Here is a 144,179-nt window from a genome sequence, read left to right as displayed (position 1 = left end):
TGTCCAAAGATTGCTTCCATTTCAAGAGATGACTTCACAGCCAGCGATTCAAAATGTCATTTATGTGAATACAAATGGGTATGTAAAATCCTACACCTCAAGTACATCTACTTAAAAGTCATTTTCTAGCATATTCCACCAAACTCTAAACATACTGAACATTGCAAGGCTTCCCAAGAAGAACTAATTACAATGCCCAAATTAATAGTTGAAGAAAACCTTGAAGCGGTGGCTCTGTTCTCATTTAAATATGTGACTACTGTCTTTATAATGTGCAAAGCATTATAACCATTTATATAAGTTCCAAGTGATATATTACCGAGTTGAACCTAGTTTCCCCTTCTTTTGTTCTGGGTTCATAACCTTGCTGTATTATCTTCCATAATTCTATAGCTTGCTAATGCATAATTCAAGCCTCTCTTATTGACAAAAGGCAGCAGAAAGAATATTTCAATGCCACTTTCCCACGTAGATAGTATTGCTTTCACTCCAACTGGTATCATTTCCATACTAAAGCCAAATCTTTTAACGTATATTAAATATCATTGTCATTACGACTTCACAGTTGATTCACTGGGACAACTACACTTGTTTACTTCCATCTTCTGAGACTATTTTATTGCAAGGGTTTTTTGATTTTCCACAGAATCACAGAATGTTAGAGGTTGGAAGGGACCTTGAAAGATCACCCAGTCTAACCCCCCTGCCAGAGCAGGATCACCTGGAGTAGGTCACACAGGAATGCATCTTGATGGGCTTTAAATGTCTCCAGAGAAGTAGACGTCACAATCTCTCTGGGCATCCAATTCCAGTGTTTTGTCATCCTCACCATGAAAAAGTTTTTCCTATCATAGGATCATAGGATGTTAGGGGTTGGAAGGGACCCAAGGAGATCATCGATTCCAACCCCCCTGCCTGAGCAGGACAATCCTATCTAACACATATCACAGAGGAACGCATCCAGACAGGCCTGGAAAGTCTCCAGAGATGGAGACTCCACAACCTCCCTGGGGACCTGTTCCAGTGCTCTGTGACCCTTACAGTAGAGGTTCCCCCTCTTCTGCTGCAAATCTCCTAAGCTCCAGCTTGCACTCACTGGCCCCTGACTATTCATTGAACATCACTGAGAAGAGCCTGGCTTCATCCTCCCAACGCTTGCCCTTCGTTCACCCTCTCCAAACTAAAGAGCCCCAGCTCCCTCAGCCTCTCTGCATAAGGGAGATGTTGTGCTCCTTTAATAATCTTTGTGGCCTTGTGCTGGACTCTTTAAAGCAGTTCACTGTCCTTCTTGGACTGAGGGTCCAGATCTGGGTACAGCAATCTAGATGTGGCCTCACTAGAGCAGAGTAGAGGGAGAGGAGAACCTCTCTAGACCTATTAACCACAGCCCTTCTAATGCACTCCAGAATGGCATTGGCCTTCTTGGCCACAAGGGCACGTTGCTGGCTCATGGTTGTTCTATCCACCAGGACTCCCAGGTCCCTCTCCTCTGCACTGCTCTGCAACAGGTCAGTCCTGAACCTATGCTGGTCCGTGGGGTTGTCCTTTCTCAGCTGCAAGACTCCACTTGTGCTTGTTGTATTTAATTCAATTTCTCCCTGCCCAACTCTCCAGTCTGGCTAGGTGCATTGGTTGGGGTTATTTTGGCATTTTCTAGGTTTTGGGGGGTTTTTTGTTGGTTTGTTGTTGTTTGTTTGTTTTGTTGTTGGTGATGGCTTTGTTTTTAAAGACAGGTTTCTTATCAAAAGAAGAAACTTCAATGAAAACACTGTGAGTTAACATGTGACATCAGCTTCACAGTAATATCTTGATTTAAGTAGAGCTTGGTTGTAGGGCTAGTGTGTCACAGTTTCCTCAGATGTGTGTATGGATAAGGACCACTTTGTGGTCATCCTGCAGTCCCTGTTCTAAGCCCTTCCCTTTACAAAGTAACTATGCAGATATGCATATATTTATTTTCCTTGCATCATTAACTGGAAGTCAAATTTGCCATCAGTTAGCCATATGACTATACAAAAATTCCACTGATGTTGATGCAGTTGCTTCAAATACATGCAACTGGGAGGGAGAAGAGGGTTTGCCCTTTTTGCATGTTGAAAAAGGATGAAGAGAGCACCAAAGGCTTTCGGTCTCTTCTCTGAAAGACCTTGATCCTTCCAACAGCACAGGAGTGATATAAACTCACATAGAGATGGAATAATTAAAACCAAAACCGAAAGGTTCTACAGAAACAGTGAAGTATCAAACCTTCCACTTCATTAACTGGGTAGATTAAGGTTGTCCAGTTCTTGTTCCTCCATAGACCCTCAGCTCAAAAGATGCCAGCATCTTTTGGAAGCATAAAAAGGACACACCATCTTTCTTTACAGATGAGTGTAGGGCAGTGAGCAGCTACTCTTCCTGTATACTGGCCCTGTGCAGAGGTTGCCACCATGTCCTTTACATGCTGCTTGCTGCCTGTGGCTCAGCATGCTGCACTACACTGCAGAGTGAGGCTCCTCCATAGTCTTCCTACATGTCTACACATTGACCTGAGCTGTGAAATCTATCTCACTCATCCAGCTTGCCCTGCTAGGCAGCCTGGGCTCAGTATGAAGAGCTTCCACCTACTTCTGTTGCAAGCAATGTCCACCACCCAGACAGCATTGCTTATTTCATATATATAAGTTGCAGTAAGAGCAGCAGTTCAGGGCAGACTGACTGGAACCAAGAGTGCCGGACCACAGCCCTATGGCAGGTACAGAAAGCCTTCAGAGCACTGAGAGTGTTCCCTATGCATCACACCTTGCTTCTCAAAGCAGGAACTAGTTTGCCTTATAGGCAGCTTAAAGGCATTCAAGCAGGTAAGTGAGGTGGGCAGGGGGTGAATTTGCCCTCAAACCCAGCTCAGAGCCACTTCTGCATGGCAACTCGCATGCAGCTTTTGCATCAGAAAATGTCTCACAGACACCTACCTAAGATGTCCTTTATACAATAAAAGGAAACTGTAATCTTACAAAGAAAATTATTCTGTCAAAAGTAATATGAAAAACGATCAGAGGAGGCTCTACAAGGTGCTGGTACTCCCTGGAGTCACCAGGCTCACGAATATCATGGCCAAGTCAATATCTAGCTAGGTTTGCAGCCTTGGTGCTTCTTCCCATGCCATCTCAGTGCTCACCTACTTCTTGCAGCTTGAAATTCCTGAAGCAGTGTGATTCTGTTGATGGTCAAGATAATTTCTCTAAACTTAGAAGCACATTTTTCTTTCCCTAAAAGCTCTCAAAGCTTCAGAAAATACAACTCCAGCAGCAAAATGTAGGTGGGCTTAACAGTGCCTCTATCCGTGCCTCACTTAGAAGTGTTTGTTTAGTAGATCCAGTGCAAAGGAAAAGGATGATCTGTGAGGTCTTGTGCTAGTTTGAAGCAAGCTGGAATGTTTTGGTAAAAGAACTAGATAAAGGGCAATGAAATGAAAACAATTGTGTCTACTTCTCTCACAGTTACGCTGAGAACTCTGGGAAGAAGAAGAAAACATTCTCCATTTTGTTTCTCACTCTTGCTTTTGCCTTAGACCTGGTCACATCTCATTAACCCTGCTCCTACTAACCCTGCTCCCTAACCTCTTGGCTGCACCTCTTTTCTTCCTGAGAACTGGGGTAAGGTTGAGAGGGGCCGGGGGGAGGTGTTGGGGTGGTTTGAGAGCCCCTCCTGGGGACTCAGGTTTCTGGGAGGGGAGTTGTGCTTTTGTATTGTTTATCCTTTGTATATTTCTGTATATAATTGTATATAACTGTATATATTGTAAATAGCTGCTTGTAAATTTTGCTAGCTGTAAATAAATTGCTTCATCTATATTCCCAGGGTCCCTCTGAGTTAGCTGGGGCAAATTCAAAAGTGTGGGGGGGCGGGGTAACCCCCAAACCATCACATTTTTAATTTGGCTTTCCCAACGTGGGGCTAGATATTTCAGTGAGTGGAAATTAGCTCTGGGAATTAAGATGAAGCTAATCAAGCAGCTATTGTACTTGGTGGGGATTGCTGTGTGGCCTGTTTTCTGGTTTTTTGTGTACAATTGGATCAAAGATCAAATTGGTTATTTCTTGCTTCATGTAGTTTTTAAGAAGGCTAAAGTTAAGCTTTCAAACATGTTCTGGAGCTGGGGTGATTTTATTCTTGGTTATGCTGGTTTTAATATCTCTGAGAATATTACCAAGGATATTACAGGATGTGATGGTTTGGGGGTTACCCCGCCCCCCCACACTTTTGAATTTGCCCCAGCTAACTCAGACGGACCCTGGGAATATAGATGAAGCAATTTATTTACAGCTAGCAGAATTTTACAAGCAGCTATTTACAATATATACAGTTATATACAATTATATACAGAAATATACAAAGGATAAACGATATGAAAGCACAACTCCCCTCCCAGAAACCTGAGTCCCCAGGAGGGGCTCTCAAACCACCCCAACACCTCCCCCCGGCCCCTCTCAACCTTACCCCAGTTCTCAGGAAGAAGAGAGGTGCAGCCAAGAGGTTAGGGAGCAAGGTTAGTAGGAGCAGGGTTAATGAGATGTGACCAGGTCTAAGGCAAAAGCAAGAGTGAGAAACAAAATGGAGAAAAAGTCTTTCTTCTTCCCAGAGTTCTCAGCGTGACTGTGAGAGAAGTAGACACAATTGTTTTTCATTTCACTGCCCGTTATCTAGTTCTGTTACCAAAACATTCCAGCTTGCTTCAAACTAGCACAATCCACCCCTTGTCTACTTCGCTCAGAGTATTGCTGAGAATTATCTAATCTAATCTAAACCAATATTTACACTAAAATAATATATACAAATTCAGATCACACTTCAATCAGATATAGGTGATTCAAAAGCTCAGAACAGGGACTCCCAGGTGATGTTGGGTTCGTGCTCACGTACTGTAGATTCTATCGTAGACTCTCTCAGTGTTGGGCGCCGATGTTACCTAGAACAGAAAACTCCTAACAACTTACATTATACACTCTGAATTTAAACTCTCTCAGCTAAGGTTAAATTTCTCTGTGGAATACACTGGATTTCACCATTCTCCTGCATTACCCAGTAGGTATGACCAGGACCTTCAGCAGAAACCACCCCTCGGACAGGTTTCCCTTTGCCCGAAGGAGAAAATACCCAAACAGTTTTCCCTAACAGATTCTTCTCACGTACAACAGGAACTTTATCACCGTCTACTGTTTGGACCAAATCTGATTGTGCAGGTCCTGCTCTATTTACTGAACCTCTACTATTTACCAACCAGGTAGCTTCTGCTAAATGTTTGTCCCAGTTTTTCAGAGTTCCACCCCCCATGGCTTTTAGGGTGGTTTTCAGCAAACCGTTGTAGCGTTCAATCTTCCCTGAAGCTGGTGCATAGTAGGGTATGTGATAGATCCATTCAATACCATGCTCTTTGGCCCAGCTTTTCACAAGATTATTCTTGAAGTGAGTACCATTGTCTGACTCGATTCTCTCTGGAGTTCCATGTCTCCACAAGATCTGTCTCTCCAAACCAACAATGGTGTTACGTGCAGTAGCATGTGGAACTGGATAGGTTTCCAACCATCCAGTGCTGGCTTCTACCATCGTTAGCACATACTGCTTGCCAGAACGAGATCTAGGTAAAGTGATGTAGTCAATCTGCCAGGCTTCACCATACTTGTACTTTGACCATCTATCGCCATACCATAAGGGTTTGATTCGCTTAGCCTGCTTAATAGCAGCACAAATGTCACAGTCATAGATGACTTGGGTGATAGCGTCCATGGACAAGTCAATTGACCTATCACGAGCCCATCGGTATGTTCCATCTCTGCCTTGATGTCCAGATGAGTCATGGGCCCACCGAGCTAAGAACAGTTCACCTCGGTGTTTCCAATCAAGGTCAATGTCAAGTTCAGAGTTGGTATCAACTTGAGCAATCTTAGCAGCTTGATCTGCCTTCTGGTTGTGTTGATGTTCCTCAGTTGATCTACTCTTAGGCATGTGTGCATCTACGTGCCGCACCTTCACTGGAGTTCTCTCCAGCCGTGCATCAATGTCCTGCCATAGATCAGCACACCAAATAGGCTTTCCTTTCCTCTGCCAACCATTCTTCTTCCAGTCCTTTAGCCAACCCCATAGAGCATTGGCTACCATCCACGAGTCGGTGTAGAGGTAAAGGATAGGCCAATTCTCACGTTCAGCCACATCAAGAGCAAGTTGAACAGCTTTTACCTCAGCGAACTGACTGGATTCTCCTTCTCCATCTTTCGTTTCGGTAACTCTCCTGGTTGGACTCCAAACCGCTGACTTCCATATTCGCTTGTTCCCAACAAGACGACAGGAACCGTCTGTGAACAAAGCATAGTTCTTTTCCTGATCAGAGAGATCACCATAGGGAGGAGCTTCCTCAGCACGAGTTATTTTCTCCTCTGGAGGTTTGGAACAGTCTGTGCCTTCCGGCCAGTTGGTGATCACCTCCACCAGACCAGGTCGATCAAGATTACCCATTCGTGCTCGTTGGGTTATCAAAGCCATCCATTTAGACCAGGTTGCATCTGTGGCATGATGTGGTGATGAACCTTTGCCCTTGAACATCCAGTTAAGAACTGGCAGTCTAGGAGCTAAAAGCAATTGTGACTCAGTTCCAATTACTTCAGAAGCTGCTTTCACTCCCTCATAGGCTGCTAGTATCTCTTTCTCTGTTGCAGTGTAATTTGTTTCTGAACCTCTGTAACAACGTCCCCAGAAACCAAGTGGACGACCACGTGTCTCATTTGGAGCTCTCTGCCAGAGACTCCAAGTTGGACCATTATCACTGGCAGCCGTGTACAGAATGTTTTTAATGTCCGGACCAGATCTCACAGGTCCCAAGCCCACTGCATGGACTATTTCTCGCTTAATTTGATCAAAGGCTGCTTGTTGTTCAGGTCCCCACTCGAAATTGTTTCTCTTACGAGTCACATCATGCAGAGGTTTGACAATCTGACTGAAACCAGGAATGTGTAGTCTCCAAAATCCCACCACACCAAGAAAAGAAAGTGTGTCCTTCTTACTGGTGGGAACAGCCATGGTAGAGACTTTGTTGATCACATCCTGAGGAATGTAACGGCGACCATCCTGCCACCGCACTCCCAGAAACTGAATTTCTTTGGCAGGTCCTTTGACCTTGTCTCTCTTAATGGCAAAACCTGCTTGCAACAGAATGTCAATGATTTTGTTACCTTTCTCAAAGACTTCCTTAGCAGTTTGGCCCCACACAATGATGTCGTCGATGTACTGGATGTGCTCTGGAGCTTTACCTTTCTCCAGTGCATTGTGGATGACTGAGTGACAGATGGTTGAGCTGTGTTTCCACCCCTGAGGCAAACGGTTGAACTGGTACTGGATTCCTCTCCAGGTGAATGCAAACTGAGGCCTGCACTCCTTTGCTATGGGAATAGAGAAGAAAGCATTAGCAATGTCTATGGTTGCATACCATTTAGCCTCCTTCGATTCCAGCTCGTACTGGAGCTCCAGCATGTCCGGCACAGCTGCACTCATGGGTGGCGTCACCTCGTTGAGGGCACGAAAGTCAACTGTCAGTCTCCAGTCGCCCGTAGGTTTACGCACAGGCCAGATGGGACTGTTGAAAGGTGAATGAGCTTTCTCAATGACAGCCTGACTCTCCAATTGACGAATCAGCTGATGAATGGGCAACAAAGAGTCACGGTTAGTTCTGTACTGCCTATGATGAACAGTTTGAGTTGCAATTGGCACTTCCAGGTCCTCTATGTCATGATGTCCCACAACTGCAGATTCATCAGAAAGTTCTGGTCTAACAGACAATTTCAATTTATCATCCTCAATCTCTACAGATGCTATTCCAAAAGCCCATTTGTGACCCTTAGGATCTTTGAAACAACCTTGTCTCAAAAAGTCAATTCCCAAAATGCAAGGCGCATCAGGACCAGTTACAATAGTATGTGTCTTCCACTCTTTACCAGTTAAACTGATCTCAGCCTGTATCTTAGTTAACTCTTGAGATCCACCTGTGATTCCAAAGATAGAAATGGACTCTGTCCCTTTGCAATTAGATGGCAATAAAGTACACTGAGCACCTGTGTCAACTAAAGCCCTGTATTTCCGAACTCTTGAACTGCCAGGCCACCTAATGAATACATTCCAATAGATTCGGTTTTCTCCACTATCCCTTTCCTCCTCCTGGCTGGAGGCAGGGCACCCCTAATGCTGAACATGGCATGTGGGGTGTACACAATGATTGGTGTTGTTGTGAGAGAAATTGCAACTGTTGGAACAATTGCAGCTGCTCTCGGGAGCTGAAGAAGTGACAGCTACCTTTCGGGCATTACTGCCTCTGTTTCTGCCACTCTGCAGATCCCTGACTCTCTTTGAAAGAGCTGAAGTAGGTTTACCATCCCATTTGTTCATGTTCTCCCCGTATGTGTCACGCAGAAGTATCCACAGTGACGCACGTGATTGCTGCTGTCTGGGTGGAATTTGTCTCCTCCTAGGCTGGAATTGCCTTGCAGGAGGTGGGCGTCTGTTCCTGACTGCAGAAACATTCACCCATTCAGATGATGCAGGAATGGTATCCTTTACCAGATTAGTAATGTTTTTAAGATCCTCCTTCAGTTCTTTCATGGTATCTTTAATCTCTGTGGTCATAGTTTGTATGGCACAGATTATACCAGAATGTGACAAGCTGTCCTCAATCTGCCTGAGCTGATCAGTGAATTCACCAACAGTGAAAGATCTTCCATTATCACTCCTTGCTAGGAACTTACTGGCCAAGATGTTAGCATAGGATGAAGGAGCAAGCTTAATAAGCTTCTTCATGAGACCTGTTCCCAAAGGAATATCATCAGGCTCATGAGTACCATGATCTCCATAAAGCACTTCCTTCACAGCAAACTCCTTCAGAAGCTTAATTCCCTGCTCAACGGTGTTCCACTTCTTGGCAGCCCATGGCAAATCATCTCGGGAAGGATATCTCATAGCCACAGCCAACAGAAGGCGTGTCCACAAGCTAACCCTACCAAGAGGACTTGCTAGGTGTTTGTCCACTCCACTCTCCTTAGTGAGTGGTCCCAGCTGCTTGGCAGACTTGTCTCCTACCTGCAGAGCATTAGCACCAATGCCACGGCATCTCACTAGCCAGCTTAAGATTGGCTCACCTGATTCTCTTGTGTATTCCTTCCTAACTTCCCTGACCTCTCTGAGTGGATCCTTGGAGCCTTGGATGTCATCTTCCTCCTCTTCCTCCTGTTGTTCTGGTGGTGCCGGGCCTAACACAATCTTCCTCATAGCATTCCTAAACTCATGGGAACCATCCTCTCTCCTGGCAGCTAACCTCACAGCACTCCTCTCACTTGAGTATTGTTGTCTCAGCACATCTACAAGGTCTTGCAGACTAACTGCCTCCTCTTCCTCCTCTTGCTGCTGATCACCAGAGGTCCCCTGTCTTACATCCTCCTGCGAACCACTCTTTGTCTTAGCTTTTGCCTTAGCAGGTGCCAGAAGGGCCTGAGCAGCAACAGACTTGGATGTGTCTGCTGGAGGATTTGAATCCTTAGGAGTCTGACTTGGAGGGTTTGAATCCTTAGGGGTCTGACCTGGAGCATTTGAATTATTGGAGGTCTGACTTGGAGCATTTGTATCCTTAGGGGTCTGACCTGGAGCTTGTGAGTTCAAATCTGCCTTGCTTTTAACAGGAGGATTTTGGTTCTGGTCTGCTGGCTGGGGGTTTGAATTGGCTGAGCTGGTGTCATTAGGATTTGGACTGACTGGGCTAGCGTTACCAGCACTAGTAGGATTGTTTGCCTGTCCTCCTGGGATGCCTGCCAACCCTGATTTGTTTTCATTTTTACTAGGAACATTCTGATTTTGGGTACCTGCCTGTCCTCCTGAGGCTCCTGCTAAACTCTGTGGCTTGTTTTGGTTATCCTTATCATTGTTTACGTTAGTGGCAGGAACACTGGCTGTGTTCCCAGAACCTATAGAGGAGGGTGGAGAGGCTGGCAAGGGGGAAGCCGATAACTGTGCTCCCTTGTTTTGCTGTGAAAGAGACTGCTTCTGAGACACAGAATTTTTCCTAGCTCTTACAGAAGCTGGTTTTGAATTTTTCACCAATAATGCCAAAATTAATATGAATATTAAAATCATGAGGCAAATATTAAAAATTGTGAGAAGAAAAACAGTTTTACACGAGCATGTACCTATACAAACAGTTGGAATTCCTGTCTTAGGCTGAATAACTCTCATTAGAGCCATATTTAAAGCAGAATTTCCATTGATTGTCACATTATTGACCAGAGCTCCTGTAATATCCTTGGTAATATTCTCAGAGATATTAAAACCAGCATAACCAAGAATAAAATCACCCCAGCTCCAGAACATATCTGAAACCTTAGCTTTAGCCTTATTATAAGCCAGATCAATAAAATAAGCAACAATTTGAGCTTTTATCCAATTAAATGCCAAGTAAACAAAACCAGACCAGAGCAATGCACCAACCAAATACAATAGCTGCTTGATTAGCTTCATCTTAATTCCCAGAGCTAATTTCCACTCACTGAAATATCTAGCCCCACGTTGGGCGCCAATTGAAAAATGTGATGGTTTGGGGGTTACCCCGCCCCCCCACACTTTTGAATTTGCCCCAGCTAACTCAGACGGACCCTGGGAATATAGATGAAGCAATTTATTTACAGCTAGCAGAATTTTACAAGCAGCTATTTACAATATATACAGTTATATACAATTATATACAGAAATATACAAAGGATAAACGATATGAAAGCACAACTCCCCTCCCAGAAACCTGAGTCCCCAGGAGGGGCTCTCAAACCACCCCAACACCTCCCCCCGGCCCCTCTCAACCTTACCCCAGTTCTCAGGAAGAAGAGAGGTGCAGCCAAGAGGTTAGGGAGCAAGGTTAGTAGGAGCAGGGTTAATGAGATGTGACCAGGTCTAAGGCAAAAGCAAGAGTGAGAAACAAAATGGAGAAAAAGTCTTTCTTCTTCCCAGAGTTCTCAGCGTGACTGTGAGAGAAGTAGACACAATTGTTTTTCATTTCACTGCCCGTTATCTAGTTCTGTTACCAAAACATTCCAGCTTGCTTCAAACTAGCACACAGGAGCTCTGGTCAATAATGTGACAATCAATGGAAATTCTGCTTTAAATATGGCTCTAATGAGAGTTATTCAGCCTAAGACAGGAATTCCAACTGTTTGCATAGGCACATGCTCGTGTAAAACTGTTTTTCTTCTCACAGTTTTTAATATTTGCCTCATGATTTTGATATTCATATTAATTTTGGCATTATTGGTGAAAAATTCAAAACCCACTTCTGTAAGAGCTAGGAAAAATTCTGTGTCTCAGAAGCAGTCTCTTTCACAGCAAAACAAGGGAACACAGTTATCGGCTTCCCCCTTGCCAGCCTCTGCCCCTCCTTCTCCAAGTGCTGGGAACACGGCCAGTGTTCCCGCCACTAACGTAAACAATGATAGCAAAAACAAAAATAATGGTCAGAGTTTAGCAGGAGCCTCAGGAGCACAGGCAGGTACCCAAAATCAGAATGTTCCTAGCAAAAATGAAAACAAGTCAGGGTTGGCAGGCATCCCAGGAGGACAGGCAAATAATCCCACTAATGTTAATAATACTGCTAGTGCTGGTAACGCTAGCCCAGTCAGTCCAAATCCTAATGACACCAGCTCAGCCAATTCGAACCCCAAGCCAGCAGACCAGAACCAAAATCCTCCTGTTAAAAGCAAGGCAGATTTGAACTCACAAGCTCCAGTTCAGACCCCTAAAGATTCAAACCCTCCAAGTCAGACTCCTAAGGATTCAAATCCTCCAGCAGACACATCCAAGTCTGTTGCTGCTCAGGCCCTTCTGGCACCTGCTAAGGCAAAAGCTAAGACAAAGAGTGGTTCGCAGGAGGATGTAAGAGATGGGACCTCTGGTGATCAGCAGCAAGGAGAAGAGGAAGAGGAGATAGTTAGTCTGCGAGACCTTGTAGATGTGCTGAGACAACAATACTCAAGTGAGAGGAGTGCTGTGAGGTTAGCTGCCAGGAGAGAGGATGGTTCCAATGAGTTTAGGAATGCTATGAGGAAGATTGTGTTAGGCCCGGCACCACCAGAACAACAGGAGGAAGAGGAGGAAGATGACATCCAGGGTTCCAAGGATCCACTCAGAGAGGTCAGGGAAGTTAGGAAGGAATACACAAGGGAATCAGGCGAGCCAATCCTAAGCTGGCTAGTGAGATGCCGTGGCATTGGTGCTAATGCCCTGCAGGTAGGAGACAAGTCTGCCAAGCAGCTGGGACCACTCACTAAGGAGAGTGGAGTGGACAAACACCTAGCAAGTCCTCTTGGTAGGGTTAGCTTGTGGACACGCCTTCTGTTGGCTGTGGCTATGAGATATCCTTCCCGAGATGATTTGCCATGGGCTGCCAAGAAGTGGAACACTGTTGAGCAGGGAATTAAGCTTCTGAAGGAGTTTGCTGTGAAGGAAGTGCTTTATGGAGATCATGGTACTCATGAGCCTGACGATATTCCTTTGGGAACAGGTCTCATGAAGAAGCTGATTAAGCTTGCTCCTTCATCCTATGCTAACATCTTGGCCAGTAAGTTCCTAGCAAGGAGTGATAATGGAAGATCTTTCACTGTTGGTGAATTCACTGACCAGCTCAGGCAGATTGAGGACAGCTTGTCACATTCTGGTATAATCTGTGCCATAAAGACTATGACTACAGAGCTTAAAGATGGTATTAGAGATGGCATTAAGGAGAGCATGAAAGAACTGAAGGAGGATCTTACAACCTCAATTTCCAATCTGGTAAAGGATACCGTTCCTGCATCATCTGAATGGGTGAATGTTTCTGCGGTCAGGAACAGACGCCCACCTCCTGCAAGGCAATTCCAGCCCAGGAGGAGACAAATTCCACCCAGACAGCAGCAATCACGTGCGTCACTGTGGATACTTCTGCGTGACACATACGGTGAGAACATGAACAAATGGGATGGTAAACCCACTTCAGCTCTTTCAAAGAGGGTCAGGGATCTGCAGAGTGGCAGAAACAGAGGCAGCAATGCCAGGAAGGTAGCTGTCACTTCTTCAGCTCCCGAGAGCAACTGCAATTGTTCCAACAGTTGCAGTTCCTCTCGCAACAACACCAATCATTGTGTACACCCCACATGCCATGTTCAGCATTAGGGGTGCCCTGCCTCCAGCCAGGAGGAGGAAAGGGATAGTGGAGAGAACCGAATCTATTGGAATGTATTCATTAGGTGGCCTGGCAGTTCAAGAGTTCGGAAATACAGGGCTTTAGTTGACACAGGTGCTCAGTGTACTTTATTGCCATCTAATTGTAAAGGGACAGAGTCCATATCTATTTTTGGAATCACTGGTGGATCTCAAGAGTTAACTAAGATACAGGCTGAGATCAGTTTAACTGGTAAAGAGTGGAAGACACATACTATTGTAACTGGTCCTGATGCGCCTTGCATTTTGGGAATTGACTTTTTGAGACAAGGTTGTTTCAAAGATCCTAAAGGTCACAAATGGGCTTTTGGAATAGCATCTGTAGAGATTGAGGATGATAAATTGAAATTGTCTGTTAGACCTGAACTTTCTGATGAATCTGCAGTTGTGGGACATCATGACATAGAGGACCTGGAAGTGCCAATTGCAACTCAAACTGTTCATCATAGGCAGTACAGAACTAACCGTGACTCTTTGTTGCCCATTCATCAGCTGATTCGTCAATTGGAGAGTCAGGCTGTCATCGAGAAAGCTCATTCACCTTTCAACAGTCCCATCTGGCCTGTGCGCAAACCTACGGGCGACTGGAGACTGACAGTTGACTTTCGTGCCCTCAACGAGGTGACGCCACCCATGAGTGCAGCTGTGCCGGACATGCTGGAACTCCAGTACGAGCTGGAATCGAAGGAGGCTAAATGGTATGCAACCATAGACATTGCTAATGCTTTCTTCTCTATTCCCATAGCAAAGGAGTGCAGGCCTCAGTTTGCATTCACCTGGAGAGGAATCCAGTACCAGTTCAACCGTTTGCCTCAGGGGTGGAAACACAGCTCAACCATCTGTCACTCAGTCATCCACAATGCACTGGAGAAAGGTAAAGCTCCAGAGCACATCCAGTACATCGACGACATCATTGTGTGGGGCCAAACTGCTGAGGAAGTCTTCGAGAAAGGTAACAAAATCATTGACATTCTGTTGCAAGCAGGTTTTGCCATTAAGAGAGACAAGGTCAAAGGACCTGCCAGAGAAATTCAGTTTCTGGGAGTGCGGTGGCAAGATGGTCGCCGTTACATTCCTCAGGATGTGATCAACAAAGTCTCTACCATGGCAGCTCCCACCAGTAAGAAGGACACACTTTCTTTCCTTGGTGTGGTGGGATTTTGGAGACTACACATTCCTGGTTTCAGTCAGATTGTCAAACCTCTGCATGATGTGACTCGTAAGAGAAACAATTTCGAGTGGGGACCTGAACAACAAGCAGCCTTTGATCAAATTAAACGAGAAGTAGTCCATGCAGTGGGCTTGGGTCCTGTGAGATCTGGTCCAGACATTAAAAACATTCTGTACACGGCTGCCAGTGACAATGGTCCAACTTGGAGTCTTTGGCAGAGAGCTCCAAATGAGACACGTGGTCGTCCACTTGGTTTCTGGGGACGTTGTTACAGAGGTTCAGAGACAAATTACACTGCAACTGAGAAAGAGATTCTAGCAGCCTATGAGGGAGTGAAAGCAGCTTCTGAAGTGATTGGAACTGAGTCACAATTGCTTTTAGCTCCTAGACTGCCAGTTCTTAACTGGATGTTCAAGGGCAAAGGTTCATCACCACATCATGCCACAGATGCAACCTGGTCTAAATGGATGGCTTTGATAACCCAACGAGCACGAATGGGTAATCTTGATCGACCTGGTCTGGTGGAGGTGATCACCAACTGGCCGGAAGGCACAGACTGTTCCAAACCTCCGGAGGAGAAAATAACTCGTGCTGAGGAAGCTCCTCCCTATGGTGATCTCTCTGATGAGGAAAAGAACTATGCTTTGTTCACAGATGGTTCCTGTCGTCTTGTTGGGAACAAGCGAATATGGAAGTCAGCAGTCTGGAGTCCTACCAGGAGAGTTACCGAAACGAAAGATGGCGAAGGAGAATCCAGTCAGTTCGCTGAGGTAAAAGCTGTTCAACTTGCTCTTGATGTGGCTGAACGTGAGAATTGGCCTATCCTTTACCTCTACACCGATTCGTGGATGGTAGCCAATGCTCTATGGGGTTGGCTAAAGGACTGGAAGAAGAATGGTTGGCAGAGGAAAGGAAAGCCTATTTGGTGTGCTGATCTATGGCAGGACATTGATGCACGGCTGGAGAAAACTCCAGTGAAGGTGCGGCACGTAGATGCACACATGCCTAAGAGCAGAGCTACTGAGGAACATCAACATAATCAGAAGGCAGATCAAGCTGCTAAGATTGCTCAAGTTGATACTAACTCTGATCTTGACATTGACCTTGATTGGAAACACCGAGGTGAACTGTTCTTAGCTCGGTGGGCCCATGACTCATCTGGACATCAAGGCAGAGATGGAACGTACCGATGGGCTCGTGATAGGTCAATTGACTTGTCCATGGACGCTATCACCCAAGTCATCTATGACTGCGACATTTGTGCTGCTATTAAGCAGGCTAAGCGAATCAAGCCCTTATGGTATGGTGAGAGATGGTCAAAGTACAAGTATGGTGAAGCCTGGCAGATTGACTACATCACTTTACCTCGATCACGTTCTGGCAAGCAGTATGTGCTAACGATGGTAGAAGCCAGCACTGGATGGTTGGAAACCTATCCAGTTCCACATGCTACTGCACGTAACACCATTGTTGGTTTGGAGAGACAGATCTTGTGGAGACATGGAACTCCAGAGAGAATCGAGTCAGACAATGGTACTCATTTCAAGAACAATCTTGTAAAAAAACTGGGCCAAAGAGCATGGTATTGAATGGATCTATCACATACCCTACTATGCACCAGCTTCAGGGAAGATTGAACGCTACAACAGTTTGCTGAAAACCACCCTAAAAGCCATGGGGGGTGGAACTCTGAAAAACTGGGACAAACATTTAGCACACGCTACTTGGTTGGTAAATAGTAGAGGTTCAGTAAACAGAGCAGGACCTGCACAATCAGATTTGGTCCAAACACTAGACGGTGATAAAGTTCCTGTTGTACATGAAAAGAATCTGTTAGGGAAAACTGTTTGGGTATTTTCTCCTTCGGGCGAAGGGAAACCTGTCCGAGGGGTGGTTTCTGCTGAAGGTCCTGGTCATACCTACTGGGTAATGCAGGAGAATGGTGAAATCCAGTGTATTCCACAGAGAAATCTAACCTTAGCTGAGAGAGTTTAAATTCAAGTTGTTAGGAGTTTTCTGTTCTAGGTAACATCGGCGCCCAACACTGAGAGAATCTACGATAGAATCTACAGTATGTGAGCACGAACCCAACATCACCTGGGAGTCCCTGTTCTGAGCTTTTGAATCACCTACATCTGATTGAAGTGTGAACTGAACTTGTATATATTGTTTTAGTGTAAATATTGGTTTAGATTAGATTGGATAATTCTCAGCGATACTCTGAGCGAAGTAGACAAGGGGTGGATTGTGCTAGTTTGAAGCAAGCTGGAATGTTTTGGTAAAAGAACTAGATAAAGGGCAATGAAATGAAAACAATTGTGTCTACTTCTCTCACAGTTACGCTGAGAACTCTGGGAAGAAGAAGAAAACATTCTCCATTTTGTTTCTCACTCTTGCTTTTGCCTTAGACCTGGTCACATCTCATTAACCCTGCTCCTACTAACCCTGCTCCCTAACCTCTTGGCTGCACCTCTTTTCTTCCTGAGAACTGGGGTAAGGTTGAGAGGGGCCGGGGGGAGGTGTTGGGGTGGTTTGAGAGCCCCTCCTGGGGACTCAGGTTTCTGGGAGGGGAGTTGTGCTTTTGTATTGTTTATCCTTTGTATATTTCTGTATATAATTGTATATAACTGTATATATTGTAAATAGCTGCTTGTAAATTTTGCTAGCTGTAAATAAATTGCTTCATCTATATTCCCAGGGTCCCTCTGAGTTAGCTGGGGCAAATTCAAAAGTGTGGGGGGGCGGGGTAACCCCCAAACCATCACAGGTCTCTTCCAACCCTGATGATACTATGATACTATGATACTATGAACTCAGTTACCAAATAATTTAATGTCATGCTCTGAGAAAGTATCAGTCTAGGGCAGCAGCAACACTGCTGCTACCTGGACTACTCTCCTTCTACTTGCCTCACCTTAAACACCGTATCATTTCTCACATCATGTGCTATTGAAGGAGACAACATGAAAATAAGTAACTTTGGAGGGAATTCCTTACATATTTCTAATCCTGAAAACACTAAAACTTGTAGGGGCTGTGCAGTAATCAGTGCAGTCCATACACAATGTGCTGTGAAGTCATACCATCAGCTTCTCCAGCAGCAAGTGAAAAGCCCACGTCTTTTTTGACACTTACTCACTGCCTGTCCTCGCTATCCTCAACACTGGAATTGGCAGGTTGCTTTGTCAAACATCTCGTACCATGATGAGTAAAGAACCAGCCCTATACAATCATCCATTAGACTATCTCCTGCAATAACAAATGGTCAATTCACTTGAATTTTGCTTGGATCTGCTTAGTGTAATGCTACTGCTGCACTTGACCCAGTTCAGAGAGATCTCACGGGCTTCTCACAGCACATTTCTGCCCATGAATGACCCCTAGAGAAATGATAGGGAGCCCTTACTTGCACAGAGTGAAGAGAAAGTTGCAGTGAGCTTTTCCAGAACTCACTGCCCAGTTTCTCAGTCACTCATTACACACACCTCCAGATAGGGCTGAAATATCTCCCCAGCTAAAGATGTTTGGGGGTGCTGGCTCCTGGGTTGCTCCCAATGCAAGGCTGGTGCAAAACAAAAGGACTCTAAAACACCGCAGCAACACCCTGCTTGATGGCAGGCCTCAGACCAGCCCCAGTTCCCTTCAGGGGTCTAGCCAGGTGGATGCCTGTTTTTGGCTACAACCCCAAGCAGTGCTACAGGCTGGGGACAGAGTGGTTGGACAGCAGCCAGGCAGAAAGAGACCTGGGGGGTGCTGGTAGATAATAGGCTGAACATGAGCCATCAGTGTGCCAGGTGACCAGGAGACCAATGGCATCCTGGCCTATATCAGGAACAGTGTGGCCAGTAGGACAAGGGAGGTTATTCTTCCCCTGTACTCAGTACTGGTCAGGCCAAACCTTGAGTACTGTGTCCAGTTCTGGGCCCCTCAGAGGAGGGCAACAAAGCTGGTGAGGGGCCTGGAGCACAGCCCTGTGAGGAGAGGCTGAGGGACCTCGGGTTGTTTAGCCTGGACAAGATGAGGCTCAGAGGAGACCTCATTGCTGTCTGTAACTACCTGAAGGGAGGTAGTAGCCAGGTGAGGTCAGTTTCTCTGCCAGGCAACCAGCTACAGAACAGGAGGACACAGTCTCAAGTTGTGCCAGGGGAGGTACAGGCTGGATGTTAGGAGGAAGTTGTTGCCAGAGAGAGTGATTGGCATTGGAATGGGCTGCCCAGGGAGGTGGTGGAGTTGCCGTCCTGGGAGGTGCTCAAGAAAGACTGGATGAGGCACTTAGTGCTATGGTCAGGTTGATTGGATAGGTCTGGGTGATATGGTGGACTGGATGATCTTAGAGGTCTCTTCCAACCTGGTTGATTCTATGTGGCACATAGGACACGAGCAAGCAGAGCTTCCTGCCTGCTTGTAGGCCGTGAGCTGAAGAAGTGAGAAAGGGAGCCCAAGGAAAGCCCACGCATGTGTGTGGCAGCCAAGGAGGCAGCAAGTGCACGTCCTCCCTCATCACCCCAGTGCCAGTGGCAGCATGAAGCCTTGCCCTCTTAAGGTAGGGATGATAAGCAAGCAGAGTCTGAGCACCTGAGCAAATTTCCACACAATTCCACCTTCTAGTTACCAATTTCACAAACCCCCACCACTGCAAAAAGCCCCCAGAGCCTGCCACAGCTACCACTCCTAGAGACACAAAATGTACTTAGTACTCTGTCTGCAATAGGCTCTCTCTGACAATGCAGTCCAGGGACAGTCTCTACTCAGTCAGTGCTTGGAAAGGAAAACAACCCTTGGTGAAAATCAGTCATCCCCATATCCACAGCAGGCTTTGCATGTTATTGGGAGCACTGCCACACAACAACTGATTTGTCATTTGACAGGAGAGCTGAGGAGAAAACACTAGGAGAGGGGATGGGACTTTTGGCAAGCCCCTTGACATAGACTTCTTTCCAACTGAAACTGTTCCCACCACTGCTCTGCAGATGTCACCTCCCCCATGATGTAACCAGTCACCTGCATCTGTGCTCTCAGAGGGAGGACAGCAACACATGAAGAAAAGTTTAGGGAAGCAGCATCCAGCAACATGGTTAAGCCTTTCAGGGGTGAGCTGACTGCTGTGACCTTCTGCCACTGGCTCCCATCTGGAAAAATAGACTGTGTGTCCCTGCATCAGCAGCATGATTCTTTGTGACAATTTGTGGTAAAAGCCATAAATAGTTCAGTTCTCAACCCACCTTCGCCAAGGGAGATCCCTAGCAGAAGTGGTTTTCTCAGAGCACTGCTCCAGCACCCTGCGGCAAGCCACGGGTCTCAGAAACCTCTAGAGGCTCGTTAATTGTCCCAGCCAAGGCACAGCACTGTCCTGTCCCAGAAAAGTAGGTTGAATTCTGGGAGCAAGATGAACTGGAAGGCCAGTGTCCCTTTTATTCTATGTCATACTAGAACAACAAGTATTTAGAAGAGAAATAAATAATTTTCCTCTTGGAAAAAAAAAATCTTCTAAGATTCCTGTGGTACTTCATTGATGATGATGAAATATGACACACAGAGATTTCTACTTACAGAAAGGGAACAGGGGTACCTCACATTTCCTAAACTCTTGACAAGTAACTCACCTTTGCAGATTGCACTGATGACACGAGAACAAACAAATCAAGTTATCTGTACCAATGAGCCACAAGTTAAACGTGAGATATGGAGGATTTCACAAAAGAGGCAAGCCTCTGAAACCATTTTAGTATTGGGTATTTTTTCCAGCATCTCCAGCTCTTTTATCCAACATACTATGAGGCATCTTAAAATATTCTGGATCAGAGTATGTTATCTGAACATACCCTCTAGCACCCTCAAAGGATTGCTCTAGCTCAGCATCTGCTTAAAGCTCTTTATGCCCTCGTGCCTGCCTTGAATTTTCCTCCCCTCTTCCTGCTTGGGGCTGATCAGAGTCTGCTTGTTTCTCAAAAAGAGCAATATGTTGCTCAACCCCCATTGGCTACTGGACAGACTCTTCAGTCCAGCCACAGCTACTCATAATCCTACCTCCGGTTCACCCATCAGTCAAGAGAGCAAGGATCAAAAAGGCATTGCCTTGTTTTCTGTCAGAACATCATTCAGGCTCATACCACGAAAGGACATTATTGCAGAATAAGATGATTCACTGAGTTTAAATTATGCTGCTTATTTTCTGGTTTCCAGCCCATCTTCCCAGAAGCTGCCTGCACATCCCTCCTCCCCTTCACCCAAACAGAAGCCCTTTGCAATGGACACAGACCTGCTCTGATTAGGTTTCAGAGTTTTTTGCTCCTTCTCCACATGTTTTTGATCTCTTACACTCTTGACTGCCCCTTTTGGGGGCAACTTTTCCACACTGGTGATTATCCCCTAAACCTCTTGCTCCAATCTTGGCTTCCTTTTGGTCCTGTCCTCAGCTATGGCCTTTCTCAGACACTGCTTTCCACCTACTTAGTTGAGTTTCAGAGGGTCCAGCCTTAGCCCATTACTGAATTTTTTTCACAGGCTTTCTCCATCTCTTTTCCTTACATCCCTGTGGGTAACATCCACCTCCAGATTCAAACCCATAGAGCTGGGTCATGTTAATGCTCCTGATGCCTTTACCCAAGCCACAATAAAATTATTTGCGTGAGCTTCTTACTCCCAACACAACATCAGTTTTTCCTCTCATTAGCAAGACTGTGTCTCTTTCCGACTAATAACAGGTGACCAGTTGGAAAATACTGGCTTACACTCAACATTTTATATAGAGTTTTTTCTCCCCATCTGCAGTTGTGCTACTGTCTACCTTGAGACAGTTAAGGACGTCACACATGGTTATAGTCTGGCTGAAGAGTGCCAGCATACACACAGACCCACAAAAAGCAGTCAATAAGGAAGTATGTCTATGCTTTCACTGATCCCCCTACTGTTTTACACACCAAGCTGCTACAGAAACGATCATTTAATTATTTATAATGAAAATCTGACGTGAAGGGAATGTTTATATATGTTAACACAGTCCATTTCATTGGAGTTACTATCTAAATACTGGGATCGAGCAGGCACTACTTACCTACAAGTTTCCAGTGAATCTACGTGAGCTTCGCCTCCAAATATTGAATTGGCCTGACCTATGGGGCTGTCAAACACAGCAGAAGAGAAAGGAGAGTGCACGAGAGAAGAGAATTCTCTGCAGTTCAGCACTGTACACAGAACTGCTGGCTTTAAAATACTGGCTTGCAGGGGGAGTGGGAAATTTGACGTGACATAAAATGCAACCTTTCCTGCTTCTAAGATGGCACATTTTATGGAGCAAGAACTAAACAAAGAGGTTACCTGTTGCTTTGTTCCAGGTCTTATCATGATAGCTTGATTTTACAAGGAGAAATCCCCAAATGTGTCAATGAATTCTAGCACTTATGTTGGAGCCACTGAGATATGCTTTATGCAGCCCAGCATGGGAATACAGCAAGGAAGGATAACATAATCAAACACAGGCCTGAGCAAGAGCCCTTTGAGCATGAAACAAGCAAACAGAGGGATGCACTCCCACTAGGATGACACAATTTTGTAAAAGGGCTCCAAATATCACATGTGCTGTGCCACACTGAGCACAAGAAACGTACACATGTGCTCCACATGTAGCCAGGTGGGGGGTGGCCTCTTCTCCCAGGCAACCAGCAATAGAACAAGGGGACACAGTCTCAAGTTGTGCCAGGGTAGGTATAGGCTGGATGTTAGGAGGAAGTTCTTCACAGAGAGAGTGATTGGCATTGGAATGGGCTGCCCAGGGAGGTGGTGGAGTCACCATCCCTGGAGGTGTTCAAGAAAAGCCTGGATGAGGCACTTAGTGCCATGGTCTAGTTGACTGGATAGGGCTGGGTGCTAGGTTGGCCTGGATGATCTTGGAGGTCTCTTCCGACCTGGTTTGTTCTATGATTCTATGATTCCATGATATACAGCACCCCAGAATACTAGAGATGACCATGGAAGGTGCACATTGCCAACACCTGGAGATCCCTCCAGCAGTGCATTTTCACCTGACAGTCAGTTCATAGCAGAAAATTTTGTTGCACCAATAAGAAGATGCTATTTCACAAAGGATAATTTTCTCAACCAGTTGTTCCCATACATGCAGCCTCCTGTAGGACGAGGGTAACAATTTAAGCAAAACTTTTTCATTAAGGGCTTTAAGTGGTTTTGAAATACAAACCTGAAAGCTGGTTTGGCTTTCTAATTTGCTTTCCTTTTCGCAGTATGTACCATTTTATTCATAGCATTTCTGACAGAAGGAATTTCCAGAATGCAAACAGCATGGTGGCAGTGGAGTAGTTTTTCATGGAAAAAAACTTAATCTTCAAGTTTAACTTTCAGTCAGTTCACAACATTCAAATACTCTGGCAAGGAAGGTCTTCCATCCACTTAGCTATAATAAAAAAAAGATCTTCTACACTTTAGCTAGAGTAAATCACACCAAAACAAGAGAGAGGGAGAGAGAGATGGCAGATACACTGAGAATCTGCAGTGTAGATAATCAAACCCTTTATTGTCTAAGTTACATTAGACTCGCGACACCATAAAAACCTGTTAAGAAGAAGAAACAGTAGATTTGTAGAGGTAGTAGAAAGTCCCTGTAACAGTCATAAAAGGGCTTTACAGGAGCATGTCATGCCAAAAAAAAAGTTACCATTTTGCTTAGGAGAGCTGATCAAAGCCCCTTGACTAAATAAATAAGGAACAGAACTAATTTTAAATACTACAGCCTAACTGAAATAACAAATCAATACAATACAATGAAAAAGAAGCAAAAAGAGATCGTGGGATTCGCTTCTGGAAGCAGATGATCTTTAAGGCTGGCTTTCCCCCCAGCCACTCTTACTTTTTTGTTTAAGTGAAATTCTCATTTCTGTGCTATAACACAGCACATCATTATTTAAGTCGATTTCCCCTACTGTAGTTCTTTGTGGAGCTAAATCATGATTGTAAACTTTGCTGATTAGTACCCTGGGAATGGCAGTGACAGCATTAGCTTCTCTGTTCTGGAAGAGAAGCTCCAGAAAGAGAAAAAACAAAACAAAACAAAACAAAACAATAAAACACAACAAACCAGGTTTTGGCTCTAAATATTAACTCAGATTTTCTAGATCAGCTTGCAAAGAAAAAAAAATATAATTAAAAAAAAAAAGGGTGGGGGGAGGAATTACAAATGTACACTACACTTTTGTGCCATTTTGGGTACAGAAGAGTTTTTAATAACTAAAACACAAACAAATAGGCCAAGCAACTAGCTTTTGTGCATTCCTGAACTGCATTACTTTCACTCATGGAGAATATGACTCAGAAAAAAAAAGAAAACAAACAACAAAAAAAAAAAAAACCCACCCAAAAAAGAAACCCAACAAAACCAACAAAATCAAACCACAAATAATAATAATAATTAAAAAAAAGACATAGCCAAACAAACTGAGAAAGCTAGTGCAAACCCAAAATGATAATCATTAAGCAACACAGCAAAATATTTCTTTTTTTTTCTTCTTTTTTTTTTTTCCTCCTTTTTTCTTTTTTTGGGTTTTTTGTTCTTTTTTTGGTGTACAGTGGAATGTGTCTGTGCGACCTCCCTCAATATAACTTCACAGAACAGTTAATTACAGTCGCTTCGTAAGTATTTGCACAGACATTCCCAACCACACCGAGACTTACAGAGAATCCTGGTATACATCTGGTGTCATAACGTAAGGAAAAAAAAAAAGAACCAACAAAAACTAGTTTAAAAAAACCAAACAACCAAACGAAACGAAACGAAAATACATCAGAAAGTTAAATTTGCATTGTTGCGAGGTTAACAAAAAACCGTCAAGTCATGTAGAACAGGTAACAAGTAGTATCCAGAACCCACTGACTAGATTGTTCGAAAAAGCAAACCCACCCCTCCCACACACCCCACTCATCAAAACGGTTAGAACAGAAAGATCAAGCTTTAAGGGTTGGGTTGGGGTTTTTTTTTTCTGCTTTTTTTTTTTTTCTCTCTTTTTTTTAAACAAATCTTTGTGTCAGAAGCCCGTTGCTACAAAACCAGCGCTATGCCGTTATTGTCGTAAGTAAACTGTCGCTCTCACCTGTATTAAAGGTTAGCATCATTTCTGTACATGTAAAATTATTGCTTTTCTTTTTTTTTTTTTTCTTCTTTCTGAAAAATATACTTAGCATGCTAGGTTTTTTTTTTTTTTCTTTTTAATCCGTTTCCTGCCTTTACAAAATGTTACAGTTTAAAAACGAACGAATAAAGAACACCCCCCCCAAAAAAAAAAAAAAACTAGTAAAGCTTTTGCAAAAAATTTTTCACAGAACATTTTCTTTCAAGGCAGCAGTAACTTTTTGATAATGCATAAAATTATATGTGCAAACTCTGAAACCCTCAGAAATATTACCATCACACATAGTGTCACAGCAATAAGAAAAGGAAATATTTATATCTGTGGAATACATTTTTGTTTTTAATTGCTTACACTGCACGGTTTAACAACCTGTTATGTGCCACAACCCCACCTTGAAGACTTGCAGTTAAAGAGTTACTGTAGAAGAGGTATATAAAGCTTTTTTTTTTTTTTCTTCTCTCTTTTTTTGCTTCCTAACACCACCAGTGATCACCAAGTACAAGACATGACATACTTATATGAACAGTAACCTGCCACCACAAAAGAAGTTCCTTGCCTTCCCAAAATGCTACTGGGCTCAAGGAGGAGCGGTAGCTGGCCTGCTGAACCAAACACAGGAGCAAAGAGTACCTTACGGGCCCAGGGCTGCCTGAACTTGTTCAGTGCCACCTTTTCTCTTCTAACCACACAGATCAGCGGTGTTAGAGGGCTGAGCATGGTATTATTTCCTCTCCTTTTTTTTTTTTTCCCTAAGTGTGAAGACTTCCTTTGTGACCAGGTTGAAGAAAGTAGCCCTGTTACAAAAAATAAAAGGTCCTGAGAGTAAAACACAGAAGCCTGTTGGTTTCGGTATCATGTTTTGTGGTTTTTTTTCTTAGTGTTCAACTAGTTTTTCTTTTCCAAAGCAGAACAGAAGCTTTTTCTCTGGAAGTGTTTCAATTTCCATATTCACATACTATTAATGGTGCGTAGTCAAGAGCAAGAGCACTAGAAATGCAAGTGGTCCCCAAACTGTAATGAAACAAAACCATTGCAGAATGATGGTCTTTCTCTTTAGTCCCTTTAATCCTTCATCAAGCATTGCTTTCTCAGCACCAAATGCCACCTTCTCACTGCATCCCCCCTCCCCCGTTCTTCCTCGATTTTGTTTGTTGGGGTTTTTTTTAATTTGCTTTTCAGCATGACAGGCAGTGGCAGTTTCATTAATTAATACTTCTGCGGACCTCGAAGCCACTGCTGTTTTTCAAACGTATCAAATAGTCATTGTGAGCATCAGGGAGGTTTTCGTTACAGTGCTTAACTTCTTCATGCTGTCCAAATCACATAAAGTTTAATTTTTCCAGTGCCTCAAACTTCTCTTGATTAATATAGATGCCTTGTGCTGCCACAGTGCTTGCCAACTCTACTGTTTATTATAAAGGAAATAAGGAACCATGGGACTGATTAGTACGTCAATTTATATATATCTTGTGTAGCATCTTCATTTATTTAAGAAAGATTAACAGCGCAGAGGCAGCCCCCTCCTCGCAGAGCGCTGGGCTCGGTCTTGCGCAGCAGCTGCAGGCAAGGCGACGACTGGCAAGGAGGCTGCTCTGCGGCCCTGCGCAGGGGGCTGCCGGCCCTGCCCGCCGGCCTGGGGGCTCCTCCGCTGCAGCTCTAGGTTCCCTTCCGGAGAGGCAGCGTGTGGGTGACCTCTGCGCCGCCGTGGTCTCTCCCCTGCAAGAAGGATGACATAGGGAAAAGCTCATTCTCGCCCCTGCTGCCATGCGCAACCCTCCAGCAAGCCCTGCTGGCGTTCGTTACCCTTTATTAGCATCATGTAGAATCGTTTTGGCGCATCATATCATAAGTTTTGGGGATTTCTTTCTTTTTGTTTTTTTAGCATCTCCAGCACGAGCAAAGTGTGTCAGGTCCACATAGAGTCCCTGATGGACTAGAAGAGGAAGTAATACTGTCTGATAGAGCAGTTCAGACAAGGCTGAGAACAGGGAGGGGAAGAAGAGGCCTCCAAAAAGTGGAATTTCTTGCTAGGCAAAAAGAATTCATAACTGGATCAGCGTTTTAAAAAAGGCTGAAGTCACAGAGGCAGCTAAAAGAAGAAAAACGGAATTCTTGTGCAGGTCTGTCAAATGCCAAGGCAGCTCTTCTTCCCCTTTGTTACATTCCATTTATTTTTCTCTTTCAGCCAATTTTACTGAATAATTACCATGTTGAAAAAAATAGCAGGGAAATTCTAAAATCGAGGGAAATTAAAGATAACATCATGAATAAGTGGGAGCCTGCAGCTCCCAAGAAAAGCTTTAAAATGACATTTAGAACATCACTGTCGGAACAATGCAGTTTACAATCCTGATCCTAAGACAACATGGCAAGATTAATCTTACATAAATGCATTATCCTTAAGCTAAAGTCTTGATGAAGTGAAACAGACCATTTTAAATTAATGCAACATAAAATACGGCACCCATGTAAAATCCAAGCAAGTTTCAAGCTGTGCCTATGGCAGCCCTCGAAATAGCTAAAGAAAGCCCAGCTCTGGTTGACATAATGTATTAAGTGCATCTCTTTTGTTAATAGATTTAGAAAATTCCTAATTAAACCTGGCCCGAGATTCATGACATTTACCAGTCAAAGTTTGGTTTAAAGTCAGAAAGATTTGCAACAAAATTAAAGAAAAAAAAAGCTGCTGTACAGGCCACAGTATATTTGAAATGTAGGAAACAGTAACTGAATGAGAGATGTGATAAAACTTCCTTAGTTGGATGCTGAATTTCCTGCAGTAAACCAAGAAAGATGCTTTACATTTTTGCCCGGCTGCATCATGCCTGAGAGACAGAGCCACAATTCCGGGAGGAGGCATTCATCATTAAAATGTCTCGTATTGAACCGGCTCTATGTACACAGGGGAGCACAGCAGGGTTCTGCCAAGCCAGGGGAGGAGGGAGGGAGAGAGGGGAGGAGATGGCAGGCCATCTTGTCCCAGTTTCCCTGGGTAAGAACTGAAAAGAGGGGGTTAATTAGGGGCACGTTTTTGAGATGGACAGCCTGTGGGGTGCTGGGGGTGGGTAGAAGCATGCCAAGTGGGTCTGGACACCACCCAACCATGGACCGTGCAGCACCAGAAACCATGAAAAGGCTAACCTCCTCCCACCTGGCAGAGCTGCAGAGGTGTTTGGGTAGTGGGTGGACTCCTTTGATGCACCACTGTCCTCCCATTTTCAGAAGCACCTGAGCTTCATGCCTAACAAAACCCACCCAGTGGCTCACCCCCTTGTGTTTGCACTGGCCCAAGGGGGCTGCTGGATTTTGACCTAGCTGATACATAACTGGATCAAACTGTTCCTGAAGTGAAATGTTTTCTATTTTAAACAGCTGGCTTTCTTCACTTTCATCATTTTAAAGGGGAGAAAGAACAGATCTCTTTTCAAGCAAAAACTATAGCTTCCATGCCAAAAGCAGCTTTCATACCAACTTTTAGAGTTAGCAGGAAAATATCCACTTGTGTGTGTGTTAATGCATCAGAGACATGTTATTGCATGACACGGAAATAAGTTGAGATGATCGGGTCAGAGCACAGATATCACTCTGGTTTGCTGGCAAGGGGAGAGTGTTGGGATGAGAACTACAGCTGCTAATCCTGTCTGTAATGCTCATAAACTAACAGACACATAGCACATGCATATTTCTCAGATGCCAGCACAACAGTCTCCGTGATTCCTTGATTGTTTGCATTATAATCTCCATATGTATGAACGAGACAAATTAGGTTGCCATTTATTTGTTCATTATCTATTATTTTGATTAATGGAATTCTTGTTCTCAGAATAACTGTTTAAAAATAACATTTGCAATAATGAGGACTGAACTATTAATCATGATCTTTAGACGAAACTCTGCAAGGAAGTGGGGCAAGACATTTCCTATGTACAAATGTCATAAACAGGACTTCTGACAAACAGCGCTAGAATTCCAAAAGCAGAAAAACCCCAACGCAACCAAATTCATAAACCAATGCGTTAAGTAACTTTTTCATCTGTTGAGTTGGATTTTTTCTGCTCCTCCCCTTCTCTTCAAAGTTGCTTTAGGACAAGCAGGGCTGTAGTGTTGCTGGACCGTAAAAACACCAGAGGTGACATGCCTCCAGCCCTTCCCCTAGGCTCCTTTACTCATGTATTATCAGCGTAGTGCTTTCTTGATGGTTCTTGCCAATCAATCTCCCAGATTCTGACTATTCACATTTACACCATCTCAGGTATTGAGCACCACAGGAACTATTTTAAAAGTACTTAGAGTGGATAAAATTAAGGGTTTAGATACTCTACTGAAGGTGGTTTACCGCATCACACACAACCTATAACACACCTCTCTTTTCCATGAACGAGGCATAAGACCTGTGTTGTCCATAAAGCTTTCACCGAAAAGGATCATCACTGCCTTCTGGTATGGGCAAGGCTTCAGCCAGATATACCCATGATATCAACAATTCTTTCTTTTTTTCCCCCCTGGTCTATAGCTTTTCATTTATTCTCTGTGAATGCAAGGATAGTTTTCTAGAGAGGGTAACAGCTGGAGTTTATAGAGTTTTGCTTGTTTCACTCACACAAAAGGCAGAGAACTTGGTGCCTCTCCCTCTGGAGATGCAAATACACTTCACACATAGGCACTCTCAATTAGACAGAATTCTTCCTTTTGAACATCCAATTTCTTTTCCTTTACAATTTTTAGGGTATATTGTTTGACACAGCACTGATAGAGGAAAAACTGCATTCCTAAAGCAGGCCAAATTTCTCTATGCTTTTAAAAATGCAGCAGCAGAAGTTAAACAGAAGGCATTTGTATTAGAAATTGCTACCACTGCTATCACCATTTTGCAAACACACACTACAGACTGACTCCTGTGCCACTGAATGCACTGAGGAATTGGGCTTCTGGCTGCAATGTTGCAGCATCTCTGCAGCGCCTCTAAAATCCACCTCCCCCCCCCCCCCCCCATGCTTTAGGAGAGCTCTGTTTTGAGAGTTGCAGCAGCTTCGAGGTACACGAGGTCACAGGGACCCTTCCAAAGGGAAGCCAGCTTTGGCCTTGCTGTGCATAAGCAATGGAAGTGCACTCCCTGAATTCAGGCTTAGTAAATCAGGTCTTTAGATGCTGCTTAGTGTATTCCAAATTAAGATACATATTCATTGTGGATAAGCAAGCTTAATTATGGATATATTGGGATATTTAGCATTTACAAAAATATTCAGAATATTCAGTGTGTTTAATATGGCAGCATTTCAAGGGAATCTAGATGACTTTGCACAGATTGTATTGACTTGGGGTACATAATGAGCTTTTTTTTTAAAGTCCTTTAGAAAGGGAAAAGTAGGAAATATTCCAGAGCTCCTGGGATATTAATTTGATGTAAAATGTCCTTTTTTTTTAAAGTTTTCATATAGAAGTGAGACACCACAGTAAATAATGTTGTATCCTACACCTTGTTTATATTTCATTGGTGCTTATAACAGAGTATGAAACACAGCCCAGTGCTAATATTATCAAAACTGAGTGTGAATGGTCTTCTGTACACACCCCTATATGTGACCTACTTTTCAGTGATGCTGAACACCTGCATCTCCTGTTGGTGGTTCACTATTTTAAAGTAGGTTTCCTATTTAGACATCTAACTATAGATTCAGTTGGCTCAGTTTTGAAAAAAGCCTGGCTGTGGACCCTATTTTTAACACATGAAATTAGAATCGCTCTGTGAGAAAACAGCAATGTAGTGTAGCACTGTTACAAGCTTCTGTGCTGAGGGATTCTAAAAGCCCTACCTAACATTCCTTCATAAAGGAAACCTTTAGAGATGGTCTTCTGGTTGACTACTGATGGAAATGGGGGAACTGTGAAATACTAATGTTAATATTTTTACTCTTCAGCAGTCTACTCGGGGGAAGATATTTTACCTTTGAGGAGGAAAGATTATGTAAAGTGAATCATTTCCACTTAGCATTAAAATAAAGCTGCTGTACATGGTAACTATTGTTTCTTGCTCGGAGCATGTGTATGGCACTTCTGTAACTTGAACTGACTTTACACCATAAACTCTCCTGAATAGATCTGTCCCCAATTAAGAAAAGAAATGAAGACACAGAGTGACAATGTTTAAAGTGGGAAATCATAATGTTACCAGAATGCTGCAGGCATTGTTCTCCGTGTGAGCTCATTCCTGTGCTTCTAAAGGCCCCTATAGATGCAGGTAGAAGTGAGAGTATTCCCTAACGCCCAGGGACTGTGCAGGTGGAGTCTACTGGGGGAGCACAAAGCTTGCTCACCATAAGAACAAGCAAAACAGCAGACAACTGAATAATCCTAACTGACACAGATGCTGACTAACTGATACTGAGAAGCAAACAAGACAAAAGAAAGGGAACTATCTCCTAGAGAAGTGTTTTTGTGAAATAAATACTGGCAAAAAACAAAGCAGTTCAGGAAGCTATTCCCTACCCAGTATTTTACTGTACTATAGAGAGATGCTATAATTTAATCAAATATTTTGAAGACAGACATGGACTGAAACTTAAGAGCAAACTACATTTGCTGTGAAAGAAGCTGGTCAATAAATTCTGGCACGGCAGTAGTTTAGGAAGACAAGATTATGAGTCAATTTATTGTACAGTAATATAACCTGAATTGCAAAGAGTAAAGATGTGGACTGAGATGCCACACCTCTCTTTTAGATAGCTATGGTCACTTCAGAATGTACAAGTACATTTGGAAATGTACTTCCAGCTTTGACCTTACTTTGTCTTTTAGAGGGAAAAAGCCCAGATGTCTTCATAACCTAATCTCAACATGAGATAAAACAACGAGCATGAAAAGATTAAAGAGCATTTTAACGATACTTATGTTTACTAAATCTACATTAATAAAATGATGAGAACCAAAGACAAGTTGAGCTAGTTTGCAGATCTGTGGTGTTTCACTCTGTCACATGCTTCTGCTGAGAGGTATGTCTTTGCACAATTTTATTAGATAAGCATCATAAGGAGAACACTTTCATCTGGTTCTCCAATCATAGCATAATTCATAACTTTGCTGCTACTGTCTAAAAATAGCAAAGCAAACACTCAAGAACTATTGTAGTGCTATGCCATCTTGAAAACTTTATGAAGAGAGTTGTTGGCCATTCCTATGGTTTTATGACAACTCAGACCTGCTGGCAGTGATTGGGTTGTCCATGTAGTGCGACACAGAAGATACTAAGAGGTTCCATGAAGGGTGTGGCATATGAATGTGGTGGTGACCAGTGAGAATGTTTACCAGAAACCAGCTCCTAAACTTCCCTGTTGCATTCTCTGAGCATGGCCAAAACCATCTGCAATCATTTAGTAAGAGACTAGAGGACAGGAAAAGTGCTGTAGTCAAAATTCAACTGTAAGTATGGATGAAAAGAAAAGTGAATGATGCTGGAGGCAGTTTCACAATGAAAGAAAGCTGCCTATGCTAAGGCATGCCCTGAAACCCATTTGCCAAGCTGGAAGACGGAGTGGAAAGGTCCAGGTTATGAAAGTGGTCTTGAAAGATCTAAGATCTATGCAACAAATTTGGTTTAACAGTTTTCTATGCAACAGCTTTGCAATTTTAATTCAGAGTGTTGAGAAGTGTTTTTTTTAATACAGGAAACTGCACTAGAAACAGGAAAGCACACTGCCACACAGAGTCCACTGAAACTGGAGGACTAGAACCTTTCAAAGGCCAGATACAGGACATCAAGGTATGAATCCTCTTCAGAAAAATACAGACTAAGCACTAATTGTATTGCTGCAGGAGAAAATGTGTGAGCTGTAAAAGTAGATTATTTCTACAAATTCCTTATGTACTATCTCACTACTACATATCACTGTGCATTACAGAGCTGTCTATTCTGCCCAGTCCCCAGTAAGCTGGTAAGATGCTTATTTAAACATTAACTACCTGCTTTACAACCAACTGACTCTCCATATAACAGACTTTGGTAAAGCGCTTAAAAAATTTAAGAGCTTAAAAAAAAAAAAAAAACCTTAAAAAAAAAATCAAGAAACACCATTATTACTTATACATGTTATAAACCAGAGCTTTAGTGATGAGTATCACCACGCAACTTTTTTCCCAGCTACCACATTAAAAACCAAACATCCAATTAATTGTAAAACATACTTGTTTTGGGGCATCTGCGGAGGTGGTGTGAACTTCAGTACCTCGGAGTCCATTAGACTCAAATACCACTGTGGGAACAAGGGGGCTTGTTAACAGATGAACATTCAAGCTTCGTTAGTGTGTGTACATTATTTGAGACCATTACAGATTAACCACGTTCAAAAAAAGACACCAGCTACTAGCCTGTGGCCGGAAAATACCAATTTACCGTAACACTTACTGTAAGAGAGTGTGCTAATGGCAGCCTAGGGCCACTGCCCTTTTTAATTCAGACTTCAGCACTGAAGAAAGCAATCACTGACAACATTAATTATCAGTGTATGTGTAAAGGGACCCTCTTCTTGCATTACTTACCATTTGGCCTCTGTCATTTTGCATCAGACTGGCTTATGTATGCATCATTCACACTTTTCAGGAGGAACCTGCTAGTCTTACTGTCTCATGCAATGCTCAGGAGGTCTCTCAATGCCAGTGGCTTTAGCCTCCCATAGCCTTACCCACAGACTGTGCCAGGTTAAAACATCTGGATTTCCCATTTTAGGGCTGACCGGTCTGTGGAAAAAAAATCTTGTTTCCCACAAAAAATGTTCCTGTCAGCAGCCACGATGAGGCAAAACAAAGCCTTATGTTGTGCTGAAAGGGGTACTTTGATTTCAATTTGTGCTGGTGGCAACAGAATTCATTAGCATATTCATTTCTGAGTACCCTACTCTCTAATTAAAATAAAACATTTGCAAACAGACTTCTCTTAAATGCATTGCAGTTTTATGGAGATCGAGCAGGGATCAGGTAAGCAATATCCGGAGAACAAGAGCAATAGTCGTAACAATAAACCCCCTGTCTATTAGATTGAGGTGCTGGAGTTACTTAGGTTAACACCGTCTGTGACACATAATTCTTGGCGTTTTGTTAGCCGGGTCTGAAAATATGCAAGTGGAAAAAGAAGAAAGACCGTGTGAAAAGATACCTGCGTGGGACCTCTGATGAGTCCTGAGGTGACTGGGTTGGGTAAAGCATTTTCCACATTCTCTGCAGACGCAGTCTCCTTGGCGTGTTTGTGTCCTGAGCATCCCTGTAGTCAAGAGGAGGGGGGCGGAGAGGGGGAGAGAGAGGAGAGAGGAAAGTTGAGAAGAAAACATTATGCCAGAAGAAAACATCATTAGTATGTCTAATGTGTCATTATGTGAGGCTACCTTCAGGCCCTGGATGACAACTGTCAGCCTTCATCTAGGCACTGGCTGACAGGCCAGGCACACACAGGACTGCAAGAATGCATAAATTACATTGAATTAAAAAACGCTCCCCATGATGTGCCCGCACCAGGACTGGCATGTCAGGTGTGCGCGTTTCAGAGCAGCTGGATCCACTTCTCAGCCATCACCCAGCTTTGTCAAGCAGTACATCAGGCAAATCAAAGTGACTCCAGCGTGGCGGAGACAAGTCACATGGATAATAGGAAGTGAGTAGGACCAGAGCCCGACTGTCCCCCCCGGGCGGCAATACCTCAGAGACAAATGCAGAGCGAGCGGAGCCATCACAGACTGATCAAACCTTTCGCCCCTGCCTACCTGCCTGCCGGTGCTGCTTTGACCCCGGACCTCTGAGGCACAGACGAAAGACATCTGTGAATGAAAGTGTCATTCCGGACATTTTGAGCTGGTAGCAGCACAGCAGCCTTCCCCCAGCCCTGGGTAAACATGTTTTCTAGGCCATTAGCATTTGTGGAAAACTGCTCAAACCTCTCCTTTTCCTCCAAAGGTCAGTTTACAGCATCTGACTTAAAGGGCTGGTCTTTGTCTTTTTGCTGCTGATCAAAAATGACACATCTGACTTTTATTGGGCATTTTCATCATTAAAATAAAAAGAATTTAAACAAAAATATCTGAGCATCGTCTTTTCTCTTTCAGTAAAACGCCCTCCTCAGATGGAAACAGTTGTGCAGAAGCTGCTGCTGGTCTCTTCTCACAGGTAATTAGTGATAGAACGAGAGGGAATGTCCTCAAGCTGCGACTGGGTAGGTTTAGACTAGATATTAGGGGCAAAAAAATCACAGAAAAGAGTGGTCAGGCATTAGAATAGGCTGCAAAGGGAGGCAGTTGAGCCACCAACCCTGGAGGTGCTTAAAAGCTGTTTGGATGTGGTGCTCGGGGATACGGTTTAGGGTGAACCTTGTAGAGTAGGGTTATCGGTTGGACTTGGTGATCCTGAAGGTCTTTTCCAACCTGAATGTTTCTGATTCTGTGAAGAAACACCACTGGGATACTTTGGCTTTTAAAGAATTTCTCAGAAGGCTGTCAGTGGAAGTGCAATTTCAGCTTTTCTTTCACTCCCCCTCCCCCTTACAGCATTTAAAAATAACAAAATCACAAACAAGAAAAGTGGCAACATACAAAAAACAGATGAAAAATCAACTGCAGGATGTCAGAGAGCTCATGTGAGATACAGATGCTGTACCTGAAACTGAATGGAAGACAAGCTGCCATTCATTCTGCTGGTACAGCACCAAGTGCAATAGTTTTTACCACAGTATATACTGAAAAAGAAATGTTTGGCCAAAAAAAACACCAAACCCCCCTACCTAAAATGGTTTTCTCTTTCAGCAACAGCACCTCCTGCAGATGGCAGCACAGGCTGTACAATAAGCCTGCAACGCGCTCATTCCAGCAACAAAGCTCCTGGCATTAGTCAAACACCAGATCGTGGTCTAAGGGCGTATTTAGATCACATACACACCTATCCTATACACACACACAGAGAAGAAAACTAATCACAGCCGTTTCAATCAGAGCTTCACGGTAGCAAAATGTGATGGGTTTGCCTTGTAAGGCAGTCAAGATTAAAGCAGATTTTCAGGCCTGTTAATACAAGCAGTTTCCCCTCACTTGTCAGAACTACAACTGCAAGTTCACAAGCTAAGTGAAGTGAAGTGGAGCGAAGTGTGTTGAGGGAGCAGAGGTGGCCTTTGCCTAACCACTGTGCTGGCAATTGTACAGCCAGAGCAGCACTCTGCTCCCAGCAGAGTGGCTCTTGTGCAGCCTGTGAGACCTGGCTTCCTCAGGTGGTTTTCTGCCATCTCTGGAAATCATTTAATCTCTATATACCCCAAGTTTCCCCCTGTGAAAGGTGAATACACTACAGGCTCGATCTGACAGCCTTCATCAAAGCACTGCTCCTACTTGAGTAGAGTGTGATGGAAGGTTGAGGATGCTGTTGTAAGCCAATGTAGCCTGTATAAGCACCAAAAGTAAGCAAGTCAGGACTTTTCATCTAACTCCTCCCTGGCACCCACTTTACAGTAGTTATTTGAAAAGCAGGTGGAAAAAATGGATTGCTTCCAGGTATATTTGCCACTGCTGCATTTTCTAAGGAGCACGATAAGGCTTTTGATAGTTCAGAGCTTTGAGCAACAGCCATCACTGCTGCAAGGCTATGCCCCTACGAGTCATCACTCAGGTTATCCTACATATGAACAAAAGAGGGTGGATGACTACAGGTGTTAGCAAATTAAGGTAAAATGAACGTGACTACATGAAGGAGAGAGCTCCAGCAAAATCAATGCTCAAACCTGGTCTCAGAGGAGCCCTAGAGAAAGAGTGCATCTGCTGCCATAACTCATCCCCCTTCCTAATATGGCAATTCATGTAAGTATTATGAATAAAATAAATAACTACTATTCAATATAACAATAAGATTCTCTCTGCAAACATCTGGGAATATTAGGTAGTGTGAAACAAACCTGGCCTAGGTGCAGCAACCTTTGTGTTTGCAGCTGTAACACAACAGTTGACACAATTCTCCTTCCCAAGGACGCACTGGAATAAATACAAATGAAAAAGAAAGGATCCCAAAAATAAGCCCTAAAGGAAGTTGAACACTGCACTACTACATTAAAATAGTCTAGTGTGATCCAACATGAGGTCATATATCAAACATCCAAGTGTACTGGGAACATTCAACTGGGAAAAATCTGTGACAATTATATTTAGTGGGATTTTTGAGTGTCCTGTACATCATGATTGTCATATTTACATTATCATATTAAGATTAAACCGTATGATGCATGCTGACTCAGAGGGCTCAATCCATGGTTTTTCTCACAAAGTGTGTGTTCCTTCTGACAAAGTTCATTTACCCTCCTCAATTTGCAGTTGGTAGGATCTTGTTCCTTTTGCCTGCAGTGGCTTTTTATTATAGTGCTATGAAAAACAGCCATCATGTCAACTGGTTTGGAGAACCATCAACAACCTGGAAGCTGTATATAAAATGAAGACAAGCTACATTAAAAACGAACAAACAAACAAGGTTTCAAATTCTGAAAACTTGGTTGCTGTGAAATACTTGGCATGAAAGAAGAGATTTCAAGGCAGAGGTGGGCACTAAGTAACTTCCAGTTAAAGTGTCTCTAGAGGTCACTGCTAAATAGAATCATTTGGTCAGCAAAATCACCTATTTAAAAAGCAGGTACATAAAGACCTCCTTGGAAAATCTACCCCTACTTTGCCCCAGTGGTCCTCATGTATTTTCTGGTGCCTCCATCTTGGCTTTTAATATTTCTCTCCATTCCTCTTACCATGTCTTGGAGCTCATTGGGTCAGTAAGATCTCTCTGAGCAGGTTAACACAATGCGAAATTAAACAACATCGAAGAAGTTGATGGTGGAACAATTAACTGATATTTAGAGAAGGAAGAAGGCAGGAAGAAACTTCTGTAGGCACTGGAATGGCAAAAGTAAACTGAATGGATATAGACCACTGACTGACCCTGCAGTTTCAGAAACCAAGAGTGTCTTTTCCTAAGAAAACCCAGGAGCCTGATAGTTACAATCTTCATGCAGCCTCTAACCACCTGTAAAATGATCTACTCAATAAATGTCAGCCCTATGCAGCATTGCACTTAAACAACTGAGCAAAACTGACACTGCAGTGGCTGAAAGGTGCACCTCATGGACTATTTCATGTAGAGATTTCTCTTCTGTCTTGTCCAAAAGGCCTTCCATCATGATCTGACCAAACACTACGGCTCCCTTCCTTGCCTCACAGCTGCCAGAGGGGTCAATACCGACACACATCTTCTGTGCAGTAGACCATAGCTGTGCTTAGACCACCAGCTTCCAAATGTCCTGTGTTTCATCCTGCTTGCAAAATGGGATTTCACACTTGCTTTTGACAAAACAGAGGATTATTCCAGATGAGGACACTAGAAAACATGGGGCTGGAATGCATGCCTTTCCACATGGAGTTCAGTTCTTGCACAACTTCTATGAAGAGAAGATGCATATGAAAAAAATGGGATAGTTCACAAACAGTGAGAGCTGGGACTGCGACTCCCATTCTCTGACCCTGCACACATATTCCCATCTCATTTTTCACTGAGACAAACTAATTCTGGCAGATCATCCAAAGAGCATAGCTTCAAAACCAAAAATCAAATAGGTTTCTTTGTGTTTGGTTGTTGTTTTTTTTCCCCCCTCTTCTTTCTGTATGGCAACTGACTGGTGAAAGACAGGAAAGCTTTGGTACTTTTATAGTCCCTGAACTTCTAAATTGGTTATCTGTATGATTCCCTCTCCTGATTATGTGAATTCAAATGTACATATTCAGCCCTATAGTTTTTAATTATAAAGATACAAACAGATCAAAAGAATCATTTGAAAAATACAATAGCAGTCTTTGATATGGACAAGGAAGATCTTAAGACTTTTGTCAAGAAAGACAAAGAGCACCGACAAGTGATTATCTCTCACTGTTGTTGCAAGACTTGTTTGCAGACTAAATTGAACAAAACCTCCAAAATAACATCACAGAAAAGCTCCAGAGGATGTTTATTTTGCCCGAAGCAAAAAGATGATGGTGTGTGCTAGCATCAGCATATCAGGGGGATCTTCCTATGACAGCACATCTGTGTAACTTTAGCGTGCTTGAAGTGCAGGGACAAAGGAACAGCAATACTCCAGGTGGAACCAGAGACATTTAACCTGCGACAGAAATGTCACACAGTGCACGAGATGGGATGCTGCAGTGTTAGAGATCAGTAAACAAACCCATTCAAGCCTATCCTGAAATGATAAAAACAATGAACTTGTAATCCCAACCATTAAAGGGAGAGAAAGAAGAAATTGTGAAGCAGAATGTCATGGCTCTGAACAATGCAGGAACAAGCAAGCCACATGCTCAGCTATGAAGGACTTGTGAAAATCTTACCTGTGTGATCCAGGACAGGGCTGTTGGCACCACAGGTTTGGTACAACGAAGCAAGGTCCTTTGGAATGTAGGTTTTAAAGATATTTAAAACGTCCAAATGTTTCTCGTGCCCATCTGATCCCAGATCCTGTTTGATGAAGTGTAAAGCTGGAGAAACTCCTGCAGCACTAGGCTGGGGCTGCAGCAGTGGGCTTGCTCGTGCTACTGCTGTGCAGTTTACCAATGTCCTCATCTCATTCCCAGCCTTCACGTGAGATTCCCTCTGAGGCACCAGTGGCTCTTCATGTTTAGTGTACTGCTCGCTTTTGCACAGAGGATGATACTGCAGCGGTGGGCTGAATTTGGCCTTCATGGAGTCGGATGCGCAGTGCTTAGCTGGAGGGGCAAAACTAGTACTTCCTTGGGGACCAGCATACTTTTCCACTTGCTTGCTGTTGGTAGGCTGTGTGCTAGGCCTGGATATGACCGTTTGAGTAGGTGTTACACTTCTGCTATAGGCTCCCATTTGCATAAGTTTAGAATTTGTCTCGTATTTACTTTTTTGTTGTGTTGCTATGCTGTACTGCTCCTGGGAATGGTTTAACTTGGGCTGCCTGTACCCATCCAGACCTGATAAGCGTGGACCACAGTGGCTGAAGGCATGACTGTCCTTGGACTGAGACATACTCCCAGACTTCACAGTAGTCCCAACAGAAAGAGAGCTGGTTTTGGAGCCTGGCGATGCACTTGGCACTTGAGTGCGTGTAAATCTGGCAATGGGCAAAGGCTGGCACTCCTTACCACCAAGAACAGGAGGGGGGCCAGTACGCCCACTCCTTGCCAGAAAGATCAGGTTGTTTTTAATACTCTTGAATCCATTCTGCTGAACCCAAGGGGGGACCATTGAGTTACAGCTGATTTTGTGCAAAATTCTTTTGTGCATCCAAAGGACTTCAGGGTAGTAGGTCTTATGACTGCAAAAAGGGCACGGGTAGACAATTAAAGCAGCCTGCAAGGATGTACTCAGATTTTTATTGCATGAATTATCCCTTGTTGATTTTTCACTCAAATCGAGTGGAGCTACTTCTTGAGCTTCAGCACCTTTTTCTAGAGGATGCTCCCTGTGCAAGTCTAGCAAATTTTCTCTAGCACAACTAGCCTGCACTTCAAGCGACGTTTTCAAGTCCATGACCAGGTTTGAAGACGCCTGGCTCGAACCCGAAGCAAAGCCAGCAATGCGACTGGAGCACGGAAGCCCTTGGCTGTGGTGAAATGCTGGCATCTTTATGTCTGCAGAACTTTTTATATCTTGGTATTTCGAAAAGGGCTCCTTGATGACACTCTGCAGTGTTTGCAGTGTTGACACCAGGGCAGGAATCTCTGGTTTAGGTTCCTTGGCCTTGTTTTCTCTAGCACTGCAGCTTCCCAGCTTTGGGAGTTCATCCAACTGAGACGTTACCATGGGGGTTTGCTCTTCAGAAAAGTTGCAGTGGTATGGCTTTTCATCTGAATGGGACAAAAAGAAACATCATTGTCACTTTATAAGGAAAGAAGCCCAAAAGACAGAGTAGAATTCAAGCCTAGAAAAAAGATAGCAATTGAAAAAAACAAACTTGGTATCAGTATTGTAATGACATGCTATGGACTAAATGTACTGTATAAGTAAGAAAGTCTTGAAACAAAACCCAACAGTTCAATTTACCTATAAAAATGCCTGCAAAGTCTGGATAAACTCTCTAATGCTGCATGCCTGTGACGTTTTGAAGAAAGAGCAATTCAGTAATACATCCATGTTTGAATTGTGGCACTGTGAGAAAAAGAAACATATATGCAAACACTTAATGCTTTAAAAAAGTGAAGATAATGGAGCCAGATAGTTAAAGGTCTGTCAACACTTCCGCTATAAGCTCCTATTTTCAAAGGGTTTATAACTCAGCAATAAAAATTGCCTCCATATGGAAATAAAGCATGTAAGCAGGTACAGCATACAGGATATATTGTTCGCTAAAGAGGGACTTTTGTAGTGGCAAAATCTAGAAGATGAGTTATGAAGAATGTAGATTTTGGATTTTCATCCGTTATTTTGAAGCAGATAATTTCTATTTTAAGTTATGCCCATGTTTGAGTCAAACTTTAGGAAAAAATTATGGCTGCTCACTCCATTGAGAGATAAGGCATTTAACATTTTCAGCCAGTTAGATTACAGAATTCAAAGCAGACTTCCTATTTCCCTCATTTTCTTATTCTCATTTCTCCAGTGTAAAATTATCTTCTTAATACATCCTGCAAAGGGAACATACTGGGCAGTAATTAAAACCATTTAGGGTGAAAGGAGAAGAGTGAGATGTGTTTTGCTGGGAGCACGGCTACCTCTGCCCACTCCCCAAATGATCATAGGATGATAGGATAGGATCATAGGATGTTAGGGGTTGGAAAGGACCCAAAGAGATCATCGAGTCCAACCCCCCTGCTGGAGCAGGACAATGCTATCTAACGCAGATCACAGAGGAACACATCCAGACAGGCCTTGAAAGTCCCCAGAGAAGGAGACTCCACAACCTCCCTGGGGAGCCTGTTCCAGTGCTCTGTGACCCTTACAGTAAAGAAGTTCCCCCTTGTGTTGAGGCAGAACCTCTTTTGCTGCAACTTACACCCATTGCTCCTTGAGTCACTGATGAAGCCACTGAATCAGTTCACAAACCAATTCCACAGAGATATTCACCACAGCAATAACGCTTAGTGCACTGAATCCATTTAACATGCAACTGAATTGAATCATCTGACAAACTCTCAGTTTCAATTAATATGCAGTTAATGAGCCACTGCCAGGCAAGTGTAAGGAGACCATGCTCCATCTGAAATGTCACCAGTCCAAAGTGATCACCACATCTGTAGGAGGGGTGAGAATGGGAAAGGAGTGAACTGCTCTAGAACTGCATATCCTCTTGTATCAACTCATAAAAGCCAGGTCCTCAGAAATTGAAGCGTTAGTGCAGCAGAGTGCCACGGGCATTATTCTGCATGGTGCAACGGAAGAAGCATGGTTGGGGTTTCACTGAAAATAAGTCCACTTCAATTCAAGCAAAAAAATCTACAGCTTTTGTTTAATTCAAGGTAATTAGGTTAAAAAGAAGCCATAGATTTGTGGCCTTGCAGGGCTGAGTGATCACTCTGCTATGGTAATTTTCCTTTCAGACTCTCTTAGCGGGTAAATTCAGGGTGGGGGAAAATCCACAACACAGAAACGTCTTTTTACCATGTTGCAGGGGCAAGGTTTTGGGAAAGCACATGCCCAGCACTGCTAGCCAAATTTACAGTTTGAAACAAAGACACTGGATACAGCAGTGAAATCTGACACTCCACATCTGTGTTATTTTCAAAGCACATCTGTCAATCCCCCCAAATATTTGTGCTCTTAAATAAGATTTTAAGTCTTCTCTTTATGATTCCAAGGAGTGGTTCCTTTGATCATCATAGTAAATAAAAAAGCAAAGTAAAAACAAATCATTTGATCATAGCAGTACTCGGCAGAGACTGAGCCAACCTACTGGCCATGCGGAGAAGAGTGGGCAGAGAAGGGAGGAGGGAGACACTCTCTGGGCCTAGGAAGCCAGAAGGCTCCATTCACTCCTTTACCCACCTGTGCAGCCATGGAATGCATCAGCACACGTGAAACAGATTGCCCAGGGAAATTACAGATGTTGCCTCTCTGGCAGTGTTCAAGGCCAGGTTGGATAGGACCTTGAGAAACCTGGTTTAGTGGAAGGTGTCCCTGCCCATGGCTGGGCTGTTGGAACTAGATGATTTTTAAGGTTCCTTCCAACCCAAACCATTCTATGACACTGGTGACCTTCAGAGTGCCCTGCAAACCTCAGATGCTACTCAGTGCTTTCTGACTTGATTAAAATCTATGCACTCTTTCAGCAAAGAGGACACAGTTGAACAGAGTGTGAAGTAGCATGGATAAGGCCTGGGCTTGATCTTTAGGTTTAGACTGTGCAGTTTAGGTCTGTACTTGCAGGGAAGAGGGGAAGAAGGATGCAGAACGAGACCACTGTCCCATGTGCCCCAATAATCATGGATATAAAGCCTGTGACTGCAAGCCTCAAGGTGGATACAATCCTTTCAGCCCTATAGCTTCAGCACAGCCATCAGAGGCATTCTCCAGGTGGAAAATCTAGCACAGGGTAGGAAAATGATGAGGTGCATCTGGCCTGCAATTGCCACAATGCTGAAAACATACACTATTAGTACCATACACGAAAATTCATGAGGTTATTACAAAACAAAACTACACTCCTGCCCCAACTTCCCCAAGATGTGGGCAGATACACTTTTTCATTCACAGGCCAACTCACACTTCTTAAGCAGCACAAAGCAGAGCTTAACCTTTTCCCTAGCCCCATCCTGCTTCCTGCCAGGGACAAAAAGCCAGGCTGAAATGCTGCCACATGCCATCCTTCCTGTCATGGTTGGTGGTTCAGAAGGACTACCATCAGATAGCAAAAGCCAGGGGGTAAGAAGGAATGCAAGAGGAGAGGGTGTGCAACCCAATTATATAGGCAGAGCCTTTTTAGGAAAATAGATTAAATTTATTTTTGCCTGCTCTCAGCCACTTGCCCCAGCTGTAGAGGGGTACTAATAATCCTTTTAAATCACTGGTATAAACTATTGCTCAAATCAGTGCAGCGCAGGCATTACTGTCACAAGAAACTTTCAAGATTTTATTATGTCCAGGTCAAAGCAAAAAAGCCATGAATGGGATGTCTTTTGCATGATCTCCAGGGACTATAACTCACATTCCTCACTGAAAGAGTTCTTAGCCAAGCATGCTCTTGCTTTTTTATCCTACAGTCCCTGACATCTCTTCACATTTGTCTCAATTTCTTTGTTTCTTATCCCAAACAGCTGTTTAAGATTTGTTCTTAGAGTGAGAAAGGTTCTTTTACTACTTCCCTGGAATGTTACAGTTCTTCTGTGTCATGGATACCCAACCAACAGCTGAAGTGGAGGAATTTTACAAGGTGCCTAGCTAGGAGGTGGCTGTTCTTGCCATCTTGTGCCTTCAATTTGATCATAGCTTCAAATATTGATGTCGCTGCAGGCCACAGGAGAGCAAAGGAGAGTAAGAAATACTAACCATATGGGAAGCCACAGTTTAGAAATAGGAATATTCAGGGATTTGACCAGCTCTTCAGAAATACACCTAACTGCCATCACTTATTTACCTTCTGACAGAGGCAGATAGAAGAGAGAAGACTCCCTTTCTCCCCATATACATGTATCCTTCTTCTTTCTCCCATCATGCATAAACTCCACTTGTTTCTTTCCTAGCTCTGCTTCTCCACAAAACTGAATTTCAGAATGGGTTGCACAGCTGTTTTAATTCATGAGGCTTCCTATAAAGAAAACCAGGCAACAAGCCTAAGGACAATGAAACCATGATTTCTACTCAAAGGAGCAGAACTGGCTAGAAATTGGCCCCTCTTCTGGCTAGCATTACAGCACCAGGAGCTGAAGGGAAAGGAGCAGATGTGATGTGTTTGATTTTTAGTAAACATTTGATAGTGATTTGCACTTAAGAGATGAATGCTGTGGCTCAGTTTGAAAACTGACTGCAAATAAATTATGATAAAAGCAAGGGGTAATATTGGAAGAAAGTGTAATATTGCAAAGAGCTGTATTAGGTCCTATTTCACTTGGTGTTTTCTTTAACGATCCAGAAGAGACTCCAGACAGCATGTGAACTTAAATCTCCAGGAAATATCGCATTTGGAGGTGCTGCAAAAATAACTGGGACAAGGAAAGGGCACAGGGACTTAGAGAGAATAGAAATGCAGTCTGAAAAGAATCAAATGAGATTCGTTCCAGAGGGAAAAAAAAAAAAAAAAAAGGCAGGTTAAGACAAGTGAAGGGAAACAAGCCAAAAAAACCCCATGCAGTGGGAGGGAGAAATCTGGGAAGCAGCAATATTGAAAATAACAGATGTTACAATAGACAGCAAGTTAAGTATTAGTGTAGTGGTGAGGTTCTCCAGCTTAGCTTTCACAAATAAAAAGATGCCTTGTAAAAATAAAACTAAAACCACCCTGCTTAGGTTGTACTGGTCACATTATTTATGGTTTTTCAGATATACAGATATTTAATACAAACCAAAACGTACACACATATTTAATATAAACCAAAATATATAGAGAGAGAGCATTAATGAGCACTATGTAAAAGCCCATAGTAAGCACAATACAACAGAACACAGGAGGGGAAAAAAAGCAAAAGGCAGGTTTGCAGCAGAAAATCAAAGTCTTTATCCTGTGAAAGGAAGGTCCAACAAAACTACTCCATGCCTGCAGAATATCTGTGCACATCCACAATAGACAAGTCAGAAGAAGCTTAGAGAACTGCAACAGAAAAGACTGAACAGAATATAAAGATGAAGAGTTAAATATCCTTCACATGGCTGAGGGAAGATGGGAGGGTGATTGGCCAATGCCTGCAGTCTTCCTAGGAACTCCAAGCTCCAAGAGAGAATTACATCATCTTGACCACTGGAGTCTATCATAACCATAAGATATAATTGTGCACAGGAAAACGTCTATCATAACCATAAGATATAATTGTACACAGGAAAACTCATGATGAACAGGAAAAAAGCCCTAATAATTCTGTGCATTTGCAGCTTACTGTATAACTACCAAGGGAAGAGGTAGCATACTGCTTGGACTGTAAAACATAGATGCCCAAAACACAGATTTATCAACACATGACAAAAGCATCACTTACGCCTTCCCTTTGCTCTAGCAGCACACATACCAAAATCCCTCATAAGCTGATATCCATATGCCACAACTGCTTTGTAGACATATGCCAAAGCAGCTTTCCTTTCACACTAATTTCCCTGTGTGCTAGCTAAAGAAAGAACTCCTGGAACATTTAGTAGTGAGCCTACAAATCTCCATAGCAGCAAGTTTATCATCTGAGCTGTTCAAAAGACCTGGTATCTGTTTTGCAGAGGATGATGTGTCTTCCACTCATGTCCCCAGTTTCAGCTACCTCCATGCCTAGCTTGTATGCTCCACACACTATTTGCCATCTCACCTGCTTTCTGCTTTGGCTACACCACTCAGCAGATCTACAACACAGTACTGAAGCAGGCATGAGATGAGAGACAACTGCTACAAACCTTCTTTGGTTTTCTTAGACCACAAAGCCACAGGTCCAATCAGATACTGGTTAAAAGAGGTTATGCTGTTTTGATACAAGATTCATCCTCTCACCTGTAAGACTCACCTTGCTTTACACATTGTTAGATGCTTTCAGATGCAGGTCCTCAATAATTCAGAAAAAGAGATGTTCAAGGATTAGAGTGGAGTACTCAGTACTGCAAAATGGGGCAGGCTAGCAGTTGAGAGTGTGACAATGAAGGGTAGATCAACTAATAGTCCTGTTTCCTCTCAGACTAATTTTTGAATTGATAGTGAGTGATTTTGGCTGAAGTTTGTGGGGTTTAGTGGGGCAGAAACCCAACAAAGCTCTTGAGATTGAGACGCTAGCTGATATGGTTCATCAGCCAACCAGCTCACCCTGCCCTGGCCCAGCCTTTGTCTGGTCATGAGTGAGGTGTGTCTGGTTTACAGCACACTTCTTTTCCTTATTACTTCTCATAATTTTGCCCCCCCCCCCCCCCCCCCCCCCCCTTTTACTGTGGCTAGAAGTGAGGGAGTTACCTTTTTGCATAAGCAAACAAACCCAGATCATGAGTTCATCAATCAGAGCTAGCAACCCTTTGCTATAGCTTGAATTCATGGTCTCCATTCTCCTTTTCTACATCTAAACCTTATAGTTCCCCAAATGACTTCTCATTGACTTTTTAATCTCAATTGCCAGCAGTTTCAGGATAAGGATGCATGATGGCAACTGCCAGCTTTCAACAAAGTACTTCTTGAAAAAGGTTGCTGACTGCAACACAAGTAGAGAAACAATAAAGTTTGTATCTTTGGTTTTGAGGAGTAGACCCAGGGAAGGGAAATTAATACCTGAACAAAGCAATTTTAATTCTTTTAGACACTTTAGGAAACAAAAGTTTGCTTTTTTTCCCCCCTTTCATTCTATTCCTCCCAAACAGTACTACTGCTGTTGCCATGAGATTACATGGCTGATGCTTGGAGCCCTAAATTCAGCTTTTTTTATGTCCATGCTATCTTTCAGCTGTTTTTCTTGCACATTTTTCCCCCCCTCTATTCATGGAACAACAATTTATGAACTTATTCCAAAGTCCCATCTGCTTCATTTCACTAACTTCACCCTTTTCAGTTTCTAACTTTTCCCTGTAGTTACCTTTTACCCTCACTACCCAATGCTTAAAACATCACACAGCCATGTCCCTGAGCCTGCAAACAGCTGAAAGGCCCCGTAGCATTGTTCATCTCCTTTCCCCTGCAGAACTGGGGGACGCTGCAGGGGACGGAAGTGGCACAGGCAAGCAAACCCACCACTCCTAACACTCCTTAGTCCCCATTTGACTAATCTCTCTTATATTGTCTGAGAGGACACCTGCTGCTTGTGAAAACAAAACCCACCCAGCTCTTACAATCCAGGCAGCAAAACACATGAATAGGCAACCACCAAACTAATTCAATGAAGTTTGTTCAGTTCTGGACTGCATATGTTGAGGTTTTGGAATTATTTTAGATTATTATTGCTATAATCATCAGAGACACTGATTACATTCGTTTTGTGCTTTGAAAAGAGACCAAAAGGTCACTAAAGTGATTGAAAAAAAAATAGTTATGTTTGAAACTTGGAACATTTAAGGTGAGTAAAATCTGAGTTTGAAAACAGCTACAATACAGTACACACAAAAAAAACCTCTTTTCTACATGGTATGCTCTAGATCTATAAAACTACAAATTCAGTTGCACAGTAGAAATGCTTTAGTTATGTCACACTTCAAGGATCACCTTTTCTTTTCTTTTAAAGATAAGAGAGACTTGAAGTCATCCCCCATCCACACAGCCACAGATGCAAACACTAGCAAGGTTATTTCAAGCACGATCAGAGAATAGGCACCAACAAAGCAACTGAGGAAGTAGATGGGAAACTATATCGGGTCCAGAATCTGCCAGGCATGTTGTTAGGTACCAGGGGTATGTTGAAAAACAAGCCTGAAAGTTCACAGTGAATTTCTTTGCTCCTGCACCTTGAGGAATATTAGGCTTTGTTGTTATTTAGGGTGCAGACGCTACAAGCCTCCCAAAGACCGATGGGGAGCTGCAAGAGCAGCTCTATGTGCAAATTATTCCACACTCTCCTTGTGTAGTATCTTTTCATCACCCTCAGCTTTGCACAGGTGTACATCAAGTGCAAAAGGCTTTGTGCTGAAGCCCAAATGCAAACTCTTCTCTAGCACTGGGTGCATTGGGATCTGTCTCCCAGGTATCAGCTCTTCCAAAGTCAACACAGCCTTTATTTGAAGGTGAGGGAAGGAAAGCATTCACAGCAGAGCACATAACAAAGTGAAAGTGCACGTGTGGGTAAAATGGTTGCTGCTGGCAGCATGCCACAGACATGACATTTCCAGTGTTCATCACATCTCAGTGGGTTGGGGTTTTTTGTAAGTCATTATATATGTGTGCATGGGAATTCCAGGCAGCGGGCACAGCGAGCGATGACTTGCCAGTCCTTCCACCTCTGTACCTCTCACAGAGGTCTGTGAGGGTAATCTTTGCAGCACAGGAAAAGACCCACAAAATATCTGCAAGCAAAGATGTAGCTCCTGTTATCGGAGTATTTTCAAGTGCCTTTTTTAGTCTTTATCCACACTAGCTTGGTCCAAAGGTAGTTAAGACTTCAATGCAGCTTTTGCTGGTTGAGAAGGAAGTCTGCCCTTTAAATAAAGATGAGGAGAGGTGACACTGCTTTGTCCAGCCTCACACAGCAAGGCAGCAACTGACACATCCAATCCCATTGACACATTCTGCTCACGTACTCAGCAAGGGCCCATTTCAGACTGGACACTGAGACTTCCCAATTGTGCCCCACAGCTCCTCTTTGCTCACTGAGCTTTGAGAACATCCCAATGTCTTCCCATCACACACACTGCTGCTCCAGCTCCAGCTGGGCAAAGCACAGTGACGAGAAAGCAAAGCAAGTTGTCCATGTTACACACATGGCTTTTGCATCTCTGTCACCAGCTCACAAAACTTCAAACCTGCTTTTCTTCCTTTAGGAAAAATAACAGCAAAGTGAATGTAGAAGAAAGGGTCCACCACTCCTACTCATGGACTGAACTGCAGCAAAGGTACTACAGCAGCTTAAAACACACATGCACACAGTTCCAAAGAGCTGCCTGGATCCTGGGAAGTGGTGAGGGAACAGCACATACTTATCTATAAATCACAGGTAAAACAGAGGGAGATAAGAAGACATGCACAGGACCAATACAAAAATATTTGCAGGGACTCTCGCCAGAACAAAAACTGTACAATTTGGCATTGCCTTAAATCTTGCTGCTCATAATAAACTTTAAAAAATTTAAAAAAAAAAAAAAAAAAAAAAAAAGGATATAAAACTCCCTGGAATGCTCTGCAAAATTAGGAAGTGATTAGGCCAGATAATACCAATTTGACTAACACAGCTTTGTCATAATTCCAGAGTTAATAGCAATACAGTATGAACTGGTCCAAAACCTAAGCAAAGTACTTCCAATATGCTCTGTAGCTGCTAGGCATTTCTCCATGTGTGGTCCTCCCTGGTGAGGGTAGAAGGAGGAAAAAGAAAGGCATAAGACCATGAATACAGCAGGATATATAATTAGATTTGAGAGGCTTGGATTTGGGTATTGACTGTTGTGATTTTTGGTTCTTTTTTTTTTTTTTTATCTGTCAAAACTACTTGCAGAGGACACTGAAAATTCTCACTCAAATTTTTAATTATTTTGGTTTTTTTTAAGCAAGTGGCAGCCTGCCTGTATAGCCACTCCAAACCACAGAACCAAACAGTTGTAAATCTTCCTGGAGATCTTCCCTTTTGTTCCAACAATCAGACTTGCCACAATGTCTGCTCAGAGTATCTTCTTAGCCACCACCTGTTCCTCCTCCTTCAAATGCATTAAGGAGAAAGGCTTTTCAGGCCAGGACTGTGGATTGGCAGCCACCCCATACAGATTAACATTCTTCATCCAATATTTCATTTCGCCTATCATTTGTTAAGTGTGGGTAGTGTACTGCCATACATCATAATGTCCTTTACTAGAGCTGCTCAGTCTAAAAACAGAGGGTACAGCTGTGCTGTAGGCTAGCTTTCTGCAGAGACACCTAAGCTACAGCCAGCAAGCCCAGCATGGTAACAAAGGTAGCACAGTTATGGAAACAAGGAGCTCTACATTACCTAATTTACCTTGTTTCTCCTGCTCAAAGCCATGCTACCATGGCTGGTGGCTCTGTTCACAGACCTAAAGCAAGTCAAAGATCTCCACTGTGCAAGTCAGGGACATCAAATAGAGTAGTACATCACAGAAAGATGAATTTAGATGACGACTACTACAAATATTTAAGGATTCACTGGGTATACACTACTTGCACAGAAAATCAGCTTTCTGTTAGTAATTTTATTGAGGCTTTCAAATGAAAAAAAGAAAAAGGACTTTGGAAAGATAATGGAAGACAATAAATCTGGAATGGGAAAAGAAGCAAGTCATTTCACATCCAAGATACAAGCTGGACAGACTAAATTGTCATCAATGGAAACTGGATGTGCTTGGTGATGGGGACTTTGTTGGGTAATTATCACTGTTACATGGTGCCACAAGGATGCAGCAGGACAGAGGGACTCAGTCCAACAGAGTGTGAGATGTTTAGTTCCCTCAAGGTGCATGAAAGCTGTAATATATTCACAGATAAAAAGTTCACTTGAAAAGGTGAGCTCCAGATCCGGGAAGGATATGGCTACAGGCACAAAGGCAGCCTGTAGCCTCTTAGCCAAGGCCACCAACTCAGCACCAACTGCAGCTTAACTGCACTAAATGTGCTGTGAAAGTGCCACACCACTAGCAGCCCTGAGCTAAATAAAGACTTTGAGAGAAGAAGCTCAAGGTCCTTGCTTGCGAGTTCCAGCTCCCCTCCACCTCGCCTCCAGCTCACCATTAGCAGTGTCTGCTCCTAATGAGGACTCAGGGCATGGGTATTTGCAGGCTAGCTAATTGCTACCTAAGTAGCTTTTCCTTTCCTCTTCCCTTTCTTTCCAGTGTCTTCCCTTGCTCCTTTGTATAGGAAGAGAGGAAACTAACTACGGGAGGCACTTCCAGCAAAGTAAGTGGCCTTTCAGGCTTGGCTTGAAACAACTCTATGACAGCCTTACGCAGATCACTAAAGACATCAGCCATTTACTGGCAGCTTCCATAATCCCCTTGAAGAGGTAATAGACAAAGCAGGCTGGAACCTATGGCCACCAGCACTGCAGCAGCAAAGGCAGCTGCTTGTGGCTGAAACGTGCTCTAAAAGGGATTTGCAGTTTTAGCATTTTTCCTGACACTTTTCCTTTTATACCAAAGGTAAAACTATGAGCTCTCAAGAACACCAAAGATCTGGGCTCACTTAAATTCTTACTAGTGTGGGAAAAAAAGGAAGGAAACAAACCAAACCAACCAACCAAGAGCAAAAAAAACTTTAAAGATGTAATTAAGAGAGAAAAATAAATAAATCCCAGCACACATTCATACATGGTGTATAGGCTTCCCATTTCAAAGAATATATGAGGCCTTCTGTTTGGGAGGAAAAGTCAGATGAGAATCATCCCATGGTGCATGACGTAGCTCAGAAAAGTCAGGAAACAAGGAGATGTCTCAAAGATGCACTGAATAAAAGCAGCAGCAGCTGTAAATGTTTGTTTTTTGTTTTCTTTTAATAAATCTTTCAAATAACAGAAACATTGTTATGCTAAAGGAGAAAGGGGTGGGAAGAACCGAATCCATCTGAAAAAACAGCAATACATCACTTCTAAAACAAGCTTCATAGACAATGAAGCAGTAATTCTGCACCTGTGAGTCATTATTATTTATACCACATGCTCATTTTAAGAAGGCATGAGTTAAAAGGCTAAAATGTTATCAAATGCTGAAACTAAGCTTCACATTACAGTGCATAGGAAGCTTCCCAACTTTTAAAATTAGCACCGAGGCTTAAGCTTTAAATGCAGCAGAAGCAAAAGAAACACTGAAAAACACTGCCACGGGCTGGCTTCATTTGGAATTTCTCCTTTTAAAAAGATTGGAAAAAAAAAAAAAACAACCAACAACCCAAACCCAAACCAATCAAACAAAACCAACCAAACAAACACACACTAACAAAAAGCCCAGAACACCCAGAAGGGCTGGAAAGTATTTCAGATTTTATTCACCTTTCCTACCCCACATTCTGCAACGTATCTTACTAGCAAATAGGAAAGTATGTCTAACGACAACTTACAAATCTGATGTGGTAAGAAAACAGCTTCTACCTACAACAGCCTGCAAACACTATTTGGGGGGAAAAGGCTCAGCTAACTTCACTGACATCTCTCACCTCCACACTCCTAGGAAATCATTGTGAAGAAATCCCTGTGCCTGCTGCAGGATTAATGAGGGAAGACTAAAATGTTGGTGGTCAGCTATCTATACAAGGTGTCCTTAAAAGAAAAGATGCCTGCCACTTCAGCGGAAAGCTTCTCTCCTCGGGCGTGAAGACCTGGCAGGATGGAGAAGCACCTCACTGGGATCAAGGAACAAGCTGCATCAGTTCTTGGGTAAGGGCTGTGGCCTAGTGTATTTCTTCAAGAAGCAGTACTGACACCTCTCCTCCTGAGGAGCTTAAGTGTTAATTATTCCCCAACGTCCAGGTCTTAAAGGGGGAAATGATTTTTTGGGAACTCAGTAAGGCCATCTGCTTTCCCAGCAGCGCACAACAGGTTTGGTCAGGGCAACTCCAGCAGGGTTAAACAATGCACTGGAGAGGGGTGAGGGGAACTGAGGTAACCAAACCACCTCCCCACCACTACGCTGTATGTCATTTGCAGGGGCTGTTGTTATGCACATAAAACTGCAGAGGGGATAAAAAAGGAAAGGGGAAAAAAGGGGCGGGGGGGGGAAAAGGCAAAGAAAGGATCAAGTTACCAATAAAGACAAAGCTCTTCAGATCACCTACATCACTCTCCATCACTCACTTGTCATTTAACCACACCCTCCTAGTACAAAAGGCAGGACACTCCCCATCCCAACCAGTTAAGCCCTTAACACCTCCAAACAGAAATAAAACTTGTCTAAAGAAGAATGGGCCTCAGAAATTAATCTGATTAATTCAGATCCTTAAATAACAGAAAATCATGCAGAAAAATGGATGTTTGTCCAGATATTTCCAAAAAAGACAGAGGTAAACAATTGCATGGTGTGTGTGACTCCACTAGCATCGTGTGTGCGTCTCCAGTAGCATCATGTGTGCATCTCCGGTAGCATCATGTGTGCATGGGTGTGTATGAGTCTCCAGTAGCATCACACAAAGAAGTACTCACTGTTACCACAACTACTCTGGCAAAGATACAGGCCAAGCCAAATTCAGGAAAACAAAGGGTTTTGAAAATTCTCCTCCTGAAAGGCAGAGTAAGTTTAAATCTGTTCACTCAGATGAATTTAATCCATGACTTAATCTAGCAGCACACCTGACTAGAGAGTGATGAGTAGTCTCTATGGCACAGGCACTGCAGTCACAAGAAATGCACAGCTTCCAAAGTGACTCAAAGCATTTACAGAGATTACAGCTAACAGTTTACCTATCCCCATGAATTAAGCAATGCACTCTTGGAACCCCTAAAGTGTACTTCATCTTGTTACCTTTGTCTGCATACAAGTAATGCTTTCGGTTAAAATCCTACCTCACGAATATCCCTACGTGTACAGCACGTTTTGACCTTTCTGCTGCCACAAACATGTCATCGCAGCTCCAGTGTCCCCAAAAGCACAGTTACATCAGATTGTGGTCTCCCATGCGCCCTGCCTATATAAAAACTCTGGTGTTTTCACTGTAGTTACAGGTACTGTTATTTTCCCTGCATGCCAATGCCAGTCCCTGGCTCAGCAGCAAGCAGACTGCAGGGCTGGCGAACAGGCCAGGAAGAGGAGCTGCAGCACGAGTAAGGGGAGGAGGGAGGAAGTGGAGACCGAAGAGGTGCAATTGACGTTCAATAGTTCGAAGTGCAGGGTGCTGCACTTTGGCTACAACAACCCCATGCAGAGATACAGGCTGGGGTTGGAGTGGCTGGAGAGCAGCCAGACAGAGAGGGATCTGGGGGTGCTGATTGATACCCGCCTGAACATGAGCCAGCAGTGTGCCCAGGTGGCCAAGAGAGCCAGTGGCATCCTGGCCCGCAGCAGGAATGGTGTGGTCAGCAAGAGCAGGGAGGTCATTCTGCCCCTGTACTCTGCACTGGTTAGACCACACCTTGAGTACTGTGTTCAGTTCTGGGCCCCCCAGTTTAGGAGGGACATTGAGATGCTTGAGCATGTCCAGAGAAGGTCGACAAGGCTGATGAGAGGCCTTGAGCACAGCCCTACGAGGAGAGGCTGAGGGAGCTGGGATTGTTTAGCCTGGAGAAGAGGAGGCTCAGGGGTGACCTTATTGCTGTCTACAACTACCTGAGGGGAGGTTGTGGCCAGGAGGAGGTTGCTCTCTTCTCTCAGGTGGCCAGTGCCAGAACAAGAGGACACAGCCTCAAGCTACACCAGGGGAGATTTAGGCTGGAGGTGAGGAGAAAGTTCTTCACTGAGAGAGTCATTGGCTACTGGGATGGGCTGCCCAGGGAGGTGGTGGAGTGGCTGTCCCTGGGGCTGTTCAAGGCAAGATTGGACGTGGCACTTGGTGCCATGGTCTAGCCTTGAGCTCTGTGGTAAAGGGTTGGACTTGATGATCTGTGAGGTCTCTTCCAATCCTAATAATACTGCGATACTGTGAAAGCCTATGCGCTGGCCGTTTCACCCGACACCGCTAGGTGGCGCCGCCGCCCAGCGGATGAGTCTCCCGCCGCCGGCGCCCGCTCCCTCGGAAGCCGCTGCTTTGCGTTGGGCTGCTGCGGGTGCTGCCCGAGCCTCCTGCCCCAGAAACCCCTCCCCACGGCTCAAAACCACGCCCAAAGAAACAAAACACTCAACCAAAGCGATCAGTAAAAGAACAGAAATAACCCAACTCAAAAAATAACCCTCAGGTGACAGAGGTCCTACGGCTGCTGCTCACCACACATGGGGGACGAAGCGCAGAAAGAAACTTCCCCTCCCAACGTGTGCACCTCTCCAGCAGCCATCAGCACCTGTGGCCTCGGTCCTCTGCACTGAGAAGTACTGGTAAATTGCGGGGGGGGGGGGGGGGGGGGGGGGGGGAAGAAGTCACAATTATATTAAAAACAAGCAAAAAAAAACCCAAAACCCAACACCATGCAAACACGTGTGAACAAAAAATCCCAACAATAACAGAAAGAAAGGAAAACAGTGCCACTAAACAAAAAAAGCAGAAGAAAAAAAAATAGGGCTTACACCACAGAAACATCCCCAGGTGACAGCACTGCCATGCAGGAAAACACTCCCAGGACAAAGCAGCCCTCACTGGGGTTCCTCTCTGCTCCACGTCCCGCCCGGGGCACCCCATTCCTGCACTGAATGCGAGCTGATAGTGTGCACCGTGACACAGTGTCAGAGCCTACTATCATGCTTCAGCAGGCCAGAGAGGGAACCACTTTGCAGCCTCGAAAGAGACGTCGGAGTGGCTGGAGAGCAGCCAGACAGAGAGGGATCTGGGGGTGCTGATTGATACCCGCCTGAACATGAGCCAGCAGTGTGCCCAGGTGGCCAAGAGAGCCAGTGGCATCCTGGCCTGCATCAGGAATGGTGTGGTCAGCAGGAGCAGGGAGGTCATTCTGCCCCTGTACTCTGCACTGGTTAGACCACACCTTGAGTATTGGGTTCAGTTCTGGGTCCCCCAGTTTAGGAGGGACATTGAGATGCTTGAGCGTGTCCAGAGAAGGGCGACGAGGCTGGTGAGAGGCCTTGAGCACAGCCCTACGAGGAGAGGCTGAGGGAGCTGGGATTGGTTAGCCTGGAGGAGGCTCAGGGGTGACCTTATTGCTGTCTACAACTACCTGAGGGTGGTTGTGGCCAGGAGGAGGTTGCTCTCTTCTCTCAGGTGGCCAGCGCCAGAACGAGAGGACACAGCCTCAGGCTGCGCCAGGGGAAATTTAGGCTGGAGGTGAGGAGAAAGTTCTTCACTGAGAGAGTCATTGGACACTGGAATGGGCTGCCCGGGGAGGTGGTGGAGTCGCCGTCCCTGGGGCTGTTCAAGGCAGGATTGGACGTGGCACTTGGTGCCATGGTCTAGCCTTGAGCTCTGTGGTAAAGGGTTGGACTTGATGATCTGTGAGGTCTCTTCCAACCTTGGTGATACTGTGATACTGTAGCCACAGGACTGAGATTTGCCACCTCAAAAGGTAACTAGCCAGAGGATCAGGAAGGGGCAGACCACATCCCAGAGATATTCCTATTACGCTTGCCATCAGCTGGGAACTTGGGAAACCTAGCCCCCGCTGTGGGGAAGTCTCCGAGCAGGGCTCTTCTGCCATCCATAACACTCATAGGTGCGGTTATGCTTCGGTGTGATGGAGTTCTAAGTCATTCAGTGACCAAGTGCAGGGTTCCTCTCATTGCTGCAGGGCAAAGGGTGCTCCATCCTCTCAAAGGACAGACAATTTCCATGTGCTTAACAACTCAGAGCAACTCACCCTTGGTCAAAGCGAGAAAAAAAGGACAATAAAAACTTCACAGCTGAAGCTTTGTCTGCTTTAGTCACCTGGGGTGTAATGACAGAAACATCAGGAGGGGAGACTGAGTACAATATTTTGATGGGGTTTTCTACATAATTTGCTATATTGTACCTTTTGTTTGTTTTGTTTGGGGTTTTTTGGTGGTGGTGGTGGTTTAGGGGCTTGTTTGGTTTGTCTTGCTTTGGGGGGATTTGTTTCAGTTTTGAGTGGTTTTTTTTTAAACCAAAACTCTGTTGAAATAAACAGTCCCCGGTCTACATTAATATAGGTTACTTTATAGGAAGCACCATGGTGACAGATGGCAGAAAAGCATCCATTTTAGGGGAAACAAAACCTCCAACACAGTGTTTTGGACTTTTGTTCACTGCTCCTGCTATGTAGAAAGATGTCTGACAAAACGAGCCAGAGTTTGGGCAGTCAGCAGTAGGATGAGGTAATGCCAATCTCTATCCTTCTTTTCAGTGAATCCTTCTTGATGGATGGTAATCAGCCCACATGCATCTATCTCTCTGCAGGAAAGGACTGCTTGAACTTTCCTAGAGCAGCCACTGGGGAAAACACAGAAACGTGGGAGAAGAAAACACAAAGACCTCCCAGATATCTGTCGAGCACTAATTGAGAGAACATTCTTGCAGATTTGTGCTGTAGGAATGGAAGAAGCTTTGCTTACACACAACTAACAGGAAAGTAAATCAATGAGCACTAATGCCCACAAGAAAACAGGAATCTATGGAGATGGCATCCACTGTTTGCAACTGGGTCAGTTTTAAACTACTCTAGACTGGTTTATGGTCAGAGGAGGACAAGCTAACATGCTGCTGCAGCAACACATCATTAGAAGTAAAATATCTGGAAAGGGCATGTAAATAAATAATTTTTTAAAAAACACCTTCAGATTTTGCCAAATGTGGTAAGGAATTTTTTTTAGGAGTACCTTTTTATGTTCTGAATTCAGTTTCAAGCCTAAGACAAAGACCAGGAGCAGCATAAATGGAGCCAACTCTATTCTCAGGAAAGAAAACATAGATTTAAGGGGAGGAGTCTCTGAGACAAAGGCCTACATTTGTTAAAACAATTAAGGATTTTGAGGACTCCTATTTTTTAGTATTAAAACATACTTCATGTTGTTTCAGAGCTTTCAGAAGACAAATATATTTCAACATGGAAACAACACCTGTCACTAGGCACCCGAACTGCACTCGGTACTCTGATTGCCATCTCTTTTCCATTTCAGCCTATGGAGCAAACCACTGATGCTGCACTTCTGCATTTAATTGTTTGCCAATAGGGAGAGCAACAGCAGCAAAGTCAGAACATGCGTTTTAAAGATGTCTTGTGAAGGTTTAATGAGAAAAGACACTTTCCAAGTAAATCTGCAAAAAAAAATGCCTGGTTTAAAGATTTAGGTTTAGTTAACATAATTCTTTCATTCACTCAGAATAAAAGTTCCCTGCAAAATATCAGAGTGTAAATGACCACAGAGCTTACCAGGGACTTTCCAAGGCTCTGTCTTAATTTTGCATATTTGTTGATGAAATATTTGTGCTTTCCCAAGCTCACTGTTGACAATTTTCCTTCCTCCTTTTATTTTTTTTTTAAGTATTCTAAAGTATTCTTTGGTCTATACTTAAGATATTCAGTGCTTCAAGGTACTTCTTTTCATGTTGCTTGGAGTTTGCAAGCAGGCTGACCATCAGAAGGGAATCCTTTGCATGGTCTCTAGATTGTGCTGGTCTATATTGAAAGTAAAAGGTGTGAAAATCATCTTCCAAGATAGCATGCAGAATTCAACAGCAATTGAATTCTGCTGAAATTAAAGCAGTCAGCCTTTCTTATTTTGACTGAATTCCCACAAAAGGCCTTTACCCTCACACTTTTCTACCTTGCCCTTCCTGTTTGAATCTTTTTGGATTACCTTGTCTGTGGATAAGCTCCATACACTTAGTTTTTGCCTTAGTCAAAACCTTAATGGTGCCTTCTGGAGCCTTTCCTGCATACCCTTCCAGCATCTCAAGAACACATTTTACTTGCTACTTACAGTATTTTTTCTCTGTACTATGTCTTCCTCCATTCACTGGTTCACAAGAAAAATATGTATCTCAGAGAGTGGATGCTTTTGTAACTAAAGGCATCCAAAGACATTTTAAGTTACAGTTTTGGGTATTACCATATACTTCAGTCCCATAAATGACCATGAGAAAGTTGTTCAATTGAAATGGGAAAAAATCAAAAAGATCCCTTTAGGCAGTAACTCTTACTCAAGAAATTCATGTTCCTTCTGTTTAAATATAAAATTCAGACTTCATTTAAACTACCAATAATTTCATACAGCTGAGCATTACTGGCACTTGCATTGTGCTAGATGTCTTCTCGCTAATTAGCGTTGGACTTAAAAGTGAATTAGATTTGTATCCTGGAAACTTTACGAACAGGAGAAACTTGTTGCAACTAGATGATCTTTGAGGACCCTTCCAACCTAATCATAGAATCATAGAATCAACCAGGTTGGAAGAGACCTCCAAGATCATCCAGTCCAACCTAGCACACAGTCCTATCCAGTCAACTAGACCATGACACCGAGTGCCTCATCCAGTCTTTTCTTGAACACCTCCAGGGACGGTGCCTCCACCACCTCCCCGGGCAGCCCATTCCAATGCCAATCACTCTCTTTGGCAACAACTTCCTCCTAATATCCAGACTATACTTTCCTCGGCACAACTTGAGACTGTGTCCCCTTGTTCTGTTGCTGGTTGTCTGGGAGAAGAAGCCACCCCCCACCTGGCTACAATGTCCCTTCAGGTAGTTGAAGACAGCAATGAGTTCACCCCTGAGCCTCCTCTTCCCTAGGCTAAACACCCCCAGCTCCCTCAGCCTCTCCTCATAGGGTTTGTGTTCCAGGCCCCTCACCAGCTTTGTTGCCCTTCTCTGGACACATTCCAGCACCTCAACATCTATCTTGAACTGAGGGGCCCAGATCTGGACACAGTACTCAAGGTGTGGCCTGAGCAGTGCTGAGTACAGGGGAAGAATAACCTCCCTTGTCCTACAGGCCACACTGTTCCTGATGCAGGCCAGGATATCATTGGCTCTCTTGGCCACCTGGGCACACTGCTGGCTCATCTTCAGCCTACTATCTATCAGTACCCCCAAGTCCCTTTCCTCCTGGCTGCTTTCCAGCCACTCAGTCCCCAGCCATTCTATGATTCTAAGACTATGGAGTACTTTTAACATTGTGGTATAATACAGTCCCTTTTTTTTTCCCCCAGGCACATCCAAAGTGCAGGTACCATACCAGCTCTTCTAAAACCTGCTTTCATTTTCTTTAACTGAAAATGCATTGCTACTTCAGTGCTGTACTTACTGTATTTACAATGAGAAGTGGGTCTAAAATTGAGCTGATTTTTTTACACATACCTCTCTATTTTGTTTCGAAATTGATCCACTACTATTGGCAGCAATCTTCAGCTGCAATGTTAAGAACATAAAACTAAATTTTTAATAGACATTGTTTCTATGTAACTTAATTACCCAGGTCATCTTGTTACTAGGCTAAAAAAAAAATAATAAAAAAACAAAACCAAAGACCCAAAACTGAGAAAAGCAAACAAACAAACAAAAAAAACCAACCACACAAAAAAAAACCCAATTAAACAAAAAATTCCACAAAGAACAAAGCAATACTGTGTCTCACGTTACTGAATCGTAATAAATTAATTCTTTTCCATGGAAAGCAGTGATTTAAAGATTCTAATATCACACTGTTACAAACAGTACTCTCAAAAACCGTGTATTTGCATCTTAGACCCATTTAAAGTAGCTTTCATGAAATTTCCTAGCTTTCATTTTAAAACAGTATGCCAAATACAACGAATTGGCATAGGCTCAGATAAAGTTGCCTCCGAATTCTAGGTGAATGGGTTCTGTAATCCAAGCTGAAAAACAACAGGAGTGGCTGTAAAGAGTTTCTCTGTTCCTCTGCCAGTTTTCTTAAACCCAAATCTTTGCTGAGTTAGTCTTCTCCATCCCTCAGACTCTCTCTGCAAGGAGATGACTGCAACCTCAAAATGAAGATCCACCACCGCACAAGGCTCACCTCTCTCTCAGAGAATTCTGAGCAGGTTTTTGTTCTCCCAAAGCCAGAAACACACTATCAACAGGCACTTTTACTGTGATTGTCATGCTGAGGGTGGGTGCCAACCTACCTCTTCTACCAAGCTCCTTCCCACATCTAAGAGGATCTAAGAAATCCCTTACATGATGTGGCCTGTCCTCTAAGACATGAAGACTCAGGGTGATAATGGGTCAATGCAGCCTAAAGATAGATCAGCCTGCCCTAAGAGCTTAATAGCTTGTTACAGGCAGTTGTAGTGCTTAAGAAGGCAAAGAATAGGTCAGTTCCTGTGAGGTGTTGCTCCCTACAGCTTGGCCAAAGATACAAACATACAAAACAAACAAACAAACAAAAACACCACCAACAACAACAACGACGACAAGGAGACACACAATTTGTGTTCATCATCATTCTACTACTCATCACTAAGTTAATCTCAGAGTCGATGACAATATCTTCATATCCTTGATGCAAGCCCATGTTTGCCAGGTGATGCTGGTTGAAGATGTCAAGGATAAATCACTTCTGCCTACTCACTCACTGAACTGGTACTAAGACAGGCTTTCCTGCAAACTACTGGAAGCAGATATCATCTCTACCACATCTCATCATCAGTTTAAAGGGAAAAGAGGAAATCTGTTGGACCAGCAGCTCTTCTTTCCCTTTCCCTTGCTGAACTCCAGCAACGATCACCAGCTTGGCAGATGGCTACAGGTCTTCACCCAGCCTTAACCTACATGTCTATAAAGCACTGCCAAGGAAAGGCCCTGACACCACACTGCAGCCTCAGGATACACAGTTTGGAAGAACGCAGAAGCTCGACCTTCTTAATTAGTTAATTCCCCAGAAGGGCTTCATTCCATGAACATCTGCTCTTCCAGGGAATGTCAAATTTTGTTGGAAGAAGCAAAACCAGGAACAAATCCACAGCATCCATAGGACTGGCATTTTAAAACAAAACTTGCAGACAGTTACAGCAAGGGGATTTTTTTCATTAAGCAACCTTGACACAGACCATCAGTTTAGGTCTCAGTGTAGGCCCACCTCTCTTATCCAAGGCTGCTAAATCAGCACTCTTGACGTCTTCTTCAGACTTGAAAAAAATCTGTAGGGCTATATTTTGCAGGGGGAAAAGTGATAAAAGAAGGCAGGTATACGAAAAAGTACAAATAAAATTGCTAGTACTGCTAGAGCATGGCAGAAGTTGGCTTCTATCTTCTTTCCACGTTAAAAAATATGATGGTATTTTGGACCTGACAAGAAATAACCAAAACTGCTACAGTGCTTCCCCTGTGAGCAAAACAAGTCAGGAATAGAAATGTATGAGCTACTGCCCCAAGTGCTCCAGTGGTACTCTGAGGCACATCAGACTGTGCTTGTGCAGTGAAGCATCCCTGAAGCACTATAACTTTGCTTAGAACTTCTAATTCAGAAATCTCCCAGTGACCCCATTACCAGCGTAGCATAGAGAAAACAGAGCTGGACTCAGTATATGAAGGCAATGACTATTCAGGGAGCTTTAATCAGAAGGAATTTAACTGAACAAACAGCCGTGGCTCCCAGAGAAGAGCTGAGTACTTTTTAAAATTGAAAGTAGCTGACCATATGCTTTAGAACAATAAGATACAATTATTACACTAAACCCCTCTAATTAATGCATGCAACAGAAGCTGCGATTTTTAAACCTTAATCTCCCTGTCATTTCAGTTTTTAAGAAATAGTAAGAAGCACCCATCTGCTCAAGCTGCCACACAAGGCCCAAAGTTCTGTTCTCACACCAGTTTTGCACCGGATGTCTCAATAAATTTACTGCTTATTTACATCAGCCAAAATGGAGGAAAAAAAAGCTGCTGATCTCCTAAGAACAGACAAAATATCTTTTGCTGTTACACCATTTCCCCCTACTAAAAGCAGGGGCTTGTTCTCCCCTTCCCCCCACCCCCCCAAAAAAAAGAAAACCCATAGAGCATTTTGAAAACCCTGACAGATGTTTAATTACAGAAGCACTAGCAGGCATTATTTGGGAAGGTCAAACATAGGAGGACTGTAGCTGACGACCAAATGGCTAAAATGTCTGTTGTACCATTAGTGAAGAAAAAAAAAACTTTGCTAATCCACATTTTCCTAATTCAAACACCTAATAATTCACATGCAAGCAAGAAGCTGCTGGTAGTGCAACACTTCTGAATAACCATTTAATAGCAGGAATCTGTGCTGCAATCTCATGTTACTTAGGGGTGCATTAAGAAATACAGCAAACAGCAGTCAGCACTGTGTTATGAAATATCAAACCAAACTCTTACTCTCAACATCTAAGAACAAAGTACTTTTTGTAAGGCAGGTTTCTCCTCCCCTCCCCCCTTCTCCTCCCCCACACTTATTAATTCATGAAGTTCCTTCATTTAAATAGGTCCTTTAGTCACTGACGTAAATGAACAGGGATCTACAGTATGTCTGGGCTTTGTGGCAGGAAGAGAATAGAGATGGCACTGCCTTTTCTGCTGTTATTTCCAGCTGTTTCTTGCAAATTTCTGATTCCCTAGAATTTCTTACACAAGGGTCCAATTAATAAAACTTTTATTCAGAAAGTTAGAAAATCTTATTTGAGCTATTAAAAAACCCAAACAAATAAAATCTGAAAATACAGACGTCTGGACCCATGAATAAAATGTTCTGGATGTGCCTCTGAACCAAGCTGGACTTGCCCCTTCTTTGCAGAGTCAGAGTCAAAAGCGATTCATCTTCACCCCTCAGCCACCCTCCCAGCTGACAGCGAGGCAGACACACTATGCTGTGATGTTGGACTGCATACTGAGCATGCACCAACACGAAATACTGTCCTAGCAGATTTAAGCATGCCTCAAAGCACATTGTTCTGACAGCGCCTGGGTCTCCGTCATCACTCTCGTAACTATCAATGATTTCTGGTTAATTTTATAATCACAAGAGGTACAAGCCTCCATCTGGTTAGTCTACATATTATTGCAGAGTTGGAGTCACACTGATCAACAAAATATGTTGGCTACTAATGCTCTGTTAAGGTGGACTGGCGAGTGGAGAACAGTCCTGCTTTTAGCTAAAGAACCTCTATGACTACAAGAGAGCACGGCAGGAAGATCAGTGACAGCTCTTGAGAAGTGTGTGGTGCATCTGGAGCAGGAACCTAGCACATCAGGTTCAGTCTCCTGAATGTCTGTACCATGTACAGCAAGACCCTGCCATAACTCTTTCACTGGAATTAAGATGATAGGAAGAGATTTCCTAGCCTGTTCCTAGTCTGTGCCTGAAGCAACCTTGTACGCACAGCTAACAAGTCTAAACACTTCTTGTTCCTTGCTCATGCAAACACGAAGTGCAAGAGCACCCACATCCACACCAGAGTCATGGCATAGCTTTAACACAAGCCACCACCATCTCTGTCATCCCACGCCAGGAAGTCTTGCCTCACAGCTCTCATGGGGAGAGCAACTGTGGTGTCACTGCAGGGATTCTCATGCCAAGGGCCCCAAAGCAGCACCCATGCCAGAAGTCAAAACTAGACACCCACAGGACTGTTGACATGGATGCAGCTGTCCCAGGAAGGCTGCTACTTGTGTTCCTACAGCCAAAACCCTTCTGTTTTACACAAAACCCCAGTTAAAAGTGCCAGCTGGATGACACTGTTACATCTGCACTGGGGTTCCCTTCCATCAGGCCTGTACTGGGAGTGGCATCTCAACAAATCCTAGTACAGACAGTTCTCCTGGCAGAGCCTGCAACAGAGTGCACATCAATTCCTGCAAAGGAGACACTTCATGCTCATCTTCCATTTCGGAGTTAACCTTTGGCTATTGTCATGGACTAGGACTCCCTCTCATCCCCTTCTGTCTTATCGGGTAGAAGCATCAGTGTTGACTTCTCTCAAGCATGGCTGAATTTTGTTTTTATTTTCTAAGTATGTCCTTTTCTTTGTGAGCAGCAGCAGAACTAAGTCCTGTAGATCTGTAGCTACAGCAGGTTCTCAAACAAATTAGCAAAACCCCAAATTACTGTGCTTATAAACAATGTACTCCAGATGCAAAACAAAAGTAAAATTAAAGTGCCTGTTGTCATTTTGTACTTCAGAAATCGCTTCTCCAGTAGGACACTGAGTAAATTAATTTAAATGCTCTTAAAACTTTGGCTTATTCTGTAACACCAAATTTTCATCTGAGGCTCTTCGCAGCAAAGTATACATAATGTATGATTATCCAATGGAACTCCCTTAAGCAGACAGTTAGGAAGCAAAACACCTCAAGTCTCATATTATGTCACTCTGGGGATTTTGTATTAACCTACCAGGCAAACAGAAACAGGCTATGAGCAAAGGGCAAGCATTGCTGCTTTTCTCTCCTTTCATTGAGGAGAGCTCCCCACAGCTCTTCTCATATCTACTCAACCATCAGCCACAGCACAGAATCACTCAATCACATTTTATTTTCATTCATCTACCATTATTCTAAACGTGTATAAGAAGCCTGCAATGATGCCACTGAAATCACTGATGACACAACTATTAACCTCAAAGGAAGGATAACTGGTCCAAAGAAAACAAATAGATAACAAGCAGTAAATTCCAAGTCTCTTCCATCTCTGAACAGCTGGAGTTCTTAAAAACCCAGTGGCTCTATGGCATAAGCAATGAGAAACAGGTTACAGAACTCAGCAGCAGGAATTAATAAAAATGACCAAAGGTCATCTGTAGTCTATCAATCACAATCTCGTTTACAGTTCATGTTACAGTAGAAAGGTATGAACGTTGTCAGTGTTGTACACTGGCTACTCTAAGATCTATCATTAATAATTGATAGAGGTTATCCATTTGAGTCCCAGACTATTATTCAGAACTCCAAACCTACTGCTCACCAACAGCAAAGAACACTGCAGATGAAGGATGGAGGGGCACTACAGGGAAGTATTTTCAATGATGCCAGTGCTGATGAGGGGAATGCAAATTATCTGAAAACAAAAGCTGATTTTTTTCCGAGACCCAAGGCACTATCTTTTGTGAAAAAGCAAAAGAGCATTTCATGCCTACCTATTTCACACAATTTACTGTCAAGCATAAAATACAACAGCTAAATCTGAACTTGAGGTTTCAGTCTTAAATCTCTTAAAAGCTCAGTTGTTGAAGTTGAAGACTGAAAAGTGCATTTCTCACATTCTCTTAGATGCTTTACACTGAGCATCTAGAATACAACTTCCTGATAAAGTGACTTTGACCTACAATCAAAGAATAAAGAGCCTTTCCATTATGGAACAAGTTTTTGATGCTACTTTAAAAAAAAAAAGGTAAATCATAAACCAGGAATAGCTATATTTACAAATTACACTGAGTGCTGGAGGAACTAAGACTTGCAACATATGCTACATTTGTATTCATCCTAACACAGCCATTACCTGAGTAACTTCTGGCATGATAGCATTAACTCCAGCAGTAGCAAATGGCAGCATACTTTTGAAACTCAGAGCAAGTTGAGAGTGTGCTGACTACTAATAGTCCTGCTACCTACTGCCTTGCAAGATTGGATGATCTATTCACGGTTCACCATGACTGAAGAATCACCATCTTGAACTCTTGAGTCAATACTGAAGGGAGCAAAACATGATCATGATTTCATCTTAGGTTTAAGAAGGTCAAGCTCACTGAGTTGCCTTTGTACGGTTCATAATGTCAGAATAATCCTTTACTACAGTGACAGCCTGAGACATTGAATGGGATTGTTGAAGAACAGCAGCCCCACTGTTTACTCCTTATAGCAACAGCTCAGAAGTGACATTTAAATGAGTCACAATATAGGACATCCTTTGATAAGCAACACCTGAAACACCTCCCTTGTCTTCACGTATCTCAGGACAAAACAGAATGTAACATTTTTTCCATCACTTATGAGAGGCAGGTAGTCAAAAGAAAGATTGCTCTGCAAATCTAGGGACACCAGAGCCTGCTTTTAATTCTCTTTGCTGAAACACAAGGCTCTGTCTAGACAGCAGCCTTAAGGCACTCTCTTTGCATATAACACAGGCCAGGGTATGCTGGAAGTGTAAGGACTGTCAAAAAACCTGTTTGGGCTTTGTCAAATTAGTATTATATATTCTGTAGACAGCACACTTCTTAGGCTTACGTGTCAGACATAAGCAAGAAAACACTACAGTCTTTCTGACAAACTCAAACTTTCCTTGCCAAAAGCTGTCCTTCCTCCAGCTCAGCCTGTTAGGAAAGTAGCCTAAAGAAGGTTTTGTTCAAATACCCACTTGTTCCTACCAGGAGATAAATGTTGTCCATTTGGACTAAGTTTTGGAGCCTGCACACTTTGGTCTTGTGAATTTGAAAGGTCAGTAATATTGGTTTGATACTTAGAATCACAGAATAGCAAGGACCTCAAAGATGACCTGATCCAACTTTTCATGCAAAAAATGCTTGACTCCTTCCAGTCTCCCACTCATCATTTCTACCAACACCATGGTGACAACATTTTAAACCAGAAACTAATTAACATCCTGCCTGAACAGAACAGCAGCCCTGCTTGTCTCACACTTCATCTAAGAAACAAAATCAAATCCCACTCCCATCTTCATTCAGTATTTTTTCTCACACCAAAGTCCTTCACAACAGCTTGTGCTTAGTTGTTAGGCTGTAGACTCCTTGTACATGTACAGTCACTGGTTGCTTTTGATGGGTCAGGTTCTCAGACATCCCACTCCTGAGACTTATGGATAGAGACTTCCAGGCAAGTGGGTGAAATGGGTTTGAGACAACATTTTTGGCAACAGGACAGCTGAAGAGACTGAACAGTTTTCACTATGAACTTTACATCTGAGTTGGCTGAGCCTTTGGTATGGTAGCAGGATGGGGAGAGGGGAAGACAAAGTGGGAAACAGATCTGATCGCACACAGATAATTTCTCATCAACCTAACTATCATTTCCATAAAATTCCTTAGCTAGTCAGAAGGTCTAAAGGCCTGTACAATATTTCACATGGACAGGCAAACACAAACAGCAACATTTAATAAATCAATCATGAAAATCAGCTTTGCTTTACATTTGAGCAAAATAGGATGACAGGATATCAGGGGTTGGAAGGGACCTAAGGAGATCATCATGTCCAACTCCCCTGCCAGAGCAGGACAATCCTATCTAATACAGATCACAGAGGCACACATCCAGACAGGCCTTGAAAGGCTCCAGAGAAGGAGATTTTCTTTTCTTTGGGTGCTTGGGACATGCTCTGAATCACAGAATCTCAGATTGGAAAAGCTCTCCAAGCTCCTCGAGTCCAGTCATTAGTTTCACACTGACAAGTCCTTGACTAATCCAAATCCCTCAGCACATCTCATCACTATGAATCACTGTGGTTGGAAAGGACCACCAGGATCAGCCAGTCCAACCTTCATCCCAGCATCCTTCATCACCAGACCTTAGCCTCAAGCACCACATCCACTCTCTTTTTAAACACCTCCAGGGATGGCAACTCCACCACCTCCCTGGGCAGCCTGTTCCAGTGCCTGACCACCTGCTCAGGAAAGAACTTCCTCCCAACAGCCAACCTAAACCTCCCTTGATGCAACTTGAGGCCATTTCCTCTTCATAGAATCATAGAATCAACCAGGTTGAAAGAGACCTCCAAGATCATCCAGTCCAACCTAGCACTCAGCCCTACCCAGTCAACTAGACCGTGACACTAAGTGCCTCATCCAGTCTTGAACACCTCCAGGGACGGTGCCTCCACCACCTCCCTGGGCAGCCCATTCCAATGCCAATCACTCTCTCTGTCAACAACTTTCTCCTAACATCCAGCCTATACCTCCCCTGGCACAAGATCTAAAGCTTAAATGGACTTCATAATGTAGGGGGAAAAATGCCCTTTAAGGAAAGCCTAAGAAAATGACTGCACAATCAGAAGGCAGCTATTTATTAATATGTGATGATGGTGTATTTCTGCTCTTTTTAGACAGGCTTGTATCTGAAATGTGAGCCTTACAGGGAAAGCAGCTTTGATGACAGTCATTTACTTGGGAAAGCTTTTCCAGCCTTTTTGTTTCCAACAGATTATTTAAATATTTGATGCATTTAAAGAAGTTCATATCTAGGTATTATTAATAAAGGGATGTTGCCTTTTCCATCTTTTATATTTTTAGTAAGCTTTCAGTGAAAAGGCAGCTGCTGACTTATAAGCAATTAAAAAAAATCATATATATACAAGCAGGCAGCCATTTTCACAGTCTGGCAAGCAACACATTTCCATAAATAACAAAGGATATGGGGTCATGATATCAGCTGTTCAGAATTTTTTTTAAATCACAATGCCTCTAATTTTGCAGTAACCATTTGCTGCACTGTCTGTATTTACGGCTTGAAACCGAATTTAGAAATGCCTTCCCTGAACTTTAAACGCCACATTCCCAACTCAGCATCTGTCTCTCTGCTGTTTTCTCACTTGACTTCCACATTTCTGTGTCCATGCTGAGTGTGGTGGGTGACACTGACCCACAAGCTGGGCCTGCAAAGGTTTCTGGACATCTGAGTCTGCTCCTCATGCATTTCTACGCACACGCTGCGTGTGCGTTAGGCTGTTTGTTCACATACACAGCCGGCTGCCCTGTTACCTGACTCTTCAGATGAGCAAGGCTAATTGCATTGTACAGCAGCTTTAGAGAATTAGACACAGCTGGATGTTTAAAAATAGTAACATGCAGTGGGAAATCCTGCTGGAAGACGCTGGTCATAAACACTTTCTTAGTTCTGAGGTTATCTCATTATCTCTACTCTTTAACTCTCCCGTTTGATCCCTGTCTAAAGTTTTCTTTTACTTTTCTTTTACCTTTTTTTTACTTTCCTTTGTTGGGGATTTCACCAAGTACTGCAGTTGAAAATGATTCTGTGACACTATTGCTTGGTTTCTCTCTAATAGAAAATATCACATATACAATTTTGTGACAATGCAAGTTGTTTCCTTAAAAGAACCAAGGGGTTAAAAATAAGGTATTTTTAGCCCACAGAGCTAATGGGCAAGGGTTTGATTTTTTTTTTTTCTTTAAAATGATATGTGAAATAATGTATTTGTGCTAGTTTGAAGCAGGCTAGAATGTTTTGGTGAGAAGAATTAGATTACAGGCTGTAAAAGGAAAACAGTGGTGATGTCTACTTCACTCATAGGCTTGCTGAGGTGTAAAAAAACAAAAATCAAAATATAGATAAGCCACTTGTGCTGGGGAACTGGCTGAGCTGCATTTCTCTCTAGCCTCTCTGCCATTTCTTTCCTAATCTACTTTGCTTCTTAACCCCCTAGCCAAACCTCCATTCTTCCTTGGGACTGGGGTAAGGTTGAGAGGGATAGGGGGAAGGGGCAGTTGGAAGTCCCTTCTGGGGACTCAGGTTTCTGGGAGGGGAGTTGTGTTTCTGTATTACCTTTTACCTTGTATATTTCTGTCTACAACTGTATATACTGTAAATATCTGCTTGTATATTGTGCTAAGCTGTAAATAATAAGCTTCATTCAATTTCCAGAGCCGGCTGAGTCTAGTCTGGGTGACTTCCAATGTGGGAGGGGGGGAAGGTAACACCTAAACCATCACAGCATTTTACATATTTCTCCTCCCCCCCAAAACAAGACAGTTTTCCCAGAAAGAAGCAGTAAGGTTCACTTCTGGGGGGGTTTGGAGGGGGGGGGAGGGAGGGGAGAGGAGAATAACCACCCAAAAACCCTAATCACACCAAAACTGGCTCAGATCTGCTCAATTACCTTCCTCCACAAACATGACTTCCAAGCCATGTTAGCTTAGAAACTGCTTTGGACAACCTCATTACCTCATGATTCAGACGACTAAAAATAAAACAATTCCATGTTACATTTGGTCATAAAAATTAAGAGACTGGCTTTGCTGTCTGAAAATATAAACAAATCAGGTCTCAGTCATCTTGAAAGAATGGCTTGTTTCATTTTGTTGTATTGTAGGGGGTGTTGAAAAATAAAGGGGTAAAAGACTGGCAATTGTGTATGCGGCATGAAAAATGAGCACAAAGGTAAACACAGAAGTAAATACACCAAAATAAAGAGAAATGTCCTTATCCAATCTGACTGCATATCTGTCATCCCAGAACCACAGAGCATAATATTAGTTTTTAGGAGTGCCATGAAGTGATCACCTCATTGGTTTCAGGAGCCTAGTAGCAGAAGGTTCTATGAGAAGAGCTGTGGTAACATGTTAATGCCAGAAATTAGAGCAGAGAGTATTACTTTAAGTTATGACTTAAGATTATAACTTTTTTTCTTCCTTTTTTTCTAACTGCCACTAACTGTATTTCTGGTCTTCTGATTCAAGTGAGCAGCAAGCTACTAGGGGATTTCCTAAGTGGGCCTACTGGTGTTTCTTCAGTTCCTGCTAGCTGCTTACAGTTGCACCTGTGAGAATTTAACCAAGCTGGCTGTCAACAACCAGCAACCAAACGTGAGGAAACAGCAGGGAGATTTAAGCTCTCTCAGAAGCCAAGTGTGTGGATGAAATGTAACCTCAGGGTGGGATTTCTTCTTTTGGCTGAAATTGGGAAGTACTTCTAAATTTCTCAAAAAAGAACAAAACAGAAAATCTAAGCTAGCCTAAAAACTTCCACCTTTTTGTCAAGAGTATTGTTTTTCCATTCAGCTTTTGTTGAAGTGCAGTCACAGTGCAAAACATAATTAACCCTTGAGTAAGGCAAGAATGGGAAAATGGTTTCCCTCCTCAGCAAAAGGCTTTTGGAATGGGGGGTCAAAACAGAACAGCACCACAACTTAAAGTAAAGAGAGGCATAATTAAGCTTTCGTACAACATCTGTATCACATTTGCACATGCACTCACTTCCAGGGAAGAGACAGACATCAAAACTAATGGAGAACATCCCAACTCTCCAAATGCAGGAAGAATGCTGTAGCCTTCCCAGATGCACCCTCAGGACTGTAAGACAAGAGATCAGCAGAGGAACCTATTTTCTCCCCTATTGCTTTTACTGTTGTTTTTGGCCAGGTAGTGTTAGGAAGTTTTTAGACATGTTTATCCTGCTGCTTCATGTACTACAAGAGACTTGCATACACCAATACCACTGGAAAACAACAGCTACAGAATAAGCCTCATCATATTCTGGTTGTTATGCACAGTAATTGATTCCAGGGTCAACACTGTGGTGCCGCAACAAAGGGCTATATAGCTTAAGGGTACAGAATAAACAGCAGGAGTTAATAGAAGTTCTGTTACCATACAAATACTACTAAAATGAAAGAAAAGCAGAAAATAAAATACTCTGTATAAGCAAAACTGATTATGAAGCCAATGTACAACCTTAGCTCTCAACAGGCTGGTCATTTCATTAGAGGAAAGAAATACAGCAAGTGCTTTCAAGTATCTGTAACAAGAAAACAAGACACTAAGATTTTGAAGCTAGTTTCACAAACACAGTGATTGCCATGGGTGCCAATTTATTAGTGTGAAAATATATGGCAAAGAAAGGTATCTGGAGCTACAGTACTATCCATAAAATACCCATTACTACTAGGGTATAAGCAGCTTCATTCACAGCATCATGTGTGACTGCTCCACTGTATCTAAACATCTGGGGCAAGTTACGTATCTGGCTTTAGTGCCTTTGAAATGACATGCCACGTTTATGCCAAGAGGTCCAGCCACACCAGTTTTAACAGTCATGTTTTCAAAGTCCAGAGCTTTGTCATTTTGGACCATCCTATTTAATAACACTTAGGATTAAAATGTATTTATTCCCTTGCCCTGCACACCGGGAAGGTGAAATGGATGTGGAGCTGCAAATGTCTTCTTTAAAAATAGTTCTCCCAATTAATGATTCTCTCCTGACAGTCAAGCACTGAGGTGAAAAGTTACAAATAAATATAGACATCCTTGTGATTTGCCTGTTGAAACACTAAGGCTCACAAAGTATCCAAACAGAATCTCTTATTTACAGCTTTGCTGTTATCACTTCTCCCTTCTTTTTTCAGTTTCTGCTGTTCTCAGGACCTGAAAATAACTTTTACCTGTTTTTCTTTCACCTGCTCTTCTTCTGTGCATGGCCTTGAGCACTGAGACTGCTCATGCAGCTGAGGCACTGTGTAACCTCTTGCCCTGATGCACTCCCACACTCCTAACGTGAACAGGATGACACCCAGCTACAGCAGCACCTCCTTCCTTGGTGCTCCACTTTCTCTCCACATGCACTCTGTGGTCACTCATTTCCTTCCTTTAAACAATATTCATTTTTCAAGTGCCAGCTGGGCCCTCACAGGCTGACTCCTCACAGCATGCCAACCTTGCTGGCATGTGCTGCTCCAGGCCTCAGCCACTCTCCTAGCCCTTCACCCATTAGTAAGCTAACACCATGACACTGCTTACACAGAGCATGCTTACCTCCACCTCACTTCCTTATGCCATTGTTTCAGCTTCTTTTCCAAGGCTGCTCCTAAGGCTCCCATTTCTACATATACCACCTACAGTTTGTACATGACAGTAGCTCAAATCCAGTCCAACTCCTTTGAGACGAACACTTCTATCACTTCCTTCAGTTCACAACTGCACGATCATCACGACAAGCTGGGTCAAAGGGAAATGCTCCCACCGAGGTCCTGTACACTGCCCCATAGCACCTCAGCAACACCAGCCCAAGGTCACCCACAGCATCACAGAGATCCATTGGGAAATGGTACTTTGTCTTACTCTAAAATCAGACCCTCAATAAAAGCAATGTACATTGATTATTTTATAATGTATATGTTGTGTGATACTTCAGATGCAGTGCATCAGACCAAACATCAGTTAGAAAGCAAATTCACAGACCAAATGTCTGCTCTTGCAGACCAAATTTCTGGTTTCTGCTTTTTCATGTCCTCTGCTTCCCACTACAACAGGGATTTCTGGAGGGCTGCCAGCATCAGAAGCCTTCTTGGAAGCATCAATGGGCTTCCAGAGTAAGTCATTTTATGTCATTTGGATGCATCTCTAATAGTAACACATCAGCCCCTTCCCATTTATATGGATTAACCTTTACTTGCTACATATACTCACAGACATTCTGAAGTCCTGCCTTGCCTTTTTCAATCTTTTCTTCAGCCTGATGGAGTTTTTAATTACATTATGTTTTTGGCCCATTCCAACATTCACCTCCCTTAGGTATCACGTTTCTTTCCTTTTGGCTTCTGAAGGCTTCAAAGAAAGTACAAAACTGGAATTTGAGTAAATACTGTCTGAAGAGTATTTTCCATGATGACTTGGTTGAGCAAACTCAGCATTTCAACTGACTGAATATACCCTAAGAGATGCTTTTTTGGGGAAAAAAAATCTTTCTCTGCTGTAACTGACCAAGAAAGGTCAATCTAGCAGAAAATTTTACTAGCACATTAAAATTTCATTATGCATTACTAACACTTAATTTCCATTACGAGCCTTAATATTAGGCACTTGCATGCTGATAACATCAGATAAAAAACCCTAACAACTTCACTTGCAAAATGAAGTGATTATGTTTTAATTATAGCTAATATGTCATGTCTACATGTATAAATGAATGAAAAAAAACAACACTATTTCCACACAAATTAGAGCATTGAGGTTTCCTTGTCAAACACACTTAGCACTACAGCAGCAAGTAAGTGGTATCCACTTACTTGTACCCATTTTGCTGTCCCAGAACAATCTAAGTAAAGATTGATTTCTTTTCTGTACAACTTTACTTGCCATTCTGTGTTTGATTCTTTTTTTTAAGGCTTCTCCAGGATTCAACAGTACTTAAGGTTAAGACATTTCTGGGAAATTGCTATGCTTGTGGATACAGGCATGTGCAAAGGCAAGAAACTTCTGCAAAGTATTATAAGGGGCATAAGATTAATGTGTTCCATGTGCAGTGTAAGCTGTACTTCCCGAATTCTCTTTTAAGGGAAGAGAAGGATCTATTTGCTTCATTATCTAATGAAAAAAAAAACCTTTACTACCTACTGAATAAAGGCTAAATCACAGAAAACTGAACAGACCTCTATTTCAATTGTGCTAAACCATGCAAATGACAAAGACCAAATGCAGTATCTGCTCCACTACCTTGGGGTACAGCAGGGATGGGAAAAGAGAAAGTCTTTAACATCCCATTATCATCCCAATTCACGACACTCAGTTTGTCACCATCACAACACTGACATGCAACCTCTGTTGACAAAATACACTAAAAAAACGAAGGAGTGGGGTTGAAAAGGTGTTTAGACTTGAGGTTCACATTTCCAAAAGAACTCATATATTTCCCTTGTGGTTATGCTGGTTTTCCACACACACCCCAAAATATTTACTTTTTTGCTGACAACAGCTTGCCTCAAATGCTATTTAAGCAGTAAGACATCACAAGACATATGCTATCCTGAGATAACACACACCTCTGAAGAGCTGTTAGGTGTAGCCGATGCCTTCAACTGCCTGATGAATTTGTTATCTCAAAGAAACACAAGGTTTGGGAGTGTCTCATATTACAAAATAAATCCAAATTTAATCTTAAATAAATAAATAAAATCAGTGGGGTTTGTATCCTTTCAGAAAAAAAAAAAAAAGAGAGAAAAAGGAAAAAAGAGATCTGACCCAGAGTAACTACCTCTAACTTGCAGATCTCAAACATGACTAAAATTACAGCTGTGATATGATCAAAAAAAACTGTAATGCAATGACTACTTATTTTTCTGTTATTAGAAGTAACAGAAATAATGAAGTAATAGCTGAGGTCTGATATTATCTTGAAAGCAAAGTTCTAAAAAGCTGGAGGGTGAATCTTACCCCATGGGTTCTGTACGTGGAATATACTGGGCTCTAAATCCATGTTAAGTAAGCACCCATATCCAAGTTACAATAAGCATCAGTTGAGAGAGTGCTTTTGTCTTTCACGTGGACACTGTCTCAATAGAGATTCTGCACTTTAAAAGAACAAAGTGTTGGATTTTTGCCCTTAGCATCACTAAAGGGGAACTGAATCCATTAACAGAGTATCCACAAAAGACAGTTCTGAGACTTGCTCCTCCCCTAGTCTTACCCTATCTAAAGTTTGTACACTAAAGTACATTTCAGGATATGCAATCTACACTGGCATTGATGACAGAAATGAAAGACTTCTCTATTCTTCCCTAACCTCAAGCTATTAGGTGCCAAGTGGCTCAACAAAGCAGTTAACAATGATTCCAACCTGACTGCTCATATGCTTAAAATCAAGCCAGCAGTTAGGAGTTTTGCTGGATCAGGGCCAAAGCATTCAACAATTTGCCAGTTCAAACCCATGCTGTTTGTAAATAAGGAATACAAATTCACCATGAAAATAAGTTCCCTACACATTTACCAATCCATTCAGGCACTGAAAATAGTATCTAGATATTGGTCACCAAAAAATGACACAGTAGCAGTCATATGCCTAGTGCAAGAAGGATCCAAAAGTCTCATTCAAGGACTAAGGCATTGAAAACTATAATGAAAAACTCAATTTTTTTTTTTTCTCCACAGTTCCATAAAATTCACTATATGCTTTTTAACTCCCTAAAAATCCAGCTTTGCTGCTGGTAAATCTTGTAGGCAATCAAAAGAAACCCGAGAATAAAGAGAAGTTATCGATGTTCCCACTGTAAAGAGTTCCCTTGACTGTAGCTAAGTTGCTCTTGACTTTTACTGGTATGACTGGTACCACAGTCAGGCGCATTCAAGATAAAGCAATCCAGTGCTTGAATGAGACTACTGGGTTAAAAAGTAATAAAGTGAAATCAAGTGAGACCTAGTAAAACTTGTATTTGTAAAATGCACCTGCAGAAAACAAATTATCTACCAACACTAGGCCAAACTGCGCATTACTTTTATATCCTTTGCAGCCCTGGGACTCCTCCACATTTCAGCTCCTGCAGAATTTAGCCAACCATATCCACTGAGAGCATCTACTGCCAAATGTAATGCGTTAACAAAGAGAACGTGACTCAGTTTAAGATGGATGAAGGACAAACTGTGAAGCATGTTAAGAGCAGGGGGAAAAAAAGAACAACAACAAAAAAAACAAACCAGAAAATAGATTTAACAAAGATAGCTACACAAGTCCCTTGGTTAGCAGTCGTTTATAGCATAGTAGAATTCCACTAAAGACTGCTGCAGTGCTACTGAAGTATTTGGAAATCAGATTAAAACCACTACCATTGCAATTTTCATTGCCTGATTCTTGTTTTATTAGCTTGAGGGGGGGAAGGGAGTCCTCGCTTACTAATCAGAAACTGCTAGAAAGTAAAAGCACTACACAGTGTGATCTTATGTCTGTAAATGTCACAAAGCAGTATTTCATGTGTCATACCTTGATGTTATAGAAACATCCCATAGAAGGAAATACCAAAACTGATAAATTGTCTTTTACAAGACAGCAAGGCCAGAGTAGGTGTTAAGAAGTGAGGGTTTAGAGAAAGCTGAGTTACTGTGCAGCTGGATTCCCAAACACACAAGCATATATGCAGATGTCTGTAATACTTGTTGACTAAGAAATAAAAGCCTACTACAAAAAAAAATGGAAACCCTGCTAATAGTTTTTCACAGCCGTGCAAGTTTTTTGTTTGATTGATTTTTTGGGGGGATTTTTTAAATGCTAGTATTTGGTAAGCATGGGATGGAGATTGGCAATTCAGGAAGGACTAAAGATAGGCACAAGAAATCCTTAGAAGCATCTCTTGCGACAACAGTTCCAAAAGCTGTGGAATAAGTATAAAGCATCTTACATAAGCTTCAGGGCAAAGCTTATCCTACTATCTCTTCCCTTTAAGACACCACACTCACTTCCTAGCTCTCTAGGAGATAAATTAAGGGCTGGGTAAACCTATCTCTCCCTTAGCATCTTGGTACAAATGTTCTTCCAAGCTGAGCGCTATGCCTTGGTCACTCATATCACAGACCTGCAACTGAAATAAATGGTCTAAGCAGTACTCTTATTGTCAGCCTTGTTATTGTACATGGCAACATGTAAAAAGGAACAGTAGCAACTAAAGCTGAAGACAGCAGAATTATCTTTGATATGCTGTATCAAAATACTCTGCACAAAATTCTTTTGTACTTAAGACTCCCAACTGAAATGCTTGCAAGGAATAAAAGCAGCTCAACATCTGGATTTGTAACTTCAAAATGCTGCAAAAGAAACTGTCTCTGAGCGACAACAAAGACAATCTCTATCGTGAGAAGTCATTCACCTACTAAAGCATCTATAGCTCAGCCAGCAAGCTTTAGTTCTGACTTGAGCTATGTGTTATCTGTTCCTCATCACCCTGCTCTGTTGAAAGAGGAACTTGAATTACTGTTTAACACTGTTGCTGGCCACCCACATTACATGAGACCAAGTAAAACAGGACCTAGTAATGTGTAGCATGGTAATCAGGAACACAGTGGAAATTACTCAAGATGCCTACGGGGCAATCGTTAAACGTTCTTTAGCTGGTATGATGTCAGGGTAAATGTACAGCATTAAAAGGTAGAGATTACATTATCCTAAAGCACTGATGCCCTGCTCCAGTCAAACACCTTTTGCATGATGTGATGGTTTGGGTGTTCCTCACCCCCCCACCCTCACTTTAAAAATCACCCAGACTAGACTCAGCCAGTTCTGGAAATATGAATGAAGCTTATTATTTACAGCTGGCACAATATACAAGCAGATATTTACAGTATATACAGTTATAGACAGATATATACAAGGTAAAAGCTAATACAGAAACACAACTCCCCTCCCAGAAACCTGAGTCCCCAGGAGGGGCTATCAATTGCCCCTTCCCCTTCCCCCTACCTGTCTCAACCTTACCCCAGTCCCAAGGAAGAATAGAGGTTTGGCCAGGAGGTTAGGAAGCAAAGTGGATTGGTCCAAAATGGAGGGTGAGGATAGAGAGATGCAGCTCAGCAAGCAGCCCCAGTGAGAGTGGTGTGCCGAGAGTCTTATCTATGTTTTGACATATTTTTATACCTCTCAGCAAGCCTGTGAGGGAAGTAGACATCACTCTTGTTTTGATTTCACAGCCTATGATCTAGTCCTTCTCACCAAAACGTTCTAGCTAGCTTCAAACTAGCACACATGAGCTGCTTGAAACATAGCTCCCATCATCATCCTAAAAGAAGGGCCAAGCAATTTCATGTGAGGTACACATGCCAAGGGAGGGTTGAATCACATTTCTAGATGTCCTATGGCTCTTTCCTCTTCCCTTCCCCTATATACACACCTTAGTGATCGGGACTGCCAGCATTTTTCTTGTTATCCATGTCCTTGGAACAATCAGCATAATTTCTATTTTGTTCTGTTCCTTTACTACTTCTTCCCATTCATGTCAACCCACACTTAACAATACATGAAAGCAAAAAGCTGCTGTTGATGGCAGCACCACAGGAATAGGAGATACCCTCTGCAGTCCAAAGGAGCATACAAGAGGGAAGAGTGTTCCCTGTGTGCTGCTATGGAGATACACACCAGCCTATACTGGTAAAAAAATCGTGTTTTGTACTGCAGTGCTTTGCAGAGAAAGTTCAGATCACACCACCACACCACGTGTGGCTTTGCTACACACGTTGGATAAAAAAGCATAAAGAAGAAATTTCTCAGTTCAAACTAGGTAACTGTTCTGTTTACTGAATCTGCTTTAAAGAACAGTTTGAACAAATCCCACACAATGCCTAATGGATCTTACTTCTGCAAGCACAGGGTCCCTGCCCCTGCCCCACTTCCCCTATGATTTGAAACATCAGCTTGCTATATTTGAAAGTCCTGGCATTCATCTCACTGGCATTAACAGCCAAAACAATTCGTCTGGATTGTAAAGTTGAGAGGGTTTTATATTCCAACAACAACTTTAAGGAGATGCCAAAATTAACTGTGTGTAATCACAGTGTAATGCTTTTATCTTCATGACAGGCCTCTATCTTACAGAAGGCACTGAGACACTGTTCTTCCTCATTGCTTGGGAGCCTTGGGTAGCAGTTACCAATTGTCCAGCACTGAGACATTCTCCAATTTTTTTGGTAGACTTAAAGTAACTTCAGCATTCATAAGACTGTACATACAGAATAAGATCTTCATTTAGTGTAAAATGCCCCAACAGCACTGCCTTCAGTGGCATGAGATTGTGAGATTTACAGTAAGTGAGAGTCTGGTATGAAAAGTATCTAAAGTGTAATTATTTGATTAAGATATATTGTTAAAGTGTTTGATTTTTAAACAGTGGAGGGGACTTCCCTTGCACACAGAGGAACATGCTTCATATACAAAGAACAACAAAGTCCTGGTAGTGGATGGTGGCAGCTGTGTTTCATGCATTCACTTTGGCAACAGAAAACATTTACTAGGATTAGCTCCTTTTTGGCACTACTATACATATTTGTTTTCCTATTTTCACTTCATTAGCTGTTTTAGTCCCACTGTTCCTCTCCTCCCTCAACTTACAGCCTCACCATTTTACTGGAAAAGTAAAGCAACTTTGGACAATATTTACATTTGATTTATTGTCATTCAAATGCTCCAGCTATTGGATTTGTTTTTATTTATATCTGAGAGAAAAAAAAAAACAAATTTATGGTTCATAAATGACTCCTACCCTTCCTTCTGCCACAAACATTACCAATATCATTATGTTTCCATTCCAGCATTCAAATTTATACACAGGAGTTTCTTACAACATACCTGGGATAAACAGAATGCATCACATCCCCTAGTTTGTATGACTTGAAATCCACAGCCAAGTGTCTCTTTTCCTTCAATTTACTGATAGAGATACTAAATTAATGTCTGTCAATACATTTCTTAAGAGTTTTTATAATGAAACAAAGAGCTTCAGATCAGTAAGAAGTCAGGTCAACTGGCAAGTGTGGAAAAGGAAAGCTTCTGCTGCTGTCTCCCATTCATGTGACTGCTCAGAACCTCTGGTACTCAAATAAAAATCCACTTGAAGTTAGCCACCTTTCAGTGTGGGGCTTCAGGAAACCTCACAGCTTCAGTGCAAGATATCCAGCACCCTGGGACTGTCCTGGAGGGTGTGAACCCAGTGTCACGCTACACGTCTTTTCAGCCTCCTGCTCCTGTTCAGAACACCCATCACACAGCACAGCTTCCTTCACCAAGGTTCTGCTCCTCTCTGTGTTACCCCATTCCCCTTTTTCTCTTCTGTGCACCCTACTTCCACCTCTTGTCTCACCCCTTCACAGATTCACAGACTACCTCAGGTTGGAAACAACCCTCAGAGGTTATCTTATTTAACCTCTCTACAGTCAGCAGGGACACCTCCAACCAGATCAGGCTGCCCATGTCTCCAGAGATGGGGTCTCAACCACATCCCTGAGCAACCTGTTCCACTATTTTACAACTCTCACTTCCTCCTTATGTCTGACCTAAATCTTCCATGCTCTGATTTAAAACCATTGCCCCTTGCCCTATCACTGCAAGCCCTTCTAAATGGTCCTTCCCCACCCTTCTTGTAGGTCCCCTTTGGATACTGAAACGTAGCTATAAGGTCTCCCTGGCACCATCTCTTCTCCAGGCTGAACAACCCCAATCCTTTCAACCTGTCTTCATAGGAGAGGTGCTCCGACCTTCATGGAGCTCATCCTTCTGAGTAAATCCTACCATACCACGGGTAATTCCCCACACAAACCAATAGCAGCCACATCCCATTGGCTTGTATTCATTCTTTGGCTGGGATTTTTTTATGTTCTATGAAGTCTAGCAACTTGTGTCTGCCTGATTGAGTCAGAACACAATCAACTTGGACCTAAAACTGTGTTCATACAAGACCTAGCACAACAGGCAACCAGCAATAGAACAAGGGGACACAGTCTCAAGTTGTGCTGGGGAAAGTATAGGCTGGATGTTAGGAGGAAGTTCTTCACAGAGAGAGTGATTGCCATTGGAATGGGCTGCCCAGGGAGGTGGTGGAGTCACCACCCCTGGAAGTGTTCAAGAAAAGACTGGATGAGGCACTTGGTGCCATGGTCTAGTTGACTGGGTAGGGCTGGGGGATAGGTTGGATTGGATGATCTTGGAGATCTCTTCCAACCTGGTTGATTCTATGAACAGTTCTCAGTTGCAGTCAGCCCCTTCCTGCATCACCCAGTATAGTAAAGACAGCATGAGAGAGTGAATCAGTCTCTGCTTAAAGTGTTTCAAAAATATGGAGGAGTCTGATAGAAGGGGAAAAAAAAGAGACAGAAGAGGTAGGTGATAAGGAGAAAACTGGATGAGATGATTTTCCATGAAAGGAGCATTCAAAGGCACACCATCATCTGCCTTTCCCTGCCATCCTGCCTTGACAAGGTCAGGCTAGAAGCAGCATCCCTCTTACTTATTCCCATATAACACTTTTTTACTCACTTTTTTCTTTTTTCTTTCTCTTCTTCTTCCCCTCCCTCCCATTTTATTTCCTTCCCTAGTTTACTTTTAACATTTGCTTCCTGCTCAGTCTGGTGTTTACATGCAGAAAGAAGTACCTTTATGGCACTCTCTTACTGACTACCACAGTAGTGACTATATACAGTACTATATAGCAGCTAACATCATACAATTCGGTTCATTGGCTGTTCTCATCCTGAATCAGATCTCCTTGAGGAACACATTAGATTTTCCCATCTTTCTGCATTACACAAGTCCTTGAGCAAAAGCAATCCCATGGATGGCTTTGCCTTTTCCTGAAGGAGGACTAACCCAGATTATCATCCCCAGCATATTTTTTTATGTGCATGACAGGGCTTTTATTCCCTTCTCTACTACATTAAAATTTTGGTGGGGCAGGGCTGGCAGATCCCCTAATATTGACTAACCATATGGCTTTTGCTAACCATGTGTCCCAGTGTTCGAAGGGCCCACCCCTCAATACTCTTGGTGTTGTCTTCAACAATCCATTTTATTTCCTTCCCTAGATTACTTTCAACATTTACTTCCTGCTCAGTCTGGTGTTTACATGAAGAAAGAAGTATCTTTATGGCACTCACTGACTGGGCTAGTGCATGCCCTTGCTTTTCCTATGTTTCTGTAAACCACCAAGTGGTATTTAAATTGTTTTCACTTCTTTTCTTCATCTTCCCACCTGCCAGCAGCAGTCACATCCTCAAAAATTATGTTAACTTCATCATTTCAGGACTGAAATAATTTCATAGTGCCTAATGCAGAAAACTGTAAGACTTTCACTGCTAAACTTATCATGATAATGGAGAGGCCCACCTTGTACCTTAAAAATCCTGACCACAAAATCCAGGCAGATTGACCTATTTCTTTGGCTCATGTAAAACTATGTTTCAGTTGAGAAGCTGAAAGATTTAAAAAATAGATTCCCTTCCATTTTTATCTGCACATGCATAATCCCACTCTACTTTGCCATACTGTCATAGATCTGGGGTTCTTAGTAACAAAAAGAGAATCACTAAAGAAATGGAAAGAAAAAAAAGAAGGGGGAAAAAAGAAAGAAAAAGGGAAGGAGAGAGAGGGAAGGAGAGAGAGGGAAGGAGAGAGAGGGAAGGAGAGAGAGGGAAGGAGAGAGAGGGAAGGAGAGAGAGGGAAGGAGAGAGAGGGAAGGAGAGAGAGGGAAGGAGAGAGAGGGAAGGAGAGAGAGGGAAGGAGAGAGAGGGAAGGAGAGAGAGGGAAGGAGAGAGAGGGAAGGAGAGAGAGGGAAGGAGAGAGAGGGAAGGAGAGAGAGGGAAGGAGAGAGAGGGAAGGAGAGAGAGGGAAGGAGAGAGAGGGAAGGAGAGAGAGGGAAGGAGAGAGAGGAGTGTGTGTATATATCACATTGCCTCTCATCCAGAAGCACCATCCTCTGAGAAAATTGCGTGATAAAATGGATTGTTGAAGACTACACCAAGAGTATTGAGGGGTGGGCCCTTCTAGAACTGGGATACACAGTTAGCAAAAGCCACATGGTTAGTCAACATTAGGGGATCATAGAATCATAGAATCAACCAGGTTGGAAGAGACCTCCAAGCTCATTGAGTCCAACCCATCACCCAGCCCTAGCCAATCAACTACACCATGGCACTAAGTGCCTCATCCAGTCTTTTCTTGAACACCTCCAGGGACGGTGCCTCCACCACCTCCCTGGGCAGCCCATTCCAATGGGAAATCACTCTCTCTGTGAAGAACTTCTTCCTAACATCCAGCCTATACCTACCCTGGCACAACTTGAGACTGTGTCCCCTTGTTCTATTGCTGGTTGCCTGGGAGAAGAGGCCAACCCCCACCTGGCTACAATGCCCCTTCAGGTAGTTGTAGACAGTAATAAGATCACCCCTGAGCCTCCTCTTCTCCAGGCTAAACAGGCCCAGTTCCCTCAACCTCTCCTCATAGGATTTGTGTTCCAGGCCCCTCACCAGCTTTGTTGCCCTTCTCTGGACATGTTCCAGCACCTCAACATCTCTCTTGAATTGAGGGGCCCAGAACTGGACACAGCACTCAAGGTGTGGCCTGACCAGTGCTGAGTACAGGGGATCTGCCAGCCTTGTCCAACCAAAACTTTAATGTAGTAGAGAAGGGAATAAAAGCCCTGTCATGCACATAAAAAAATATGCTGGGGATGATAATCTGGGTTAGTCCTCCTTCAGGAAAGGCAAAGCCATCCATGGGATTGCTTTTGCTCAAGGACTTGTGTAATGCAGAAAGATGGGAAAATCTAATGTGTTCCTCAAGGAGATGTGATTCGGGATGAGAATAGCCAATGAACTGAGTTGTATGATGTTAGCTGCTATATAGTACTGTATATAATCACTACTATGGCTGCCATGTACCATATTAATGATACTACAGTAAAAATCACAGCCTGGCAAAGAATGGATTTTGATGAAATCAGAAAAGTGCAGTGATGACACAAGCACACAAACCCAGCAGTGATGGAACCTAAACAGACTTCAGCATTCAAGAATCCAACACCACAGACCATGTCTCCTACCCTCAAAGATTGTTATGAGAGATGGAACCCAAAATCATGGACTAAATTAACTCAATGGGCATTTTAGGGGGATGACACCTGTGCGTATTTATCAAAAGACAGGAAAGGTGAGTGGCCATCAGTTGGATGTACTGGAAAGTGCAGGACCTAGGCATGATGTAAATGGTATAGAACAAGGGGTAGATAATGTTCTGACTTTGCCAGCACAGAGTCATTCTTCCCAGTAGCTGGTACACTGCCGTTTTGGATTTAGGATGAAAATAATACCGATAATACATCAATGTTTTAGTTGTTGCTAAGCAGCATTCATGCTAAATCAAGGACTTTTTAGCTTCTCATACTACAGTACCAGTGAGTAGGCCAAAGGGACAAGAAACTGGGAGGGGACACAACCAAAACATCTGACTAAGACTGGCCAAAGGGATATCCCATACCATATGGCATCATGCTGAGCATATAAACAAGGGGGAAAGCTGGCAGGGGGCTGTTGCTTGGGAACTGGTTGGGCGTTGGTCAGTGGGTGGTGAGGAACTGCATTGTGTATCACTCACTTTTATATTCTAACTCTTTTATCATTATTGTTATTATTTTTCCATTCCTTTTCTGTCCAATTAAAACTGCCCACAATTTATTTTTTTCTCTTCCAATTCTCTCCTCTACCCCACTATGGGGTGGGGAGTTCGTGAGCAAGCAGCTGCATGGTGTTTAGCTGCCTTCCAGGTTAAAACTATGACATACCTTAACACAACAAATATAGTCTGGGCCACATCTTCCCACATGGCTGTCCCACAAGGCATATATGGCTTTCACACAAGGCACAAACAGCTCCTGCACACATCTTTGTATGACAGGTATCACACCACACACTGTGTGTAACCGGGAAACCAATTTTCACTCCCATTCCATCCACAAGCTGGAAACCACTTTGTAACCCCCTACCTTACCCCCTGGCAGCTGACAACTTGGGTTTGCAAACACTGCCCCCGTGCTTGAGAAATCATTGTGTTACTCTTCGTAAACAGCAGAGACAAATTACCTTTGTGTTAAGAGCAAAGAAATTACTACCCTGGAGGCTCTCAAGCCTATTTCGCATGCAAGGTGCAGTTCTTGCTCTTCTTCCAATAAGCCCTATCAGTACTTCCCAGCCTCTGTCACACTCAGCTCCAACATCTTTTGGTCCTAAGTTACCACAGAGGTGCACTGCTGACTTCCCTGCTGCAAGACACTTTTGTCAACAAGACTACTCAGATTATTATGAATCAAATGCACAAAGAGGTACTTTCAGATAAGTCAAGGCCACAACACTCAATATCTGTCAGTCTCAAGGCCTTTTTCTGACCTGAGATAACATATTAATGTGTCAAAGGGAGGACAGACAGTAAAGATATGAAAGTTTAAAAACAAAAATATACAGCTATTATATAACCTGATGAGTAGAACAAGATTTTCCTGACCACATCCTGAGTAAAAGTAGAAGGCACCATAGAAGGCATGTGAGGAACAGGAATCAAGAGCTCTACTTGGCCACCTCCACTGGGGAGGGATGCCATCTGTGGGGCTGGTGCACAGCTCTCAGCAGAAAAACTTCACCTGCAAGAGTAACTACAATAAGTCACAGCAGAGGATAGCAAACTGCAGCAATTCCAGAACATACTAAAACACCTGATACTAGTGCACAGGATGGTGGAATTTGGCCTATATTATGTACACTTTAAGTGTCTGTTTGTAGGAGAGGGAAAGAAAGCCTGTCAAAGTAAAGCAGCAGTCTTCAGAAGAGTGGAACTAATCCTACAGCTTGCTGGACAGAAGGATCCCAGTCCCAATATAAGGGCAGTGTCAGGAAATCTGCATATCAAAATGAGAAAATTCAGAAGCCTAAGTCTTGAGCAATGACCTAGGAAAGCTCCTTAAAACAACAACAAAACCAAAACAAATAAAAATCAAACTTTCTTCTAAATCCAAACTTGTAAAGAATGTTCACTTCATTAACACAGAGGTTTTATTTAAATAAAACTCTATCAGAAAGAAGGCTAACATTTTTCATGGTCCTAAGACTGTTTGTTAGCCAGTTAAATACTTGATGAGTTCTTCACCTGTGATGTTAGCAAATACAAAATGCAGCAGCCACCTTCCCAGCCCATCAGTGCAAGCACATCCCTTTCCCAAGATGCACTTTTATTCAGGCCCATCAGTTTGCTTCTTACAGTTAAAGCAGGACCAATCTGTGCACCCAAAGAAAAGGGTTTTCAAGTGTTGGCTAGTGAAATCATCTAAGCCAGTCACCTTAATTCCTGTGAGACAAAACCCTGCGTGACTAACTCTCACTTGTCATTCCTGCAACAAGGGCTCAAAGCTTGAGCTAAGAAGTAGGATATGCAAGGAGATGAGACAGCTCCTCTTGTTAAAAATAAAGTGCTTAATAGAGTGAGTGTATAAGAGCAGCTTTCCTATTTGAACATCATGTGAAAATGTGGTTTGGTGTTTTTAGCCTTTCTCCAGAGAGATGTTTTTTTCCATCACAGCAGTTCCCATAAGGGCATTGTGCATTAGACTGGTAAAATATGGCAGCCCCATTGAAGTCCAGGCAAAGGTACAGCTTTATCACTTCATCTTGTGTCAGCTGTAACCAAAGTGTTTCTGGTAGCAGGTGATGGATTTTCACACAAAGGTGGTCAGTATGCTTCCACAAAGAACTTTCAGTGTCCAAAATTCAACAGCAGAAAGCTGAATTTTGATTCTTTTAAATGAGCAAATCATCACAGTGGAAGTATTGAAGTCAGCTCGTTGCTAGGACTTTCTGGAGTTGTGGTTTATTGAAAGGGCAAGAAATGAAAAATGGAGTTCTTGGTTTAATGTTCTAGTGTGTACTCAATTTGCCCATCAGGGACTTGATCCAAGTTGAGGCAAAATCAAGTTTAGGACTGTTCTTGTAAGTTTAAAGACAAACAGATGGTTTTAATTTCTTTTAACTGTATCAGTCCTTCAGAGCTCTCTTCCCTCTATGCCTTGTATTTTGAAAGCTGTATTGGCAAGCAGTGCAAACCCCAAGTTTGTTTGTCCCTAAAAACATCACAGTATCACACAGTATCACAGTATCATCAGGGTTGGAAGAGACCTCACAGATCATCAAGTCCAACCCTTTACCACAGAGCTCAAGGCTAGACCATGGCACCAAGTGCCACGTCCAATCCTGCCTTGAACAGCCCCAGGGACGGCGACGCCACCACCTCCCCGGGCAGCCCATTCCAGTGTCCAATGACTCTCTCAGTGAAGAACTTTCTCCTCATCTCCAGCCTAAATCTCCCCTGGCACAGCCTGAGGCTGTGTCCTCTTGTTCTGGCGCTGGCCACCTGAGAGAAGAGAGCAACCTCCTCCTGGCTACAACCTCCCCTCAGGTAGTTGTAGACAGCAATAAGGTCACCCCTGAGCCGCCTCTTCTCCAGGCTAAACAATCCCAGCTCCCTCAGCCTCTCCTCGTAGGGCTGTGCTCAAGGCCTCTCACCAGCCTCATCGCCCTTCTCTGGACACGCTCAAGCATCTCAATGTCCCTCCTAAACTGGGGGGCCCAGAACTGGACACAGTACTCAAGGTGTGGTCTAACCAGTGCAGAGTACAGGGGCAGAATGACCTCCCTGCTCCTGCTGACCACACCATTCCTGATGCAGGCCAGGATGCCACTGGCTCTCTTGGCCACCTGGGCACACTGCTGGCTCATGTTCAGGCGGGTATCAATCAGCACCCCCAGATCCCTCTCTGTCTGGCTGCTCTCCAGCCACTCCGACCCCAACCTGTATCTCTGCATGGGGTTGTTGTGGCCAAAGTGCAGCACCCTGCACTTGGAGCTATTGAACCCCATCCCATTGGACTCTGCCCATCCCTGCGGGCGGTCAAGGTCCCGCTGCAGAGCCTTTCTGCCCTCCAACTCAGTCACATCTGCCCCCAGCTTAGTGTCATCTGCAAACTTGCTGATGACTGACTCAATGCCCTCATCCAGATCATCTATGAAGATGGGACTTTCAGGAAAGATGCTTAATGATAAAAAAATTATATGTATCCAGCACTGCTTCAAAACTTTATGAAAAACATGTAACTACCAACACACAATCCTGAGAAATTTTTCTTTCTGCTACAGGGTCTGTAGTCAAGACAATGTGCAACACAGTAGAAAACCCTGACAGAACACAGCTAATAAAATAAGCCCACCCTCGTCCACAATGCTGCAGATTTATTTCATCCACCATGGTCTTGAAAATGAGTTTAACTCTGTGTTCCTCACAACAAAAGCATGAAACTGAGAGGAGGACAGTATTGGTCTCCAAACAGAAAACAAACAAAAAAAAAACCCACCCTGCAAGGCTAGGGAGGCAAAAGCCTGTGGAGTTGGGCCCTTGAGTACTTTCCATTGGGTCCTCATACTCATAAATTACCACAGCTACTGCTCCCCTGTACTCAGCACTGGTCAGGCCACACCTTGGGTACTGCATCCAGTTCTGGGCTCCTCAGTTCGGGGGAGATGTTGAGGTGCTGGAGCATGTCCGGAGAAGGGTGACGGGGCTGGTGAGGTGCCTGGAGCACAAACCCTGTGGGGAGAGGCTGAGGGAGCTGGGGGTGTTTAGCCTGGAGGAGGCTCAGGGGTGACCTTGTTGCTGTCTACAACTACCTGAAGGGAGGTTTTGGCCGGGTGGGGGGTTGGTCTCTTCTCCCAGACAGCCAGTGGCAGAGCAGGGGGACACAGTCTTGAGTTGTGCTAGGAGGAGTCTGGGCTGGATGTTAGGAGGAAGTTCTTCACAGAGAGAGTGATTGGCAATGGAGTGGGCTGCCCAGGGAGGTGGTGGAGTCACCATCCCTGGAGGTGTTCAGGAAAGGACTGGATGAGGCACTTGGTGCCATGGTCTAGTGGACTGGCTAGGGCTGGGTGCTAGGTTGGACTGGATGATCTTGGAGGTCTCTTCCAACCTGATTGATTCTATGATTCTAGAAAGGTATAATAATGCCTAAAAGGGTATAATACTACCCTAAAAGGGTTTTGTAAACAAAGAATGGTGAACAACAAAAATAAAACATTTGGGGAAAAAATAAAAAGCTACAAACGTGCTTAATGTTGTTCTTTTAAATATTTACTTTGCTTCCATTTGGAGAATAATTTGTTCCATTTAGCAGTGTCGGGCTCCGAGGACTGCTTTAATCCAGAGAGATTAATTATAGCCTTTGGAGTTATAAACACAATTTGGGAAGTGAAGCAGAAAAGAGAGAGAGAGACACCTCTCATGCTGGCAGTGAACAAGTTTACATGCTTCAGGGCTACAACGCACAGGCTGTGCCCCTGTGACACCTGCACGCTACAGGCGGAACAGTACCAGGACACCCATAAATTGGGAAAGAATGGTGAAATATCCAGGGAAAACACTACCCTACCCTAAAGCAGTGCTATAAAACAACTAAATTACTTCTTGGGTGTCCTTCACAGAACTGCAAGTTCACCTGCACCTTATGAAGATGTGCTCTGGTCTTGTTTTTGTTACCTGTACCAGAAATGAGTCACTATGGCAAGACAAGCAGCAGTGCTCACAGCAGGCAGAGGACCCCAACCACATCGCCTTTAAAGCTCTCATATGCTTTTGCATCTCTCTCCCTCTCCTCATCACCATGTCCCACAAGAGAAGATGCAGAAACCAGTGATAGTGAGAAGGGTGAGGCAGGGAGCAATCTTACCTAGTGAGGGGTTGGCTGCTCCCTCCTCCGAGCTCTCCTCAGCTGCCTCCTCTCCTAGGCCAGAGGTGGCTGAGTCCTCTGGGGCAGACGCAGAGCCAGGCGTGCTGGGCCCACTGACAGAGCCCGAGTCTCCTTCCTCGCTGCTGGAGCCATAGCGGTCGGGCTGGGCGGCTGTCCCACCCTCGCCGCAGCTCCTCCGCTCCTTGCGGTGCACACGGGAGTGCAGCACCATTTGGTGGTAGGTGCGGAAGATCTTCCCGCACTCAAAGCATTCAGTGGACTTGTTCTGGGTGGCTCGACGGCTCTGCCGTGAGGCAGGGCGGTAGTCCAGGTCCCCCTGGGTGAGCGGGCAGCTCTCCCCTGCTGGGGCAACCACAGTTTTCTCTGGGCGCCCGCTGCTGCAGCTCTTCTTCTTGGGGTTAGTGGAGGAGCTGGGCGAGTCCTGGTCTCGTTTGCGCTTCTCTTGGTTGACGAGGATGTACTCTTTCTTATCCTTGTCGTACGTCACATCCGCATCTGCCAAGGCCTCGTCCCATCCCAAATACTTCACGTACTCTGAAGGCTCTACAACTTTTCCTTTGGTGGCCAGCTGCCAAGCTTGGTAGCTACTGACTGGATCCAGCTCAGCTACTCTTTTCCCAGGCTGTCCTCTTGTAACTCTATCCAACCCCACAGATGGCCTTAGATTGAGACACTGCAAGAAAAACTGCTTCGTTACCGAGGAGCTCAGACTCCCCTCAGTTAATCCCTCAGCTTTATCCCCAGCACCGCCGCGTTGCGCCCGGTAGTGAACAGCATTATGTGCTTTCAGGCTTTCCATATTTGTAAACAGATTCCCACACTTGGTGCAAACTTCGTAGAGAGACAGGCCGGTGACAATCATCTCCTCCTGTATCACATCATTGATAGTGGCTATCAGCTCCAAATCGTTTTTTGGTTTGTTTTTGCTCCCGGCCTTGGGACCGTGTGACTTCATGTGGTTTTTGAGAAACCAGGGCTCTTTGAATCTCCTGCCACAAATGTGGCAGCCGTGATCAAACGACCCCCTGTGCTTTTTCATGTGAGCTTTCAGGAACCAGGTTTGACTAAAGGCCTGACCGCAGACTTCGCACGGAAACTCGCCTGCGCTCAGCTCACTCTTGCAGTTCTCAGTGTAGGCCTCCCCGTTTGGGACCTGAGCTGTTATATGGTCCTTCTCTACATGGCTTAACAGTGACTCCTCCCTCAGGGTCATGTAGCTACACAGCCTGCACTTGAACGGTTTGTGGACCTGATGCAGGTGCTGCTCCAGATCCTTCTTCCTTTCAAATTTGTTTTTGCAGAATGTGCACTGGTAAGAGGTCAGCTTGCCATCCTCTTCAGCTGGCACCACCTCCATGACCTCCTTCTTGCTGCTTCTCAACAAGATCTTGCTGCTATCTACCTGAGCAGTACCGTTCAAGATCTTGTTGCAGGCAGACGTACTTTTAGTGGGGCTGGTGCACCCACCGAGCCCCTCCGAAACACCCATTTCCCCCAGCTGTGCCTCTCCCATCTCTGCCTCATGCCCTTGACTTAAAGTGCCTGTTCTGTGACTACGGATGTGGATCTTCAGGTTGCCCTTTTGAGACGCTCTGTGATCACAGTATGGGCATTTGTAGGGTTTCTCACCCGTGTGCTTCCTCATGTGCTGTGACAAGGAGCTCTGAAAAGGGAAACTTTTACCACAGATGCAGCAGCTGTGGCACATGGTCTTCTCAGTATCCATGTCACTCTTACTTAGCCTGCCTGGGCTGGTGGATCTCCGCAACTCCATTTCTGTCTCTCTAGTACGATCCATCTGTATTACTGCAACATTGGGTGAGAGGGGCAGGAGGACAAAAGTATGTCCGGCAGCAGAAGAGGGCTGGACTGCGTTTTCAATCATACGGTTCTGCAGAGAGATGTTTTATTGCTTCATTCTTGGGGTAACGTTTCTCCTTTCACCTGCTCCGCAGAGTCCACAGCACTGATTTATTTCCCTGCGCTCTGGAAGCGGCTGGCATAGATCACCTGAAACAAGAACAAAATCACACAAATGCACAGGAATTGTAAGTAGGTTCTTAAATGTATTTCAAACTATTGGTATTTTTCATTCAACAGCTTCCATCACTCGCTCCACGTTCAGAAGCACACCATACTACAGCTTGCTGCACCAAAAAGCAGCAGCTTCTCCTTTGGCTGATATTCTAGACTTCAGTGGCAGGCATCATTAATGAACAAGTAAAATTCCCCAAAGAGCAAACATACATTTCCATAAACTGACACCGCAGTGGCTTTTAAAAAGTGCAAACTGTTAAAATATTTTTTTTGTCTTAAAACCAGATAGAAGTGGCTAAAAATATGTCTTAAAGGAGAAAACCATTTCTTGAGGGGGTTATTACACTTTAAATCTGTGGCTTTACCATCACGTGTAATTTCATGTAAAATACTTACTAGCCACAGATAAAAGGCTTTCCTAGAGACTTCAGCAAGTATCATATTCCTGCTGGCAACTGCATTACTTTGCATCTGAGACAGCTCTGCTGTGCTTGATGTGTCATGCACAGAGCAGGTGCAGGGGCTGAGGATGCTCAGCACTTTCATTAGAGAGAAAATAAGAATCCAAGGCTGAAGAAAGCATTCACAAAAACTAAAAGTTATTTCCTAATGGATGATGAAAAAAAAAAAAACAAACCACCCCTGAAGTGTAATATTTAGTCTCAATCTAACAAAGTGAATAATGATAATGTGCCACGGTATCAAATAATCTTAAAAGTGAGTCATATGTGTCAGCAAGGTACAGGGGAAACCACAGCACCACCCACCTCAATGAAGCAGAATTTTAACCCTAAACAAACAGATACAACAAGAGACAACTTTGATTAACAAAATAGATTAATAAAAGTTTAAAGGATTTTGTATTTTGTCACCATTAAGTCTAAGAGTCAATATTTGCCTCAGCAGTGAAAGATGCAACACACCAGCAGTTCTCCACCTTGCACACAGCAAAAGCCAACGGTTAAGATCCCCACAGACTGTTTCTTTTCCAATGGCTACACTGTAAAACAAAAATCTCCCCCCATTTCCTATCCTCTTTAAGTACTACAAACACCACATGACTAAGATCAAAGAATGCTGTATCCTCCAGTAAGAAAATCGATCTATTACTTCATTAAGAAAACATCAGCTTCTAAAGCGAAGCTAAAAATATGCAGAGCAATAACAAGACCATCATATTTTCACATCTATGACTCAATATAATAGAAATAGACATCTACATTTGTGAATTTTAAGGTTTCTCAGATCATTTCAACATGTAAATAAATAGTCTAACCACATCACCAGCATGAGCTTAATGAAAAATAAGGTAAAACTGATGTGGTGCTTGCCTCAGTTACACACTATAAAATAACTTCATTATATTTAAATTAATCTAGCCCTCTTATATTATATAAGACCATTCATTCTGGGTTTAATTTTCTGCATCTCTAATACCCATTCAGCATGTTAAGACTTAGAATCATAGAATCAGTCAGGGTTGGAAGGGACCATGAGGATCATCTAGTTCCAACACCCCTGCCACGGGCAGAGACACCCTACCCTACATCAGGCTGGCCAGAGCCCCATCCAGCCTGGCCTTAAACACCTCCAGGGATGGGGCCTCAATCACCTCCCTGGGCAACCCATTCCAGGCTCTCACCACCCTCATGCTGAACAACTTCCTCCTCACCTCCAGCCTGAACCTACCCATCTCCAGTTTCACTCCATTCCCCCTAGTCCTGTCATTCCGTGTTGTCCTGAAAAGTCCTTCCCCAGCTTTTTTGTAAGCCCCCTTCAGATACTGAAAGACCACAATAAGGTCACCTTGGAGCCTCCTCTTCTCCAGTAGTTATCAACAGCATTTACTCAAACTACCCTGACAATAACACATAAGGCATACATTACAAATGTAATTTATTTTCTTGAATGAAGCATTTTTTTATTAGGACTATTTTTTGTAATCATAAACTAAGTATATATCAGATCACAAATTCGGAAGCCCACAGAAGCAAACCAATCTAAATTAAGATCTGAAATTAGCCATTTAAAACCAGATTGAGGGGCAGTGTAAGCAGCTCCCTTGAGTATACAAGGGATGTCACCCATTAGAAGCTGTGACTGCACCAGAAGGTATGAACAAGCCAAAACAGCAAATATAAATGTTGCATATTGATGGATGAAACAATTCAGAGAAACATCCTGTTTATTTGACCCATAATCTAAATCTGCCAAGTACCAACCCATATCCTCTTACAATCAAAGACTTAGTCTAAAACTCATTGAATCATAGAAAGAAATGCCAAGTTTCTTTATATAATAACTGAACAAGCAACAGCTTCTTCTGAAACTTTCTACACCATTATCAAGTTGTGCCAGGGGAGTTATAGGCTGATGTTAGGAGGAAGTTCTTCACAGAGAGAGTGATTGGCATTGGAATGGGCTGCCCAGGGAGGTGGTGGAGTCACCGTGCCTGGAGGTGTTCAAGAAAAGCCTGGATGGGGCATTTAGTGCCATGCTCTAGATGACTGGACAGGGCTGGGTGCTAGGTTGGACTGAATGATCTCGGAGGTCTCTTCCAACTTGGTTGATTCTATGATTGTAGAAAAAAGATAGCAAGCTTTGGGGACAGATTTTCTCAGGTACTTTATACAACATTTTCTACATTCTGCATTTTCTAGCAGGGAGAATCCTGCTTATGGGCAGGCTGACTTTCAGACAAATAACTTTTATTTCTTCCTTTATTTTTTTTTAAGATGGAGGTTCCATTTTAACTCAACTTTCTACAGTCTTTCCTGTCTGAAAGTTGAAAGGAGTAGTTCAGGCAGGTATAAATCAAAAACTTCACAGTTCCTTTGTTTACTTGCCACAGCTTCCCTGTGCTTGGTCTTGACATATTCTACTTTAATTATTTATAGCATTTTCATTAATGAAACTTAGTTATGAAAATGAGGATATGAAGAAAGCAGTACTTAGAAGAGGGATATTAACCACTTGCAGAAGATGCCCCCAGCCCTATAATAAATTAGGCCTGAAGGGCAAAAATGTCAAGGTTTTACAAATTACCAAATTATTTTATTAGTCTAAAATACTTAATGGAAGTGTTATCATCTTCACCAAAATATTCTGAGGAAAATTGCTTCATCTTTATTGCATCAGCTTGGTCAGTGCACTGCAATTTGTAACTTTAAAAGCTGAAATAAAGTATTGCTAGATTTGAATTATTTGAATTCACACACACTTGATGGTCACAAAGTTTCTAGTCTGGTTTTCCATAGACAGAAATTGCAAGGGAAAGATGCATCTTCTCCCAATATGAGTTTGTGTTACATTGTGGGCAGGTCTCCCTTAGGCTTTGGTAAACTGACTGACAGGAACACACACAAACGACTTACAACTGCCTCCTCACATCATCTGAGTGTCACTTAAAAAGTAGCTCTTTTATTATAGGGGCTCATTGCAGAACAGCAAAGCCATTGTTCATTAGAAAGAAGCAGCAAAACCAAAAATTGTAACTGAAAAGAGATTCAATTCAGAAGACTGAACAATCAAAATGAGGAAAACTATGTTTGTCAAGAATCCTATCAACAGAAAACAACATCTTGGCTAAATGATTTCCACCTTAGCATTAATTATTAAATATTGTCAACATGAAAGATGGTGCAAGGAATGGAAGATGCCAACTGGTAAATTAAGCCACACTGACTGCTCTTCTGCTGCGAGTAAAATTTGCCATAGACATTTTAGCTTCCTTCTGGCTGACTGCAATGATAAAAATGTTTGTATCTTGCTAAAATGACAAACTTGAAAGTATTCAAATTCATGTCAGAATCCACTCGTCAGTGTCCAGGAGAGATATTCAGCCCCTTTAAAATACACTATAGCACTTAACATCATCACTGTTTACATGGAAGTTTGCTGTATAAGGCAAGGTGCAAGAGAAACATGAAGAATAAATCAAAACCAAGAGGGGTGGCAGGCCAAGAAACGTCTTCATTTAGTCAATGATTTCAGTTGTACTGCTTGTTCCTCCACCCACTGTCTCACACAGAGTCTTTGCCTCAACCCACATGGCAACAAATACAAACAAAATTTTGTTATCCCCCTTTAAGAAGGCAAGTCCTGCATGATTAAACCAAGTATTTGTCAGTCAAATTCAAACATTTAGGCATCAAAATGTCTCTGGTTTTAAAATCTAACTCAGATGTCTGAGTTCTCTGAATGAGAGAGAACGTGTTTGGCCAAAGCGACTTGCTCTCACCATGGAACTCAGGGACCTGTGCCAGTGTAAGATACAACTTCACCAACAAGGCTGTGGTAGACTTGCAGTGCAGCAATGTGATGGTTTGGGTGTTACTCACCCCCCCACTCTTATGAAAGTCACCCAGACTTGACTCAGCTAAGCTGGAAATTAGAATGAAGCTTTATATTTACAGCTTAGCATAATACACAAGCAGCTATTGACAATCTATACAGCTATAGACAGAAATATACAAGTTTAAAAGGTAATACAGAAACACAACTCACCTCCCAGAAACCTGAGTCCCCAGGAGGGGCTCTCAACCACCCTTCCACCTCCCACCCCTCTACCTTATCCCAGACTTTGCCTTAGGTTCAAGGTGAGTTTGGAGAATTGGCCAGGGGGGGTTAGGAAGCAGACAGATAGGTTAGAGAGAAAGAAGCGCAGGCAGCCAGAGCCAGAGAGCAACTCTGTTATCTGTGTTTATGTTCTTGTTTTTATTCATCTCAGCAAGCCTATGAATGAAGTAGACATCACCATTATTTCCTTTTCACAGCCCATCATCTAATTCCCCTAATTCCTAAAACATAGGCTCAAGCTAGCACAGGCAGATGTCATACCAGTGGCATAACTGCATCATCCTCATGACTTCTGCAAGACCCTGCCATAGTCTTGAAATGAAGCAAGTGTAGAAATGTGGTGGAACAGCACTTTAAATAAAACAGGAGCACTCTGGAATACCTATCACTCTTCTCTTCCTGCCACCTGGATGTGTTAGAAGAGGATAAAGTACGCTGTGAGGACTCCCCACAGGCTGCGACAGGCAGTCTAAAGGATCTTTCATGCCTCTCAGAAAGCAATTAATTAAAAAAAAAAAAAAGGAAAGAAGCAACACAAGAAAACAGAATGTGATTGCACACTGAAAAAGTAACTGAAACATTAATTTACTACATACAAATATCCTGTGCAGGGCAGATTGAGCTGAAAACAGAAGAAAAGTATTCCCATTTGGTCGTACAGAACATACATGTTCTTGTTAAATTCATCTTCAGTTAAGCCTGACTTTAAAAATCATATTGCATGGGCTGATGTAGAAGAAGGGAAAACTCTTCAGTAAGTAATGAAGAAGAGCATACAGTCTGGGAAGGTACACCTAGACCTATTCAAATAGGCCAGTGTGTATTCTAGAACAGACTGCTTTCAGTTTTGGGTGTATTTCAAGTCAACAAATACACTGGAAAAATATCACTCTTCCAATCTCCAAGATTTGTGAATATACACTGTAATCACTCCACCGTGTCCCTCTGCCAAAAGTTACAACAACCTTACAAAACAAAACAAAACAAACACTGTGAGACATGGTCTTGTGGAAAAAATATCTTATTGAAATTCCTCCTTGATGATGAAATAATAGGATGAAGCACATGAATGTCTATGTGAACTTGAGAAAAGCTGTACCTCTCAAAGAATGGAAACTAGACAGCTGATCTCTCCTCATCTGAGAGGGATCTGGTTGCCTCAGAGCTGGACTTTGCTGCTCAGAATGAAGGCATCAGAAGAGACTCAAATGGACAAAAAGAGAAGTTTTTACAACTGCCTCACTGGCCTTCATGATCATTAAACCAGAGACTTTTCTCCTCCCCTCTATCTTCTTCCCAGGCTGCAGACATTATCTTCTACATACACCAGCCTTGCTCCATCTGCACGTCTCTTCCCTCGCTTTGTATGGGGACATGGCTTCCTCTGGACGCCTGGATCCCATGGGGTTATCAGTCCACCACTCTGATTAAAGGCCTGATCCTGCCACCCTCTTTGAGGCACTGGTCCTACCCAAATTCATATAGAGCCTCTATTGCCTTAGGCTAATAGCATCCTTCAGACTACACCAGAGGGCAGAAGAGCAAGCTCTGTCTCAAAATAATAAGCCCATACTTGAATTTGCAGGAAATCCTAGCATGCTGCAACCTATGGACTAAAGCTGCCATTAGGTCAAGGCAGCACAGCTCTGAACTGATTTTCTGAGAGCAATCCAAATGAATCCAGTAAAATGCTACCCAAAGATCCTGAGTCAGTTGTAGAACTGTCAGATTTTCAAATGTATTCATCTATTAAAAGCGACAATCTTGACAACAGACCTCCTGAAGTTAGTTTAAGCCTGCCAAAACTGAAAGGAATGGAAAGGAAAAACAAAAAAGCTCTTGGAAAAAAAACAAACAAGGAATTTCTAGTAATCTATTTTCACTTAGGCTTTGTAAAGTCCCTCAGCACCATTTTGCAATAGGGGTTTTTTGTTTAATTATTTTAACCCAGCTTTTCCCTGCAGCTGGGGAAGGTTGTCCCATTTGAAAAGTCTGCTGTCTGAACCCTGAGATATTATTTTGAGCTTCTCCAAATACATCATATGTTTTTCTGTCTTTCTTCCTCCATGAGCTAATGACATTTTGCAGCAGGCTTCAGAGCAGCAGCCAAGGCTGGGAGAGCAGAGTCAGGTCTTTCTCAACCCATGCCGCACCCTTATAGCAGGGGAAATAACACATTGAAATAAACATAAAGACATCAATGCTGGGAAAGCTGGAGGTAGGCATTTGCAGCAAGGTGATCTCTCTCAAAATCAGCAACCCAGAATTTTCTATGGCTCTTCAAGAAAGAGTTCAGGATCAAGAAGGGGGGAGTTTGCTTTTCACTGCTACGGGGTGTGTTGAGAAACACAGAGCTGTCACCCACTCAGTACATATTTTGTGTTTTAGTATACTGTGCATGTTTGTCTTCAGGGAGACAAAGAAATGTACTTTATTAGTTACACTGTAGTATTCTAAGCAATGAATTGAAATATATCATTAACATCCAGGACAAGCTTTATCTTGCTCCCAAAACAAAGGGACTATTCTTTGAACAAATTGAGGGGGAAAATCCCATAATGACAATGAAGAGTTCCTCTCCCTAAAAACGGTGCTGCACAAGAGTAACAATTACAGGCTTATATTCTACAGACTGGGGTTGCAAATGGCTGCATGAAGCGATGCATTCACTATTGGGAGAGTAAGTACCATTGATGACAAGGCCTTGGGGCTTCTGCTGTTCGCAGACCAATCAATAATCCATTATGAACAAACTACATTTCCCCTCTAATATGAAGAAATGAATAAAAGGGAACCAGTATCACTAGTACTTTCATGGAAAAAAAACCCTAACAATATAGAAATCACAAAATACCACTATCACAAGACTTAAAGTAGTGGTGTTGTCTAACACTGACAGAGCTATCCACAGTAACCCTTTATTTTACAGCTGTTGCTGCTGACCATTACATTACAGTGAATTTTTTATTATCTTTTTTTAAAAGCTTATTTTTAAAGCAATGTTCTTTCAAGAGTATTCTGACTGCAGGATGAACCCCCTAAAAAGTAACATTAATCTTTCAAGGCAAGGAGGAGAGAATGAACAAACTTCAAGCACATCATCTACCAGTTTGTGTCAAACTATTTTCTAATGCAATACAAATAAGAACTTCTAATTAGAAATAACTGTCCAAATGTGACCGAGCGGTCAACCATAACAGGACTTTATTGCAGCAGCTGTGTTACCATCCAGACACGAGGCCCTGAAACTGTTGTTCTCCCATTGTCACTGTCACATGCTACAATACAATCAAGAGAGGATCCATTTAAATAGCACAACAATCGCAAAGCTCAGCATCCTCTGTCCAGTTATTGCCTAGACATCTTAACACAACACCTCAACAAAGCACCAGAAGACAGGAGGAAAGCTCTCCTGTAAAATGGCAGATACAGTATTTACATTTAAAAAAAAAAAAAAGACAAAAAAGTTAAGTAATCTTTTATAGGTAATGGTAGTTTAGATCCAAAGGAAACACTGAGACCAATAATATTAGTGCATAAGGAAGCCTGTGTTCTTCTTCTGAAATATGAAGACTAGTACTTATAGTTGACCTCACAGGGTTGGTGGGGGGGAGGGGGAATGAATACACAATGTGATTATTGATCAGTCCTAGAAAAGAAAAGAACTGCACTAGTGCAGAAGTGTTGTTTGTTTGGTTTTGTTGGGTTTTTTTTTCCCTGGGGTCACTAATGGAATATGTTGGAAAGTCAAAAGTTCTTATTTTGACATGCTGTTAGGGTATCACCAATCCTGAATATAAGCATCATCTAAGGATTGAAAAAAAATAAGTCTTTAAAGGACAATGAAAGAAAAAAAAACCACACCAAAAAACCACCACTCAGCTTTACTTTTATATAACAATTACATTTTCCTATTTGGCCACACCCACCCAGTGAGTTACTTTTCCATCTTGATATTCTCAGGTACTAAAATTTAAAAGTGGAAGCATTATCCACAATTTTTATAGTAAAAAATGGAACTCAGTTACAAATATGAGCAAAGTCACCTCAATACTGTACATTACCTCCTTATTGAAATCAATGGCATTGATGCTGTCTACTCATGCATGTCTGTAGAGATGCACATATACATGGGCAGAACTGTATTTTCCCAGCATCCCACAGTGCTTTTATATTTAATGATCTTGTTAGGGTTTCCACTGCAAACCAATGCACACAGAGTTGTAACACAGACATTTAAAATCTGCAGCATAGAGGCTGATTTCAGACTGTATGGACAGAGTGGTTTCCTGCTAATATCACCTGTTAAGTTCTGCTCAGTGTGCATCTCAAAATGTTTTTATTTGCAGTGTCCTTACAAGCAGATACTTAGTTTTATTATTTTTACATTACCTACAGAAGAATAAGGACTGGGTTGTGAGCTGTTACAGAATACTGGAGCACAACACATTGCACACATATACACCCACCCCCTTTTACTGTCCCTTTCATCTGCCCCATCAATGCAAGTTGCATGAGAACCACATCCTCAGCTGCCATAAGCAGACACAGTGCCATGAGATCAATTTGTATCAAATGAGAAGCTATACCACTGGCCAAAACCAGCATGCCTTTGTGCTATATAAATGAAGAGCTGAATGGAAGAAAACCGTGAGCATAATTAAAAGTAAACATTTTGAATTGTGAATTTCCTACCCCAGCAAAAGTTACACCGAGTAACATGGTCCTACGTGCCCAAATTCCTCCCTGTCACAACTAACAATTACACCAGCGAGGAACAAACTTCATAGAATCATAGAATCAACCAGGTTGGAAGAGACCTCCAAGATCATCCAGGCCAACCTAGCACCCAGCCCTAGCCAATCAACTAGACCATGGCACTAAGTGCCTCATCCAGGCTTTTCTTGAAGACCCCCAGGGACGGTGCCTCCACCACCTCCCTGGGCAGCCCATTCCAATGCCAATCACTCTCTCTGTGAAGAACTTCTTCCTAATATCCAGCCTATACCTACCCTGGCACAACTTGAGACTGTGTCCCCTTGTTCTATTGCTGGTTACCTGGGAGAAGAGGCCACCCCCCACCTGGCTACAATGCCCCTTCAGTGCTTTAGTACATTCACACAGCAGTGTAATGACTTGGCCATAGCAGAACCTCAAATGCAAAATGTTGTAGGTTTAATAGCAAGCAAATTTACTAGCTACAGTTATGTGTTCAGCAGGTCAATGGAAGGTAAAGATTATTTCTATGGTATATCACTGAGAAATAAGCTGCTTGGAGAATTTAGAAATTCAAAGTAATAAATTTGTTTCTCTTATACCTAACATATACTACTGCTCAAACTGCTATAGTAAAATCATTACCTTGTAAATATAAGTGTTGCCAAGCATTAACCTGTTAACAGATTTTAAATTACTGCACTGTTGTTTAACTATGAAAGCCTCACTGTAATAAAAAAAAATCTTTCTGAAGCAACACCAGCAAGCTGTTTGCTTACTTCCCCCTCTCCAGTGTTATAAAGGAATTGTAAAGCACCAAAACAAGCTTTTGGGCTGTACTTCCTCATCTCCTTTCAAAATCACTTCTTAAGAATACAAAGATTGCATTAAAAAAAAAAATAAAATAAAAAGAAGATGAATAAAAATGAAAAAAGAGAGGGCAAGAGAAAGGGCAGAGGGGCAAAAGGGAGAGGAACTGTGCCCTGAAATACAAGGAGAGATAATTATATGCAATAAACCATAAAAGCATTCTGTTAAAGATTACCTTCTCAGAGAGCATTGTTTAGCACTGAGAAGCCACACAGAATTCACAAAACACACCACCAAAAGCTCAGTTTCACATGGATATGTGTGTGTGTATGTATACATATATATATAGAGAACATAAGTATTTCACTCTAAGCGTTCACAAAACAAAGCACAAAATAGCATGGACAAGCTCTATTTTAGGAAGCTTTCTTAAACATTTAAGAACTTAAGCAGGTAATTAAGACTTTCAATCACAGTTTTTCCATTCTGTGCAACATTGCTGAATGTCAAACATGCAGACTATGTTCAGGCCTAAGTGCAGATGCTCTGCACATTAGAGATCTCAAACTAGCCAAGCCAAGTTCCTTTTGCACTAGCTGAGACTCAGGACCTACTGTGCTGCTTGAACTGCACACACATGTTTGGCTTGGCAACACCAGACCCAAACGAGCATGAGACAGTGGCCTGAAGGCCAATCTGCAGGTAGCCAGTGTCTCAGAAATACCTTAATTTCACTTTCTTTTCACTAAGGTGCATAGAAGCCCTGAAGATCACTTCAACTACAAGTGTAATCTCTCATAATGAGCTGATCTTCCACTTAGCAAAAAGAGAGCTTGCTGCTAGTTTAAAAGAAGGATCACACGTTTCTAAGTTCACCAGCAGTTTTAAAGATGAGGTGCCTGTTGTTCCTTCACTGCTCTGTTCATTCATTTTAGAGTTTTTTTCAGTTCTCATCATTAAAAGCCATTTCCAGTATGCGTGTGATCAACCCAACTTTGAGATCTTGTACAGGGCCACCACGGTTTGACTATACAAAGAGGCACAGCCAGTGGACCAAGAGTGGCATTACCATAAAGAGTGAACTGACATACACAGTAAGGTAACTGTTTTTTTCCTCCTTTAATTTATTTACTTTTTTAAACACAAAGGGAAGAAAGCAATAGTCTTGTCTACCAAATGAATACAAAGCAATAGATTACTTAGTCTACATTTCAAAGTTTCCAGAAACTAAACTCCCAGATCAAGTCTTTCCGCTGTCAGTTGGTCTGGCTTATTTTGGTATGAAGTGCTGGACTATCTCTGTGGAACATCACTGGCAATATATCATCTAAAGAGACAAACAGATTCTATCCACTGCTTATAAATGTGATTTCAAGGCACATTTTACCAAGCTTGTTAACTTTGCTCTCATTATAGCACAGTCCTTCATATTTTGGCAGGTCAGGACATTGTGGATATCACAAGATAAACCCTGACCACTCAGTTCAAAACTACTCTGTCTTTACAGATGAGTATTTGTAGATCCCTACTTGTTATTTAATCCAAGATTTGAATCTTTGGTCCAGTCCCTCACCTACATTGTACAGGTCATTTCCCCAGAAATCCAAAGGCAGACAGAAATTTACTCAGGTGCAGAAAGTTATTTTGTGTTACAATCTCCACGAAAGAGCAGAACCTGGATAGATGTTCACTCCCCAAAACATCCATGAGCTCATTGCTGCCTTGGGAACAAGAAGATAGAGCTAAGAACAGGGGGAAGCAAAGGAACAAAACTTATGTCCTGGCTAGAAACTCTTGTACAGCCTCAGCACACAAATACTGAGCAACTACTTAAAAACAAAGCAAAGTCCCTGAAATTATCATTCACTGGGTAGCAAGCAAACAAGCCTACAAGAAAGAAAGGTCTGCTGCACAGGCTGTTGCCCATTTGTTTATTCTTCCATACACTACAACTTGCAAGACAAATCTATCACCTTGTAATACAAACATCAATTACACACACAAAGAATACAAATCTGTTTGCATTACCAAATACTACAGTTAGACTTCATTTTTCCTTTCAAAGAACAGGCTCTGTACACGCCAACAGCCTCCTCTCTCGCATACTCTCACAACAGAGAGCTCAGCGTGCCGTCATTAGTATATACGCGTCACTTCATCTTCTGCCGCAGCCCATGTCCCCATCCATCCCACTCACAGCCACACCAGTCCTGAGGCACTGACCTCCTTACTTCCACTCTTCTACCCAGCTCCACCCCACCTCCATCACCACCATGCCTCCAAGCCCCAGCTATACACAGACACTGCCTGCCTGTCAGATCCCTTCTGGATCACCTGCAGGGAGCTGCCAGGCACGCAGTCCTTTCCTTGACCATTACTATCCCACAGACACAGTTTAAAGGGCACTTCTTTTACCCCATTCTTTCCCTTTGTCTTCTTGCTCTTCAGCCCTGCTTTCTCAGTTCTCCCCCAATGCTTTTGCTTCTTCCAGAAGCATCCTGACCTCCTTCTCTCCCTCAAACCTGTTTGGGCCCTTCATGACTAATTCCTTCTTCTGGGCTCTCCCTCACTTGGACATCTTCAGTCCCTGCTCACAAGCTTCTTGTTTGCCAGGACATTCCAGTACAAGCTTAAGTGCCTCCTCCTGTCCCTTCTTTCCTGTTCCCTTGAAGACAACCACTCTTTAGGATTTTCTATCTGCCATCACTACAAAGTCATCTCTGGCCACCGACCTCATAACTTGTTTCCCTCCAGTGTGTTCAAGTCACTGCTGCTAACAGCACCATGCTCTCCCAAAAATCAGAGGGTGCCAATGCCCAAGTCAAATGCCTCATATGTTAGATTCAAATGCCATTCTTCTTCTTCAAGGACCTCCACAGTTCTACATTACTCCTGTTTGTGTGTCCAGCAATTCAATCTCCCTAAGAAATGGGTTTTGTTGGTTTTCCATTGACAACCTTGTGCTTAGAATTGGGCTTTTTTCATTATTTTTTTATTCATTCTTAAAAACCTATTTTCTGTGAATGGCTCAAATTTCTTTTCCAAAATGAAACACATCACTCAGATTTGTTGGGCTTTTTTTTCCCCCAATGCATAATATGTGTAGTACATATTGCTATGGTCTAATTGATATGTATATTCCTCAAGGCAGAGACTTGAGATCTTTCATACATGCTCTTTTATATACTTTTATACAGTGCCAAATGTTCAGACTTCAAACAATTTCTAAGAGTAAATTATCATTATAAAGTCAAGCTTCACCTTTTTAAAGAGTCCAAGTCTCTCTTTTTGTCAGAGGCACAGCCAAAAGTTGAGAAACCAAGATTCTCTCCTGTGAGCCCCACTAGCAACCTAATCTGCTCTTCTGCCTACCCAGAGTTCATGTCTTAGTGAATCAAAACCATGCTCGGAAAGGAAAGAAATGAACAAAGCATAAATCACATCACCAACCTCTTGTCTCTCTGCCTTCCTGAAAAGGTTTCCAGCCAATTTTACCCATTTACAAGATATTAATAACAAGTCAGGAGTGTATTGACCAATAAATTTCAAGTGCCACATGCCACCAAAGGAGATACTTCTCACTCTATTTCTCTGGTTCATAAGCAACTGGAAAAACACAGGCTATGTGGAACATCAAATGAAAGTATATGACTCCTAGTGGCGAGTCTCACTTAAGTAAGGTTTTCTTACAGGGGTTAGTGTCTTTCTACACTTGGGACTACAAGTCTGATTTAAAAGGTTTCCAAACTCACTGCATGCTGCTTTACACCACACTTTTTACTGTTCTGTAAATGCAAATATACTCCTTTTTTCTTCAGGGCAATATACTTCCACCAGAGAAGTACAACATAACAATGACTAACTCCAAGAGCAGAGTTTGAGCCACACAGCTAAGTCTTTAAACCTGTTACACAACAAATAAGCATGGATTACAGCATAGCTAGTTCATTATGGGATGTTTTGTGATGCTATTCCTAATACACAAACACTGTCTTAGCCACATACATAAAAAACATTCTCCTATTTTTTTGTTACACATCTTTACTGTTTTCACTCTTCTGCATCTCACCCATTTATAACTCACCTACTCTCTACTTAAACTTTTACACCATGGAGAGCACTAAACATTCATGATCATAGAATCATAGAGTCGAGCAGGTTGGAAGAGAACTCCAAGATCATCCAGTCCAACCTAGCAACCAGCCCTATCCAATCAACTAGACCATGGCACTAAGTGCCTCATCCAGGCTTTTCTTGAACATCTCCAGGGACAGAGACTCCTCCACCTCCCTGGGCAGCCCATTCCAATGGCAATCACTTTCTCTGGCAAGAACTTCCTACAAACGTCCAGCTGATGTAACAGCACAGTATCATACTTGCTTTCTGTATAAGTGGTTGTTCATGATACAGTTACTCAACACTCGTTAGTATCGAAACAAACCATTCACAACTATATGTTAGCTTTAGTAAGTGATGGCTACCCCATTTGTAGCACTAAATGCAGAGAGTACAAATAAAAAGAAACAATCCACACTGAAGAGGTTATTTCAGTAGAAATATCAAGCAAAACTAATTGAAAATGCCTGACTAAAAGCACATTTTCAGGCAGGCACAATCTAATTTGGGCAGGTTTACCACAGTCAGCTACAATGTTTGCTAATACTTTAGAGGATTTGGATTTTTATATTTTCTAAGACAGGTATGGATTAAGAATACTCATATTTACTTCTACAGGTAATGGGTACAGTTATCAAAGTCACTGTTCATAATTTGAAGACAAGGTCTGTTCTCCCAAATTACTAATGATAGGACAAGAGGAAGTGGCCTCAAGTTGTGTCAAGGGAGGTTTAGGTTGGATGTTGGGAGGAAGTTATTCACTGAGCGGGTGGTCAGGCACTGGCACAGGCTGCCCAGGGAGGTGGTGGAGTTGCCGTCCCTGGAGGTGTTTTAAAAGGAGTGGATGTGGTGCTTGAGGCTATGGTCTAGTGATTAAGGATACTGGGATGAAGTTTGGACTGGATGATCCTGGTGGTCCTTTCCAACCATCATGATTCATAGTGATTAGATGTGCTGAGGGATTTGGGTTAGTCAAGGACTTGTCAATGTGAAACTAATGATTGGACTCAAAGATCTTGAAGGTCTTTTCCAATCTGAGAAATGCTGTGATTCTGTGAAGATTTCCTCACAAGGAAAAGCTTGCTATATAAAAAATAAATAGATATTCTTCTTTAAATCTCAGCTTTACAACTTGACTAACAGTAAAACAATAAATTATTGAAAGAATAACACACATAGCATTATTACTACTGTGTATGAGGCCATAAGTACAGAGCTTTATCTGTAATCCTATATTATCTAAACATAAAGACTTCCTTTTTCATAAAACCTCCAGGCTTGTAATCAAGTAGAACTCCTTTCAACATCACACCTCTTAAAACACAGCTTTACTACTATATACTAAATATTATTCCTCATTCTATCTCACTTCTCTACTGATAGGCTTAGAAGTACCTCCTGAACTTCCCATGTGTGATTGACTCAATTAACATATAAAGTGAACGTGTTACTTAGAAACATTATCCAAAGCCAGGTATGGTTAAAACTGGCACAGAAAGCACAATAAAAATGATTATTATAGTACTTCCAACTCAGAGCACTAAAACTCAAAGGTCAAGTACCCAAATATCCTGGCACATCCAGTGACTTAGGAGGAGTTTTTTTAAACATAATTTAGCTGCAGATTCTTTTATTTGCCTTTCAAGCTTTTATAACACACTTAGTCACGTCTAAAGCTTCTTCCAACAACCACGTAACTGATGAACTTTGTTTTCCAAGGCTTACATTTGTTTTGCAACAACTGAGCTGCAGAAAAATGAGCTTTGAAAAATGACAAAAATCATAGGAAGTGGGAACACTGTAAATGAACAGATGTGGTATTCCTTTGTTCCTCCACTTCATTCATAAAACACTCCTCAGAAGGCTACAGAAGTTTATCTACAAACATCTACTGTAGAGATAGTATAATCCCTCCACATACTCGTTCACTGGATAGTAAACTGCACAGAGCATATTCTATGCAATTTAGATGTAGTCAAAAAAACAGGCAAAAGAAAAAAAGAACTATTTTACTTGTTTTGAAAACAATAATATTTGATTTGAGTATGTAATCCTTGAGATCTAGGTTCATAAGAATTTTCCTTAATGCTTCCAAGTAGACTTAAGAATGGTAATGATAAAATACAGTGTTAAAAATCAACAGCCAATGAAAAAAAATCAGGATACCAGCTGACAGACATCCAGTGCCATGTACTGCTTGGCCTCAGCTACTTCTGCTGGATACAAGTCCTTTGTTAAATCTGCCAGGTGCCCTGTGGTGCAAACGTGGCACAAACATTGCAAAACCTTGAATGGTACTAAAAATAACTTGATCTTGTGCCAGAATGCTTCTAGTAAACCATAACCCTGAATATAAGTAGAATAGATGGTGGTAATACCATTGTGAGATAGGCTAGTTCTGAGGGAGCAGACAAACCCCACTGTGTCTCACTGGGTCTGTCATTTGCTGAACTGAATCTGTCTTGGATACAACCAGAGCCAGCTGCAGCATTTGCTAACACTGAAACAAGAGGAAAACACTGGGTCAATTTGACCCAAATTATTAGGCATTCCATAGAAGAAAAGTCACTAGACTATCCCTCTGAGACTCACCAATAATGCTGGAGAGTAAAGGTCTGTATCAGCATCTATTTCACAGTCTTAGTCTCTGGCATATTATCACCTTCAAAACTTTTAAGGACAATGTTCCTTCATATGCTGCAGACTACAAACCAAAGGTACATGCTGTTATCTAGATGCTTCCATATGCTGCTTTCGAGGTGACTGGACCAACTGAGGCTGGTCCAGCCTCTGAAGCAGTGTTTGGCCACCACAGGGCAACATGGTACCTCTTGCACTAGGCAACTGCTCTTTGGGAAACCCATTACAGCAATTTCATAGAGCTCTTTTATCCTCGAGGACCTTTCATCTCACAGCTAGTGCAGAGATTGCCACAAGAGGTTTCAATCACACTCAAGGCTTTCTGGTTACAAACTGGGGGTCAAATTCTAACCTGAGTCAGATGGGTTATCATGCCAACTGTGGTGGAGTCACTGCACATTTACACCCCCATGAGAAGGGATACACACCAGCCCTTCAGCTTTCAGGCACAAGGCTGCCATTTTATCTTCCTTGCACATATGTAATTACTTCTTTTTGTACCAGGAAGGTGCAAGACTTCTTTTCAGGCCTGCCTAAGCCTACAAGGTGCAGACCAGATGGTCTCCAAAATTGTAAATTTCCAGTTCCCCTGGTACCTCACCACCACCTAATTGACTCTAAACAGGCTCAACATTTCTAAACAGACAGGCTTATGAAAGAAAAGCCCATCAAGCCTAAGAAACCAAAACCATACAGACACAACATCTAGCTTAGGAAAGTCACTGAGCTGCAACCTGGTCAAACTGGGAGAGTACCCCCGGAGCAGTCACCACCAAAGGCTTGTCCCACTTCTCATGCTCCTTCCAAAAGCAGCCACAAATGGGCACTGTCAGAGGGAGAATACTGAAGCACACAAACCTTAGCCTGACCTAGATCAGCCCCTCTTATGTTTCCATGACTATTAATAACAAATCTCAATCCATCTGCTGCTGTACAAGAAAATAAATTGAAGGGCCCCTGCATTCAGACCCTACAACCCAGCCACCTCCAACTAAAGGGTAGGGAGTCGCTTTTAGTGACTGCAGCATTTCAGGACAAGCCTTATCTTTTACGGCACGTTGCAAAAGAGCCAATGCCGCAGCCGTGCAGCGCTCAGCCAGCATCCCTGGTGGAGCAGCGGGAGCACACCTCGGCAAGGTAAAGCTGACTCCCAGCCCTGCCTTTTTATGACCGTATGCAAGAGGTCAACAGTCTCCAGAAAAGCTGACAACACAACTTGCAAGCTGGGAAAGCAAATAAGGCTTGTTCCTTGGGACATAAAACAAAAAAACAGAACAAAACAAACAAAAAAAGGCAGATCTAAACACACACACACACACACACCTCCTCCCACTCTGCTACCTGCTCTGTTTGTGTCACAATTTACCACCACGCAGGCTGTTGGGGACAGAGACCTCTCCCTTACTACAAACCTGACGGTGGCAAGGCTGCCTTTATGGAGCTTTAGAGCTATCCTCCTTGTGCCTCCACTGAATGAACTCGAGTGATCAGTTCGTTAGGTGTCTTGCACTTGAAAGCAACAAACAGGATTCAGAGGGAAAAAACCCACACGTAATTAATCTCAGGGATTTTGTTTCTTAAGCAATGGGATTTAAAAAAAAAAGATGTCCTAAGATTTAAAAGGCCTGCAGTATCCAAACACTGTTAGATCTCCTGAGTAAATGGCATGCTACTACAAAGAAAGAGAGGACGTGATCAGTGTGTTTGGGCACCCACAGCAGCCTTCACAGCTTTCACTGTAAGACCAATCCTTTCCCTGCTCTACACGGCGAAACTCATCTGTAAAGATTTTGCGGCTCACAAGCATTTGATTTCACTTTCCAGCAACAATACAGCCATCATATTATAAGTACCACCAAATGAAATTTTAATTATTTTCTAAGAGTCACTTGGTAGCTGTTAATGAGGGCAAACTGTTAGGGAAATCCTGCCAAAACAAAGTAATGACCAGATGTGTATCAGTGCAGCAAGGTCTCATTTAGCCGAATAACAACTTTAAACCATTAAAAAGAGTTAGACTCCTCTATTATCAACATTCCATTCCAAGCAGTCTTTTTTTCCAGAAGTATTTCTCCTTACTCAGAATCTATATAAGCCCCAGGAAAAGTAGCTCAGAAACCATGAAATAGATAAACATATCTGAATAGAAGGATCATTCTAAAGGCTCTTCCATTTACCTCTCAAATTGTTTTCAGTAACTTCTATTAACCTCTCTTTACAGTTTTTTTTTTCATAGTTCATAATGCTTCCTGCAACCTAAAATAAAACAAACTGCAGAGATGTCAGAAAGTTATAGATGCTCACTTTAATTACCCTACGTTAATAATGTTTGTCATCCACATTAACAGTTTAAACGAAAACAACACATGCAAATCCAGGGATCTGCTTGCAAGTTTGTACCCTTTGCTGCCACGCCTGTGCGGCAGCCGCTAATTAAGGCAGTGAGCTATGCCCGTACCGAGCTGTTGCTAGGCTGGGGGATAATACATTATAACTACTTGCATGGCAGAACCAACAATTTATAGTCCAGCTTAGTTTTAACTGCACAGCACGAGGCTTTGAGGAAAAAAACCCTCACATTTCATACCAGTATTATTACACTGCTGTTTTTCACAAAACTGAATTATGTTTCCATATACATTAAATAACTGGAAAGCACAGCTGAAAGATCAGCCTCTATCACCTTCCATTTCCTTATAAGGGACTTAAAGCCCCACTATAATTAATCTAATCAAATAGCCCTTCAATAGAAACAAACTAAACTCCAAGGCACAAAACCACAAAATATCTTCAACACAGTGCAGAAACATCAATTTTAAAAGCTATTTCATTAGTAAATGCTTCTTTATTAGAAGAATGCTTATTGCTTCACTGACTCATATTCCCATGTCTCTGGTCTATTGAGCAAATAAGTGAAACAATGTCTATGCATTTTATAATTAAGTTATCTCCACATTATTGTTCTTGTTTTCCACTGGTGAAAGCCCTAAAGGAAGAAATGCAGCTGCTGAGCACTGAAGGCGCTCCTCATTTAAAGCACCTCACAGAACAAAGGCTGAAGCCAGAAGTTGGTCTCATTGGTTCAGCACAATAAAATCCTCTCAGGAAGAATCTCCACGATGATCAAGCGTGCACAAAATCCCAGTTCTTCACTCATCAGTTCTAGCACCCATGGGATGATTTCCTGGGAGTGTTATAATTGTTTTTATTTATAATTATTTGAATCACTTATCTGAAGAACTGCAATGAAAAACTGAGAAACTACATGCAAGGTGTTAATTATTCTCACAGTGTCTTGACATGAGGTTTGTCCATGAAAAGCAAACATGCATCAAGGTCAGAGAGAAATAATTTTTGCTTCCTCTGAATTCCAATTCTGGGCAATTAAAAAAAAAAAATCAGTCATTTCAAAGTGAAAATAACATTTATGAGGGGTGGTCTCTTCTCCCAGGCAACCAGCAATAGAACAAGGGGGGACAGTCTCAAGTTGTGCTGGGGAAAGTATAGGCTGGATGTTAGGAGGAAGTTCTTCACAGAGAGAGTGATTGGCATTGGAATGGGCTGCCCAGGGAGGTGGTGGAGTCACCATGCCTGGAGGTGTTTAAGAAAAGACTGGATGAGGCACTTAGTGCCATGGTCTGGTTGACTGGCTAGGGCTGGGGGATAGGTTGGATTGGATGATCTTGGAGGTCTCTTCCAACCTGGTTGATTCTAAGATTCTATGAATTAGACTGTTCCATGACTGGAGAAGCAACATGCAAGTGAGTTTATCTGCTTCTGCATTTCATTGCTGAGGAAAAACAACACTTTTTTTTGTTTGTTTTTTAAATCCTCAGATTTTGTCCTGCTGGAGTAGATCTGCAAACAGTGACTAGTTTAATAAAACTATTCTTCAGTGAAGCACAAGGTAGAAATTGCAAAGCAAAGCAGCATGTTGCTTTCCTCATACTACAGTGATAGTTTCTAATATGAACTGGAGTCTCTCGCACAAAAAAAAAGTCTGAAGATAATCAAGTACAAGTGCAAGGTCATTGCCTCAGCATCATACAGTGACATTGCAAGCACTCTGTGGCTTTACTTCGACTAACCTAGAGCTTAAATGCTGCATTAAGCTTTCTAAAAAATCTATTTTACTGGAGTAAAAATTCATTTTATTAGGTACACTGCTCATATTTGGTACCAAGATAACAGAGCTTGCACAACTGAGAGGATATGTCCTTAAAACCTGAACCGCTACAGCAATGACTCATAGGAAAAGATCAACTTTTTCTAAAGCCAACATCATCAGTTCATTGTAAGACCAGCCATAAGAGGAGAAGCTGCAAAGTGTATCTGGAGCAGGCAACAGTATCTGTGTTCTTTCAAAAAGGTGTCTTTTTGACTTCGCGCGTTGAACAGCTGTCTTATGCCATAAGCCATATGTTATAACCTCTCCATTAGTTAGCCTGAGATGCAACGTTTTACTCCTGATAATGTGATGGTATAGTGAGTTCCACAGATGAAAGTGTCTTTTAGAAGTCAGCTCTTTCCTGAACCCACACACTTAAAGACATTTCTTTTCACTCAAGCATCACTCCAAACAGTTACAGGCAGCATTGGCTTTGAATATAAGTTCAGCACAGAATATTGGTAAAATAACCTGAGCCCAAAGCAACCTCTCCTCAGTGCCTCCATTCAACTTGAAAGAGGCATTAAGCCACTTTCACAGCACAGTAATTTTTATATACACGGTGCACAGATGGACAGCAGTTAAACAGACAAAGACAGAGGTGTAAAGAGAAATTTTCAAAGTAGCCAAGGAGACTTCAGCATCTTATCTTGGAGGTTCCTTTGAAAACTTCAGTTGTGGGTTTTTTGGGTTTTTTTTAAGTCTCCTCATTTGTTTTTGGGTTTGGTTTTGGGGTTTGTTTTTTTTTAGTAATGTTTAATCAGATAATTTTGTGGTAAGAACTCAAGAACACATACCCAGAAAGGATAAAAATATCTCTCTCTTACAGAGGAGGAAAGGAGGGGGGAAAAAAAGGGACAAAAGAGAGAGAGGGGGCGTGGGAGAGAGGTTACTGAGAGAGTGTTTGAAGGAAGTACTTTTTGGTCTCCTCTGTAGTTCATGAAGGTTCAGTATGCTTTAATTACCACTTTGAAAATGCCCTATTTTGTCAGCAGAGCAAGCCAAAAAGCATCTGAAACCATTAAACTCCCAGGTACTACCCAGAATGGCTATTAAAAAGGACCCACAGTGAATTCTGTTTAAAATTTAATAACAAGAAGTATTTAATGTTGTCTGAGGAAATCTATGATGTTCTGAGCCTCGCGGCTTGTCCAAAACGTGTGACAGTATCACCAGGATGGATGTAAAACTGCTATCTTACAAACATACTTTCCTAAAAGATGTAGTCATAGCATTTTCACATGTTTTGTTGTATACTGCCTGCATAAAAATATCTAATTCACATAAATTATAGCACCCTGAAGCAGCCTACGTTAGTGAAAGCCTCATCCATCTTTAAACTACTCCTAATGATAAAGTCAGTAGTTCATAATTGTGATTCTAAAATAAGGCTTTTGTGTTGTTATTCCACAGGAAAACTTGCACCTACATCTTACAATGAGAGGAGAAAATATCAAAATACATCTTACTAAAGGTTCATGAATGAATCCATTGTAGCACTGATGAAACATGCATAAAGCCAAAATCCCTTCTATTTCCACATTACTTTTCCCCCCCCCCTTCTGCAGGAACAAAAGCTGACCCAAAATGATTTTCTTTTCTGAAACCAAATGCAGAGAGTGGGCTGTGATGTAAATACACTTTTCAGACATAAAAAAAAAAAGGAGAAGTTATTAAGAATGGAACAAAAAGAAACTTAAGTCATTAACTGAAACTTTACACAAGCCTCAATTCTGCAAACACTTACGCAACCAAGTAACTTCACACACATAAATAATCTGATTAAGTCCAGTGGGGCTACTCATATTTTCAAAGCTACTCATACCTATTAAGTGTGAGGAGAATCATGTTACAGTCAATTTAATTAAAAAAAAAAAAAAATCAGAGATTTCAGTGTGAAACTTCAAGTTTTCTTACAGAAAGGTAGTACTTAAAACACTTCTTCAAATTATACTTGTCTCCTCTAGGCAAAACCCTCATCATATTTGAATTTAAGTAAAATTAAATCTGATTCTTTTTTCCAAATTATGTTCAAATGGTTTGTTTTGTGGGGTTTTTTTAACAGTTAACTGGCTCTGGAGAGACTAACTAGGTTACTAACATAAGGCAAAGACTTTTCAAGTCCTGGGTATCTCTATAAAACATCATGTTTAAGTGCTTAACAAGGACAGCTTGCTTTTCAAAGTGCTTATCACTGCAGTTCCCGTTGAGTGCAATGGGATTTCTAAGTACTCAGCTCTTCTGAGTAAGGGAATACTTAATACCAGGACACAGGAGTGCAAATTTAGAAATCCATAATTAGGTCATCCAGATTTTACCTTTTTTTTTTTTCTGTGTAACTAATTTGTGCATTGTTCTAGAGATGATAAACTATCACACATTAAAAAAAAAAAACCCAAACCAAACAACCCCACACTGTACCAAAGCCTTACAAATTATGACACAGTAAAATTAAAAGCACACTCCCTTTCAAAGAATTGCATAAGAAGATACCAACAGAAAATGAGCTTTGATCTTCATTTTAACAATCACTCACACAGTAGCAGAAATATCCTTAAACCTATCAAATACATTCAGCCAACACTACCAGATGCCTGTGCTTTCTCAACAAGCATTAAATAGAGGATGACTTTACCTGAGAAGTCTTTTAATCCTTCCTGTATTACTTTGTTGCCTAAGCACATAGCACGAACCTCCCTGTTGTACCTCTGCCGGCAGCACTCTGTGCAACTTGGATGCAATAAGCTGCAGTTCATTTTTCAAACGTAGAATCAATACTGTTAAGTGGGAATCTGGGGGTTTTCTTCCCCTTGTATGAATGCTTGTAACCATTATTGAATCATTTCTCATCTGCTATCTTGCATAATGTCAGCATTTGCTCTCTCAACTTTTGCCTTTGTTTCTGCTGCGTCTCCACTTTCAGAACTTGTTTCCAGACTCTTTTGGAAGCATATAGACATAGTAGTAAAATCACTTCCTTGGGATGCTCACTTTGTGCCATGTTAAACAAACAAAAAGAGCACACAAACCAATTTTTTTTTTTCTTTTCAAATGTCACTCCTTGATACTTCCCCATTGATTTTTGTTCTTTTCAATTTTAGGGTGTTAGTGAATCAGCTCCCAAGTGAAACTGATACTGGAAAGCTGTCAGGAACCCAGGAAACTATTTGTAACTTGCAGGTTATTAAGTGTTGCAAATGTTTATGTTTCAATTCAGAAATTATTTGTTACCAGCCCTTTGAATCACTGATTTCCTAACATAACACACCCAATAACCAAAAGATGGATCAATGCCTGTTAATAATCACCAGATATAAATTGCCTCTTTATAGTATTGATCAGTAGATTTGTTTTTTTTTTTAAACACATGCAATAGTTTGAGGGAATAACAGGCACTTGGCAGTATCAACACAGCTCTGACAGTAAGAGAAACTGGCTGGCGCTCGTGCAACATCATGTCAGTAGATACCACGTCCATCAAACGCTGACAGTTTGGCAGATCAGGCTCTCTCTGCCATAATGTCATAATGACTTCAATTTACTTCTCCACAGCACCCAAGGGCTGTGATTTCATCAGCTATTCAAGTCTCTCCTCTTCAAGAACAAGACTCTCTTGCTTTTACATCTTCGACAGCTCCATATTATTTCCTTAAAGGTTTCCTAGCAGGCATAACCAGAACAGTAAGAAACATGAAGCTGTTGCTGGTTCACTCATAATTTATATGAATAACTGAAGTTTTATTTAGCAACTGCAAGCCATGATGAACAAACAGGAACAGAAGAAGATAAACTGATAAAACACTCTGGGGTAGCAATGTTTACAAGCCTGAGGTAGGCAGCGTATGCTTCTAACTGAGGACTGTGACACTGGTGTTTGATGTCCAGAGATGTGCTTTCGTTCTCTGAGAAGAGGCAAGAGCAGTTTTAATAAAGGATGGGCAGTAACACTAAGGTGAACCACAGAATTACAGAAACATTCACCTTGGAAAAGACCCTCAGGATCACCAAGTCCAACTGATAACCTTACTCTACAAAGAGCACCCTAAATCATATCCCCAGGCACCACATCCAAATGGCTTAAACACATCGAGGGTTGATAACCACCTCCCTGGGCAGCCCGTTCCAATGCCTGACCTCTCTTGCTGGGAAAGTCTTTTTCCTAATATCTAGTCTAATCCTACCCCGTCACAGCTTGAGGCCATTTTATCACTAATTACCCCTAAGAAGAGACCAGCACCAACCTCTTCACAATGTCCTTTCAGGTAACTCTAGACAGCAATGAGGTGTCCTCTCAGCTTCCTCTTTTTCAGACTAACCAGCCCCAGCTCCTTCAGTCATTCCTCATAAGATTTATCCTCTAGGCCCTTCTCCAGCTTTGCTGCCCTCCTCTGCACCCACTCCAGCACCTCCACATCCCTCTTGCAATGAGGTGTGCAAAACTGACCACAATACTCAAGGTGTGGCCTCACCAGAGTAGAATAGAAGAGGACAATCACCTCCCTACTCCTGCTGGACACAGCATTTCTAATACAAGCTATGATGCCATTGACTTTCTTTGCCACCTGGGCTCACTGTTTGCTCATATTGACTCGCTTGTCAATTACAACCCTCGTGTCCATTTGAAGTGATGCCTGGTGCTCACTCCTCTCCACCTGTGGATGGAGGAAAGCACAGCAGCTGTGTGCCTTCAGGCGCCGGTAGGAGAAAACAAGTTCATCACTGCATGAGGTCAGCAAAACATTGTCAGCAATAGGAGATACTCAAGTATTTCCTCAGAATGCTGTAGCAAGGGCAATGATCACATCGTCCAACAGCTGAAAAGAAATTCCTGCCTGAATTTTGGTGTAAAAATGTTAAAGACTCTTTAATTTCACAGCATTGCAATTTTTAACTGGACAGGCAACTGTTCCCTCTTCCCTTCCAAATGCAAACTCCCTCAGTTCTTCTCTGCTGGCCAAGATGATTAGTTAAATATTTCACATGATCTGCAATAGTACATTTTTAATCTTTGCCTTTAATAAAGTGGAACAAAAAGAAGTGCATTAAACCTTCTCTTTCTAAAGAACAGAGAAACTCAGAATTGAGAAATTAAACATAGATTTCTGTATGCAACTTCTGTTTGCCACAGGAAACATTTTCTTTTCTGTAAAGCATTGCAGCTAAACCTTCACTTCTGGTAAAGTGTATATAGAAAAACCCACCCACCTGAAAGTAAAGGCATGGGGTGAGGATGCAGTCTTTACATTGGAGGAGTTCAAAGCGCTCCCCAGCTCAAATGAAAATGTCTCAACACTTCCAGCAAAGGTGAGCTACCACCTCTATGCCATGCCCCTGCCCTCTCCTGCATCCTCACAGATATGGCACCTCCTCATCTCCCTTCTCTGACCATCTGCAGGAGCTCTACCCTTCACTGTACAACCACTGCAACAAGCAAGATGCCATGCCATGAAGGCCAGGGCACATTTTGAATGGAATTAGGTGACTCAAGAAGATCAGTCTGTTGGGCTTAAAAGGATGGACAATTAACCCACAATGCATGAGGCACAACTTCCATGTTGCTGACTCAGCATAAAGTGAACTTTGCTTTCATTTTAGTTTTCACCACTACAATGGCTATATCCTATTCACAGAGGGTGGGGGGGAACCAGCTTGATTTAATCTTCATGATTTGGTTAAAAAATAAAAGCAGCTTCTCAGCCACTTAACAGCTTTTTTAAAGGAACAAGAAGCAATCCAGAAGAAAAGTTTATATAAGCTACCTAGCATACACCACTACAAGTGATTGTTATATAAATACAGCATAATTACACCTTAATCCTCTGATTTAAGAGACAGATCTTGTTAATCTGAAGAAATATGCAAATTCTTTTTGTTATTACTGTAACACCTCTCCAGATTGTTAAATCAGTAAAATCAGATACTGCATGACCTAGCTCAAACATGCAGATGCCTGCTATGCTACAGGATGCCTCACTTGTCAGTAACCACAGCAAGAATAACCAAGCACAGGACTGAATCTGACTGCACCCTGTTAATTACATTGACTTGGCTTTACCACATTTTCACATACTTGGCAATTGCTACCCAACCTTCCTCCTCACCTTCCCAAAGTTGCATAGGACATCTAGCACGTTAATGATGTCTTTCAGCAGATCCAGCCTTCACAGGTATCAGTGTCACAACCACAAAAGAAACAATGTGCATGCATTAAAAAGACTAAACAAAGCAAAAAACACACCTCCCTTAATATTGACTCAGCTATTTCATAGCAACCCTTTCCTGAAAGAAGGAGTACAGCAGGCTGAGGAACCAATCCATCCCAGGACTTTTGCTCAAATCATCTCTCCACTGACAGTCATCTCATCTCATGCCCAAATGAGATGAGTATTGTGCTTAAAACAAAGAACAAAGTAAATCACACATCACTATTATTAGCTGGGCAAAAGGGTCTATTTTTTGCTCTCTGAAGATGACCATGGGGTTTGAGCTTTACTTTTAGCAAGCACTTCCTTGAAAAAGCTGAAACATCATTTTTGATCAGCCTAAACTTTTTAAGCTTGCTAATATGATGTTCTTCACCTGGAACTTTCTATAACAAATCTCCCCAGGCAAACCCTATGTTGCTACACCATTTCCTAGCATGTGGGCTGTTTTCAGGTGGACAACTTGGTTACTTTTCCTCACTGACTTCTTTACCTTGGAGTATTTCAATCACACATCAGAGAAGAGTCTTTTTTGCAGTGACACCCGCACTGACTCTCTAAACACACATGCAAGTAAGCAGTGTCAAAACATGCTTCCCAAAGAGACATCAGAGAGAAACTTTTGGCCAGGAGATATCTGCACAGGGGCTGCAGGACAAAAACTGAGGGAGGGGAGTTGTGACACACTTCCCTGCTCAACTGCTCTTGCTGTCAGAGCAGGGCGTGTGGAGCAACAGGGCAGGAAAATGTCACCTGTGTTATGTCAGCAGTGCATTTATTCAACTATTTCATTTAGCCAAGTTGGCATTTTAATTTTCTTAAACCTTCTTTCACCTTCTCCTCATTGCTTCTAGGAACAAACACGCCCAGCCCGCACCTTCAGTTCCCAACTCTGCACCTGCAGCAAACTCCACCATCCAGCAGGTATCCAGATGGAAGCATCAGCTGGGACCTGAGCCCTCTGCAGCAGCACAAGGCTAGCCAGCACACTGATATTGTGTTATACACCCAACCAACGTTTTAAGTGATCTTGAAGATGACAGTGTCCCTTATGATAACTTCAGTGTTATTGTTTGGGCTTCTTGAGACCCCTCTGGTTGAGTATAAATTACATCTGCCTTGGGAAGCATATCGAGCACCTGAGCATCTTGAAAAACATGGCCAATGGGGAGCCATAAGGATCCAGGCACTTTACAGAGCTGAAAACCACATCTGCACGTCAAGTTCTAAATCTAGCACTCGAGGGCACTGCGGATTTGTGATACTTCCAGGAAGGCTCTGAAGCTATAAACTAACGGATGGATTATGTTGATACATAAATCTAGTGGTTTCATGCAGTAGACAAAGTTTCTCCTACCATTTAACATAAATTACCTGGCTTTGCACCTAGTTAGGCACATTTCAAAGAGAAGCAGTGTTTCTTCTCTTGAATAAGCAAAGCAATTATTTGAGCTCTAAAATTAGGCAATAGTGAATAGTTAATTGCCTCTGAAGCTAAGCCCCCAGATGTAGAGACTGACTCAGATGAGCATATCTCTGCAGTCAGTCCAATAGGTGGCCACTAGCATATGCCTACACGTGGATCAGCCTGCTAGACCAAGGATGAGTGTTGAATTACAAGGTTTTTGAGTCATGGCAAATATGTTGATTAAATAAATATAGTTAGAACCATTTTATTACTGGCAGCATGGCAACCACGAGCAAAAGCTTCAAAAACAATTTAATTTGGAGCTCACTCTAATATTAGTTTTAAAATATCAAATCAATAGCATCATTTAATGTTTAACCAAACAGCTACATTTTCCCCTGGTTAAACTCTGCCGATGCTGAAATGAAACAGAGATTAATTTGGTTCAATGAATTTGGCTTTTAACCTAGACAATAAAATTTACTTGTATAAGAGCTCAAATCCCAACTGGCAACATAAAGATGCCTTAGGGTACATTCTGGTTCTTGCCAACACCACAGATCCATCTTCACAGCTTTAAAGTAAATCTGTGACATTTGTTTCCACATGTGTAGGCATGCAGTATGCTTACATTACATGCAAAAAGAACCAAAGCCAAGACTTGCAAGGGTTAATAATATGATGCTTACTAATGTATGACCTCAAAACTATAGAGGACTGCAACCTACAAAATTAGGAGGGAAGAGGGAAGAGGGAAGAGGGAAGAGGGAAGAGGGAAGAGGGAAGAGGGAAGAGGGAAGAGGGAAGAGGGAAGAGGGAAGAGGGAAGAGGGAAGAGGGAAGAGGGAAGAGGGAAGAGGGAAGAGGGAAGAGGGAAGAGGGAAGAGGGAAGAGGGAAGAGGGAAGAGGGAAGAGGGAAGAGGGAAGAGGGAAGAGGGAAGAGGGAAGAGGGAAGAGGGAAGAGGGAAGAGGGAAGAGGGAAGAGGGAAGAGGGAAGAGGGAAGAGGGAAGAGGGAAGAGGGAAGAGGGAAGAGGGAAGAGGGAAGAGGGAAGAGGGAAGAGGGAAGAGGGAAGAGGGAAGAGGGAAGAGGGAAGAGGGAAGAGGGAAGAGGGAAGAGGGAAGAGGGAAGAGGGAAGAGGGAAGAGGGAAGAGGGAAGAGGGAATCTTCTGCCCTTTACCAAGAGAAGCAGAAATACTGAATGAGTACAGAATGCTTAAGTCACTGCATTAAGCTGTTTTCTTACCTTTGGCCTTAACTGTATCATACACCTACTGCTATTCTAGCAAGAAAGTACATTTTTTAACAATACTTAGCAAGACATCTTCTGTCCTTCTTCTGAGGAACTGTGGAAAGCCATCTTTGTTTCCAAAGTCGTCATCATCATCATCATAATATTGACTTCACCTTTTCATCACTTAAAAAGCCCTCTTCCCTCTTCCCTCTTCCCTCCTAATTTTGTAGGTTGCAGTCCTCTATTTCTTCTTAACAATTAGCCTGTACTTTAAACAAAAATATTCAGAGCATGCACTTTATATCCAGTATACACAGAGGATAAATTTGGCCAGCCTTACACCTCTAAAATCTTCATATCAGTAGATTGTGATGGCAAAGAGCCAATAAGAATCCATCCCACCAGGATGAAGAGGAGGCAAGTGTACAGAAGTGTATCACATCACACTGTCCTAACCACAAAATGTTCTACATCATCACATGCAATCAAGGAGGCATTTGCAGTACAAACTTCTGTGTACTCTCTCTGTCCAGTGTTAAACAGATTGCCAGTACCAATAACCAAATCAAATCCATCAATTTCACATTTTCCAAGCCCTGCCCTGGTAATGCCAACACTTGTGTGTGTGTGTGTGTGTGTGTGTGTGCATGTGCGCCCAGGCAATGCCAAGCTTAGGATGACTGAGTCATAATACCACCCTGTGGGCCAGGCTGGGTAACCATTGCTAACACTAGCAAACTCTTACTGAGAAGAAAGTGCCTGTGAAGTCAGCGAGACTCCTCAGATGAGTAAGAAGTGCTTACTGATGTCAGTATAGATTATTCAGTAATGGCTTTGAGTGTTTTCTTTTGGTATAGATGTGCGCACACGCACAGGAGCAGACATGACTTACATAAAAGCCATGAAATCATCAGCAGCCTACAAGGCAGCATTGCTTACTGAGAAAAGCGGTCAGAAAGGGAGATAAACAACCTTATGCCATGACCTTGAGGTATGAATCACCTCAACATAGGACTGCACCTACCTGTACAAGGACTGAACATGATTCAAAGAGTACGGGGCTGAAGTACAGAGGCACAAGATATATGCTATTAGCATCTCTCCTTTTTCTGGCTAAGTCCTGTGCTATCCTGCCACACTTTCCATGCCACAGTGCATATTTAGCACACCAACTGCTAACCTCTAGCCTCACGTATGCTGATGTGAGTGTAAGGTAGCATGACTGAAGTCAGCGGAGAAACACCAATGAAATGCAGAGTAACTGAGCAAGGCTTAGTCTCTGGGGTCAAGCTGATAAAAAGTCATAAAGGCATCAATTGGAATTTGCAGCATTTTCTGACCACTGGCTATAAGAAATTACAAAGCCAGTTACACATCTGTGGGATACAGCACTACTTTACTCCCAGCTGCACTGCTTGGAAAATACATAAACACAAGCATTATATATGTGAATATTTACTGTGACACGTGGTTCTTACTAACAAGCTGGATTATCAAAATCAGAAAGTTGCTGCTGCTCTTTGAAAAAGTAAAGTATCTTTCCAGTGCAGGAAAACTGCATAAACAATAATTTACTCCACAAGTGAGCATGGTACTCATATGAATATACCCACACTCCATGGCATACCAAATCATTTTCCTCCATGGTTGCTCTCATCTCTTGTGCAGCTTTTCACTGTCATTTTTTCACTGTACCCCTCGTAGGGGCACAAAGAGGCCTAACATAAAGATGAACCACCCTCATTCTTCCAGGAAGTTGGCAGCTTAATTTCTGCAATGACCTAGGTATACTGACACTGACCACAATTCCAGGCACCCCCCCGAGCAACATGGAACCTGAGCTCCATGGTGCTCTTCTCCTGTCAGCCTACGACAGCATCACTGCCCCCAGAGAAACCAGCCAAGTTTGGAGGAGAGGTAAGAGCACCAGCACACAACCAGACCTCAGTACTAGTTGCCAAATTTTAGTTTCATATTGTGGATACACATTCAAACACCAGCTGAGGATCAAACACTGAGGTTGCCTTTCCCCCCCACTCTAGTAAAACACACAGTAAATTCAATTCTAAGTAACTTCTTATTGTGAAGAGGGCTGTGATAATTAACAGACATTTATTAGTGTTTAATTTGACAGCAGATATGCTTTGAACAATTTTAATGGCCCATTAATGGATCTGTACAACCACATGTGCACAGAGAAGATACAATCAAGTCCTGGGACTGATTCTTACTACGTGTTTGTACACATCCCGGAACCACTGCAACAGATCATCATTGTGAATGGGTGCCACCATATGACAACAGCTATAATTATACTGTCCTGATACATCATAATCTTCTGTAAGCCTAAACCGCTGACTGTGTCAGATAAAAACAGATGCCTGCCGTGTTCCCATACACCTTTACCTGATCATCATGTTATGGCTTGATTTAGAGGATAACTGTTACCAAAACGAACTGATCAAAACTATAAAAGCTTGGAAAAAGGCACTGCTTCATGTCCTCATTTTATCTCCTTTATAATGCCTAAAACATGACATTATTACTTCTTTTTAAGAGACCAGAAACACTATACCCAGCACACGCTTTGTAAAAGTAATCAGAGTTAAGGTCCTAGCAGTAAAAGTCATGTCCTGAAAATGTGCTTTCAGGACAGATTCATGAGCACTCACAGAAAAGATGGGGGACGAAGAACAGACTTCCTGAGTATTTTTTTATCAATGGCTGGTTTTGCTGACACACATCTTTCACAAACCTAGCCAGTACTAACAGATTCTATTAATTAATAGCAATTTCTTGGTTTCTGTTTTGTTTTAAGAATAAGTTTGCTGCTAGTGCTAAAAATTAATCAGCCTTAGGTGGCTGCCAGCATCCTGCCTGCCATCCTCCCAGCCCTCCTCGCTGTCAACAGCCTGGTTTCTCAGCCTAGCCCTGTCCTTCTCATGGGCCCCTTGCAACATTTGGATTGCTCCCATTTTCATCCTGAATGCAAACCTGCTCCACTTCATATTCCTCCTCCAAAAACTCTCATGCTCAACATACCACATCCACCCACTCATCCCAAGTTTCCACCACCTTCAGGTTTTGAACACTGGTAAAAGCTCAAATTTGGAAGTATTCAGGAGCTGGGAAATAAGGACTGCACAGCAAAGAGAGTCTGGGGGACAAGAGGCAGGAACAGGGACTGTGACAAAAAAAATGAGCTGTGCAGTGTGAATCAAGTTTAAGACTCCTTAAAGTAAGTACACAAAGTATTCAGTTACTTTGTACACATACAAATGCACATCCTTAGCCAACCTCCTCTTCTGCTTAATGTCTCCTCTCCATAACCACTATTATTTTATTTACATTGTAATGTTTCTCAGGACCCTGATGATGGAACAGGATCACACCTGCTAGGTACCAAATACCAGGCACATCCACATTCTGCTCCCACACAACTCTGCACCCTCCCTATCTCCTTCTCATGCTGCTGCGTGAGTGCACAGACCACTCAGCAGGCTGGTGTCACAGGAAATAAAACATGCAAGATCTCGGTTAGACCAGGTTAACCCATCCCAGTCATCAACATCCAGCAGTGCTGAATAACACAATGACTTGGGGAGCTCCAAGTGCTACCTCAGCCTCACCACTCACGAAAAAAAGCATCACCAAGGGGCAACAACCCTTTTACTACCTTAATACAGACAACTGCAGATTCCTGCCTTATGATTTTTGAAACAAAGAATAAAGACACCCACCTACAGAAATACAGTGCTCCTAAGTACAAGGGAAACTGGTTCGCCACCTTCCACAGTCTTCCAGGACATCCACAGCTCCTTCAAACACTCATTTTCTCTCCCTTTATTTCTGTATGGGTTTGATACATTCCCCTGTAAAGCTGCGTTCAGCTCCTCACACCCTGCATTCTCCTCTTCTCCAGCTTTTACCGCAGCTGCTGCTCGCACCAGCTCTTCACTGCCTCTGTGGAGACAGATGCTGATGCTAGCAGTGGAACAGCTGAGAGACCTTTACAAGTCAACCAGCTCATCTTGGCACAGCTCCGCTATCCCGAACGCAAGACGTAACCTTGTAGGTGGAATTACACAAGGAGTCATTCTGTGGATCTGGTCTTCAATAAACTTCACTGTTAAGACTCCATGAGAAAACTCTTGAGCTACACTGGTTAAAAATCCATTAGACTCTAAGAGCATAGAAGACATTGGGGGGGGGGGGGGAAGGGGAAGAGGGGGAGCTGTGCATAGAGCATTTTTATTGCTTCTCCACAGAATTATTTTTTCATGGATTTTTTTTTCTACACTCACATGCCACTATACCCAAGTAGGTATTTTCTTTTTTGTAAGTTGCATAAGAAAATTCAAACTGAAAACTCTGATTTGCATATTAGAATGAGCAATTAGAAATTCAGCCCTCAAACACTGTTCTCTTCTCCAAAGCAGAATAAACTGGGTCTGTAAAAACAACAAAAATCTGTATCATGTCTAGAATCTTCTTAGATGTCAATCTCATTTATGATCACCTTAAACTTTTTCTTAAATGCAGAAGAGACTAGTTTAAGAGAAAGTGTCCTCTTCCATGGTGACAAGAGAGGACAGAGACTGTCCTGTGTGATGAGGAGTGGGTTCCAGTGTGAGAGAAGCACCAATTCCAAGGGCAGTATTCCCAAACCTGTAAAGCCAGCATGACCACTGACTGGTCACTGCAGAGCAACCTGCACTGCAAATGAATGATCTCCGACCAGAAGGGTCTCAAACCAGGCAGTGGCTTGATCCTGCCACTGCCCTGAGCTGCCTGTCCTTCACCATGTCCATTATGCTTTCTCTCCCATCCTCTGAGAGAACAAAACTCATGCACAGAAGAGCCATGATAAGAGGATAACCATCTGTCTTCCTCTCATGTGCGGTGATGCTTGCAAGCCTTGACTTCTGTGCACCAGTCCCAGAGCCTGCAGAAGGCTTGGACAAGCATTTTGCAAGGAGAGAACAGGACCTGGGCTTTAGAAGAGTAAGGAATTAGCCTTATTTCTAACATCTCAAGAACCCACTTTTTTTTTTTCTCTTTCCTCAGCCTGCCAGACTGGCCAGTCCCTAGTGCATTCCTCTGGGGAATAAAGCTACTATCTTACATTCCTCTTTCAAATCAGGTCAGCATTTCTCTTCTTAAATTTCTTGTTCTCCCCTCTCAGTCTCTGTCAGTTATGAGTCTCTCCACCAATCTACTCCAGTGCTCCAAGTGTAGCTAAAAAGTTGCAGAAGTCATCTCTGGCTGCCATTTCATTGCATTTTACTTGGCAAGTACAGAAAAGTCAATAAATGTCACTAGGTTATCTCAAGGTGCACACCAGGACAAGGTAGCAAAGAGTGTGAAAGCCACAGCATCTCCTGAGCTAGATAATGGAAGATAAGAGTAACATCTAAAGGGTTGGCTCCATTGTGGCTCTCATCTTTTTATGAAGTCAGGGACACACTGGTTTGCAATTCTCTGCCTACTCAGAGTCAAATGTGTGACCTGCAATAACCAGGTGGCAGTTAAAAGACTTTGTTATGTAGGAGTACATACAAAGACAGCTTGTTTGCGGGATAGAACAGGACACACAGAAGTTATCTGTTTACTGCAAAGACTCTACATCATATAAACACTAATGTGACTAAAGAATACCCTAGGTTCTGCTACAAAACAGGAGACCTAATAACAGACAATTCAGCAACAGGCAATTAAAATCTCTTACTTGGTGCCTTGCATGAATTTCAGTTTACCTTACTGCTTTTGCTCCATTTCTTATACTTTTAACAAGTCAATCTACCCCTTCACAATAGCCAGACTCCTTAAACATCCACTTGGAAGCATCAAAATCCAGGGAAAGAGGTTGTCCACAGTCTGGAAGAGACTCTGAGCTCCAGACACCCTCCTTTTAAGTGCATGAAACTTTGAAGTGAAATACTAGCAAACCTCACCTTCTGCACTGCTTACTCTTGTGATACAAATACATGGCAACCTATAATCCCTAATCAACCTAGAAAATAAATGACTGATAAACCAATCTGCTTGTAACCTCATTAACAGATTCTAGCTTCAGTATCAACAGGGTAATTTGCTGCCGACTATTTTTAATCCTGACTGCTAAACCACTAATCTCACCATTTCCAACTAGTATTCTCCCTCCACCACCCATAAATTTGCTGAAGGTTACCAACAATTTTGCAGCTCGTTGAAAGGCAGATAAATAAGTAACATTTGCAAATATACACCTCCTGGCACTGGAGAACTGAGAGACTCCAATTACTCAGTTGATCCCGTTAAAGCCATTACTTTCTAATTGGAAAGTCATTCAGAAGCAAAGCTGTGTGTCTGGCATGTCACTTGACACCTGGTATGTAGCGTTCATGATAAGATGAACTCTCCAGTATGCTTGCCACAACAAGAAGTGGGTTATTTCATCATGCCACCAATAGCCATGGCGCTCTCTGCTGAAATCTGTTCCAGTTTAAAGGGATTGAGGTTATTGACATAAATCATCACATTTTCTCAAATTGGCATTAAAATATTCTCCAAGTACCATTATTCATGTCAATATAAATTATGCATTGAAGATCACAGCATTTGTTACAGAGGTAAAATTTATCTGGGGGGGGGGGGGGGGGGGGTAGAAGACAGAGTAAATCTAATTAAATTAAGTATTTCTAGATTTCATCACACAGATTTTCTTAGTAGCAACGAGAACACTTCTCTAAAACTGATCTTAAAATAAGCATTACCAGGCTCATTGAAAAGAATACCCGAAAAGTACTGTGTTAATCAGCTCAAGGTCCAGTTAGACACAGGATGTTTCAAAGAGTCTGACGTGATAAAGCAGGAGACTGGTAGTTTACTCAAGGACGTATCAATGTGCTAGCACAACAATCTGGAAGACAGACCCTTGGTTTCATGTGAGCAGCTACACACAGGAAGAAAAGCTGCATTTAGTGTTGGAAGGGTGTTGTTTAAATGCTTCTTTCAACTTCCATAAATTGCAACGTTAGCCATTGCTAATTGCTATATATTAATATTCAAACACTGAAACTTCAGGTTTAACGACATTGAAACTTCAGGTTTAACTATTTTTCAGTATCCTTACAGACACTTCATACAAACACATATATAACCTCACTGAAATATTGTTGTATTCTGAGGTTAAAAGAAACAACTTTAGGAGACAGATGGTGAGCAACTGGTATCTCACCGAGTAGTGCCAGGGACTTTTGGAAGTTCTCATATGACACGCTGTATGAGGTTAACTCCTGTTTACTATGCACCTGGAGATTTCCAAGTAAAGCCCTCTCTCCTGAAGTCTTGAAGATATATGCACTGCTAGGATGACACAGGGGAAAGAAAGCCTAAAAATACAACTCCCAGAGGCTCCACATCCAAAGGGAAAATACAAGACCTTATTTCCCTAATTGCATAGCTTAAACCAATCCTTAAACTGCCTGATTCATGCTTTTATCATACTTGTGACTGTCAGTACGGGTACCAGCTCACCAATACAGGTGCCTCACAGTCTACCGCAAGGGAAGTCAGAATGCATCCATTAAAATAGACAACTAAGCAACCTCTGTGCAAAGACTGCAAAGGGGGGCGGAGGAGGGGAAGGGGAGGAAGAAAGTCTTTCCATGCACATCCTCAACCATCAAAGGAACAGAACTAGTTTCAGCCAGCAGAGACCGTAACACCTCGCCCCGCAATCCTTTACAACTCACTGTGTCACTGGCTATTGTTCATAACTCTTCCCGCAAATCATTTCAACATTCAGTGACCAACTGTTTCTTAAGGAAATTATTTCAGACGGGAAAGAAAAAACTGCTTGCTCACGAACCTGGTATCATTACAACAATGAGGCAAAACAGCTAAAGACACGGTTACATTGCACAATCCCAAATGTATCATTTATTGCACGAGATTTCAGGGGGGAAAGGAAAAAAAAAAGAACATTCTGAAACACTAAAATAGATGAGAGCATAAATGTGACTTGTTGTCAGCTCATACAATATGGGTTAAATGCTACCATATGGTGACTACACACACGCTATCCTTCTAAAAACAAAGAACATGGCTAATTTCTTCCTCAAATCTATTTTTAAATAAATAAACGTGGCTATTTTAAAACGAGGCTACAATTGTGACCAGAACACCTCAATTTGCTTGAGTCTCTCTCTTTACTGAGAACTAACGTCCCTTCACTGCTCACTATCTTTTGGGGGTTTTTTTGTTGTTTTGTTGTTTTTTTTTTTCTTTAAGGACAAGGTTAAATTAATATTAAGTCAGCTTTCATCCCTGTAATAAGCCACCATGAATATTTCTATGTAGTATAAAAATAGTGACAAGCCAACTCACCATTCTTCCTTTATTTTACCTGCCATAAAAGCAATGCATGTGTGTGTGTGTGTGCATGCAATGCGTTAAAACGGACACATGATCCGATTTGCAGCAAACACTCCCAACAGGACCTGCCCCATAGACAAGAGCTCCCGTTTCCTCTGCACCACACACATACACACACCCAACGTACTGAAACAACACAGGGTCAGCACACTCACAACCAAAACGAGAAGGGGAAAAAAGGACCAAAGCAAACATGAATGAAATACACACAAGGTAGTTGGAGCAGATGCTGTCAGTTTGAAAACTGACTTGTCTCTCTGCTGAGTATTTGTTTTTATCATTTTACTATAAATGAAACATCTCAGGAGTCTAAAAATAGCCGCAAATTGTAATTACATATGCTCTGTAGTTTCTGGTTTACTTTGAAAAGAAGATTAAAAGCTAGATCGTTTTAGAAACTGGCCTTAAAGATTTGGGGAGCCACAAAATTATTCTGCTTTGCAATTTGGAGTGCACTGCTAGAAAACATTTCCTTTGGGACATAAACATGATGGCCCCAACACTAAGACTCAAGCTTCCAACACCACACAGCAAGATGGCAAGAAAGAAAAGAGAGCAGACAAAGAAAAAAGCAATTTCTTAGAGATTCTGAGAGTGCCCTGATTATGGATGTAATACTATAAGCTTTAATTAGGAGCTAAGTGCTATGTGCTAAATTCATCCCCACACACAACCCTGCAAATTCAGAGTCACTCTGCCTGCTAAAGTTACCATGGGTTTACAACGACTCTACAACAGCAAACTCTTGGCCTTTGGCTTCTGTAATGGCCCATAAAGAAATGTGGATTTTGTCGAGCAAGTGTTAAGCTGCATAATATCCTGCTGATAGAAATTAAATTCTTTTCCATAAGCAACCACTTTAATGAAAGGTGAGCAAAAATGGGGTTTAAGTAGTCACCAGAATCTAAGTGGTTTGGAGTCCACAGTGAAAACTCTCTGTTCCTCCACGACATAAAAGTTTAAACCAGCATCTTCTTTAACCCATGACTTCATTACTTCGCAAACAGCTGCTGTCTCAATGTCCCTGCAACAGGCGCTACTTCCAACGCTATCTGACAATTCGGGAGCAGTAAACACGTGAATTCTCTTACAGCAGCCCAGCACTACTACTATAAAATACCTGCTAGAGCTTATTAGGCAATAAATAGTTTGGCAGCAACTTAAGAGATGCAAGTGTTGTCCATCGGCACACTAATTTAATCAGAGAACATACGCTTGCTGCTCTGAGCCCGTTTGCATAAGCGCTGTTGCCGTAATACAGTTTCAGGAACGCAAGGAGAAACTGCTAACACAACGCTGATGGGCCTCTGCAGATAACCAAGTTGTAAACAACATCAAAAAAAAAAAAAAAATAATTGACATTGAGTAATCATCACATTAAAAAAAAAAAAAAAAAAAAAAGAAGAAAAAAAAAAAAGCCAAACCAGAGCTCACTGACTTCAAATAGCCAAAGCAGGTTCAGCAGATCAAGAGACCAAACATTTGCTGACTAACAGTTAGGTAATGAAAGTAAACATTTGCAGTGAAGTCATCATTCTAATGAAAGCCATGGCCATGCTAACTACCTGGACCATAATTCAATAGCATATTTTAATGCAGGCTCACTAACATAATATTTACTAGAATCACTCCTGCTGGGAAAGGAAAGGAAGTCTCACTTACTTTTAACATAGAAGTGACAACCAGGAAATACTGCTATTTGTTAAGTCTTTATAACTCCCAAGTACTGCACTGATGAAACCCAGAGAGTTACTAGGTAGTTCCAGTGGGTAATTGAAAAACAGAATTTTGCCATCGATGACTGTGTCAGAACAGCTTTATCCTAGCACTGAAGTGTATAAACATTTGCAGCATGTAAGATGCCTGATTTGAAAAACCAATGTTGCTCCAAGGTTCAAATATTTCTACAGTTGATATCTAATCAAGTAAATGTGACTTTTTTTTTTTCCTTGTTGGTTTTTGGTTGGTTTGGGGTTTTTTTTTTGTCATGCAGTGATTAATTATCTGGATTACATTTATGGCTACAGAAAACAAACAAACAAACAAGGAAACAACAAAAAGGAAAATCACTGTAAGTTTTAGCTGATTAACTGTCAATATTGCTAAGGCTTTCAGACTTGCATACAAACACTGTAATTCCACCCAGAAATACACTCACGCAGCTGCCAGTAGTCAAGGGGAGTGGCAAACGTTCTTATTAGTGGACAGCACTGGACTCACGAGCAACAAGTCAATTTATAGGACAGTCGTGCATGCTTTTAACCAATTGAGGAACAACACACAGCTATGAAAGACAGCAGTAGTCCATTTCCCCTTTCTGCACAGAATTCTAACGTACATTCAGGCTTAAAAAGTATGTATCTACAGCTTCATACTTGTGCCTCAAAAACTTAAACAGGCACATTTTGCTTGTAAAATCTGCAAGCTTGGACAAGTTGCTTCCCGCAAAGTGCAATCACTTTGTATTTCAGCTTTCTGTTTTGATGACTGTAAGAAACAATACAGCCAAACCCAGCTTTCCAGTTTGAGTACACACATACAGGCTTCACCACTGGTCTCACAAGAGCTTATGCATTGGCTCATTTTTTGCATAGTGTACATAATCCCAGAGAAGTCCTGGAAGTACTTGGCACAGATTTAAGTCTTCACAGAAGCAAGGCCTTTAAAAGTTGGCATATTTTGGACAATACTAAATATAGATGCCTTCCATTAGATCTGGCCTCAGATTAAAATTCACCAGTTAAGATCACAGATAACTAAAGACAACTCATATCATACTCACCTGCACATAAAGACCGTATTTAAAAGAAAACAGATTGCCCAAACTTTGCAAGATTAGTGACGACAACATTCATCCAAAGACTCTCTTCCAAACTGCTCTTTCTGGTTCAAGCTACACAAGCATCCACGACAAGGTGCATTTTAAGGGCTACTTGTTTTTCAGTCAAAGCCAACAGGCCTGTTTCCAAAGTAGATCTGTAAGGTGTTAAGACATAAACATCTTCCTTTGCTAAAATGAGGGATGGCTGCGCTTACAGACAGTTCAAGAGACAGAGATTCAGAACGATGGCACAATCATTTTCACTCTTTCAATGAGCACTTCTACACTGATAATTGCTATACTGATAATTTAGCACTTGGTGACAACATGGTACTATGATCAACTATAAAAACATACAATGAAGCTATTTTTTAAAGAGACATTAGTCACTGTCACAGGAAAACTTTAATCTACAGAAGCTGAATGTCACTGCTGCTGCATTCCAGCCAGCTATACTGTTACCCAGGTAGCCAGGTCACCTGCAAACAACGGTAGGTAGTGTTCACCTCAGAGATGTGAATTGTTTTCTATGATGCACAGAGAAGCAATCAGTCGCATTCAACACGGGACTGTGTGCAGCTCTTGATGCATGTTGCTTTAATCACAATTTAAAAGGTCTTGCTGATCTTAAGATAGGAGCCATGCTAATAAATGCAGCTGCCTCCCTTTAAATGATTTTTGGGTCACTCCTTAAGACAATGTTATTCTCACTGATGTTTTTCTCCTTTTTTTTTTTCCCCTTTGTAAGCATTACGTTTACACATTAAGAGTTTGGAGGAGGCCTATGATGCCCTGTTGTTCATATAGACAACATAGTACTTATCACCAGGTGTCACTTCGACCTCAAGTTTTATAGGAGCTGAGAGGCCTGAAAACAAATCCCAAGCAAGAAATTTTAGAGATAGCTTAAAAATATTTACAGCAGGAGCTAGTGAAGGTGCACACCGTGCCAGCCACACAAAGCTCCACACAAATCACTTTCTTGTGCAGAGCTCATTCAAGACAGGTATGTCAGATATACTTGTGAAACTGAAGATGGCCCCTGGAATAACTACACCATAATACTAACTACACCACTGGTGCTCCCACTCATCTTCAGCTTCCAGTTTTACCAGAGGGAAAGCACACCCCCCTCACTGCCTGGCAGGATGCAATGGCATGCACAAAGTGATGCAAGGCCAGAATGTAGGTTTGCTGTGACAGAGCTGAGAGACACACTGAAAGAAAACAAAGCAGCAGTGCTCATAGAGAGATGACTTGTCCCAGCCAGTCTCTGTGAACAAAACTACAGGAACAAAACTCCCCAAACACTCCCCACCTCAGTAAAACTTTTGCTGTCATCATCACCACGTCTCCTCAGCACTGCTCTCATTCTGAAACACCCAACACCTCTTCCAGCACACTTCTGCAGTACCCAAACCGAAGGACTGGAGAAGCAGGAGTCCTGCTGCCCCCCAGCACCAACTACCATCCACACCTGTTCGCTGGGCACAGCCACAGCACCAGACAGACACGTGTGAATATAAACATGTACCTGCCTCAATGTAGCATCTCTCACCCTTGCACACATGCCCCCCCCCCATCCCATGTGATGCCCATGTTGGTGTACACACACATACACACAACCCACAAAATTAAACTCTCGGGTATCGACCCACCCACCATGCACAGGAAGGCTCAATGGAAACCTGACAGAGGACCCTGCAAACCAGTCACCTCCCTCAAATCAACCCATATTCCCATATTATGCCGTGCAGCTTCTGCTTAAAATTATGCTCATATCTTCCTTAATTTCTTTTGGGGGGGAGGTGGGGGAAGCCAACCGAATACACGGTTGCCAAGTCGAGTTAATGAAAAACCCTTTGGCTGTTAACTCATTTAGCGCAGCAAGCATGAAATAAAGTCCGTGGCACGGGGCCAAGGCACAGCGTCCCTTCGCTGGGCAGGCTGCTGGGACCTCTCCTCTACCGCCAAGGTGCCAGCCCGGAGCAGAATGGCCAGGAGCACACGGGTTTGAGGGGAAATAAGGGAATTTGTCAAAAAAAAAAGCAGCATAAAATCAACCACCCAACTACCCAACACCCAATAATAATACGTGTATCGATGGCCAGGCCCGAGAAGATTTTTCGTAAGAGCACTTCTGCATCCACTTCCCAAAAAAGCCCAACCCATCCAACGCCCGCACTGAGTGAGAAGCTGCGAAAGGGTACAAATAACGAGGCCGGGGGCGGGGGTGGGCATGCGCTAGCGCAGAGGGGCATCAGCAGCCCGGCCCGGGGGCTCCTCGTCCCACCTCGCTGCGCCCTGACACCCCTTGACACCCCGAGGCGGGGCCGGGCGGTGGCGAGCCCGAGAGCTGGGACCGCCCCGATGGGGCGGGGACAGCGAGCGGGCGGGGGCTGAGCGTCGCTGCCGGCCGGCCCCCCCTCCATCCCCGCAGCATCCCCCGCGCCCCTCCCCGCCCAGGAAACTTCTCCGATCGCAGGGAAAGAGTTGGGTCCCCGGCCAGAGACGCTGCCGGCAGCCTGGGGGCGAGCGGGGGAAGAGGGGGGGCGGCGGGGAGCGCCTGGCAATGGGGAGCGAGAGAATGGAGGAGGGGAGGAGAAGAGTAGCACCTCTCCCCCCCCAAAAAGGGACTTTGACCTCTCACCGCTCTCCGGCGGACCCCGAATTACGTATTTTTGTCACAGGTCGGATCCTAACCCACGTCGGCACAGCCTCTAATTCATGAACTCATCAGCCTAATTTCATTATTTAATCATGCGCCCAGCAATCGTGTTTCCTTAAGAAAGGACTGACCTATTTTTGGCTGGAGATAAACGATCATGTTAACAGATGTTAATCTTGTAATCTGTTTTTCCTGTAAGCACTTCACATACCCACGTTTCAGACATTTGGGTAAAAAAAATGAAAAAGAATTTAAAAAAAAAAAAAACAAAAAACAAAAAACTTAAAATCTTTCCCAAACGACTTGACGTCACGATTCAGTTATTATTAAAAAAAAAAAAAAGTAAAAAAAAAAAAAAATCTCGCAATGGTCTCAAAGACATTAAATCTTTTTCACTTTATAAATGCTGATTTGTTCTGCCTCAACTCCCACAGGCTTTTATTTGCATTTCAAATTCCACAGGTTACACCAGTCGCCTTTTCAGAAAATGTAAACCAACAATAAGGCAGCAAAGGGGGTAGGGGGAGCTGGGGTGGGGGGGGGGGGGGGAGGGGAACCCTGCATCTGGATTAAATAAAGACCAGAATTAATGTTTAGAAAGTACTCCCAGGAAAATTATATTTGCACGTCCAAGTGCCCGAGCCGCTCCGTATCTATCAATGTAATGCCCCTATAATGTGCAATGTGGGCACACACAATGCGCATTCCCCCAGAAGGTTCCCGTCTGCTGCTGGGAGCTTATTAGCGCGTCTAATAAATGGTGCTGACTCCAAACCGACACTTTTCGGCTTAAAACACAGGATCTGTCTCCAGCAGTTAATTGCAGAGGTTAGCTGGTTTGAGGAAGAAAACAACGGCCGCTGTCATGCTCCGCACGCCTCCCCACACGTACTGCCCATTTTAGCACCCCACCTTGTTCCCTCCCTTCCAGCAAAGTTCACCCATCCAAACTTTCCTCAACTTGCCCAAGTACTTAATTCGCATTAGGATCGCGACAAGGCGCTATGTTAATTATCACCGAAGATAGTAGCGGGGGGAGGGAGGGACGAGGAGGAGGGAAGCTTTTATAGCACAAAATGTCTGGAAGTGCATTATTTCTATTCTTCTTTTCCCTCTCGCTCTCTCCTTCCCCCCAGTCCTCCTTCCCCCCAGTGTCCCCCCCCCCCCCCCCCCCCCCCCCCACCCCCCCCCCCCCCCCCCCTTTCCCTCCACATATTTTCTTTAACATAAATATTAAACTCCCTGCCTCTCTACCCACCCCATCCGCATCAAATGAGCTATTTTCCTCTTCTGGAAATAATCGCTAAGGAGACATTGTCCTTCGAGCCCTTCTCGCTGTCTATACGTGAATAATTGTTTTCTCTGCCCGCCCACCCCCAACTTCCTTTGATAAACTGTGTACTTCTGTAACGGGGATCACGCCGCTAGCGACTCGCCACGGAGCGAAGAGTGGCTAAAAAACAAGGTGGGGACGGGGACACACACACACACACACACAGAGCCGCACATCGGGCATTTCACGCACACGCTGAATCGATACTATCAGGAGAGGGGGGTGGAAGCCCACTTAATAATTTAAGTGGCTACGCGGGGCTCGGAGACCCATCACCCACCGTCATTAGCCGAAGCGTTTTACTTTAAGTGCGGCAATTTATTCTTTGTTTCTTAATGGATTAATATCTCAGTCAGTCGTCGCCTCCCACTGCCCCCCCTCCCCGCTCCTGACGGAGCGTACAAAGCCAAAAGGCTACCCAAGCCCTCTAGACCCTCCCGGCACCACCTCTGCAGTAAAACCGACCTTCTCCTCCTCCCCAAACAGCTTAAAGTTACCATTTTGAAGCCGCTCCGATGACCGGGGGGACAGTCCCCACTCCCAGGGGGGTGATTCGCAAAGTTGTTTTTTTTTCCCCCGGGATCGCAGCTCCGGGACCTCCACCCCTCGCCCCGGCACCACACTCGCCGCTCCTCCCCCCCCCTCGGCTGCCCCTCACCTCCTCGGCTGCCAGCGGCACGGTTCGTGGAAGGGCGCAGCACCGATCCACTCGCCGCCCTAGAGGTGGAACCGCACATGATCAGCCGAGCTGCTCCACTGCCGCGGCCGGGGGCGGCCCGACCGGCCCCCGCCCGCCGCGCCCAGCGCCCGCGCACCGCCCCCGCCGCGCCCGCGCCCGCCGCGCCCCGCCCGCCGCTGCCTCCCGCCCCGCTGCCGCCGCCGCCGCGCGTCCCCCGGCGGCCGCAATGGTCTGGACGGTGCGGAGACTATTGTCTCCGCGGAGCAAAGTTGGGGCGCGGGGTGTCTCCGCTCCGAGGCGATGTTGGGAGCAGGGGCAGAAGCCGGTCAGATCTCCCCTCTGCCGGGCGCCGAGTCTCGCCTGTGCCTGCCTCCACCGCCCCCTTTCCCACGTACCTCTTCCGCGAAAGGTGCGAGCTGCAGTTGCCCCAGATGCATTTCTATTAGAAACTTTTCCCCTCCTTCTCCCGCCCCCCTCCTTTTTTTTTTTTTTGTTGGGTTTTTTGTTTGTTTGTTTTGTTTTGGGGCGAATTCCACTGGTAAAATATTTATGGATCTATTGAAATGCACAGAAACAACAACATTAAAGTCCTCAATCAAGATCAAAGAGGAATACTGTTCAACAGCCACGCTGTGGAAGTTGAAAGACCTCCGAACAAATCAATCTGCCATATGGCTTTTTATTCTTAAAAGAGTGGGGGGGGGGGGGGGGGGGGGGAGGGGGGGTGTGGAAATCAACTCCCACCCTCCGCGCCTGAAAAGTTCAATTCGTGTTTTCCTGCGTGTTTGCGAAGCTCGGTTTAATCACGCCAAATATGTGTGCCATAGGCGAGGGGAGTGTGTTTAGTCTATGACTGCAAAGCCTAATTTAATCTGCTAAAGCTTGGTACGAGACATCAAGGGTGTGGAAGCATTCTTTTTTTTTCTTCCCTTCTTTCTTTGTCTCCTAACGTGTGATGACGTAGAATTGACACGGAGGACTTTTGACGGAGGGTCGGTGATATCTCGACGCTCGGGAGCGCCCTGGCCCGCTGCCCCAGGGCCGGCAGAACCCCCTCCCCCCCGCCCCCCTGCCCCGGGCACCCGAGCTCCGAGCCCATCGGCCAAGCCCGGGCGCACTGGCCCCGCGTCTGCCGCCCTAGAGCTCCGTCTGGCACTTGGGACGCTAACTGCTTCGGCACGTAAAAACAGAATTGGGGTGGGGATGGGTTGTGGGGGGAAAGCTTTAAATCCTACTCTTTCCAGTGCTTGTTTCCAGAACCCTAGGAATAAAGGAAAGGGGCGGGGGTGGGGGGCAACGAGCGAGAGGGAAAGTTGGTAATGAAGGATACACGAATCATAAAATGTAAGCTATGTGTGATTAATGATCTGCACTAATTTGAATAGCAGGCGTGTTAAAGGTCATTGACAATTGTTGCTGCTTTCAGCATGAATGCCTGAGTGGGATGTATTTGGGACAATCAAATTTAATTCTAATTCACAGGGAAAAGAAAATATCAGACATGCATAGCAGCTGGTCAACATAGAGAGAGAGGACATGCTTCAAAGAATGCGCTTTGCCTCTCCTTCAAAGGCTGCTTGATTATGTTAAGATCGTGTTTTGAAATGCCTCGATAGTAAATAACATATCTGAAATGTCTGGGGTTTGTTCCTTGTGCATCGGCATCTTTCCTGAACACTTTTTCAGTCACAGGCCAGGTTGTGCTCCCAGTTACTCCAGACTTGCAAGTTCACTGATGCTGGATTTGCCTGTAAGTGGAACGGAGCAGACACCACCTCTCTGAACTTGAAGAATTCACCCCAGGCACACGCCTGCAACACAAGGGTGTATATTCTCTAATCACAGTTTACATAGTAGTTCAGCATTTCTTTACACAAAGAGTAAGAAATCCATTATAAATCAACATTCCTGGGCAGTATTTAGAACTACAGTATTGAGCTAATAATTTCCATATGGCAAAAATTGACAAGTCAGAGCAATGAAAGGTGCATGAAACTTCCTGCTCCTCTACCTAAAAATGCACTTTTTACGACCTACTTCTTTTCTCTCTTAGTCCGTATAGGTTCTTTTACTTAGACAGTAAAAAGTGAGAATGCACCACACAGTGCTCTCTCTCTTACTTGACAGAGTAATGTTTAAGAGGCTTAATTTTTTTCCATATTTGCTTCCACATGGCCCAGTCTTGCTCTCCTTGTCCTCATAAAGAACTAGAATGCTGGGGATGAAAGGCCTGGAGAACCCATCCCATGCTCAGTAAGTGAGGGGTATTCCGCCTTAGCAAAAAAAAGGCAATTGAACATTCAGAGGGATGCAAGGACTTTAAAAGCAATCAAGTGGTGTATTAATTTCATGGGAAGTCACTAGCAGAGTTCCTCTATCCATGTAATTTTTGACAAGAAAAATTCTCACATTTCTTCTGCTCAGTCCAGCGCTCCTGAGTTTGAAAAGCAAAGCTGGACCAGTGTAAGAATGTAGAGATTTAAAAGACACACAAAATGTGTTTCCATTATATGGTCGATGTCTTCAGAAATTTCAGGTAGATCAGAAGTCCTTAATTTTCAAATCATCAGTACCATGCCTTTACCATGGGTGATTAAAGTGCTTGCAGACGCTGTTTGCCCGTTCTATTTTTGCCAGAAATCTTCGAGGAGATGTCCTCCCATCTCAAATTCCTTAAATTACAGTATTTTGTATGAGAATGTCAGTGATATTAATGGCTCAATACGTGGTTTGCTATTTATAGACTTGCATGTATAATAATTCTGGCTAATGAAATACTTGGAGCAGGAAAACATTTATTTACTTTTGCTATGGTCTAATAAATTATTTTTTCAGCATTTGGGGCCAGGCTTTCTCAAGTTAAGGAAAATGGCATTTTGATGAAAATCTGTGCAATGACTTGTCTGCATAACTTAGCCTTGGAAATGATTGGTGGAAGTTCAGATAAGAAAAGGTTCCAGAGAAACATTGTGGTAGAAAAGCAAGGGGGAAAAAAGGCCAGCTCTCTAAAAGCAGAGCTGAAAGCATACATAAATACCTCGAGACAGGCGAACAAGCCAAGTTTGCCTTACATTTTATATGTGTGTGTGCGTGTGTAAGTGTCACATACATGGATATATTCAGTGGAACGTAATCCAGAGGAGCTAGTTGCTTTAGCTTTCACCATATGCTTGCCCAGAGTTACTCAGATTTTTGTGCTGTTGAGTATTTCTCATTGTTAGAAATCTATCTGAAATTTAGACAACATTAACTAAAAAGCATTAATCCAGAGTGGGTTAAGGTTCTTGGTCTTTTTAAGGAATCTATCTCTCTGTCTTAAGATTCAGACTAATGTTTTCCTGGAAGTCTCCTGTCATATCTGTCTCTCAATGACTCTTTCTAAACACAGCCCTTGTCTTTATATGCTAGTTCTCCAGTTTTGCCAATAAACCACTATATATCTATTTTAATCTAAACCAGAGATTTTGCTTTCAAAGTGTGCTGGGGTCAGAAAAAACACTCTTTCAATTCTATACCAGATTCTTTCTTGATATATTTGGAAATGCAGAGAGCATGTGCAGAAGTTGCAAGCTGGAGGGCTCAGGTGTCTCCAACACCTCTGCAGATCACTGCTTGGAAATATTCTCACTGATAGTTTTTAACAAGAAACTAACATTTCTGAGCCCAGCTAAAATGGGGCATTCTGACACTGGTGTATGTGGGTGGCACAAATTTCACTCTGAAACAAAATGGTTTCAGCCAATTACAGCCATATACTCTGGAGTTAAATACAGCGACGTCTTACATGTGCACCCCAAATCTTTCTTCTTTGCTCATAGCTGGGCCATGTTAGGCTGCTTCCAAAGTTTCTGCTATGAAAACACACCACAACCCAGCAAAGCTTTGTATGCTAGCATGCTCTGGGTCTTCATGGATTGAGGTCAAGCTCTTGCACCCTGTTAATTTAGCCAGGCATAAATCTACTAAATGAATTTGAAGGTAAGTTTCCCTTTGGAGAACTGCTCATATTTTGGGATCTGACAAATCTATTAACATGTAACCACAATAAGCAACTTGGGCATACATGGTGGGAAACTCTATGGGCTGTCAGGATGTTGTCGTATCTTCTTTACCTTCTACTCATACAAATTCTCTCCTTGCTATTAATGGAGTTGTTTTAATGATAAAAGATGATCAGTGTTTGTCTCATTCATCTCATTTTGGCATATAATGAGTTTTTCCTTATGGCAGAAATAATGCAGAAACCTTTCTTGGAGAATCAAAAATTTTGACTCTAATATCTTTCATATTTTCTCCTACCATCAACACAGTTTCTAGAATATAGCCTGATTTTGATTTTTCTGCTTTGATCCTCTCAAAACCACTTTTTTTTTTTTTTAATCAAGTTATTCAGCTTCACTTTTACAATGACACTGAGGAAGAGAGAAGATAAAAGTTAATAACACAAAGTAAGTTCAGCCTCACTCTACGTGGTTATTTTAGTTTCATGCTAAATGCTGTATATAGTACCAAGTTTTCCAGCCCTGGCAGTCAGATTTTCTCACCCATATGTAATTTTATAAACTACATCATGGCTTCACAGCAGGTAGGGAGTCCACAAACCTGTTCTTAATTTCAGTTTAACTGAAAGAATCTCAGCAGCAGCTGCTTTCAGAATAGCTGATACAGACTTCCACGGATGTGGCCCATAATAGCTTCAGAAATAAAATAATAACTAGGCCACAACATAGAATTAATTTCAAGGAAGACAAATTCAATAAGGATGCCACTTCCAAGAGATTTAAAAAAAAAAAAATACAAAAGAAAGGATCTTTGGGAGGGCATATTTCTGTGTGTCCTGGGGTTTTTCATGCTGCCTACTGATTGTAATACTGCAGTACACTGATTTTCTGGCAGGCTGGACCTGGCTGTTAGCTGGCTGCGCTCTCTCCAAGCATAGAAACGGGCTATTTCTGAGTTTGTGTCGCCTCCCCTCCCCCTCGCCCTTCTTATGTTCCTCCAAGCATAACTGATAGTACTGGAGTGCTTGTGCGCTCTTCTAACTGGACCAGACAAAGAGTTACAATAGCTAAAAACGACCTCTGATGATGCAGCGAATGCACTGCTTGGTAAAACTGGGGGAACTGGTTGCTAGCCCTAACCCAGTGTGTCATTTCCTAACCCAGTGTGTTATTTGTTGTCATTTCACAAGCGTTAAAAAAAAAAAAAAAAAAAGGAATACAGGAAAAAAATAGTTTCACAAATGTTAATTTCTGGAGTTTAGTAACAGGAAGGCACTAAATGATTTATGTAACGCCATGGCAAATACTTCGATGGACTTAATTATCTTCTGCTGAGTAGAAAATACCTCAAAAGTAAAAGTGGAACAAAACAGTCACTTGTTCTTGCTAACAAAATTTCCCTTGACATTCTGTGCAATGGTCTAAGTGTTTGAATAATCTTGGTTTATATGGTCTTTCAGCTCAGGCATGCGAGGAAAAAGGAACTTCAAAAAGAGAATATTTTACCTGACGCGTACTATTTTAAGGCTTCGGTAATTAGAGAACTGCAAAGGTCAAAATAGCCATCAATATCACAAGCAACAGAGTAGAAGTAACATGTTTAAGAGGAAGTTAGTTGGTTGGCTGTAACATAATACATTGTAAGCACTGGGATGTGGATCTGCAATGACGAGCAGCAGAAGAAACAGGAAAACTTAACCAGCATCAGCTATTTCTGTTGCTGAGAGCACATGAGAATTTGCAATATGAAACAGAAATGCTTTTGAATCTAACTCTGAGATTTTGTTACCTCACTGAGGAGATGCTTCAGCATATACCGA

At 42.7% G+C, this 144,179-nt stretch overlaps 1 protein-coding gene across 1 annotated transcript; it reads right to left on the bottom strand.

Moving 5' to 3' along the window:
• Positions 1 to 26,124: 26,124 nt before the first annotated feature.
• ZNF516 (zinc finger protein 516) lies at positions 26,125 to 138,458 on the bottom strand. The gene is made up of 6 exons (XM_064150126.1): positions 138,338 to 138,458; positions 90,511 to 92,541; positions 38,940 to 40,424; positions 33,707 to 33,811; positions 32,740 to 32,807; positions 26,125 to 26,277 (listed from the first exon to the last, which is right to left on the bottom strand). The coding sequence occupies exons 2-6, from the start codon at positions 92,414 to 92,416 to the stop codon at positions 26,218 to 26,220; spliced, it is 3,624 nt and encodes a 1,207-aa protein (XP_064006196.1). The 5' UTR covers positions 92,417 to 92,541; positions 138,338 to 138,458; the 3' UTR covers positions 26,125 to 26,217.
• Between the last annotated feature and the right edge of the window lie 5,721 nt (positions 138,459 to 144,179).

The sequence above is a fragment of the Pogoniulus pusillus genome, chromosome 10, assembly GCF_015220805.1.
Source record: "Pogoniulus pusillus isolate bPogPus1 chromosome 10, bPogPus1.pri, whole genome shotgun sequence".
NCBI classification, from domain to species: Eukaryota; Metazoa; Chordata; class Aves; order Piciformes; family Lybiidae; genus Pogoniulus; species Pogoniulus pusillus.
This window is presented reverse-complemented; position numbering and strand designations above follow the sequence as displayed.

Coding starts and splice junctions, on each gene's coding strand:
- ZNF516 (XM_064150126.1), bottom strand. CDS start 92,416: ATGATTGAAAACGCAGTCCAGCCCTCTTCTGCTGCCGGACATACTTTT. Junction 33,812..38,939: donor CCCTGTCCTGGATCACACAG/GTAAGATTTTCA, acceptor TCTTGACTACAG/GGATGCTCAGGACACAAACA. Junction 32,808..33,706: donor TCATCAGAGGTCCCACGCAG/GTATCTTTTCAC, acceptor TTGTTCCCACAG/TGGTATTTGAGTCTAATGGA.